Source organism: Pelecanus crispus, chromosome 3 (genome assembly GCF_030463565.1).
Source record: "Pelecanus crispus isolate bPelCri1 chromosome 3, bPelCri1.pri, whole genome shotgun sequence".
NCBI lineage: Eukaryota > Metazoa > Chordata > Aves > Pelecaniformes > Pelecanidae > Pelecanus > Pelecanus crispus.
Window position 1 is genome coordinate 115,806,973 of NC_134645.1, and position 143,094 is coordinate 115,950,066.

The 143,094-nt window shown below is 45.5% G+C and overlaps 2 protein-coding genes across 4 annotated transcripts in view; one reads left to right on the forward strand and one right to left on the reverse strand.

Moving 5' to 3' along the window:
- Nucleotides 1–49,438: 49,438 nt before the first annotated feature.
- Nucleotides 49,439–117,874, forward strand: HPCAL1 (hippocalcin like 1). 3 transcript variants are annotated; one of them, XM_075706876.1, is made up of 4 exons: nucleotides 49,439–49,469; nucleotides 112,181–112,583; nucleotides 113,759–113,864; nucleotides 116,710–117,874. In XM_075706876.1, the coding sequence occupies exons 2-4, from the start codon at nucleotides 112,206–112,208 to the stop codon at nucleotides 116,805–116,807; spliced, it is 582 nt and encodes a 193-aa protein (XP_075562991.1). In that variant the 5' UTR covers nucleotides 49,439–49,469; nucleotides 112,181–112,205; the 3' UTR covers nucleotides 116,808–117,874. The 3 variants fall into 3 exon arrangements, with proteins under 3 accessions (XP_075562991.1, XP_075562990.1, XP_075562992.1); XM_075706875.1 differs by lacking the exon at nucleotides 49,439–49,469 and adding an exon at nucleotides 90,076–90,111; XM_075706877.1 differs by lacking the exon at nucleotides 49,439–49,469 and adding an exon at nucleotides 107,277–107,297.
- Nucleotides 117,875–138,724: 20,850 nt separating this feature from the next.
- The window catches only part of ODC1 (ornithine decarboxylase 1), an 11,147-nt gene continuing 6,777 nt past the window's right edge, over nucleotides 138,725–143,094 (reverse strand). Inside the window, exons 11-12 of the mRNA XM_075707272.1 lie at nucleotides 142,959–143,094; nucleotides 138,725–141,002 (exon numbers count right to left, since the gene is read on the reverse strand). The exon at nucleotides 142,959–143,094 is cut by the window's right edge and continues 79 nt beyond it. Coding sequence (XP_075563387.1) covers nucleotides 140,861–141,002; nucleotides 142,959–143,094 — 278 coding nt within the window. The 3' untranslated portion in view covers nucleotides 138,725–140,860. The remainder of the gene's footprint in view (nucleotides 141,003–142,958) is intronic.

The window sequence follows — 143,094 nt, forward strand, 5'->3', positions numbered from 1 at the left end:
TAAAGAGGTCCATTAATGGCTGTGCAACAGCAAAGGCTTGCTACCAGTAGGTGCTTGTGTTTCCATTGCAAAGCTTTAGTGCATGCTGTGTGTAGGACAGGACTTTGAATAATGGCAGGCAGACGAGTCCTCCTGGTAGGGCCAGGCCTTTTGGCAGGCATTAATGGAGCTGCAGAGACTTTCATCCTGGCTGAGCAACCCATGGACATGGAGATGGCTGAGCCGCCAGTGCCTCCATCACAGCCAAGGGTACTGCAGCAGGAACGTGGCACAGCCTTGGTATGGAGCTCCCCATGAGCCTGGGGTGAGGACTGGAGGAGAAGGGAGATGAAAGTCTCAGGCATTTAATGAAAACCAAGACACACTAAGGAAGAGATTCTGGCAAAGCTCCACCCAGGCTGCTAGAAGGATGAGGAATGTGATCAGACTCAGGTAAAGATCAGGGAATGACTGATATGCCCCTGGGAGAGGAAATGACTGAATGACTCAGTCTGTAATAGTGTTGCCCATGGCTGCTTTGTTTCCTCAAACAATAGTTTGCGTTTATGCAGTGCATTTAAAATCAGCTTTATGCAGAAATGATTTTAACAGCTGCCAAAGACAAAAAGATACATCTCAAATGTTTTTACGGGGTGAGTCATTTGCCTGTAAGGCTATTGCAGGATGCTCATTTCAACATGACCTTTTGATATCTGAAGGTGCTTTTGATTCATAACCTTGTATCATATTCTAGATATTGGCTGTACGGGGGACACTCTCCAGGATCTCCTGGCCTGGAATGAATAAGGTGCAGAACAGAGAGAGCAATCATGATCTAAGCTAGAATCTCAGTGTTACTTATACATTCCAAGTAATTGAAATTACAGCTCCACCTAAATGATGACCATGACACTGGCGGTCATCTCAATGTTTGAAGATACACCTCCTGAAAGGAGAAGAGATTTACACTTTTCAGTGAGTTGAGAAATCTTGTACAGACCTGTAAAAACAGGAATAATACAGTTTATGCAAATTTTTTTACATACTATTTTGCTCATTATGGACTGTCAACTGTAAGAGTATGCAAAAGGGAGAGATGATAAATCTGTTATCATCTAAGAACTTTTATTTGGTTTGTGTGGCAAGGTTTTGATAGTGTGGGGGCTACAGGGGTGGCTTCTGTAAGAAACTGCTAGAAGCTTCCCCTATGTCCTATAGAGCCAATGCCAGCCAGATCCAAGATGGACCCGCCGCTGGCCAAGGCTGAGCCCATCAGTGATGGTGGTAGTGCCTCTGGGATAACATATTTAAGAAGGGGGAAAAAAAAACCCTGCACAACTGCAGCTGAAGAGAGGAGTGAGAACATGTGAGAGGAACAACTCTGCAGACACCAAGGTCAGCGAAGGAGGAGGGAGAGGAGGTGCTTCAGGCACCAGAGCAGAGATTCCCCTGCAGCCCCTGGGGAAGACCATGGTGAGGCAGGCTGTGCCTCTGCAGCCCATGGAGGTCCACGGGGGAGCAGATATCCACCTGCAGCCCAGGGAGGACCCCACACTGGAGCAGGTGGATGTGCCCAAAGGAGGCTGTGACTCCTTGGGAAGCCCACGCTGGAGCAGGCTCCTGGCAGGACATGTGGACCCATGGAGAGAGGAGCCCACGCTGGAGCAGGTTTGCTGGCAGGGCTTGTGACCCCGTGGGGGACCCACGCTGGAGCAATCTACTCCTGAAGGACTGCACCCCATGGAAGGGACCCACGCTGGAGCAGTTCGTGAAGAACTGCAGCCTGTGGGAAGGACCCACACTGGAGAATTTCATGGAGGACTGTCTCCTGTGGGAGGGACCCCACGCTGGAGCAGGGGAAGAGTGTGAGGAGTCCTCCCCTGAGGAGGAAGGAGCGGCAGAAACAACGTGTGATGAACTGACCACAACCCCCATTCCCCATCCCCCTGCACTGCTCGGGGGGAGGAGGTAGAGAAAATTGAGAGTGAAGTTGAGCTCGGGAAGAAGGGAGGGGTGGGGGGAAGGTGTTGTAAAATTTAGTTTTTATTTCTCCTTACCCTACTCTGATTTGATTGGCAATAAATTAAACTGATTTCCCCAAGTTGAGTCTGTTTTGCCCTTGACAGTAATTGGTGAATGATCTCTCCCTGCCCTTATCTCGACCAACCAACCTATCATTATATTTCCTCTCCCCTGTGCAGCTGAGGAGGGGAGTGATAGAGCAGCTTTGGTGGGCACCTGGCATCCAGCCAGGGTCAACCCACCACAGAACTAAACTCTTAAATCTTTTTGCCAAGAAATGTGAATGTGCAAAAAATAATGACTTACAGAAACAGTGAAAGGATGCCACAGATTTTTCCACTGTCTTTTATATCGATCACTTGATTGTGACAGTAAATTTAAAACTGGTCTTCCTATATTCACCATAGCTCAAATCATGCACCTCAGCAAGACAAAAACTTCAGAATTACAGAAGGGAATTCATTTTGTCAGTACTTGAACATGTGGAAGTGTTAAGGCATGTCCAGCTGAAAGGCTGTTAATTGTTTTCTATCAGACATGGTTTTAGATGAAGCTTACTCACTGCAATATTAAGTTCTTCAAAGATTTTCTTCCTTCCCTAAGCACACACAAAACAATAGGGATGATGGACAGATACTTTATTACTGAGTACTATTAGCTTTTTCACAATATCCTGAGTGTGTTCCTGTTATCGAGTTAAATTTAGAAAGAAAACTGGTCATATATGCTGGAATTTGACAGAAAAATTAAGTTGAATCAAAAAATATTGGAAAAATATTAATTTAATGAGACATATATTAGCTCTCAACTACTGGCTTCACGTTTTCACTTCAACAGAGTTCATATGTTTCCGGAATCTTTGCGTTAGAAGTGATTTGGCATTTTTAACTTCAGCTCCTGGCTGTCTCCATTTCTTAGAACTAATGGAAGTTGCTGCTTTTGTTTTTGCTTGAAATTCAACAATGGAGAGACCTTTTTGAGTGTGTGTTAACAGACTTGGACAGATTATACAAACCTGCTAGATATTGATTCTGCAAATGCTGAGTGTCAAATTAATTTGAATTATCCCTTTAAAGAGCTTAGGCACTGATTAAATATACTAAATGCCATTGTAAATAATAAATTGATGCTTTGGCTAATTTGGATAATATCCATGATGGCTTGGATAATTAATATAACTGCATATTTTATGATGGTAGAAAAGCATGCATGGCAGTAAAAATGCATACTCTGTTAAGGGCAGTGGTTCAACTTTTAATTTTAAGAGGTGTTCTTCATTTCCACCCTGAGAGGTAAAGAGAGGTAAAGATGTTACTCATGAATGATCCATTTAACATTTTGGGCAGGAGATGGTTAGGAAGCCCAAGCCCTCATTCAGCTCTCAGCTGCAGGGGTGGAGCTCTCCCCACCTCTGCCCTGGCCTCTTTTCATGAAGGTCCCCACTGCTGCAGAGGGTTGCCTGGCTGGATTCCTTTGAAAGACAGGGACCTTTCTAGAAAATGGTAAGAAACACATATCTGCCACAATTACATTTTACTGATGCAAAAATGTACAGTTTACTGAACAGCTGCATAAAAATGCCTTGAGTAGCTGTGCTGGGGTACCTCCAGTCGCCCCTGGATGTGAGCTGCTGGAGCTGGTTGCTCCAACCTGTGATGCAGCAGAGGTGGTGGGGTGCACCTTACAGCAGAGCTGAGCTGGAAAGCATAGCTGGCACCTTTGGGGTTGGGGTCAGGCTTTGCTTTCCAGCGCAAGGGCCTGTGTGCTACAAAGCACACTGTTTCCACGTGTTGGCACTTGTCTGCATTAGCAGGCAAAATTGGCTAGAACTGCCCAGGGACTGACATTTGCCCAGCTGGCACAGACGGGATGTCTGTGCTGTGATGGGAACTGAGTCAGCTCGCAGGTCTCGGTGGGTCCTGGCTCTGCCTGGCCCTCCACTAGCTGTGCGTGACACGGACCTCCAACAGACCCTAAAACCCCTCTTGTGCTCTGTGCAAGAGACCTGATGCTTCTTAGTGAGTGATCTTGCAGGAGGGAAACCTAGGAATAGCAAAAGACAAGAGGAGTCTGAATTATCTTCTTGGTAGGTCTGTAATGAAGCACAGGGCCCTTGCCCTGTAAGCATGAATGCTCTGTGATGGACATTTATTGAAGCCAATGGAGCTATGTCCTCTTACTGGCATTGTCCCTCTGAAAAGCTGTTCCTCTTTTATGATTGTGACATGCACTTGATAGCTCCTGTTTGATGCTGAGGTCTTTGTGCTCTTTATAGTTCTTGAGTGGGTCTTTTAGAAGCACGAACAAATGTCAAATGTTCCCCTGACTTGGCTTGTCAGCTGTGTTGGTGAGTCAGGAGAAGAAGGGCTGCGATACATTTCTGCCACTGGAGTTTAGCCACTGGCTTTTCTGCCTTGTGCAGAGCTGCTGGGACATTAGCACACTGGCTGGTCTGGCAAATAGTGATGCTTTGGTCTGAACCAACGTGCTGGTATGGCATGTCCCATCAATATGGAGTGGAGGGGATGGATTTAGATTATGTGGAAATCTTCACAAAAATACACCTGCTTTTTGTGTTAAACATTTTCTGGCTTTCACTTCTTTATTAAAATAAATTCTCCCATTTCTAACCCTCATCTCCACTCAATGCCTGGTTTCCTATCTGCCTACTATAACATTGTTCCTTAAGTAAACACAAAGATTTATTGAAGTGATATATCAGAGTAGTTCCTTTCCCTTTGAAGCCCCATTGGAATTTTCTTACGCAAACCATGTTATCAGGACAAATAATATTCTTCTGACTCTTTCACATATACATTGAAACAACACCAAGTTAGCGGCACGTAAGATGCCCCTTTGGGTCAGTACTGGAGTCAAGTGAAGGAGATAAAACAAATTATTCAGAGTGGGTCAGATTTGCTCATGCAAGTGAGTAAGCTCAGAGCTCTTGATCCAAGGCTCTGAAGCGTAGTATTAGTCAGAAGTTCTGCTGCCAGCCTTTCTCTCATAAATTCACCGTGTTGTTCCTCCCTGTATTCAATGTTGCATATAATGTGTGCTGGCTGGCAATAAAACACCGCATGCAAGGCTGGAAGTAGAGCACTGTGTGCACTAAGGTGCTTACTGAGCACTTTAAGGAGCATTTAGGTTCCTGCCTCTTGGAGATGGTCTGTGGGAACTCTGTGTTCAATTCCCATGTGTCCCCTCCAGAGAGAGGGAAGGACCCTTGAAAAGGCTTATGCTCATTCTTGCTAAAGCTGTCTTAGCTTCTTTTCCAAGCGATAGACTTTGGCAGCAGAAAACATTAGGTCTGCTGCTCTCAATAGAAATGGGGACACCTGCAGTGAGTGGACATCACCTCCCTGGAGTCCAGGCCTGAAGGAAATGCAAGGGAGTGAAATAGGTCTCTTATAGTATAGCCAGGTGTCTAGGGGAGACAAGGTCAGGAATGGTGCACTGGTGGTTGGCAAGGAATGAGCAATTTACCAGTCCTTAATTAGAGCTCAGGGTAGGGGATAAACTAAGGTTCTCCCACATGGATTCCAAGGAAGGTGGTTTAGAAATCCCACAGGGTGTGAGAGATGGAGTAGGATTACAAAGTCAAAGCATGGATTCAGTAGAAAGTTGCTTCATTTTTACTGTATTATTGTTACCTGTCTTTGCTTACTCTTGCTAAAGAGTGAAGAGACATCTTTTGATTTGATCAGAAGAGCCAGCCATTTTCAGGAGCACTGTGATGAAGCCCTCCAAGATCAGGGGACTGAAGTGTCTGGAGCTTGGTGACTGATGAGGGAGACAGCAGCTCAGATGGTGAGGAAAATGAGATATGGTGCAATGGACTTAAACACAGTAAAGCAATCATGCCATCATGAATTCCCAAATCTCAGACTTACAGCCTTACAGTGACTTTCACTACTGCTCAATGGTAGTTGAGCAGCTACACCTCTTCTGAAGATGAGGGCCAAATTTTTTATTACCTTTCTACCATCTCTTGTGGATGACATTCTGGTTTAATTCCAGTCTCATTCCAGTTTATGAGGCAGAGAATCACAGCTGTAACTGCTGATATTTACTCTTCTCCACGGAGAAGCCAAGTATAAGGACCTAATTCAGCATAGTGGTTAAGTCCAAAGTTTGTCTTCTACTGAAGTTTGTCAAGCCTCAAGACAAATATGTATGTGTGAGATAAGGTGCATTTAAGTGTGTGTTTAAACACAAACCAGTGTAGGATGATCACCTGACTTCCCACCCCAGGTTAGCTGGTCTGAGGCATGCTGGTTTAGTGATGCTGAGAAACATATGGCAGCTTGACCCCCTCTGTAGACAAGAAGCCATCTTCAGTCTCCAGAGGTGGTGCCTCAGTACTTTTTGCAACATTTAAATAATTTTAAAAGGTCTTTAAGAATTTACAGTAAGCCCTTGAGTTCTTCCACAGGCCACAAATTAATTAGCTTGCTCCTTAAATTCCAGCAAGCTAAGTGGAAATGCTTCAGAGGTTCCTTCCCTGGAAAATGTAAACCATCCTTTGATTAACTCTCCACTTCATGATAATGAAGGCCCGAATTTTTTTTAAAGAGCTTGATGTGATTTTTATATTTGTTTAAGTGTCAGAGTAGGCTTCCAGTCAGAGTGTTAGAGATTAAACTGGTACTTTACTTAAAGTTAGAGGGAAAGAATTTAGTTGGCTACCAACAAGGAGAGACCCTTCTGCCATGAGAGAAGGAGTGTCCAGCTCTGCCTGCTGGCTGAGGCTGTCTGAAAAAAAACAAAACAAAACAAAACAAAAAACCCAAACAATACAATGTACTACTTTAAGTTGCAGATGGAGATGAACCAAAGGCTGGGGCTGCAGGCCCTGTGGGTGCCTGGCATCAACTCCACGTTAGCTGTCAGTTCTCACACCTATCTGTGTTTGTCATGAGTCTGGAGAATGAACCATAATTCATCAGAGCTGTAAGGGTGTTTGAGAGAGACTTGTGAACTCTCCCCCGGACCAGGCTGTACGCATGCCCTGCTAAAGCATGGCTTGCATTGCCCAGCTGACCAGTCAGCTCTCTTTCTTGCAGTAATCTCTGGAGACTTGGCGATCCTGCTGTCTCCTCCTTAGGTTGCCTTTACCTCAGTGCAAGAACACTTCTCCATTCTTTTCAACTGCTCTCACTTCCTCAAAGATAGCCCTGGCTTTCCTCTCTCTGGTGCTTGTTTCTAAGGTATGTCCTGTTTCCTCTGGCTGGCAGATTTGAAGTGAGATCTCCTTATAGATGACAGTAAAGGAAAAATAAGTGTATTGCTTAGATAGCTTCTAAATGCAAAGATCAGGTGAAACCTCAAGGGATTTGAGAGGCTATAGTGAGAGAACAGGCTCTTTGGAGCTGCTGAAAACCATGAGTTGGCCAGTCCCAGAGCAAAGAGATCATACTGTCATTTACCTGGGGATAAATTAGTCAGAGGGGAGGTGGAATTTCTTGCAGATCTAGTTCCAGCTGATCAGCTGAGGTGGGTTCATTGACAGCTCCTGGGAGTAGGTCCTGTGGGGTTTTGACCATGGAGCTGCAGAAATTGAGAAGTTGGACACTCCCCCAATCCTAGTGCTGAAACCTCCTCAACAATGTGTTCGAAGAGCTTTGTGAGGCTGCACTGCAGTAGGGAATTGCCAGCAGGTGCAGATCTGGTGTATCTATGCCAAAATACACACCTTCACTGTGAAACAGGCAGCTGAGAACTGTATCTGGTCCTTGAGCCAGGGATTGGCTTCACACAAGATCTAGAGGAGCTGTCACAGCTAAAAAACAACTTTCCCCCATTACAGCACAAAATTTCCTGTTCTTGGATCCTCTCTGCAATGAACGTCAGGACTAGGGAGACATCCCCGTGGCCTTCTGTGTCCATGATCACTTAAAAACTAATATTCCAAGTCCTGGGGTTCCTGGTTCACTTTCACTAAGTTCTGGACAAGAAAATGCTCTCACTGAGTTAACTGACATTTTTGCTTTGTAAATCCTGAAAACCTTCATGACTGAGAAATATTACACCTCCAGATTGGTGGTATTTATTTTGTACCAGTGTTGGTAAACCCTTACTGTAGGAGATGATGCCACAGAGCTAGGTGCTGTACCATTATGACCAGCTAGTTGAACCTGTGAAATAACAAGACTTCCCTACAGTTCCTGAAATGCTTAACATTTCTGCTGCCCCACTGGATCCAAATACACAAGTGCCCCTGCAATGTGAGAGGGCTCATGCCTGCTGTCTTGAGTGGTAATTGCCTCCCAGCCCATAACACTGTTCACCTCTCAGTAGGGTCCTGGGTGAGATGTCCCCTCTCTCCTCCCTGCTTTTTTCTGCTTGATCCTCACCTCAGATCCTATTTTTTTCTCTGCCTGCAGCTGCAGAGATGGCTCAGACCCACATTTGTGCCAACTCACTGAGATGCTCTATTTGCCTGAGGTTCCAAATTTTGGTAAAACCTTTGAAACAGTGGGTAGACCCTTAACAGTTAATTTTAGCTGCCTGTCAGTAACCTTGTTTTAGTTACCTAGTTTAATTTGGGCAAGGCAAATCTTGGTCTTGGTTTGTTAAAAGTTTATGAATGCTTGCACTGTGTGTAGTGTGCAAAAACCTCTACAAACTCTACTGCTGGTTGTATCCTTAATGTACAAGTCATTAAAGTACAGTTGCTAAAAAGGCTATGCTGTTTTGTGTGTCATTGGCTATTCAACACTACATCTCCTTCTTGTAGTGGGGGGACTTGGTTGAATAAAGCAGCTAAACAACAACTTCAACTGAAGAGGCTTTCTGTTTACTTCATATGCCACAGAATTAAAAATTTTCTGTTAAACTGGCTCATGAGGGATGAGACTTGCAGGAGGGGAAACCATTTCTACCTGATCCTTGTTAATAGCTATGTAAGACTCAATTTTGTTTTCCAGGGGAAGCAAAGTATACAGCTGCCAAGGGTGTAAGATCTGGGCAGAATATGATTGAGGGAAAAGATGAGAGTGTAATAAACTGAAGTCTAATGAATTAGAAGGTAGACAGAACAAGTACTTGGTCAGTAGGTCATGAAAGTCTGGGGGACATGACCAGCCCAGCAAAACACTTTATTGCAACAGGATGGTTGCTTCTGTATTACAGCTATTTAAATGCTTTCATCCATTTTCCAAGTAAAAATAACGTAAAAACTCTTTCATACTCTCAAGTAAAAATGTAGTGCTTTATTTTGCCTTCAGTGGAGACATTGTGGAAGGTTATGAAGTAGAAAACATTGCCATGTTCCTTCAAGAGAATCAAGTTCTTCTCCCACTGACAGTTTTGCACTCTAATATGCCTGTATTTCTGTATGAGCCTACTGCTCCTCTTACTCAGGTTGTAACAAAAGGCAGGATACAGATTGTGTCTTTCAATGAGTGTAGTAGTATTTAATGAGATAACAAAAAACAAAGTAGCTGAAAGCAAACTACTCAACCTTTTTATAAAGGGAAAACTTGCAAAGCAAGCGTGCTACAAGGAAAGACAGTTGTATAGTCTCAGAAAGTAGGTTAGGGTACCCAAGAGACAATTTAAATGAGCTAGTAAGGAAAAACAGATCTGGGACTACTGTAAGACATTCCTCTCTGTTAATATTGTAGAAATGAGTAAATCCAAGGGGAAAAAAATATCACATTTCACATATACTGTTTCATGTTGTGCTGATTTCTTAAGACCTCAGTGAATCATCTATATCTAAACTCTGTGGGAAGAGAGGATGCCAGGAGGAGACTAACATTTGTGATCCAGGATAATAATGTTATGTCAATTTTATGATAGAAGCCTGGGTTTTGTTTTCCATGATTAAATGCAGGGGAACATTTGGGGGTCTTTGCTTTTGTTGTGCATGGTGTGTATCCTTGCTAAACTGTTATCATTGCTGTCAACAAGCAAGAATAAAAGCCTGCCCTGACTGGGATGCCACTATTTAGCCAGATATACAACAGGAGTTAACACAATTACTTGGGAGGGTGAAGGACAGGAGTGAATCATGGCACAAGTGACACAAGGAACGTGAACAGTAGCACATGGGCTGGGAAAGGCTCTTGCCAAGGCTGCTCTGAGCACTATACCTGCTGCTTCAGCAGCAGTGTCTTGATATAGGAGCTCACACAGTGCAAATAGCAGTCAAAAATCAGCAAGTGAACCACTGCAAAGTAAGCCATCACTTTTGGCTCTTGCTAGCCAAAGGCAAGTCTTTATGCCTGAGGCTGCTAAAGGAGAGAGCTGCAGCCAGCCCTTGCTGCAGTTTCCATGGCTCTGAGCACCTCTGGGGGGTCTGGCACTCTGGATGCTCTCTTTTGGGTGTCCCAAGAAAAGTCCTCAATAGAGTCAAGCCTCAAATCTTTTTGCTTGGCAAGCTGGTGTAGCCTTCTTTCCTAATGTAGAAAGGATCCTCCATTTTAAACACACTAAATTACTGAGAGGCAGAATATCCAGTGGACCTAGAGCAGCTTTTACGTCTTTGTTCAGTTACGCTCCAGTTGTTCCTTCAGCTGAGAACTTGCCATAGGGAAAAACACCACTTATGCCCTGTCCTTATACCTTCATAGCATCCACAGGTGAACAACGTGGTTTTAAAAAACCCTCAGTATTACCTTCTAACTTCTTTATGACATGGGTCACTCACCTGAAAATAAGATCTTATCTGTTGGTAAAATTAGAAACCTTTGTGTGAAGTCAGTTATTTCTACAGCAGTTTGTAACTACATTTATTTCACTTGGGATTAACTTCTGCAATTTCCAAAGCAGTAACTGTGAATGCTGGTGAACCTTATGCAGCAGAACTGCAATTCTGACCCCATTACAGTCTGTGGTAAAGCTCCCAGCTCAGCCAGAGCCAGGATTGCAGGATGGGAACAGGAACAACATACAGATTTTCATCCAGATGTTCCCAGTTTTAACTGTCTGGTAATATCACCAGAGCAAAAGAAAAGTTGTATATATGCAAGTTTGTTTGTAAATGTTTATATTGATATAGAAAATAGAATTCCAAAATTCAAATTAAAATCTTGAGGAAAAGAGGGGTTTAAAAAAGTGGAGAAACCCTGTCCAGCAGCAAATGAAGACAATCAGCCTGATTGTTCATCCCTCAGGATTTCCAGAATCAAGTGCTATTTATATTTCTACCTATAAGAAAAGAAGAAAGAACAAACAGTTGTGTGTGCACAGGTACCAATGAAGCCTGGTTTCCAGTGGATTTGTCTGCCAGTCAACCACTGGCCTAGTGGATGTCTTTTTCCTAGGGAACAGATGGACCTCATAAAATGGCTCACATAGCTGGCGTTAACATGTGAGCTTGGGTTGCAGCTTTTCCGTTTGTTGAGGCACTTACAGTATGCTTTGTCTCCCTGCTACTCACTCAGCCCCGTGCTCATGAAGCTTGAGGAATTAGATTACCTCTGAGTCTTGCTCTTCTGTCAACTTCTGGCTGGGATGAGCTAAAGAGTTCAGAAGTTATTAGGAGAAGACAAGGAGACAGTGTGACTACATTACGCCTCATGCCCATAGAAACATGTCTAAAAAGTGTATTCATCCCCAAATGGCAGGAAGGGAGAGCTGCAGGGGACAGCTCGCTGTTCCTGAGAGCTTGGCCACGGGCAGGGGGACATGTGGTAGCTGTCTGGTTTGCATCTTCGTGTGCTCAATCCTGGGCTTTTTCAGCAGCGCATAGCCAGGCACCAGAGAGGAAGACTCCTCCCTGGTTGCCTTGTTCTGGCTGCTGATCCTGGGTGAGGTGGGGACCCTCTTTTGGAAAAGGGACTCTGTGCCTGCACCCTGGGAAAGCATGTCTTCAACATAGCCTCCCAGAGAGCCAGGAAGTGGGCAAAGAGACCAGGAAACTCCCAAGACAAATGTGCTCCCAGCTGGATTCAGAGAAGATGGAAAGACAGACTTTTCCCTGGAGCTCAGAGGGAGTGCACAGGGCCCACTGCAAACTAGGAGCCTTGTTGAGCTGACCAAACCTAAGCCCAGAGGCTGGGATCCACCCTGCAAGGCCATGGATGCCAAGGAAGAGACCTGCTTGCATCTTATCTGGCATAGTTGAGTTTCTCTACTTAAAAAGCTTATTTTGCAAGTGAAACATAGCCTTAGAGAGCTGAGACTCTCTTGGTGGTTTTGAGTGTTCATGTTAGATCCACCTCTTAGTTTGCACGGGTTTGTGGTGAACCAGCTGACACAGGCACAGTGGTTTGCCATCATGGGGTTTCACTACAGCATGCAGCTTTGCTATAGTGAAGAAAGCTGCTTTGAGCTGAGAATGATTTCACTGTGCTTCACTGTGATTTCACTCCTCCATAGAGACAAGGATTCTATATTCCTAGTACCCACATTCTGCATGGGTGACCTATGGTTCTTATGTCCCATCACTGGGCATCTGGGGGACTTTTCTCACAGATTATTGAGGGATACCAGGTAGAAGTTGGCCAGAAAGAACAGGGTTTCTGGAAACTGGGGCTGAACTTGCTTATTTCTTCAATGCATCATGCAGAAAATATTACAGTGTCCAAGTCATCGTGTTAGACCAGGCTGTATGCTGCAGCATTATGGAGCAACTTGTGCACCCAAGATCCTCCCAGATTATTTCTCCATGCCAAGCACAATACATCCTAAAGCATCTTGACTTGTTCTGCACACTAAGGGTGTCCTTTGAACTCCTGAACACCTGCATGTGCTGGGTCACTGAGCAGAGCAACGACATGATGATGATGAGCTGTTGAAGATGCAGGTTGTCAGTTCAGTAGACAAGACTCTGCTGGGTCTGCATGAAAGGTATTTTCTGAAAAACCTGTGCAGGGTCTTCCCTGAGCCAATTAATAATAAGCATGTGGCATGGGGGTGGGGAAGGGAAACAAAAACCAGACAAAATCCCTATTTTGGGCTTACTCCATTGCTTTTGCTGTATATCTCTTTCCAAGTAGTTACTAAACCCTTCTGGGACCACATCCTGCTCAGCAGAGCTCCTCTTTTTGATGTCTTTAACAGAATTTCAGCCCTTAAATGGACTGCACTTAATATAAACTGGCATTCCTGCATAAATCTAAGCTGACATTACTGTATATGAGTGTTTACAGTGGTCGTCTGGGCTGCTTTTGAAATCGATCATTGTTCTTAAAGAACAAAGAAACTGAAGCCTTGGAAATATGGAAAAGAGATGTAGAATAATAATGAAAATGAGAATAGGAAATCATATCATCCCAGTTCACAGCTTGAGGTGACTCCTGTTCCAGTTCTGACAGTGCAATTCTGTTAGACACGTTCCCTTTTTCTCCACTGGGATGATGTCACAGCCTGGTGATGATCCAAGCTGGCAGGGTTGAAATGCTAGCCATTTCTACCCTCCTTAGTTGCAATATTGCATCAAAGAAGATGAAAAGTCTTCTGTATATGTGTGTGGAGATGTGGCTAAGGGGTGAGCAGTTAGCGTTCTGGCAAAGGCCTGATAATGCTGAGCCAGTTAAGGATAATTCAGGATATTTAGGTCCTGATTCAGTTACTGCAGGGTGAAAACAGTTTTTGCAGAAGATGAATACATTTTCTTCTTCAAATATTTGGAGTTATTGGAGAATTTTGTTTTATTTTTAAAGCAACTTTTTTATGCATTGATCTTTTTTTTCCTCCATGTCACTTGAATCTGATATCTGCATATTTATTTGGGTAAGACAAGCTCTTTCTTCTTTAACTGAAGTTCTTGTAACTTATTTTCTGTTTGTCTCTTTGAAATCCTGAGGGTTTTTTTGTAACCAGCTTAAACTTGAGGAACTGATGAAGACAACCAATTTAAGTGTGCTTAGAGAAGAACTCGGTCAAAAGTTTTGGCCTAAAATGTGCTGCTGCTTTATTTAACTCATTTTCCCTTTGTTACATCCTCTAAAACATTGGAATGGAAATCTTCAGGCTTTCAGAATGACATTTTATATGCACAATGCTTTTTTTAATGTCAACAGTTGTTTGTGGGTGTAGCTCACAGTTTTTAGGAAACTAGCTCACTCTCTTCCATTAGAAACATGTTTAGTATTACATTTGTTGAATTCAGCAAATTGCACCTTCTGTGATAATGTAGGCTGATGTGAGATCTTTCCTAGACTATACCCAACTATCTTTCTGCACATGGTTTGTTTATTTTTCATTTGTCAAATGTACCTTCTCTCCCATGTTTTTGAAATTACATATATAGACATGTAGCCATTTTACAGAGTTTACACTACTCTTTTGTTTGTCTCTTTTCTCTTCACATCAGTATTCTGGGTACACTGTAGAACCCATCAGCTAATGTGTGCTCTTAGTTACCTGAACAAGTTGCTTTGCAACTGAATATCCCTTTTAAAGATGTGTTTGCATTTTTTTCATCTGTAGAGGAAGACTTTGTCTACACTGACTTTTCTAAATAGTGTAATTCTCTTGATTGTATTCTCAAACAACCACAACACCAAAGCTTCTCTTCCCTCATTTACTTAGTATTTTGCAATCTATATTAGTACCGTGGTTCTTCCCTCCTGGTGTATGCATGTCCCGCATCCCCTGAATCACAGTCCTTCAGGAAGCAGCCTGAGGTTTGCCCATCTCTTGCTCTGGTTGGGTTTTGTTTTCACCCGGCAGAGAGAAGTGGGGTGCTGCAGGTGCCCAGAGCAAGGGCATTGCTGCTGGCTGTGCTCCAGAAGCAGGTCGCAAGGCAACTGCTGAAGGGCAAGGACTTGAAGGCAAAATCAGTCACGAGGTCAACTTTGATGCAAGAGCTCCTGCTGTTGGTCTGCATTTCTCTTAAAGGCTGAGTTTTACATTACAGAGTGTTTGGACCTCAAGTTTCTCCTAATTATATCAGCACAGCTGTAGCTTTAATAGCAAATCCCTTCACTTAACCCTCCTCTGTTTTGGACTCCTACACAATTTAATAACATGCAACAGCAAGAAATTAAGGACTTGGACTGTGTAAGACCCCCTTGCACTTCATTTACATGTGCTCATTGGAAATGCTTCTGAACAATAATTTAATAAAGTGCAAACCTGGATGAACAACTATTCCCACATTTACGAAGACCACGTTACGCTGCCAGGCTGTCATCTACACTAAAACAGGACAGGAACAAAACGTTCTCTGCTCCACAATGTGAACTGTTTGGAGAAACCACAGGGCTTCCACAGTATACTCTTTGGAGAACTAGACCAAAAGTCAGCAAGTGAAATTTTGAGCGATAAGAAACCAGCACTGGAAACTCAAAAATGCTGCTGATACAAATTCTATAGAAAAAACCAAACACTTAAAATATTGATTTTAAAAACAGGGTCATTGGAAAGAAGCTTTGAATACTTCTGTATCCTTAAAAAACTCATGAGGAATAAATCCTTACTCTTCACAAACTGCTGCTTCGCTTTTAAAGGAAAATAACCATTTGCCAACATTTTAACTGCCTGAAAATTTTGAGGTGCCTTTGAAGAAGCTTTAAATTCTCTTAACCCCAAAATTTTGCTTCTGTGGAAATGAGAATAGGATGTAAAAACCATAAGTATTTTTTTTGTCGTTGTTAGAAGAAATTTTAGCTTGCTGTAGGGGTGAATTTTCCTGTTCTTTTTCCATTTCCATTTTCTTTTCTCCCTTCATAAGAAATGAAATGTTTCTAGAGGCACAGAATAGGTTTAGAAAACCAAGGCTGATTTAATTAGTCCCTGTATTTGTTAGACTGTAGGTGCTTGACCAATGTATCTCAGGATCTACTTACCTTACTGTAATTGTTTGGTTTCCCACTTTCTTATATGAAGTGGAATAAGAAGGAGAGCCTTTGCTTCCATTGCTGCCACAGCGAATAAACTCTGAGGGAAAGAGCAATAAAAGTGTCAAAGAAATAGATGGCAGAAATCTCTTAGTTCTGCAAATGCATACAACACCCTGTTATTATTATTCCTGAAACAAATTCAGGCACTAAATTTGTGAGGTCCAGGGATGGTGTTCCCTGACTTCTAGCAGTAAAAATTTGAAAGCATCATAAATTATCTGGTGGGAATGAGGGAATAAAAGCATCTTAGAGGTGGGTTAGTGAGGAAATAGCAGAAAGCTATAGAAAGCCGGGGTCTGAAAGGGGAAGATAGGCCTGCAATTAGGCAGCATGTTGAGACTCCAATCTCAAATCGGGTCTTGGCTCTGTCACAGGCTTTTTTTAAGCTTGGACAAATTAATTTATTTCTGTCCCTCAATTTCCAATCCATAAAGTGTCCCCAGAGTGTCTGGCAGGAATTTAAGCGCTATTGTTACAAGCTCTGTGTAAAAACTGAGATATTTGGGGCTTAGGCTGAGTTTGACAATGCAGAAATTTTACCCAATCAGTAGCTCTTGCATTACTGTTACTTCAAATGGTGCCAGAAAACACCCTCATCTTTTCCTATATATATCAGGAATTTAATTTGGATGCCTCCTCACTAGCAAGAACTAACAAAGCTCAAATTTTAAAGTTCTAATTTTAGTTCATCTCTACTACAAAGTCAAGGGTTTCTGGGTTTTTCCTTTGTTTTGTTTTTAATGGAAATTCTTCCCAAAATATGTCAGTGATGAAGAGAGTCAGATGCAATACGCAGCATGAAGGATGTGATAGCGGCAGCTCTCAGCACAGGCAGAAACGCTCATCTCCCCCAGTAGCTGGTTACTGCAGAATGATTAATAAAGCACTGATAGCAACTGACTGGGACAATCGAGAGCAGGGAGACATGGTGGTAACACAGCTATGTCAAACAAACAAAAAAAAAACCCCAAACCAGCAGCTTTCTTGTTTTCCTTCAATCACACTCCCACAGGACTTGGTACTCTGGGTGTCTGTTTTTCTTTTCTAAGTAGCTTGGATTAAAAGAGACTTTGCAAAACTTATACTTTTTAGTTTGCAAAGAATTGGGGTGCAAATAGGGGAGGAAAAAGAGAGGGTAAAGATTGAATCTGCTGTCTGCTGAAATGGCATGTGGTGGGTTAGGTCTGCCCATGGGATGGGAGATTACTGTGTTATGAATTTCATTTCATACATGCACGGTAAAAATTTATCACCAAGCATTCTCTAAGCAATAAATCTCCCAGCATCCCAGATCACCAAGGACTTGAGCTTTTCCATCCTTTCTCTGGACCTCTTAGCATGAGTCATCTGTTAGGAACAGGTATCTGAATCCCATATAATTAATCTCTTGTGATTACAGTGGTGTCATTGCATCTTCATCTGTCTTCTGTTTCTCATGTGAAACAAATCTTTGGTTATTAAAGTAGCCAAAAGAAGGGAAGAGGCTGGGGGCAATGATGACAAGAAGCAGAGTGAATTAAAGGGTTTTATATATATATATATACACATTGTTATTTATCAAGCAAGTGCTATGCTTTGGAGTACAGCAAAGGCCTGGATTAGACTTTGGCATGATGGTAATGATCAGCCATCAGTGGTGTTAAGATAGATGCAAGAGAGGAAAGTGGGCAGAAATATGTGAGCTCTAGAGAGCAGGGTTCAGATTTCAAGGATTAACAAGGATTTCCAGTTGCTAAAAACAAGAAGAAAGTTGCTGTGAAAAAGTACCATTTGCCTGCTCTGCACTTTTTCTTAATAAATTTGCTGTTACACCGAGATGTCAGGCACAGTTGCTGAACTTTCCGCCTTTTTTTTTTTTCTTCTCTCCTGCTTTCACTATATTTTCTATGACTTTTCACCTTTTCTACCCTTAGTTCTCTTTTTTAATCAGAGGTAAATCTTTCTTGGCCTGTGGTGTGAGCAGCTGATAGAGAGTGATGGGATAAGAGGGAATAGAAGTCCTGCTGATAGGTTGAGGCTCAACATTAATGGCACGGCACAGCTGCCTGCGATTGCCAGAGCTGAAGCTGATAAGCCCAATGATCCCCTTCTGCCCTGTGTTCCTGCTAGTGAGTTACAAAAGATAGGAAGTTATGTCCTTGTCCTCCTCCTCCTTGTAAAGTAACAACAGCATCTGAAGAGTAGACTGAATGTAGAGGTCCTATGAAGAAACAGGAGTTGCAAGTTTTTGCAACTATCAAAAATTTGTCATGCTATCAAAGTGAGGACAACTGGTTTGGGTGTAATAGTTGTGTAGTTGTTGCCCATTCTTTGTCATCCAGTATTACCTGGAAAAACTGCTGATGGAGTTCAGCTATAGCTTGTGCCAAGCACTTTGTAGTCACTACTCAAAAGATGATCTGCTGGCTTCAGTTTCCTCATGTAATGAAATGTGAGGTAAATAATGGAGAGAAAACTCTTGCACAAGGAGATGAAGTGAGTCACTTGTGATTGTGCTATCTAGTCAGCTGCGGAGTCAGCAGCTCAGTCCTGTTCCGAGCTTCAATTGACTGGTTTTAACTATAACTTCCAGCTGGAAAAAAGTGTTTGTTTCTGTCCTGGTGTGCTTCCTGGGATGGTGGCAAGTTGGCAGGGCTGAGGGCAATGTCCCTCTAATGGAAAGTCTGGTGGTGTCATTCAGTGGGAACTTAAATTGTTTTCCTGTTAAGGGGTGTGCTGTGCGATCCATGCGTTCCTGACTGAATGTAGCCAGAGAGACCCATCTTATTAGCATTTCTACCCACAAACATCTTCAGTCTTTGCTTAGAAATGGGAACTATTTTAAAAACAAGCTGTGAATACAGATTCAATGATGTTGTTATAATTACTGTACCAGACAAGATGGCTCATTTTAGGAAGGGGAAAGTAGTTACAAATACAGCATCTCATAAAAGAGACTTTAATTAAGTTGAGAGGCAAAATATAATAACAGACTTTTTAATGTAGACATGCTGTATCAAAGATCCCCAGACTGACAAGAAGATTAAACTGGTTATGGTTTCTACGTTAGCGTAACTGTTGAATTCAGCACTTGCTAAAATAAAGCCTGGATCATAAAATAGGCAAGTTCCCACACAGCAAACTATGGAAAGTTTTCAGGATTTTAAATTTTTTTTTTAATTTGGATGAAACAGGTTTATTCACAGTGAATGGCTTAATACCATGTGCATTTGTATGATGAGGGATAGAAGATCCTTAAATTAATGAAAATTACCCAGATTCTACCTCAGTTCTTCCCAATACATTTAAATGCTGGGCACATCTATTCATATGTGCAGTGCTCCCACTAAAGCACTGCTAGTCATGGCAGCAGCTTCAATGGTTTTTCCCCTGTCCTGCAGGAGTCCTTCAGTGGTGGTCCTGTGATGTTCCCCACTAAAACCCTCCTTCCCATGACCTTCCCAAATGTCCTCAGGCCTTGTGCCTACCTGGGCATGACTTTATTTCCTACCCCAGCTTGTCTGTGCTTGCAGTCTTGTCCGGCTCTGTGTTGCTACCTGTTCTCCATCCCTGCAAGGTGGCAGCACTTCTCTTTAGGTTGGGTTTGGGATGCAGTAATAATCATGGAGGAAGCAAGCAAAACTTTTTCCATATACTTATTCTCTGAATAAGCAACATCTTCCTTGTGCAATTTAGAAAGCCAAGCTGTGTTGGCTTGATCCCTAGCATTGCTTTTGGAGTGGACAGTCCACCTGGGCTGGTTCCTGAACATCCCCCCTGCTTCCAAGCCATGGTTGAAGCCCCTGGGTTTGGCTTCTCTAGCAGCAGTTGGGGCCATCAGGGACTAATGCTGGAGCTTGTACCCCAGGAAGGAAAAGGTGGGCTTTTCTGACCAAATAAGCATCAAGTACCTCTTGCACTGTGGGCTTCTGCTGCCAAGTCCTTAAGACCTTGAACTGAAATCAAAGAGGCATTGGTTCCTACCTTTGCCATAGGCTGTTTTTCCCAAGTCAAGTAGGTCCATGTCAATAAAGATAAATTTAGGAGCCTGACTCCCCTTGGAATGTTACTTATTTCTAGTTAACTTCAGTGTTGCTTAAGCACTTGAGTCTAGATCTCTTTTTCTGAGATGTGGATCCTTTGCCTCTTATTTGCCAAAGCTGGTAAGTCTGTTTCCCAAAGAGCTAACTCTGTGCATGTGAAATAATTTGTGTAATAGGACACTGCTACAGAAATACTAGTAACTGTTAGTGAAATTCTGGCAGAGAAGTAGTAAATGAGAGTTGAGAATCACTATCTGCTTATGCAACTTCATTGGGACTTTAAAGTGGGGAGCAAAGTAAGAATATGGTCCTATACGATGGACTGTAACTTACTGGTAATGTTATTTATAATGGTCCTTTTGAATGAAAGATATTTTGTGAATGTTATTTGTAATCATTCAATACTTCAGAGCTACCCTGCTATTGCTGACTGTCATTACTGGGAACAAGTAGGCATTTTGGAATTCAAATGAGATGCAGAGAGCATCATTCACTGGGCTGATTCCACTTTTGTTGGCAATCTATCAAATATGCTGCCAGTGGGAGTCCGATTCTACAAGATGACAGCCAAATCCACTGGCATCGCTGCACCCCACGTTGGTTTTCAGGCAGGTTTGAAGATGGGTTACTAAACATCCTTTCTCAGTCACAGCTGGTGGTGGGGTTGATCGTGGCTGCTTGAAATTCTCTCAAAGGTGGGAATGTTTCATTGGTGACGGGAGAGATGCTGAAGGCTCATGGACCAGCACTTTATTGCAACAGCATCAGCATTTTCATCAAAAAGAACCTCAGAAAAGCATTGCCTCTACCCATAATATTTTTGTTGCTTAGGGTTTTTTCACTCCTCAGGTTTGTGTGCAGTTTTTAATAGTGGTGTAAATTGCATCTGTTTTCACTGATAGTTTGTGTACAGCATTCTCAGGTTGCAAGTAGCCCTTGTTTGATTAAGGGTTTGGTTTGATGGTTTCTTCCATCCAAGTTAGCTTTCACTTAACTAAGAAATTACAGGGAGGTGCTGGTTTGGTTTGGAGCCAGGAAGCAGTTTCCCAGGGCTGGGGTTATCTGCCTGCATGTTTGGGTCAGCTCTCCAGGCACAGTCCCAAAGGTAGGGACTCTCTAGGGACGTCTGGGCAAAGCTGATGTAGCTGGCTGGTTCTGCTGTTTTGTTCAAAGGGCTGCTCTGCACTGCTCCATCCTGGGCTGCCTGGGAGATCCCACCTTGTTTTGGCTGGTCCACAGCTTTTGGAGGTGTCCTTCAGCTGTTTGTCTTCTGCTCTGGGACCGGGCATGCCACAAGCATCCCTCTCCTTCCCTCCTTGGGGGACCACAGGCTCCAGCTCCCTCATACCTCCCTGCAGTCCCAGGGCTCCCTGCTTTTCTGCCTGTGCTTCATCACAAACACAATTCCTACCAACAGCTTAAGGTTTCAACCCAGAATAGGAAAAGAGCAGGTCAGAGGGTAGGTCCTGAAGTTAAGAATTCGTTCTTGCTTTCACCTTTGAAGATAAAGTGATGTGAGGACCATGAAGGATGGATGAGGTATTTGGAAGTCCAGCAGCATGCAGGTGTACTGAGGAGAAAGTGGGGAAAAAAGACTCATGGATGAGTCAGCTGAAGTTACCACCCTCCTACCTGAAAGTACATGGAACAATAGACTGTTGGAAAGCACCTGGAAGGACCAGGTAAGACAGGTAGCAGCAAATACAACTCAGTCTTTTACATTCCCAGGTATTTTATCTTCATAGTCAGAGAAAAGCCAATGTGCTCAAGGGAGAACAGGTATTAGAAGTACTGTCCTCAGGCTTTGGATGTTACATGTGAATGCTATGTCCGACCAGGAAGGGAAACAAGGTCTGGCTGAACCTACCATGACATATGTGTGAGCTTAGTTGATAACATTGTGTGAAGTGTGGTAATGGTTCACTTCAAAAGGAAATTAGGTTGCTGTCGGACATTGCTGCATCCATCCCGGATGTGGTTTTGTTCTTCAATGATTGCCTGGATGATGGACCAAGGCAGTCTGAGCTCATTAATCTGCAGACAACATGCAACCAGGAGTATCTGCAAGTGCATAGGTGGGCAGGGTGAGAATTTGAAATAACCTTAACAAAAATGGACTAAAACTGTAGAAGGTGAGTCATGATGGCAAATGCGAGGTGCTGATGTGTGGGGGAAGATAGGGAATATGAGGGTGGGTGGCAGCCCCCTCTGCGGCAGGGCTCACAGAGGCGCCAGTCTCACAGTGACCCCAGTGTGGGGCTGCTGGGAGAGGCAGAGAAGAAAGGAGAAGTCAGTTCTTTGTGCCCTTGGTGGATAGGATAAGAAATGAGAAGCTTGAATTTACAGGGAGAAAGATTCAGGTTTTACATTAGAAAGAAACTCTCAAACCGCTAGGAAAGCAAGGTCATGACAAAGCAAGGGGACGAAATATTTTCTTTTCTTATGCCTCCCTTCTATCAACTGCCAAATTATTAACAGCTGTACTGTTTCCAATGGTGGACAGTCTAGTTCATCTGAACTGGTTTCAGGCAAGTGCTGCTTGTTTGTCAGACCAAAGTGCAGAGATCAACGCTCAGTCGTCTGTCTCCATGACAGCAAAACACTAATTTTGTGGGGAGGGGAACACTCGGTGAGATTTGAATCAGGAACCTTTTGGCTCTTGAAATCTGGTGGATAAACACTAGTTTTGCTGCTGGCAGATGTTCTTAGCGTGACTTTTAAAGAAAGTAAGATGTAAAGTTGGGCTGCGACCGAATGCACGGGCGGTGCGGGGTGATGTGCTGGCACAAAATGGGCTGGAGGAGAGATGGCTCTGCCTCTCTTCACAAAATGCTTGTGAACTGGTGAAACGAAGGGCTAAATATGAGTCTGGCATTGTTGTTAATGTTGTAAATGAGTCATTCCTTTTTGTCCATTACCCTCTCTACTTGCCAACTTTAGCTTGCCTCTGCTCATCATACCCAAACAGCATACATGGGTAGAGTTTCATTCAAGCTGTAGAGGTCCCATTTTGATGCTAAGTGCCAGGCTTATATTCTGATCCTTAGAGGTGCTGAAATATGTTTTGTGAGACACAGTCAGGCAGTGGTCAAGGATACTTGAATCTTTTATGACTTATTTGATAAATGTATTTTTTTTATTGCTACTGTAGCAATCAGGCTAATGGATTGAGTTTTCTGATTGCTTTGTGATATCATTTAGCAATTCCAAATGCTTAAGCACCTTCATAGGTTTTGTTATCTGCAATACCAGAATTAAATATATTAAATAGAAATGAAAGTAAACTTTGCTTGTTTCTCCATAAGAAGCATTTCTTATTTAATTTCTGAGATGTTACCAGTATCTGTATGACCCTGGTATCATGCTTAGGGAATGGCTCTACCTGGTAAAACAAAACAACTATTAGCATGCTTTAGGTTACAATTTTAGGCACAAGGAATTGCTCAAATACATAATCCTGCCTAGATGACGATCCAGCCCTTCCCAGAAATATGGTGGTTTTCAGAGTTATAGAAGAGTGAAGGAACAGAGTGAGCATGTGGCAACACACCTTCTTCCCATCTGCATCTCCAACCTGTTGAGAGCCATGGGTGTTATTTCTCCAGGTTGATACTTTTCAGTGGGCTCCCAGCCTCCTCCAGATTTGTGTAATGCCATTTTTTGCACCCACTAGCTTTTTTGTAACCTGCAGCAAGGATTTCTAGAGATGTCTCATAATCAAGTATTTTCTGCATGTTCACCGTTTGGACCAGATGAAGAGTATTAAACCAAAATGGTTGGAGCCAGGTTCAGAAACGATCATCCTGTTTGCCCTCCCTGTCCCATTTGGACTTTGTGGCTCTCCATGGTGCCTCTGATCCGTTGCCTCTACTGGCCTGAAGATGACTTGTGTGTTGAGCTTTTGTTGCTCCTCTCTGTCTCTCCCATTTCCAGCCGATGCTGCTGGAGGTGGAGGGCACTCGACCTGCACACCAGGTGCCAGATGGAGATGTTCCCTGCATGGTCCCAGTCCCACGAGAACAATTTCTTTTCTCTTCTTTGCTTCTCTCCTTGTTTTTGTGTTCCCTACTTCTAACAGTTACTGTGTTGAATTTTTCAAAAACTATCCCATCCATTAACCATATGGAAAAAGATAATTTAAAATTAATCATTGTGTAGGATTAGAATTTTTTCCATGTGTGCCACTTTGTATTTATCCATAAATTATGTACCAGCTTGCTGCCTTGTTGCTGCCCAGTGAGGTCCTTCTGAAATTCCTCAGTCATCTTCAGATTTTTTTTGTTCTAAATAACTCTGTATCATCAGCAACATTTTTTGTGTCATTATTCAAGCTCTCTACAGCTCATTAAATCTATTATAACATCAGGATCTTTTTCCTGAGTGGTAATGGTTTGTTCAGAAACCACTATCATGGAAGTAAAGCAAGAACTGTTCTTCTCATGTTTATTTATCCACAGTGAATTTAATTTGCCATTATAGAAAATTATGTTGCTTTAAAAACCAGAAGATATTTATTTAAAACAGATTTCGGTAAGAAGCAAAGTTAAAATTAAACTACAATAATGAAACATATGATCTGTTTTAAGACATGAAATTATGACAAGTGTATTAAGACCAGAACTTGTTATAATATCTGAGAATTTAAGTTTATGTAAATGAAATATAATATTTAAGAATGACATTGCTTATTTCCAAAGTTTGAAAAAGAAAAAGCATTAAGCTCATAAAAGTCACCAGACAAGCATCTAAACCAAGTTTTTTGTCAAAATAATAAGACAGTTTTACAGCTATTTCATCTCAGCAGGAATTCAGTGGGGTTTTTGTTTCAGCATGTTCATCTAGTTCAGCTCAAAGACAAGTTAATTGAAAGCTGAAAAACTGTTTCAAAATAGGAAAAACAAAGTGTGATTTTTCTGCACTAACATAAAAGTAAAAGTGGGATATGAGGAGACCAGCTCTACTGGTTTTAGTGGTCTAAAGGACCTTGTGGTTAGTAATTGCCAGTTCAATTCACTTGCCATAGAAAATGTGTATGTTAATAAATGAGAAACCTTTTCAATAGTAATCACATTTCATTAAGGATTTAAAGATTATACAACGAACAAAACTGCTTTTCTTAAAAGTTGTTCTTGTGCTTTGTATCTGTATTTTTAGCCAAATACAGCTTGACCCCAATTACCTAGGAAAAAGTCACAAGCAAATAACAAATCTTTAACTTACATTTTGAAACAGGAAATTATGAGCTACAATAAAAATGAGCTACAATAAAAACCTGGATGTACAAATACAGTCTATCCCCCCACTGCTCAGAAACTGCCATGTGTACATCCATCTTTTATTAAGTTGCAGAATGTATCCTGGTGGATGCCAGGCAATAAGAATGATTTTTTTGTTGTTGTTGTTGTTCAAGTAAAATATGCAATTTATGATTAAAATTAATTTATTTCTATCTGCGGTTCAGAACTTGCTGAAGCTGGTGAAAATTCGTCAGAGCAAGTGGTCAGAGTCAGCTCTTTAGGAGAGAGCTGTTGCTGTATGTGTACTTCAGCATCCTCCAGTCAGCCAGCAGCTCAGTGCACAATTCTCCCTGGCTGATGATATCAAAATAATCTCATAATCATACTTCCAAGTCTGTAAACAAAATATCACACCTAGAGAGTCACGCATGATATTGGTCTCTGGCAATAGGTTAAAATCAAGGGGAACAGCTGGGTGACTTGAGTAATATATTCTGGCTAAAGTCTTAATGTAAATTAGCAGCTATTCCAGGTAAATCTTAGCATTGATAATAGAGGTCTCCTGACTGGGAAGGAGCCAAGGATTCCCTGCTCAACAACGCCTCTGACCCCCTGAGCTTGTGTGAGTTTTCATTTTCAGGGGCTCAGTAGCGATGTGTGAACGGCCATCAAATGCTGCAGCTTCCTCCGGGTGAGATCTGGCACTGAGAACTCCCCTAATTTCAACAGACTCCTCCTGGACTCTTTCGGCACCGATCCAAGCCTTGGCCAGCACAAATCCATGTAGCCCCATGGACTGCAAAGGAGGCCAATTAACAGCAACCATGGTCTGAGCCTTGTTTATGCATATGTGTGTTTTACCTCTAATATAAAAGAAATGTGGTAATTGTTCGTGTTGGTAATGGCCTCCGTTCTTCATCTACCCCCTCTGAGGTATGAATTAACTTTCTTGCTTCTCTGATGAGCTAAATAGGGTGGCCTTCTTGGAGAAGGATTCAATTAACATGCAAATATCAGATTATGTAGAGAATAGCTGACACCTCTGTCTAGACCTTTGTGAACTTAATTCATAAAGCATTGTAAGCAAAATAATTGCTTCTTTTCTGAGGCTGTAATTGCCGAGTACATTATACTCAGTGTTCATGAAGAAATTATCACTGTGCTATCAGACAAAAAATCAGGAACTAATAGGAAACACACAATTTTATGTCAGGGAAATACAAAACAAGATCATGTAATTTCTGGATATAATTGTGATAATGTAAGGCCTAATTCTGCAAGAGCATGAAATTCACCCACTCAGCAGGAGTCCTGACCACGAGGGTAATTCAGGAGTGGGCTCCTGTTAAAATAACAATTGTGAATAACATTCCTAACTAGATTTAAGTTAGGATAACAAAGCACTGCAGTAAGCATTTGGATAAGGCACACATAAGATGTGTGTATAGATAATGACATTTAAACATTTCAGGGAGTCAGCCGACTTGCTTTTATCACATGTAGCTTTTTAGAACAATTATAACAGACCACCTGATTAGGGAGATAGTATCTCAGTTGTTGATTTGAGGCAGAATTTGAGAGATGCTCTCACTCCAAATCAGTGATCTAGGACAATCAGGCAGATTCCTTTCAATTGCAGTATTTTTGTGGATGGACCAGATCAAGGAGGTGGAGCTAGTCTTAAAAAGCAGGTTAAAAACATAAAAAGAAAAAAAAAATCCTTTTTAGCAAAGAAAATAGGAATAGAACTATATTGAAAAAGGAGGATGTTAGATGCTGAAATCTCATGTACTAAACTTGTCTAAGCAAAATACCTGTAATGGGGTTATCAGCTTCAAAACAAGACTCATGTTGGTAGCATTGCCCTCTGAGCTATTGCTGTGCTCCTGGGGTAGCTCAGGCAGCCAGAACGCTAAAAAAGCTGATTCTTTAAAATATGAAATGAGGAGGAGAAGAAAAAGGTCACTTAATGTAGAGCAGGAGCAAGTAATGGCATGTGGTAAAACAAGAGGAAAGGACTGGACTCCTGCCCAGGACCTGCCTGCCCAGGTGGCTTGGAGCAGTTCAGAAAGCACCATGCCCTTCCCTTGGGAGCTGCCCTCGCCAGGCCCTGGAAGGGGATCATTTCAGATGCACCAAGGTGTGTAAATGCATGTGGGGAACAGATGGGATCCTTCCTGCCAGCTGTGGCAGGAGGACCGCTAGAAACACCTCCCCACGTACATCTCTCAGCCCTGCGCAGCCGGCAGCAGGGAGGGCACGGTTGTCAGCACAGGGGCAGGGCTGGCCAGATTACACATGCTTTGCCCCTTGGTGTTGACAAGGTAAAGTGCTTTGCAAGAGTGGATAAAGGCCTCGGACATCCCTGTCCACACCAAAGATGACAAAGATCTGCAACAGCGGCTGGGAGCCAGTAACCAATGCAACTTGGTGCCAGTACTGAGCTCACTTGTCTTAGTGCAAAAACATGCTTCATCTCTCCACATGTGAAGCCCTGATGTGTTATATTTGCATTTATTTTGAAAGGAGGTAGTAAGACCTCTTTAACTATGCTTTTTAATGCAACTCGTTACTGTTCATGGAAGTGTACATGGGCTTGGCTTGGACTAGGTGAGGGAGTAAGCAAGCTCTGACACAATTACTATATAATGAGAGGTAAGATTATCCCTTGGAGAGAGATTTTCATTGCTACTAGATTAATCTAGTTAGGCTTACTTGTGCCAGACATTTATGAGTATGTTTAAATGAAGACAAGACATGCTCCTTTTTCAGGTTTTGCTTACTGCCTAGGCACTGCTTGCCCTTCCCTGCCCTTCACCCACATGTCGGTATCCAGTGGGAGTAGCCACAGCCTTTGCCAACTGAAACTGCAGCTTCTCACACAACAGGACCCCAAGTCAGGGCATCCGGATGCTACTGTAGGGTGAACAGCAGCATATGGGTGTTAGTATGTTACACTAACTATGCGAGAAAGAGATGTTAATATGATTATGAGACATTTACTGTTGTTGTTCTGAATTTCAGAAACCTTCTGCATATACATGCCACTCTGTACCTGGGATTATTGACTGAATTTTAATTTATATGTTAAATACAATGCGCTCATAGTATTGGTGTGATACTGCAGCAATCTTATCTTTCATTACCAATGCCAGAAACAAAGAATATTTTATGCTGACATCTGCATTATTTGTAAGATGTTCTCCCTGTTCATCACAATAATTTTATTTCTTCTCCCCTTCCATGTGCATATGCAACATAGGAGCTGGGTTTCACTATTTTCTTTCTCTTATTGTTCAAGATTAAATTTCTCAGAATTGTATTTTCTCTTCCAAGTAACACTGACCATGCAGTCTGATATTGCTTCTTTTCTGAGAGTATTAGATTTCTCAACAGATAATATATGGGCACTATTAGATGGCATTGAGTTTTTTAAAGCTGTAAGTAGTAACTGATAAAATCAGTAACACAGACCATTTTAAGCACCTTTCATCCTAATAATTCTTTGGCTTAGTCTGATACGGAAATTAATTTTACATAATGGGAGAAGATATATTTACAGAGTCTTGAAAGGGCATATGTCCTTCTGAGTTATTGAGAAGAGGAGCTCACTTTTCTTTTTGAATTTTGTCTCATTCTTTGTGGTAAATGACTAAAGATGCTATTCGGCTCCATGTGTTAAAATTTTGTGCAGTGGAAGATCTGGGTAATCTGCCATATAGTTATTACGGTCTTGCTGTGTGAGTTTTATAACTCCGTGAGGGTCTGCAAGAGGCAATCAGTAGCTGTGACAGTCTGCAAGATGCAACCAGTAGCTGAAGCTGCTTGGTTATTTGACAGTGGGTATTCGCGGTGGTTTGTTCTTGGAGACAACACCACCCCGATGGATGACAGCGAGATCTTGTAAAGACAAATTCATGAAGGTGGAGTGGCAAAAGGGCCTCTACAGTGCTAAAGGCCTCCACTAAGGCTGTGACAGCAACTGGAGAAAGCGCGTGTGGCTGAGGATGAGGGTGGTGTGATGAAGCCACCTTGTCTGGGGGCTGTGTTGTGTAGATAGGTTCAGAGCCAGCTTGGGTGCATGTGTTTGGGGATGGTCCAACAGCTAGTGATCTGCAAGGAGGAAGGTTTACATGAAGAGCTGAAACAATGCCTGGCAGATCACCAAGCCAGAGGCACTGTTTTCTTCTCCTTTACCATAGATGGGTGGATAGAGTAGATCCCCAAATCCAGAAAAACTAGTGCCCCAGGCTCCTCCGAAAAGAAGCTGCAGATACACATTAAGTGGAGGACAGAGCTCCCACTCTTGTTCAGAGACAAATATCTGGGTCTGCATGTGTGAAAGAGGACTGGGGTGGGAAGGGCAGCCTGCAGCGTTAGGGTCAGGATGGGACATGAGCCAGAGACTGCAGCTATTGCTGTTACTGAAATGGGAGCAATGGCATCTGCTTCTGTGAAGCATGGAGATGGAAAGAAAGAGCTGGGGAAAAGCTGTGCTAGTAATAGAGAAGTAATATTGTTGATTCATATTGTTGTAACACTCAAAGGGCAAAGCTTGGAGCTCTGCTGTGTTGAGTGCTAGGTAAACACATAATTGCCGTCAGCAAGTGAGAGCAAATGTCAGCTTTGCTTTGAGGTGAGAACCCCTTTCTAATTAAGGGTAAACTAAAGCCCATGACAGGCCCAAATTACTTGGAAATGTCATGTTCTGCAGTGTGGTACAGGTTTGGGTAATTGAGGTAGAGATTCCTGAGCTATAATACATGACCATGATAGGTCTTCCTTCAGCTTTTAACTCAATCTTGCATTTTTTGTCTTTCAGAAGCTTGAACTGGGTATTTAGGAGTGGTTCAAGATGACTGCTGGCAACAAAACTCGACATTTTTCTAGCACTTAATGAGATAAAGCTAGTTTAGTCTCTAATTTTTTATGTTACTAAATATGAAGACTATTACAGGTAGCTTGTATTTCATCAAGGCTCACCTTTTCTCTGTGCCTCCAGACTCTTGGAGAACAACATTTAAAGTTGCACAGATGTGTAGACTTAGAGTTACTAAACAATTTCCATCCTCAAGTCCTGTTTTTAGTTGCTTATGCCTTGTCAAATAAGATTGAATTTGAGCAGATTATATATTATACTGCCTATCCCAGAGCTTGGTGGCTTTGCAAGCTTCAGAAGTCTGATCCAGCAAATTTGGAAAAAGTCTGACACAAACCAGTTTAATCTCCTTAAGTCAGAATTCTTGGAGCTCTTTAGCCCAAACTGCAGTGCCTCATTTTTGAGCAGGAATTGAAACTCAGTAGGAGGGTTTGATTTGCAACTGGATCAGTTTTCAGTCTTCCCTCTCACCCAAATCTGGCCAAGATACAAACCTCTGGGGAAAAAAAAAAAAAAATCACTATAGATTTAGATATATGGTGGTGTGGGTAAGTTCTTAGATGATTAATCTCCAAACCCATGGCTCCAGCCTGCATAGTCTCTGGAGCTCTTCCTTTGTAATTGGGCATTGGAGCCAAAAGCAAAGAAATGCTACACTTGCAGTTGAAGCATATGGATGCATAAGGCAGAGCTGTGAAAAGCAGATGAAGATGAGGCAGACTGGTGAGTGGGGAACAGATGTAAAGATAGACAGGGTAAGCTGGGTGGTAGGAATAGGAGCAGGGTAAAAAGCATGGGAAGGAGCTGGGGTATGAAGCAAGAGAAGATGCTGGGGAGGCAGGTGGCTCTGTAACCAATGGGACACATGAACTTCTAAGATCAGATTCAGGATGAGTGTATTTCTTTAACATCTTCCGCAACAAATAGAGTAGAAATAATGTCAGGTAAAATGTGAGTGTCTTCCTATACAAAAGGCAAGAGTTTGCGGTCTCTGCTCCACTAGCTTAGTTTGAAGGGATTCACAGGTCGAAGCAACCCAGTTTGGGTAAGGACTGCCTTGGGGTGGAGCATAGAGACACCTGAGGAGCCCCATACATACGAAAGACAACGGGCTAGTGCATCAGAGGGAAGCAGGAAAGCATTGAGACGTTTCAGTGGAAAGCTTCCTCAGTCACTGCTGCAGGACAAGGCCACCTCTGAGGAACACATCCGCAACATTAAGCAGACTAGTCTCTAGTGACAGAGTTTGAATAATGCTGTCAAAATGCTGGCAGACATGTTTCAGAACACTCTAATATCTTATCTAATATCAGCCAAGGACTGAATTGCTTTGCCAAGCTTCATCAAGACAACTGGGACAGATTGGCAGAGCACATCATACCGCAGGATGTGTAATACTTCAGGGGAGAGAAGTACACGAGAGAGGAGATACTGAACTTAATCTTTTGTATTGACACTGGCTGCAGAAAATAAAGAGCTCTGTGTGTTTCCATGCCAAACCTGAAGCGGTCCATTAACATCCACATGGTGAACCCTAGCACTTATTTGCCATCTGGGTTAAAGATCTGCTTATCTCATACAGTAGAGACAACCTGGGTGACAAGGAAAGGGCTGTGAAGGGTTGTCAGCATTTGCGCACAGTTGATGTGGAGATGTAATGAATGGACCAGGCATGTATTAAACTTAGCAGGTAGCCAAAGGGCATTGATCATAGGAAAGTGACAATCCTACAGCTTGAGCACAGGCTGGGTGTGATACCTTGGCTGGGAGCAGAAGTGAAAGACTAGGGAAGAAGTGAGGGATGCAGCTGAGTCATGAAAGCAGGAGGCTGGGGGTGTATGGGGGGTGCTTTGTGCTTCCATTCAGAGCCAGGGAGATGTGAGCAGCAGTATTTCAGTTGTGAATGACTGATGTAGACTTGTTTTGAAGAAGCAGCCTTGAGTCTCTGCAAAATATTTGTTGGAGCTAACGTTTGCAAGAGCAATACATTTCCACTACAAGTGCTCTTGAATCCAACTGAGGCGGCTTTTGTGAAAAATGATTTGTCTTGCAGGGAGCTCAGGGGTGCACCCTTGTTGGGGCATGGGGGGCAGGAGACCACCTAGCAGTCTCGGCAGGCCCCTGAGCAGCAGTGCAAGGGGCTGCCAGCTCTCAGAACTGTTGGAGTGTGGTCGTGACATTAGTACAGGGAAGAGACCTTCCCCTGTGCTCCCAGTTACATCCTGAGTTTGGCCACCTTGATGGGATACCATATGAATGATCCCATGGTCACTGAATGCTTGTTTGCAGAGCTGCTACAAAATGATAATGAATTTGCAAGAGTAAACTCAAATAATTGAATTTACTCATTTGGAATTTTTTTCTGAAGCCTCATTTGACTTCTGCATGCCTTTAGCATATGCATATCCTGTAAGTGCCAGGAGAAATTCTATATGCAGGTCATGAAACAGACCTTTGGATGGCCTCAGGGAAATGCGGGGATATTTTAAACAAGACTGAAAAAGTACCCCTCTTGGGCAATGCTTTTCTGGCAGAGATGGCCTAAATGGCCCTCTTGATCACCATATCAACACAAAAAAGTGTGTCAGTCTTACTTCTAAAGCACAGGTTGTTACAAACATGAGTGGTTCTGCTGCCTGATCTATTTGTTTTGTACTTAATTGTGGCTTAGCTTTAAATGAAGCTAAATGCCAGAGCTGTCAATCTGGCACAGAAATGGTACAAAATCTGGGAATCTGGCTGCAGAACTCATGTTGCTCAAGGCAACCTGCATTCCTAGTCAGAGAAAAAGGTAGCCCATCTTGCTTTTCCTACAACACACAGAATCAGCCATTTGGGTGATGTATATGCTGCTGTCTACTGTAAGTGTTGGTGATACTTTCCATGTAGAAAATGCCATCAGTGTGACAGATATTCACTGCCAACACATTGAAATGGAAAGCCTGCTGCAATTTGAATAGAAATATCCTGGGAGATTCTCAGCTATATTGAATTAAGGAAGGAAGAATAGATCAAATGTTTTTTTCTAAGCTCAGTTAACTCCATCAGAACAGGACACAGCTGTGAATCCCTTAAAGGCAATACACATTCTCTGCCAAGTTAGAAGGCAATTATTCTTCATAAATCTGTCTTTTTAAATTCAAGCAGATCGATTGTCTCGTCCATCCTTTCTGTATGCAAGCACCCAGAAAGGCTCTTTTAGCACCACCTACAACTAAGTACCCCGCATATCAGGAAAGCCACACCATGGAGGCCACGAAAACCCAGTCAACCCTACATATCCCTTTATGATGGTGGATGTAAAGGTATGTTCAGATTTTTAATGTTTTAACGAAGGAGTTTCTGTGCTGTTTTTAAACATTGTCTTGGCTTTAGCTATCTGACCTCTATACAAAGAAATAGGACACTCCTAAAAATTTATTGTCTAGCTAATAAGCAGAAAACTGTTGCAGGAAGACAGGATTGTTTCCTTACGTATACTGTCATGGTTGAATCAGCATAGGGCTTCCAGAGCTGTGCTAAATTGGCTTGGTTACAAGACAGCCATCTCCTAATAGCCCTGTTCTGCCAGATCACCCTGGCTCTGAACGTAAAAATGGCTTCTGCCCTTTCTGGTGACCTGTAATCATGACTAGACATTCAGCAGGTACAGCAAAGGCAAATATTGTTTGGTGCAGTTGTGAGCAAAACCTATGTAAAAACATGTGTGAGGCTTGGGAGGATCGGTTGCCTTCAGGGCTTTAAGGTGCTCATTGTGATCTGAGCAGAAAGCTAGTCTTGATGTTTTTCACTTTTTTTTTTTTTTTTTTTTTTTTTCAGATAGGGAGAATGCTTTGCAGTCTTTGTAAAGTGCTTTTTGAGATTGTACTGATTACACCCATTACTGCTATGGTGTGTCTTCTCTGGCTGACATTTGGTGGATTTACTAAGGCCCTGAAAAACCAACAAACACTATGAGAAAGGGAGAGGAGTTAGCAAAAATTGTCCATTCCCAGCTGCAGTGGCACAGCAATGAAAGAAAGGGTGGGGGGGTTTTTTTGTTTGTTTGTTTGTTTTTTTTTTAAAGACCATATTGGTATATGTACCTCATTTGCATTCTGTTGTAATGAAATGAAGCAGGTGAGATGTTTGCCCTTGTCAACCAGCCTCCAGAGCCCAGCCAGAGAGATATGCCAAGGACAGCTGAGGGGTGGGATGTGGTGTGGAACAGACCCAGCAGTAAACCCTGGGTCAGCTGCTCTGTGGCACTGGGTAGGACTGGGGCAGCCTGGGGACACACGCTAATTGTTGCCAACTTAAATCCAGGGGAAAAGTGTGTTCTAGGTGTGAAGAAGTATGGTAAATTCTGCTGTCACTTAGGAAACATCTGGTTTACCTCCACTGGCATCATAGAAGGGTCCTCTGGGGTTTTAATCCCTCCCCTGATCCCAATATGGCTAACTTCAAAGTTGGGTGGGCTTCGTGGGTCCAGAGCTTTGTTCCATTGAGTTTTGAAATTCCCAGGATAGAGATACCACTGCTTCCCTGGGCAACTTTTTCCTGTGCTTGACCACCAGCCCTCATGATGAAAATTTCTTCCTCCATTCTAACTGGAATTTCCTTTGCGGCACCTGTGACCGCTGTCTCTCATCCTCTTGTTCTGCATATCTGCGAACAGTCTGGCTTTGTCCTTCTCTTCACCCACCATGCTGTTAGGCAGCGGGAGGCACTGCTGCTTCCCCCAAAAATAGCAAATGAAGGAACTAGAACTGAGCCAACATATTCATAATAACTTCTGGGGGACTGAAAAGCCATTTGAATCTCATTTTATGAATAATTTCTCTACAAAAGCAGAAGAAATTCAGAAAAGTCAACAGCATGGCATTCATACTTCCAGGACAGGAATTTGTGTTTTCTTCTTTCACCTTGACTTTGAAGAGACATAGATGTTGACAAGGGCTGATGGGAGAGGAAAGGGCTAAACAGCCTAGAATCTGAACTGAAATACTGCTCTTATTTTGGCCCATCCATAATTTTTTGGTTGATATTTTAGTTCCACAAAAACTGGAGAGAAAAGTTTTGAGCGTTACTCTCTCAGCTCCCGAGGAGACCGGAGCGCAGCTTGCTGGTCACTTATCATAGAATCATAGAATCATAGAATCGTTTAGGTTGGAAAAGACCTTTAAGATCATCCAGTCCAACCATTAACCTACACTACCAAGTCCACACTAAACCAATCAAGGGCAGACTAGACTAAACCATGTCCCCAAGTGCCACATCTACCTGTTTTTTGAACACTTCCAGGGATGGTGACTCCACCACCTCTCTGGGCAGCCTGTTCCAATGCTTGACTACTCTTTCCATGAAGAAATTTTTCCTAATATCCAACCTAAACCTCCCCTGGCGCAGCTTGAGCCCATTTCCTCTTGCCCTGTCACATGGGAGAAGAACCTCACAGAGGCTTTGCTCCAAAAGTGGTGGGGTTTCACTGGACTTAGGCAAGAGGGCCACCACTTTCTCCCAACATCTCCACTGTGGTGTTGGCCAGTAGAGCTGCATTTTTAAACCCTGAAAATGTGGAAAACTGAAGCTGTGAATCCTCTGATAAATCATAGAAAAACAGGGCTAGAAAGATTCACAAGGGCTCATTTAATCTTTTCTCCAGCCTCAAGGCAGGTTGTATCATTTTATCATCTCTAACCACCACTTGTCTGACCTGTTCGTAGTGTGATGGAAATGTCAGTCCCCCCCCAGCAATCCAGTCCAGTGGTTTGCTGCCTTTACCTGCAGAATTTTTTTTTCCCATGCATGCTCTGACTCTTACTTGCTTTAATTTAAATTCATCGCTCCTGTTCACCACAGACATGCCCCTCCACTTAAGACAACATTTTACATAGCTGGAGGATTATGTTTCCCTTCAGGCTTCACATATTTAGGCTACACCCCAATTCAGTCAGCCTCTGCTCTCGGGGTGTTTTCCACCTCCCTGCTCAGCAGCCGGGCTCTCTGCAAGGGCCACTCCTCAAGCCACAGTGCATCACTCTGGCTGGCATGGAAGGGTAATTTCCCATTGTATGGGCTCTGCTCCCCCTTTACCTACCCTAGAACATCTGTCTTCTCCACAACAGCATGACACTGTTGATTTATGTTCACTCTGCAATCCACAACCACCCTCTCAGACCTTTTTTTGGCAGAGCTGCTGCAGCTGAACCCAGGCTGTGTTTGCACAGCTAATCGTTCCTGTCTACCTCACACACATCCCTACTGAACCACATCCTTTTTTCCAGGCCTTTTCCCCAACTTGTCAGCATTGCTTTGAATTGTCATCCTGCCCTCCTCTGTGCCTGCAGTTCCTACCTGTTTTGCTTTGTCTATAAGCTAATAAGCATACTCTCAATTTCTTCATCTTCTGTACCCTTACCACAAGCTCTTCTCTTCAATTGACCCTAATGTTTTTGGACACAAAGGAAATAATGTGATGCTTTACCTGCCACCCACTTAAGAGCTAAGAGCTCTAAAGAGCTGAGTCTTGTAGAGATGGCCTTTTGTTCCCCTTGCAGCAAGAACCCCACAGCAGAGCTGGATGCAATTTTGACTGATACAGTAATCCTTGCTTTCTCTCTCCGGTTACTTTGTGTTGTGTCAAACAACTCCCACGCTTACAAAATGAAGGAGAGGATATCTGCTTACAACACATGTCTCCTCTTATGCATATTTTAAGTTCAAGGAATGTCATGGGCTTATAGGAGAGCCTTTCACTTTGAAGGATGCCAATGCTCTTAATAAATGAAGTCTATAGAAAATCATGGCTCACCACTATGAAAAGAGCACTCATTTGATAGCATGCCATGACTGTACCCAATAACTAGGAATGAATAATGCCATAACAGGGAGCTCATGGAAACATGAGCTGACATGGGGGAGACCCCTCTGCCATTCTGCACGTGTCTTTGGCTGGGAGGTATGACTGGAAGGGCCTGGTCCTGTGCCACCGAGAGTCATGCTGAACCAGGGCATTGGACCTTAAAACAGCTCCTCTGGAGCAGTGATAATCTCCCTGTTTGTTGGTCTGTGAGCAGCCTGCCACTTCTGGCTTTCATAAAACTTAATTCTCAGGTGATCCGTTACTGTTATTTAAAAAAAGCGATAAACTTCTGCCTCTGTGCAGGTATCCCTTTTTCCCAGAAAGCAACACATAAAGGCCAGAGTCTGTCCTGGGGAGCCCCGTGCAGAACCTCAGGGAGCCTGCTGAGATGCTGAGGGCACTGGGGTTGCATGGTGCCAGCCATAAACTGGTCACCCAATGTTGGCTCCTTCAGTATTCAATTAAAATGTGCCCAGTATACAGCCTGACTGCATGTGTTAGTCTGCAGGCTATGAAAATCCTACATCCCAATACCTAAGAGTGGCAAGTTAAATGAGCAGTCCCAAGGATTCAACACCTCGAACTGGACACTGTAACGACTGGCTTTAAAAAAGGGGAAACTGGAAGAAAACATCTGTGTTTGCTTGCTGGTGACTCAGGACTCAGGATTAATGTTTTCAAACTTGCCATGAAAAATACAGACTACAAATAGAACTGGTTTGAAAATTGAAAGTCTGCGTTCGCAAGCAACACGCGAATTCCAGCATCTGGAGCTTTGAAAAAAGCCCAAGTGTGATAAGGTCTGCAAACAAATGGAGATTTTATAGGACCAATTGTAACACAGTAGATGTGATAGTGGAGGCAGGGTGGGGGGGAAGCAGGATAAACTAGTGTTATAACAAAACATTTCAGAAAATACCTCTCCCTGTTTACAACTGGGGCAGGAATGCTAACCTGAAACAATTTAACTCATTTCTTCTACGCTTTCTATATTAAAAGGTGCTATTTTAGATATCTACTCACTTCATCAATCTAAATGCAGGGTCTGCTTTCTCTTCCTGGGCTGAATCCATCCCAGGAGGAGCTCTGTAGAAGGCTATGCAGTTCTGGTGAGTATGAATTTGACCCACTGTGCTCAGTTGTCCTACTAATGCATCTGTCTTGGGTCCAAGTGTTCTCCTGATTGTACTATAATTATCCTAAAACTAGATTTTTCTAAATTTCATTCCCTCATAGCTTTTTATAGTTCTGGGAATTAATTATTCAGAGCTGTGGAAGTTCTCAGGCACGCTTTTCCCCAGCTCTTATGGACACGGATGCATTTGGTTCACGTAGGGTGGAGTGCATGCTGGTGATTCAGACAGGGACGAGAGAATGACTTTGCCCAAATGTTAAACGCGCTGTGTTCAGTACTTTCTTCTCTGACACCATCTCCTTGAATCTTTTGAGGCACTGATAATCTCTGAGCCTAGTAATGTCTGTATTTGCTCCCTGGTGTTCATAGGCTTTAAAGTAACCCTTTACCCGTTACAGGTTGATGCCACCTGTAGCATTGTGGGCCAGGAGGCTTTGTGATGAGCAGAGGGACCAGTGTGGCTGTGGAACAGGGCAGTGCCAAAAACACTCCCATATTTTGGTTGGGATGGGAGTAAAGTGGAGCAGGGGTGCAGCGGGAAGGCTGCTGGAGACAGACTTTTAGCCTGGAACCAGAAGCTGGGGAGAAGTTAGCAATCAGTCTCTAATCTCCCAGGCAGAATTTTGCTGCCTGGTAGCAAGCGGATGTGCAGTTGGGGATGGCTGGGCTCTGGGGGACATGCCAGAGGGGTAGCTTTCTGGGGTGGAAGCTGGGGGAGATGTGTCCTTACAGTCCTAAGGCTTTGAATTTCACTTAAGTTAGAGGTTATGAGGCATGTTTGGAGGGCATGGAGGCACCAAAGCATGGACCTACAAGGCTGCTGCCGGCAGACCCCCTCTGGCTTCCTCATCTGGGGACAGATCTGTCTCCAGGAGAGGCATGTGGGGAGCAGGGCCCACTTTGGGGTGTCACTCCCTCCATCACCAGACTCGCCCTGTCTGCCCAGGGAGTCACAGCCACTTCTTTCAGTGAGCCCTTTCCCCAGAGGTTGCCGCTCACACGCTGGGGGCTTCCATCGCATGGAGTGCTAGTGAAGGGTCCACGCTGCAGCTGCCGGGCTCTGAGCAGGACCCCGGTTCCCCTGCAGCTGGCTCTGCAGAGGCAATACAGCAGTGGAAAATGAGATTGAGCCTCTTCTGCCTCCCACATCCTCGTTTGGGTAAGTGCAGAGTGTGTGTACTTTAATTAGCAATGATACATGAGGGAGACAGGAGATGAAGCAATGTTCAAATTAAGTATCTGCAGAGCTGGTGAGAAGGTAAATATGACCTCCCAGACTTTGGAGATTTTTTTCAGTCCCTTCTTCCACAGCAACAGTTTGAGTTTTAATTTAAAAAACAAAGAAATCACTGTTGTGGCATTTTTTTTTTCCCCAAACCCAACACCTTTGTTATCCACCTTCACAGCCCGCTGTGCTTTATGGCACTGCAAAACCCAGGCAGGGTTTCCTGGGCTCCTGCCGTGGATGGGGGCTGGGTGCCCCCCCACGCACAGCTTTGCCTCAGGCAAAGGGATGCTGCTCCCATGCTGCAAAGCCATGGGGAGGGTGATGGACTGCCGCCTGCATGACACCACCAGCCCTCCTGCAGCAAATCACCCTTTAACAGAAGGAAAACACATTAGCTTTGGGGTCTTTCCTCAGCGATGGAGACTTCAGCAACCTGCCTGACTCCTCTCTCCCATCACTTTGCTCTGTTGGGGGTGGGGGGGCTGTGGGTGCACCTCTGCCCCCACCCCTGCATGCGTTTCTGCTCCCACGATCGGGAAGCACCGCTCACAGCCACATACTTTGCACACTGCCCATCCCCAGGACATCTGAACACCTCGTCCTTCATGCTGAGCATCCTCTTCCCTGCTGCTGTGGATGGGGGCTTCAGACTGAAAGCGGGTGGGATGCTGAACACAAATATTACACGTGTCAGGAGGATAAATGAAAGTTTATTGAAGAATAAGTTAACCTTATATTTCAAAATTGTTGTTTCTTAAGCGCTTGACTTCCTCTGTGCCCTATATGACAGATTTTTGCTTGCTTTTGTAAATAATACAGTATTTAATCATTGGACAAAGCGTGCTCCATAGCAAAATATGGTTTCTAATGCATTTTAAACTTGTAAATACCAAGTATTCACACCCCCTTTGCTATGATTTCACTTTAATAATGATTTTGGTGTTTCAGTATGAGTCAGACAATAACACAGGAATTGCTGAAGAAATTTTGCTGAAAACCTTTCTGAAAAACCAGTTATGAGTCAGAGGAAACACAGCCGAATTTTACTGGTTCAGGCCTGGTTTGGTTGGGTCTGTAATTTCAGAAACCAAATTCCACATCTGGAATTGTCTACAGTTTGGCTGTGAATAGGATGTCTGTATTTTTATTTCAACACCACTACCAAGGGATGGGACCTGCCTTGGGGAAGGCAGCGGCCGCTAGCACCCACCACTGCCTGGTGGAGAGGACCCGGCTAGAACAGGAGATTTCCTGCAGATATGACTCAGAAAAAAACACCTTTTTTCCAATGGAAAAACTCATTGCCAGTGTGAAAGAAAACCATAAAGAGAAGCAGCCAGGAAAAGAAGACACTGGAAGACCCCAAAGGCTCCAGAGTCCTTACTTTTTGCTTTCTGCCCCTGCTAGTGTAACTTGTTTACCTACCTTTTTGTTACCAAAACCTAAATTTTATATGCCATTAAAGGCTGGCTGTTCCCAATAGGAGCCCAATGCAAAGCAGCAGTTGTGTTGCTCTCAGGAGTTCAGATGTGCAAGGGCAGAAATGTGCTCTTTGCATGGTTGAGGCCAAACTGTACATTAATTGAGCAGTGCTGAAACTCTGTCAGTTTATGTTGAAGGTGAGCCAGTCCAGCACTTTTTAGGAATTCATCTGGTTTAGGAACTCATTGGGTGTCCTTTATTGCTTCTTAATCTCTGTCAGCATGAAGGGATGTCTCTATAAGTCTCTATCAGACAGAATTTATGTTGTTCAGATATACCCAGCATGGAGTAAGTAACTGAATTTCTTTTACTTGCCTGGATATAATTTTATGTAAAACAGCACACCTAGTATCATGATAATGTGAAAAATCTGGTGGTATCTGCATGGCAACCTGAGTGCAGAGAAGCTGCTGTGGCTTCAATAAGCTGTTCTACTATTTGCCTTTGAATGCTGTTGGGTGTATCGGCTCAGAGCAGCCGCACTGGAGGGTGCCGTGAGCACCAGTACCTTGCCAGAACACCAGTGGGATGCTGATGAGAACATGGTGTCACGTGTTGTCCAGGATCCTGCTAGCAGGCTCTTTTATTGGATTATTGTCTGTTTGGAAGGGGGAAAAGATATCCTCTGCTTGAAGCAAAATGCTTCACGGTTTGTGTTGTGATAAAATGTGATTATACATCCCTGAAAACCCCACTTGCTTTTATTTGCAAAGTTGCTGCCCCTCTCTCTGTTGGTTTTATAAAAAAAAATACATGTTTTGGTAGCCCTGTGACAAAGGTAGGGCAGGATGCTTGGCAGGGCCAGAAAGTAACCTGTCCTTCAGAAAAGTCCTCCTTTACATCTTTATGTTGAGGGTGGTGAAACACTGGAACAGGTTGCCCAGAGAGGTGGTAGATGCGCCATCCCTGGAAACACTCAAGGTCAGGTTGGACAGGGCTCTAAACAACCTGATCCAGTTGCAGATGTCCCTGCTCACTGCAGGGGGGGGTTGGACTGGGTGGCCTCTAAATGTCCCTTCCAACCCAAAGCATTCTATGATTCTATGATATTTCACTCCTTGAAATCAAAGCTCAAGGCAGCAGAATTGGGACATTCCTGCAACAGCATGGAGGATCTGGTCATTATCTAAACGTGTAATCATTACCACCATTTAATTATTAGTGTGCATTTGTCAAATGCCCAACAATGTGATTACCCTATTTAAGGATTTTCTCCAGGCATAAACCAACCTTTTTTAAATTACTAACTTTTTTCTTATTGAAACTGTTGTTAATTAATACTTTTATTGTCCTCCCCTGTGATTTGCTTTCTCTTAATTACCAACAGGAGCAATACAAGAGTGCTCCATCACCCGTGCCAAAATTAATCTGACTTCCTCCAAATTGCACTGAGTGATCCACATGGTTTCGCCTTCAGGTACTGAGTGGGAGCCCTTGATCCCATGGAAAATGTTGCTTTATGAGGTCCTCTGATTTCCTAGAATAATGGATTGGTTTGTGTGGGAAGGGACCCTTAAAGGTCACCTAGTCCAACCCCCCTGCAGTGAGCAAGGACATCTTCAACTAGATCAGGTTGCTCAAAGCTGTATCCAACCCGACCTTGAATGTTTCCAGGGATGGGGCATCTACCACGTCTCTGGGAAACCTGGCCCAGTGTTTCACCACCCTCATTGTAAAAAATTTCTTCCATATATCTAGTCTGAATCTACCCTCTTTTAGTTTAAAACCATTACCCCTTGTCCTGTCACAACAAGCCCTGCTAAAAAGTCTGTCCTCATCTTTCTTATAAGCCCCCTCTAAGTACTGAAAAAGGTTTCAATATTAAGTATTTCAGGGCTGATTTATGCAGATGGGAGTGGTGTGAGGACACAGGTGTCCTGGCAGGAAGTTTCGAGCCCTGGACGAGGGGTGCACCATGATGCAAAGCCCCTTAACCCCAGAGCGCTGGGGCAGCAGCATCCTGATGCTAGGGAGTCGGGTCCCACAGCTCTCGCAGGGCTCTGGAAGGCATCCCAGAGCACGCAGGCTGGCAGAGCGCTAAATTAGCATCTTGTTGGCTCCAACATCCCAGAAAGCGGTCGGGTTTCTTTCTTTTCCTCTTTTGTTCAGCCATATGAGAAACAAAAGTGGCCTCAGCAAAACCAAAAGTCGCTGTGGGGAAATACAGGTTTTACTGTATTATTTTTTATTGCCCTGGTTGAACAAAAATACTTTGTTTTGTTTTGTTTTTTTAAAGCTTTTGCAATGCCAGGCTAAAACATTGATTTTCATTTAGACACACTGGTATTTTTCACACTTAATTTCTGGCTTTTGCATTTTCCTGTTGTGGTTCAGAATATAAACAAGTAACAGCATCGATATTTTCTGCTGCATAGAAACACTTGAGTTTTCTCACTCTGTCCCACCTCTCTCAGCGTAAATCTGCCATTTTGGACCACAAACGCAGAGTTCAGTCTATTGCATTGCATAGACATGACAGTCTTTCAATGGCTCTGTTGGGCCTCTTCTAATTCAAAGACTCCCTGTTATTTTCTGCTCAGACAAGTTAGACGCAGCATTTTGTGTTTTGATATTGCTGTTGGTGTGGGCTAAATCCCTGGGTGGGAATGCAAAGACCAAAGATGCTGAGGCCCTCACCGTGTCACAGGATCACTGGTGAATACCCAAAGCCCCGCTGCTCTGCCCTGACTGCAGGTATTCTTGCGCTTAGAGCCCGTGGGAGAACTGGGTTCTTAGTAGATACAATTCAAAATAAGCATATGCAGGCTATGAAAGTGTAGGAAATTCCTTTTTTTTTTTTTTAATAGTTTTCATTAAAACCCCCTCTGTCCCACAGTTTTTTTGACAATAAATCCCAGCAAACATCGTGGTAAACCCTGGAGTACAAAAACTACAGTAAAGCACCATGGAGAGAAATGAGCCTTTTAAATTTTCCCTATTTAGCAAGGTTTTTCCCTTTTGTGTAAGAAGCTTTAGTATTAAAATCTTACCTAAAACATTTAACTTCTTTAGTGTCTGGCACAGCAACTGCAGCCTGGAAGGCAAAATCAAGTCCCTTTTAGATTCCCACATAATAAACTGGTAGACAACAGTAAACGAAATGAAAATGTGCTGGTTTAATTCATAAATTTGTCACCTCTGTCAGGCCTAATTTTTTTTTTTTTTTTAATATTTCCTCCCTCAGTCATTCTGTTATTGGAGAGAAAAACCATGCAGCCAAATTTCCTTTATGTTCCTTTAATCATTGCTCTCTTTGACTTTGAAAAGGACACCAAGTGTTCTTATATATGTAAATGTGCCTGATGGCTTTGGCTTCTTATATGGTAAGTCCCCTGTAGTGCTGGGGTATCCCTGGGGCAGCCTTAATACAAATCTAAGGTGCATTTTTTCTTTGTCCAGCTGTGCAGGCTCACATCTGTTATTCTCACGCTTACTGCCAATCATCACAGCTCTTACTATTCATTTTTCCTCGCAGTGGAAGAAAGCACCTAAGACAATCTCCTGCTAAAAGAAAGAGCAGAAATCATGAAATAATGGAGTATTGCCACTATTTTTGTTACTTTTTTTTTTTTTTTTAACATCTTTCTGATGTTACTGGCAGAGCGGCAGGCATAGCAAGTAGGTTGGAGATGAAAAAACATGCAAAAAACCTACATTAAATATTGTGTCATAACTAAATTCTCTGAACACCCGTTTGCACTTGCTCTACATTATATTATTCAAACTAGACAAAAAGACTCTGGAGGGTACTAGCAGATTCCCCCCTCCTGCCTCTCCCCATCCTCCAAGGTCATTTAAAACAGGCCAGGAAAGTACACTAGAAGATACTGCAGGGAACAATCCTGCTTTGGCAGGAAAATACACTGTAAAAACCTACCTGCTCTTTTCCACCTCCAGTTTCTGTGATCCAGATGACTGGCAAAACCCCTTGGCATATTTGTTTTGGTAGTACATTAAATACTGGGTCTGACTGTTCAGGAGATGCTGCTTGCCCATACTGCGGGTGAGAGCAATGCGTGCAGCTGGCATTTCCCAAGTTATGTTTATTTGCCTCTTATGTCCAAGTTGGAAATGCAGAAGAAAGGAGCACAAAGAGGGGTTAAACGGATGCAGGAAAAGATTCAAGCCCCAGCATCTGGTAGCAAAAAAAATGGGAGGCTTTATAGATGAGCATTCAGGTTTTTATTGCTGGAAGACAAAACTTATCAAAGAAAATAGTTCTGATAAACAATTTTCCCTCACATTTCTCCAAGCACCTGCCATCCAGCTTGGCTTTATCACTGTGAAATAACACCGGCTGCACTTCTCTGTTGCTGTTTTCATTTGAATTTCTCTAAAGTGATTCCTCAGTGAGGGATTTCCACAAGCACGATTAAAACAGGATGAAAAAAATAATTAGTGTCTTCCAAAACATTGCTTTCTTCCATCAAACATAAGCTGTGAGGATGCTCAGTGATGGAGGGGGGTGCTCTTCCGACCACTCCGGTGAGGTGTCCTGCAAATGCCCTGGCTGGGCAGGACCCTTCTTCCCAGGCTAAACTGCTGGCCATCCCTCAGGATGACTGTGTCCCCAGCTCAAAGCCAGAAGACGTGCTTTTGCTGTCACTGTCTGCAGTGGAGGCAAGTGCTGGCTCTTCTGGGAGAGGCAGATCAAAACCTGTCTGACCCATGCAAGCTTTCCACCAGACACCTGGCCTGAAAGTGGCTGGAGCAATCAGCCACCTTCAGGGACACCGCTGCCCACCAGCCCTTCCTGAAGCACCGGCGTTTTCCATCCCAACAACCATGACAGGTATCAGGAGACCAACGGGGAAAGAGTGGGCTGAATCCTTAATCCTTGCCAGCAGTTTCTTCCCTTGTTTTTTCAGTGCTGGGCTGTGAAAACTGCTCAAAAAAAGGTAAATATCACTTTAATCTCTTCCTTGAGTTAACCATGCCAAACCACAGGAAGGCAGGTAATAATTCAAGATCAGCAATAGCGCTCACATTATTATGGCAGATATTTAAAGAATAGCAGTGTGCCACACACCTCAAATACTTTAGTTTCCATCTAATCCCTTGGTGATTAAACCCCAGACGGCAGAAGGAATTTCACACAGTATTTTCAAATTCAGCATAGTTGGAATGATCCACATGAATCTAATTTAATCCCTCTTTGTTTCTCTCTCCTGACTGTGGAAACAGAATGAAAAGCAGAAAGAAAAAAGAAACAAAAGGTGAGATGCCAGAGCAGCTATGGATTTAAGTTAGTGAAGGCCCATGCTAGGTCATCGCAGGGGTATTACAGATAGGCTTAATGAACATAACACCATCAAAAGAAGAACTTCAAATAAGCCAGATGATGTACCCAGTGGGCCCAATCTTGCAAATGTGCCTACTTTCATAGAATCATAGAATTGTTTAGGTCAGAAAAGACCCTTAAGATCATCAAGTCCAACCGTCAACCTAACACTACCAAGTCCACCACTAAACCATGACCCTAAGTGCCACGTCTACATGTCTTTTAAATACCTCCAGGGATGGGGACTCAAATACTTCCCTGGGAAGCCTGTTCCAATTCTTGACTACTCTTTCCATGAAGAAATTTTTCCTAATATCCAATCTAAACCTCCCCTGATGCAGCTTGAGACCATTTCCTCCTGTCCTATTGCTTGCTACGTGGGAGAAGAGACCAACACCCACCTCACTACAACCTCCTTTCAGGTAGTTGTAGAGAGCGATAAGGTCTCCCCTCAGCCTCCTCTTCTCCAGACTAAACAATCCCAGTTCCCTCAGCCGCTCCTCGTAAGGCCTGTGCTCCAGACCCTTCACCAGCTTCGTTGTCCTTCTCTGAACACACTCCAGCACCTCAATGTCTTTCTTGTATTGAGGGGCCCAAAACTGAACACAGTATTTCACAGGACATTAAGTTCTTGTACTAGTATGCTCAAATATGCACTTCGGTGCATAATATGAGAAGGTAACTGCCTACATATGGATCTTAACGGGCAAGTGCAGTGCTTGACTGTCTTCATGTGGCACGTCCTCTGAACAGGACAGCAGAGCTGGGAGGCTGCAGAGCAGGTGCAGCAGCCCTCACAAACTCATTGCAGGACTCAGTCTGCAGCTTCTTTTCATCTCAGATTGTTTGTGAGCAGCTGACGACTTTCTAAGGTCATCCTTCCTTTTTTTCCCAAGGGTTTTCTGTAACTCAGGAATTGGTCGTTACCAGGCATTAGGACTCAAAATCATCTGAAATCTCGGCGGTGTTTCTTTGGTTGGTCATCTGGATTGCACCATCGTGTATCTCGTCACAGGTGGAAGGGTGCAATTCTTGAAAAAAGAAGTTGGGTATAAATGAGAGTAACGCCTCATTTGGTTCTTGTTGTGTGTTCCTCAATAATTGCTGAATTCAGAATTATTTTCGGTATTTATGCAATTGATCATGGGCTAATGTACAGAATACTTGAAGGCTTGAAGAGAGGAGCAGCCATGAGTCCTTCTCAAGTACGTACCCACTGACCATAAAATGTCCTGGAGTCTCACAGCATAGGCAGCTCCTGACAGAACCGTTCAAGCCCTGTGCTGAGCAGCACGCAGTGCAGCGCAGGGACACCCACCTGAGGATCACCCCAAACCAAGGGCAGGGTGCTCGCAGCCGCCGAGCCTCATCGAACCATGGCATCCTCGCAAGGAATCGCTGCAGCCTCCAGCAATGGCTGCAGGTCTCATCTCACAGTCACTGCAGGACGCGGGGCAGCACCATGCAGAGGAAAGCCTGCTGCTGTTGGGGCTACCGGGTGACAACCACGTTAAAAATGAAAACTGCCTCCTCTTGCCAGACGTCAGCCCCGAGAGCTGTAAATCTCGGGGGCCTCAAGCAGGTACTTGCTCTGTTGTCACCTATTCCTGGGTGGAGGGTGGTGTCGTCACCCGCGCCACCGCCCTTCCTGGCAGAGCAGCCGGAGAGGCATGGCGGGAGCCACAGCCCCATCCCTGCGGCCGCCGCGCTTACGTGGGCAACGCTCGCGCATGGAAGGGTTTGCGGGGAAATCAAGGGGATTACTCACGTGTAATCTTCTCCTGCAAGGAGAACCCAGCTTCAAGTATGCGAAGTTGGCAGCGATGGTGGTTGCATACACTTTTCCATTATATGTTCCTGGTCAAGTTGCTTCTAGTTCTTTAACTGTTCAGGTTCTTTAGTTTCCAACCTTGTTCTTTGCCTTGGGCCAACATTGTTGCTATTTTTTTTTTTAAGCTGGTAAAACGGTTAACTATTCCTGAAAGGCCTGGGAGAAAATGGTTATTGCTGAGTAACATTTTCATCTCTTTGCATCAATGTATCCAGTTTCAATGTAGTCAAGCTTTGGAGCACACATGAAAGGTTTGGGATTTTTTTTTTTTTTTTTTGGTTTTGCTGTTCTTATAAAAATCTGTTGGGCTTAGTACAGAGATAAGTTTTGAAAAACTGCTGCTTTGGTGGTGGTATTTTTCTGTTTGTTCCCACCCCCCCTTGCCTCCCAGGGTTTGTCGCTAAAATCTTTTAAGTATCTTTTTCCTGGTGTGGCCTTGATTTCAGCTCTATTCAGTTCTTATCTCGTGACTGCACTGAAGGTGCTCACTGAGTCTCCTATAAGGGGAGGCAGAGTGAAACCTACCGATAAGGCACAGTGGCAACTACATTAAACTCTCCATATATTTTTGACTTGAAGACGTGCTGGGCAGGAGCTGCGGGGAAAGGAAAAAAAAAAAAAAATCCTAACGGGAGGATTGATTTCTTTGTCTGTGCTGCAGGCCGTATTTCTGAGCAACGCTCCCAATTACTTCCCTCGGGAAGCAGATTAGCATCAACGCCTAAATCCCCTCCATTTTGTGATGGGGTACGCGGGGAAGCCGTGCAAGTTCACGTCTCGCACAGCCCCGCGAGCGCCTGCCTCCAGCCCGGGTGGGGCTGCACCCATCCGCCGGCTCAGCTGCCGCTACCGAATTTACCTGCGGCAAATTCACCTGCATCGCTACCAAGCCTTGGCGGGGGGCACGCTGCGGGGCACCGGGGCTCGGCGGCAGGGCCCTGCTCGGCAGGGAAGCGCGGGGTGTGCCGTGAGGCTGCTGCGCTCGCTGCCAGCCGCCGCCCCGGAGCTGCCACCGCCGCCAGCCGCCGCCGCCGCCGTCCTCCCCGGTTGCACCGAAAACTTGCCGCCTCCCGCCGCGCCGGAGATGCGCGCAGCGCCTGGCGTGAGCCGGCGCCGCGGGAGTCCCCGCGGCACCCTTTCCTCATTTGCTTTGGGGTTTAAAAAAAAGGGGAAAAAAAAAGAAAAAAACCGAAAAGCCCTAACTTTTTTCCACCCCCCTCCCCGTGCCCACGCCCACGCCGCCGGCGGGGCGGCCGCACAGCCCCGCGGAGCCGCCTCTCCGCGCTGCCCCGCCGGCCCCGCACTTCCTGCCCGCCGGCGGCGGTGGCGGCGGCGGCGGCGGCCCGGGGAGGCGGGCAGGGCGATACCAAGTGGCCCGGCTCGGCGGGAGCGCCGGCGGCGGCGGCGGGCGGGCCGCCCCTGCGCAGGGGCTCGGCGCTGCGCACGCCGCGGGGCGGCCGCGGAGCAGCGGCGCGGTGCGCTCCGCCCCCCCCCCCCCCGCCGCCCCGCCGGGGAAGTTGAGCTCCGTCCCTCGCTCTCCCCGGTCCCTCGGCGACGGCTCCTTCCTCCCCCTCCCTCCAATGCGCCTCCCGCTCATTTCCTCTTTTCCTCCCCGCTCGCCGCCGCTCCGCAGGCGTGCGGCTCGCCCGGGCGCCGCCGCGGACTCGTAGCTCCCAGAAATCGGCCGCCGCCGCGCCCAGGCCGCCGCGGGACCCCGCTCCGCCAGCCGGGTAAGGGGCCGGGGCTGCCCCGCTGCCGCCCGCGGAAACTTCGGCGGGGCTGCGGGAGAGCCGCGCTGCCCTCTCCCGCCGCGGGCACCGCACACGAGCGGAGGCGGGGTGGGGACTTCCCGGCTTTTTGGGGGGGCGGGGGGGGGTGTTTTGGGGGAGCGAGGGCTGGGAAGATCGCGGGTGCAGTCGTCGGGGCTGCGGAGCGGAGCGGATCCCCCCGGCCCCTCCGCCGCGGGGCAGCGCCCGCCTCGCCCGAGCAGCGCGGGGTGCCGGCGTTGTCCCCTGCCCTCGGACAAAATCCGTATGGGCGTCATTTGCGCGTATTTCTCGCCGTATGTGTGTGTATACTGTACGCGTATGTATGTGTGTACACAGACACATGCAGCCCGCGTGTGTATCTGGGGTTGTGCGAGTGTTGCCTGATGATAAAGGGAGTTACGCAGCTCTGCTTTATGGTGGTTAATGGTTTACCCGGCGAAGTTCCCGCCGCATGAATGTCGCAGGGCGCTTTGAGTCAACTCCTTCGGATCCAGACTTCCTATTTGCCACCTTCCCAAACGGCCTCTAAAAAACGCTGGCGTTTGCCTCTGGTGAGTAGGCTTTTTTGGCTGCCTCCTCCCCTGGGAGATGTCTGCGGCCGCGCTGGAGGCTGGATGGCTGCAGCCGAGGTCACCCCGGTCCCCTGAACCCGGGGCAAGGGGGGACAACCCTGCTCCCGGGAGGTGGTGGCAGCGAAGGCGTCTGTCTGCCAGCCTTGGTTTGCATCAGGCTGCCGGGGGACCCGCTGGAGCGCGGGGCTCCGGTGCACGATAGCTGCCGGAATACAGAGGATCGCAAGGAACGGGGAATAAAACAAGGCAAGTGCGTTTACAAGTGAGTTTTCATGCAAATAAGTTTCTGCTCGGTTTGGGAAAAGGTCGTGTAATGCATCATCTGAAACGAAAGGTTTGCTGAGAAAAACAGCTGGGAGTTCAGCAGGTCTGTGTCTCCTGCTCGCAGCTGGGTAATTTATACCTTTACAACAAAATCCTGAGTTTTTTCACAGGAATACTTACAGGCAAGCACTGGAGCTGAGCGTTATCCTGTAATCTCATTCACAAATGAAAATCTGGTAGGGACATCAAATTGTCGGGGAAAGAAAGGAGGAATCAATTACTCCTTCCCCAAAATATTCCGCAGTTTTCCCAACAGGAGCCATTTGTCATGGTCTTGGCTTCAGAGGCTCTTCTTGCAGGAGATGACACTTGAGCAAAGACCACGGGGCTATTTCAGCAGCCCACTGACATGATAACGCTGTCCTGCGTGGGGTCCCACCGGCATCAGCGGGTGCTTCCTGCGGCAGTCAGGGAGCAGAGCCGGAGAGGAGCCTGCGCGGGGCCCTGCCTGCTCCGGGGCCGAATATCTGCCTTGCTCCTGGTGTCTCGACTCATCTCAGGTGCTTCGACTGGGAGCCCTTTGATTCAGGTGAAAGGATCTTACAACTGCGTACGTTTGATTTCATCTAGTGTGGTGAGACTCGGGGGAAAAAGGTAGATGATCTCCCCACTTCTTCCCTTATGTTAGGTGGGGAGATGCTGGCCAGCCAGCAGGGCACGCGTTGCCTCTTCCTGATGCCTATTTTCTGCTTTTCTTTGTTTCTTGCCTGAAATTTAGGGTTTCTCTGTGTAGAGTTGGAAGTGTAGGAAACTGGGAGGGACAAAAAGCGTGTGCCGCTATAGAGTGGCTGTCGCAACGCTGGCAGCAGCCCTGCTGAGGAGTGAGCTATGCTGGCAAAAAAAAAAAAAAAAGTGCTTTTTTTTTGGCACAGCTTAGTCCGTTCAGGGAATTGCAATGGTGAGAAGAGTTCTGCCAGCTGCAGGAGTGGGGCTTGCTCTTACAGCTGGATGCTTGTACCGGCAGTAACTTGTGTCAGTGTAGACAAACCTTTTGAGTTATGGAATGAGGCTGTCGCTGTGTAGGTGCAGGCGATGCTTTGCTTGCTGTGTATTGCAGCTGGCACCGTGGTGCCTGGTTCTGCCACCCGAGCTCGTGGGCATGGCGATAACATGGGCCAGTTGTTGGGAGCTGATGATAGAGACTGCTTTGTAGCCCAAGCAGCATTAAACTTGGATTATGACTCTGCAAAAACAAACAAACAAAAAAAAGCAAGTGGTCTGTGATTAGAAATGGTTGCAATTAAAAATACTCATGCAATATGATTGATTTTTTTTTTTTCCCAGACAATATTCTTTTGAGTGTTGATTACTTTGACATGAGTGAGATGGGAATGCTGGTAGACCAAGGGGGCAATCTGAATTAAAATTCTGTATTGTTTGGGGGGGTTTTCTTGCTTTTTGTGACATGAGACTGTTAGGAATGAGGTCGTGCTGTCTGTGTATGGAGGATGCAGTGATACTCATGGGAGGAGGATCTCACACTTTTCCAAAGAACTGTTGGTCTTTCCTTCAAGCATGACTTCTAGGTCAGATTCAGTAACAAATGCAATATATTTTCTAGTGAATGAAAGGAAAAGTCTTTTTTTTTCTTTCCCCCGAGTGTGCTTTTCCTCATATTCCTAGGATGATTCCCATAATGTCTGTATGTGGGATCAATTTCTTGTCTGTATTAGGAAATAGTTTGTGTCCAACTTCAGTATATTCATGGAGCTTAACTTGGACAGTTGGCATGAGGTGATTTATCTTACTCATGTTGAGTGCGTTACTGTATTGTGTGGGATCTTACCCCTGGATTGTGGAAGGATTTGCTCTTGCAAAATTGTTGGGTTTTAGCTCTAATGAGCAGAAAATGTTTCAAATCAATGCCTGAAATTTCCGTTGTTCCAATAATCCTCTACCATCCTGAGAGTATAACAAATGCAAACAATTACCTTCATCAGCCTTTTGCTGTATAAAAGTTTTCACAGGTCAGTTGTGTTTTGCTAGCCTGCTAATTAACCCATTGATTTATTTCTTGACTTCCCCAGATAAATATCTTCTGCCTGTTGTCACACTCCTGATTGCAAAGTAATTGTGAATCCTTAAACAATGGGGGCAAATACCCCATGAAGGAGCTCCTTACCTCCCTGAGTCTTTCAGTGGATAGGGGAGAATATCCTCCAGCTGAACCTTCTGGAAATGTGACCTTTCTGGAAGTTCATTGTTATGTTGCTTAATGACTGGGAGACTCATAGGATCGACTGTGGGCTGAATTATGCATTCGCTTGCATTGATTGCGCTGGAATTAGAAAGCAGGAGCTGGGGGGGGGCTGGATCCATCTTGTAATCTAAGAAATATTGCAGTTCTTCTGGATTGCACTGCATGAAATATGCCTTTATTATTATTCAGAAATGCTGCTTGTAATTTGCACAGTAGGTTTGTAGATACCTGTGAATAACCAAGGTGGAAGAGATGGCAATGGTACTTTGACTATTTCAGTGTTTCTTGTCCTGTAGGTGTGTATCTTTTTAAAGTCAAAGAAAGCAGCGACTAGTTTAAGGAATTCTCCTTGGTGATCTGTTAGTTGAGATACTGTGGAAACCCATGCCAGCAGCATTCCCTGCAAAAGACGCCAGCTAGAACCTGGTCAGCTTTTCTCTCCTCTTGCACACCCCATGTTTCTTGATGATCAAAGTGCCTGTATCAAGCAACACAATCTACCTGAAATCTGGCTGGGGGAAAAAAAAAAAAAGCCAGCAACAAAACTTAGATGTAGCTAGAGTTACATACAGTTCATGCACCAGCCTTTAAGACCTGCCAGTTTTTTTGGTGACTTCCATAAATATGTTTTAGCCATATTTTCTTTCCCTGTCCTCTCTTTTCAAGGGAGATCAGGCTGCCTAAATGGGAGAGGGTGCAGCTGGATAAATGCATGTTTAACAACTGGGGGGGAAAAAAAAGATGCTTGCTAGTATTTCAGTTGCTGTAATCTTAACGTATTCAGAGAGGTGTTCTGGGCTGATGGTATCCCATTAAATATCCACTTGGGTTGGAAAACACTGGATTTGGGTGACAGGACACCTGGAGACTTCAAGGGTGGAAGGCATGGCTTGTACCTACAGAGATGCTTGCTGAAAATGAGGTGTACCGAGATCCCGACACGCTTGCCAAGAGCAACAGCTAAACTTGGGCAGCTGGTTTAGCAATTAGATTATGGTTTTGGTTTGGACAATGGGTTTATGGTAGTGAATTAACCGATGGACTAGTCAGAGTGGCAAAGGGGTTTGTTTTTGATTCCCCAACCATGCAGCGTGCCAGCATCAGGAAAATGCTTCCCACCAGTGGAAGTGCAAGAAGTGTTTCATATGAATGCCCGGAGGGTAGAGGGAGAGTGTGTGTGTATGTTCTGGTGTGCAACCACCAAATTCTTGTGATTTCTTGAAAATACAAGCATGTGATGGATGGTATAGCTTGGGTATGGGATAAAGAAATATATCTTGCTGATGCTTGAAAGTTGGCATGTGGCTCATGCAAAGTCATTTTAGAATAGGCGGGGGTGGCGGCGGTGGGAGGAGGGAGGAAAAGGAATGCCTTCGGGGGGCCGGGAGCCAGGGCGTGGGCGTGCAGCAAGCCTTCCTCACTGTGCTTCTCATTCACCTCTGCTCCGCACAGGCTAGCGTGTCTGTGCAGAAGGGATGCTTTCCCTTGCTCGGAGGTAGCAAGATTTTTTTTCAGGGTTGGTTTTGGTTTTTTTTTTTTTCCTTTTCTAAAGAGCATTGTGCACAGAATGCTCTGTTCTTGGCAGCTCACCCATGGTATTAGGGGAGAAAGCTCACTGCTTTTGGTCGTGCTGCAAATAGCCGCTGTCAAAGCCAGTTAGCATTTGCGAGGCATCCTTTCCTTTTTCTCTTTAGTGAAGCTTTTTTTTTTTTAGCAGGTAAATGGTGTTTCTCCAAAGACATTGCTTTGTCTTTCTTAAAACTTACCTGGGGAGAAGCAGAATTTCCTTTGGAGGGCAATTTGGGGCTGGTTGATGAGACCTGCTTGCATGTGAGAGGGGAGTGGGAGTTACAAGGGAGGACTTTGTGGATGCATAACCATTAGCACTGACTTTAATTATGAAATATGTGTTCAAAAGAAAGCAAGTGTACTTTGCGGTGCTTAGGAAAGGGCCTGGAAGCAACATCTGTTAAATATGTTAGAAAACGCTTGAAAACCCTGTATCCCCTTCACCAGAGCTGAAGGAAAGGCAGCAGCTTGAAACTTGGGCTTGGGAATGCAAGGCTGGCCGGTGGGTATCGTGGGCAGCTGCCTTTAGTCCTCTCCACAGAGTGGTCAAAGCACTGCCTGGGAACAAACCAGGGTTTCTGCTGTTCCTTTCCATTTCCAATTCGAGTTTCTTCTTCGACAGTCAATACCATTCTGTCTTGTGTCCCCTCTCAGTCTCCTCTCCCTGGTGTCTGTCCTCCTAAAGCTCTTGTACTGAGAGAGCTGGAGCTCCTGTACGGAGGAGAGGGAAGAAGGAAGCAGACTCAGTATAAAAGGCCCTCTGTGATTAGACGCTGCTTTGATTTTTGCTGGGCTGAGTTTTATTGCTCTTGAGCTCATGTATGTCAGCTTTGCTTCAGAGCAATTCTGAAGGGGGAGTCTTTCCAGAAAACGGGTGCTCCTGTGTGTAAGAGTTTATTAAAGGAGGCACTTATGCAAAATAAAAAGGGGGTTGGAAATGCAGGTACTTGACAGTCACCTTTTTGCGACCGATCTCTGAAAGCCAAAACTACTATGAGAAAGAGTGTGTTCCGGTGGCCAACCTCTCTCCTGGCTTTGTGCAATGAAGCCTGAATGGTTATGTCCAGTGGAGGGTGGCAGGCCAAGTCAGTCCCTGGTGTAAGCAGGCTGATTCCCCCAACTCCCATGGGAAATGATTCTCCTTGTCTTAGGTTTGATGAGGAGCAAACCCACTGAAATCAGTTATGGGAGACCTTTTCCTTTCAGTTGGCTCCCTTGCTGTTGGTAACTCATTGGCTGGGGGGGGGTTGCTGGGTGTTGTACACTCAGTGATGGCTGTGACCCCTTCTCAGGTTTTCGGGATGGGACTTTGGTCACTGCACGCGTGCCTGTCCCCCCGGGGAGCACAGTGTGAGCCTGGGGGTGCTGCGCTCCTCTGTGCCAGGCTCATCGCAGGAGCAGCAGTTCGTCCTGGGTCAGTCAGGGGCTCTTCTGGTGTTGTCAGAAGATGTATCAGAAGACCTTTTTTTTTTTTTTTAATGGAAATTGGATTTCATTCCAGCTGAGGGTAATTGGAGCTGTGGTAATGATTTGAAAGCAAATGGGAATGAGCTCTGTAAACTCCAGCCACAACTTTCTGTTCTGCTTGTGTCATGCTTCTTAAAATGGCATTCATTCCTAAAACCGGCCCTAAAGCTCTGTTACTAAGAGCTGTGTTTTTCTCAGGAGATACGCAAAGTGAGGGAAGACCATCCTTCATTTTGTAATTCATCCTCTAGTCCTCCTTTCCCATCTCCTTAAGGATGCCTGGAACCTGCAGGCAGCCCAGCCCAGCCCTGTGGGAAACCTCCTGACCCTGGTGACACTTTGTGAAGGAGCAAAGAGTCTGCCTTTGTCCTCCTCAGATCGTGAACAGCTGTGGCCGGACCCTCCAAAGCAGCCTGCAGTTGCAGGAGGAGGAATCTGTGACTCCAGTAACATCTCCCTGCCTGGCCAGGAGGAGGAGAGGAGTCTTTGCAGAAGAAAATCCTGTCGCCGATGCCTGCCGAGGTACTGCTGGATCCTCCAGAGTGGAGAACTGAAGCAGTTGCTGTGCCCTTTGCAGGAGGGGGTCTCTCTTCTCACAAAATGACTTGCTGCATGCGCGTTTTGCCAGGTTCAAGCTTCTCAGCCGCACTGACTGTGACTTCTCCTCTCTCAGATCTCCTATTGTTTGCCCGTGTCTTTCATCACCCCCAATGGGGACTGTCAGCAGGCTGTTCACAAGGTGTGTGCTGCAGCTTTCCGGAACTCCTGTCTCTTTAAGTTAAGCAAGCTGTTATGAACCGATAGCACCAGAAACAAGTGAATGTACTGAATGCTTGTTTTTATGGGCACAATTCAAGAGGCATTATCTGGAAGTGAAGATGCCCTTGCTTGCCACTTCCAGGGCTTTGGCTTGTTGCAGGACATGTTCAAGGATCTCCTTCCTTGGCAGTTGGCTTAGCCATCGTTTTCTGGAGACTGGAGCTTCACAGCCAGGTGTTCACTAGTCCCATTTGTGTTGGGAGATTTTCAGTTCTCTGCTTCTTGGTGCTGAGCTCTGTTTTCAGATGCTTGGTGGCCCTGGCTGGTGCTGGGGGTCTAGTAAGCCTCATTACCTGGCCCTGCTGGCTTTTTGCGCTTGGTGGGGAGACATGTTTCTAACAAAAATACTCTGCATTACTCTCTCAGTTTCACAAAAGCACTGCAAAACCATTTTGGGGGAAGTTTTAATATTCTTGAGCTGTATGCGTGCGAAAGGCTGAGCTGGCTATTGAATGTTAATGCCTGCTCAGGGGCTTGTAACGAGCATGTCTCCTTGTATAATAGTCATTAGATGGACAGACAAACTGTCAGCGGCTTTTAAATATCATGAGGGGTATGGCATCATGCCTCCCACTTTCCTTGCGAGCACACTCACTGTCTCTTGCCCACTGTTTGGGCGGACTCTGACCCAGGGAAGGTGTGTGGGTGCTGGGGCAGAGCGGTGCCGCAGGCTGAGCTCCTCAGGGCCAGCCACCGCTGCCACCTCTGTCTGTGACAGCATTTGTGACATCTCCGTGCTGGGTTCTGCGGCTCTGGTCAGCGCCAGTGTGACGTGGGGTTTGCAGGGTGCCCCATTTGCCCCTGTTTGTCTCCTCTCCTCCCCCAGCTCACCCTGCCGTCCGTGTCGAGACATGGAGATGGCAGGCTCTTGCTTTCCATTATCGGCCTCCATTTAAACCTAAGCTTGGCTACAACATTTCTTAATGTCAGTCAGCAGTGGAAAGAGAGGGAAAAATCCCTAACCAGAGTATCAACGGTGACAGATCGCGAAGCGTAGACTTCAAGGTGGTCACCCATCGCTCTTCTCCAGGTGTGTGGTTTCACACAAGTCATGGCTCCCACCAAGTACAAAGAGGAGGGGACTTCCAACGCTGTCACCCGAGTGTCCCTGTGGCTCCCGAGGAGGGGTTCACCCGGCTGTGTTTCAGACAGCCTTGCTGCTGGCTGAGCCCCATCTCCATGTCTCCCGGTTGTGCTGGGACAGCCTGTGCCAAGGTAAGCCATGAGCTGTGGGAGGGCTGCCTGCGGGGGAACGGCAGCCTGTCCTGGCAGAGCAGGGAAAACCCACCGGGCTGGAAAAATCTTTGTCACCTGAGGTTGATATTTTACAGCCTCTAAAGCTGTGATTGATGTGTGCAGGAAGTTTTGCTCTTAACGTTGCTTTTCCAGCTCTCTGGAGGTTAACGAGACACTGGTGCATCTGGTTTTTGCTTTGCTTTCAAGGTGGTTTTCCCCTTATAATTATAAAGATGAGAATGTGGAAATTTTTTTAAACAAATAAATGATCTGCCCAGGAGCACTAGTTTGTGATAAACTCAATTTAAACACAGCTGCACATTCTGTAGTTGGAATGTGGTTTTATATAGTGTAAAAGTGCCTCAATATGCAGAGGGAGTTAAGGTTATATAAGGCACCTTGGCTGTGCCATAACAGCATTTATCACTGTAATTTCATTTTTGAATAAATTCAGGCTTCATTCAGCCCTTGGAAAGTTTTTGAACTCTTTCAACTATTGCTCTGTCATGTCCCTCCACCTGGTATCTTAGCTGATACAATTTTGCAACCTCTTTTAATAAAAGGCAGTTGACACTATGTCCTGCATGGCTGCTTAGCAAATCTTATTTTAGCAGATACCTCCCTTTCCATGACCTTACTTATTCACTCTATTCCTCCTAAATCTTTATTGTGTAACTTGAATGTAATGTTTAGTTTAGAGCACCCTGTAAAGCAGGGAAATGCAACTGAAAACAGGGCTGAAAAGGGAAGAGAGAAACTTCCTGGACAATGAATGTGTAATGACATAAATTAGTTAATTGTATTGGGGAAAAGTTTAAAAGAGGAAATAGAGTAAATAACTGGCAGTGTTCTGTCCCCAACTGCCTGTATCCTTTTTAACTGTAGGCTGATCTCTTCTGTGCAAGTCAGACCAGGCAGTATGTGTCATTTGTCAATAGTCTTTTTGGGGAAAAAACAACAAAACCAACCCTGCAATTCAGTAAGGGAAAAATATTTAAGTGAAATTAATTCATCTTGTTCTGACACTTTAAATTAGATTTAATAAAATGTAATGCATTTAGTCATAGCAGAGTCTTCGAATTTCCATACCTTCCTTTCCTTCTTTCACGTGCATGCAGCTTCTAAGGGAATTTAGTGCAGTACGTGAGCTTATACGACTTACTTTGGTGATCAATTCTGTGAGAACGTGAACTTACCCAACTTGGCTTCTAGTCTTAGTGGTAGTGCTGTCCTGAAAAAGCCTTTGCTTAGCCTTGAATTCGTAAAGCTTCCTTCCCATTGTGGTTTCCTTTCAGTTGCTTTTGTGGAACCCAAGTTTGGGGTGTGTTTAATAAGCCAAATAGCTTTGCTTGTGTAAAACTGGCCTAAGGACCGCAGATATTAATTAGTCACTGAATTGGGCAAAGGAGATGTTTGTACAGCTTCCTTACCCCTCTGAAGCAGGACATCATGGCATGGTCATCCTCAGTGGCCAAAGGTTGTCAGCTAACTTGTGAGAGGGTCCGCTAGCAGGAGGGACTGGAGCCCAAACCGAAGTGTAACACAGAAATGCAATCTGCAGCTTGGGGTTGAAGTGAGCAAAACTCCAAAGCCAGGGGAATTGCATCTGCCTCCACCGAGAGGAATCTGTGGCAGTGTAGCCCATGACGTATTTAATGATAGGTCTTGTTGGCGTGCAGATTTCTCCTTTGCATGGGCTTATTTCGGTTTCCATTGGTTTCCCTGTTGTTCCCCTAAATCTGGCAGGGATAACTGTCTCTGTTACAATAGCATCAGCCAGAGATAACATTCTTGTACCATACACTTCAGGCTGTTCTTCAGTCAATGGTTTAACCACTACATTGCAGCTGTGTTCAATAAATAAACCTTCAAGGATGTTCAGAGTGGGGTTTTTGGAGATGTGGAACAACAGTTACTCACTGTAGACCTAAAATTCTCCTATTTTAGGTCCAAGCTTTTCACATTGTACTCCAAGTGTTTCTGTGCTGTAAGGAGCTCCAGCATGGCAGATGTGCAATGGAGATGTGCAGGGCAGCATGGAGTATTTCCTAAAATCCCACTGCAAAAATTGAGGGGATAGATGTGTTTGTTTCATAGAATTTCTGTGATTCATGTGAGCCCAACTCTGACGTCTCACAGCTAAAGCGTGATGTTCCTGCTTGGGTAGGAGCACAAGTCACAAACAGTCTTCCAGACAGAGACATAGGCCTCTTACTCACTTGGAGAGTTTACATTTAAGCACCCAGGTAAACATCTTGTTGTGCTCTCGGGACTTGTTGGCTGACTTGGTAAACCTGAATGCCAAGGCAAACTGAGGGAAAACAACCTTCTGCTGGGGCAGAGATTACACCACTATCCCCACAACATGCAGCAGCCCCACTATGCCTGTTTTTTGTTGGGTGTTTTTTGGGTTTTTTTAATGGTAGAATATCCACCGTTCTTTGTTCTGTCTTCTCTGCTGAGAGGTAGACCTGGCTTTGCATTTTACCTCACTGTTACAGGTTAAATTCATCGAGCAGTGTCAGGGTGGCTTTGTGAACAGGTGTAGGTACCAGTGATGCTGTAACATGCTTCAGGTTGCAAAAATTTGTTGTTGTCCAAATAAGCTGCAGTGGGAGAAAACCTGAAGGCAGAGAGCTGGCAGGAGTTGGACACCTTCTGAAAATGCAGGCTGCTTCACAGCACGAGAAATCAAAGTAGCATGGGAGCCTGTTCAGTCAATAGGTGCAGGAGGTGCTTCCAAAGAAGCAAACATGGCCTCCAAAGAATGTTTTGAACTCCTCTCTGTTTCCGTTTCATGATACTGTCAGTGCTTGGTGTTTCCTTCATGCTCTGGCAGCCTCCTGGTTATGGTCTTCCCTGTGAGAAGTGGTGCTTTGCTACAGTGACTGCTGGGATCTTTCATGAAAGGTTTTTGGGCTGTGTGACCATCTCAGTGCATATGTCCCATTTGATACGTTCAAGTTGAGATTCACTGTTGTTACGGTCGTGGTGACAGCTGGAAGCAGGTATAGGGCATATCTCCTGTCTGCTACCAGGGCTGATGCACCTGTGGTTCGGCTGATGGTCTGGGGCTCAAGGGAGCAACATTCAAAACCTCTGACTTAACCATGTGCCTCCTGAGATGTTCTTGGGGAGGTTGCAGGGTCTCCATACATCAGTTTCCCATTGCAGTGGTTGGATTATAATACATTTCTGAGGGTGTTGCAAGCACGTTGCTTAGGTGAAATGGTAACAGGAGAGGTGCCACTAGTAGTATCCAAGGCAGATAAAGGAGGGGCAGCAGTTTATTCTGTTAACACAACAGAAATCTCTCAGCGGTACCAGCCCCTCAGGGGACACGCAGCCTGAGGTGTATCTGCACCACAGCCATAGCAGGGTATTGAGGAGAACACTTGAATTAACTTTTATGTTAGCCAGCATCTAAATCTATAGTTGTAGCACCCTGGAGCTCAGTATGGGCTAGAAAACCTGCCCTGGAGCCAAGGGAAATGAGCCTGTGCTGGGCTGCAGTGGCATCTGGGCTCTCTGAGCTGTGCTGAGTGGTGCAAGTGATCCCTGGGACTCAGGCAGGTTGGAAATTAGCTTGTGTAGTGACAGTCCTTTGATGGACAGGGTGAACTGACTGACTCCTGGGATGTAGGGGCCTTAAGAAAACAAACCTGGAGGATAGAGTCCTCTGGGAGTTTTCTTGCTCTGTGGGTTGAATTATATGTCGAGGTGGGACGTCTCGGAGGTGCTGGTGGGCTCCGAGCGTGGTGGCTTACGGGCCTGGTGTGAAAGGTGAGGAGGAGAAAGGGAGCGAGAGGTGAGTGGGAAAAGACTGTGCTATGGAGGAAGGGGTGGGTGGACACACTCCAGAGCAGTTTGTCAGCCAGCACAAGTGTTGACACGGCTACACATGCAGTCTGCGTGCAACCACAAGCATGTGTAGAAGTGCAACAGCCAAAGGTGGGGTGCTGTAGTGGGTCATGAGCTGGCCGGCTGGGGGGGATTGGAGGAAAATTAGAATAGAACAGAACAGAATAGTTCAGTTGGAAGGGACCTACAACGATCATGTAGTCCAAGTGCATAGCAAGTGACAGGACAATTAGTTTCTTGGCTGTCCATGGCCTATTGCTACCCACATGTAAAGGGGACTGCAAAATTGTATGTCCTACAAGCCATCGACAGTTTGCATTTGCAAGAACAAACAAAAAAAACCTAACACGTTTTTATAAAATAGCAGGTTCTAGTTGAAAAAGAAATTGCAAATAAGGGAGAGCAGAGACTTCATGTAGAGCTGGGGGTTATCTCCACTGCTGCATGCAGTGTTTGCAGGCGGGTCACACCATCCACAAATGTAGCAACGTTAATAACAGTATTGATTTGTCTTAATGCAGTTATGAAAGCTGAACCTTGGAGGTGTGGGAGGGCCTTATCGGTAATCAGCATCAAGATTGATCAAGGATAGTATGAGCCAAAGGGGAACAAAATGGAGGCTAGAACAGGGCAGGGTAAAATAGCGGCCATTAAAGGAAGAAAAGTGCCCACAACACTTGAGGTTTCTCTGTCATGTAGATAGCAAGCTACTTAATATATAATGCCTATGGCTTGAAGCAAAGGAATGGGGTTAAAATCACTTAGGAAAACAAGACAAAAGGAATAAAGGTGTCTGCAACAGTTTTGGTGTAAGCTAAGGCAGGTCTGAGGACACTGCAGGACGTGGCAGAGCTGCAGTGCCCGCAGGGGAGGCAGGGGTGGGTGATGTGTGGCCGTTGGGAGGGAGTTTTACCCCTGTCAGATAGGTCAAAGCGTGGTCTGAAAATAAACATTTGTCACCTTGGTTTCTCCAGTCCCTCAATGAAGCTGCTCTTATAAGGAGGATCTTTACAAATGATTCTTTGGAGCAGTCTCCTCCTTAAGCTTTTTGCTAGCAGCTCTGAAAATAGTAGATTGATGCACTCGCCTCTTCCTGCCCAGCCTCCAAAAGTTACTGACATCTCTTCCTTTAATTCTGCTTTGTAATTGAATTTCTGCCATAAGTTGCTTCTGCTAATTCAATTACACCTTACTTTTAACTGGCAGTGGATTTAAATACTTCATGTGCTGTTAACATAGAAATTAACGTGTGCTGTCCAGTTACGCTCTACTCTGTTGGGTTGGAGCAAAGGTTTTGTGTGACTATAAGAATTTAAATAGCCTTTTTTTTCCCCCTCAAAAGTCTTTTGGGATGCCAGAATCTAGCCAAGGACTGGGAGACGTCATTTATTTTGAACATATAAATATGGTCGAATAATCTTGCACTATTCTGTAAGGTTTGTTGAACGAGAAAGGCACAACGATCTTGTACCAGCAACACAGAGGAGAAATCAGAAGAGCTTCTGCGTTGTGTTTTCTATTTTGCCATCGACCATGTTCAGTCCTTACCTTGCCTTTCCATTGGGTTTCATTGGGTTGGCAGCTTGGAGAGATAACATCCACCCCTGTATAAAATGAGGATAGTAGGTTTTCTTCCTAAAAAGATGTTGAAGCTAAGATGACTTGTTTAAATGCTTCTCTTGCTGCCAGGTTACAACATTTGTGAGTGCCTGCCTGGGGATCTCAAGAGTAATAGAAAATTTCATGGAGTCTTGGATCTTCCTTCCTGTGAGCAGGAGACTGATGTAGTTAATATCTGCACTGACGAGGGAAGATACCAGGATAAAATAGGAAAAGAATCTTTTAGAGAGCATTCACTTAGGGTTTTTCTCTTTTTCTTTATTTTTTCTTCCAGGTTCTTTGGGCCTTAGGCAAGGGTTTGTTTAAAACAGCCCCCCACATGTTGGGAGGACGTGTGTGGCAAGGTTGGTCTTCAGTAAAAGCTGGTCAACCAGCACCACCAGTGACCAGGGGAGAGGGCACCTGCAGGGGGTGGCTGGTGACCCCATGGCAGGGCAGGATGCCCTGACCTCACCTCCATGACACTTGTCTCATTCTCACGGTTTGCAGAAGGAGCTGAATTTCAGCTGGCAGTTTGACTTCGGTTCTTTTCAATTTCTTCTGGGTGATTATTTCTGAAAACCTGTGGAGAATTTGTGAGGTTTCCATAACAATGAAAAAGCAAAAAATATAGTGCTAAATTTTTTTAAAAAGGAGAAAATGGAATTGCAGTACAGTCAGTCTGACTTTTATTACAGTATTTTCCTGGAAGTTAATAAATTATTTCCCACCTAGGCATCTTCTGGGTGCTTATGAGTAACAGTCAGCATGGATTAGTCTGGAACAAATCATGTCAGACATCCTAATTTCCTTCTACAGTGGGGTAACAGGTCTTGTGGATAGAAGAGCAGATGATACGATGCATTTCAATCCTAGTTAGGTTTTTGGCACGGTTTTGATGTTCTCAGAAGGAAGCTAGGGAAAAGAAATTTTGGTGAAACTTTTGCCTTATGGATGGTGCAATGCAGATGTGCTAACCATGCTCGAGGCTTAGCTCCAGTATGTCGTCAAGCTCAGAAGTATTGGGTGGGGATTTCCAGAGGTGGACCCTGTGGCTTGGGTCATTGTAATTGATGCATTTGATAAAATACTGGTTTGGACTCAACATGTATCAAACTAGGGGAGGTGACAAGCACTTGGGAGGAGGGATTACATTTGCAAATAGCGTTGGATAAAAACCAGAAAATCAATTTGGAGGGTCCATCATTCACACCTGAAGGCATTAACGTGGGCTTGCAGTTATCCCTGGTGAATGAGTTGGCTGTACAGACTACCCAGGGTTGGTCGGAGGGGCTCCACTGAAAAATGTCTTGGGATTGTGGTGGGTCACGCAATGCTTTGCCAGCATCATCCTGCCCCAACAGCAGCAGACAGAGTCTTCCATAAACAGGAGGATGGACTTGCTGTGTCCTCTGTTGCCTCTCCCAGTGCTTTGGCACTGCTGGAGTACTGGAGCCAGCATGGGGCACTGCATCTGGGGGAAGATGTGGAGAAAATGAGAGGCCAGCGGGGATCTGAAGAACAGGACCCAAGAGGAAAGATGGGAAAGAGTGGGTGTTTGGTCTGGAGAGAAGGTGAAGGATTGTCACAACGGGTTTGCAGTGTCTAGAAGACTGCTGCGAGGGGAGAAATATGAAAGCTCTGCCCCATGTCTGTGGGGGTTAGGGCATGCGGTAATGAGTTTAAGTGGTATCATGAAAGGAAGATACTCCTACTTGTAGGGATGGTGAAGTGTTGAAGGAGCCTGTTGGGAGGCTTTGGTAATGTCTGGGATCTCTGTGGCTGGGGTTTTGTGTTGGGCAGGCCAAATGTGTGTGTTAGGTGTGGGCTGGAGGTGCCTGGGACTAGGGTCCCAAATCCGGTGGGACTTTGTTTGCAGAAGTTGTGGGGTTACTGGGTCAGACAAGGGTCTGGCAGGAAAGAAGTTGGTGTGGTGGGGCTAGAGACGTTGGGATGGAGGAGATGAATGCTTCCCAGCCGTGCCTGGCCTCGGCAGTGGGGGAAATCATGGAAGGCTCTGTGGGAGGGTGGGAATCAGAATGAGTCACTTGTTTTCGATTTTCTAATCCACAGATTTTGAGAGATTAGGAATCGCAGGAGCAGGTGAGCTCGCTGCTGGTGCTCTTGTCTGTGACTCTTTAAGTGCTGATGAGCCCTTAGGATTCACAGCCGGCAGATGCTGAAGGGATGCAGATTATTATACTCTGCTTTCTTGAGAAGCATGCTCAATGGAAAGAGAAGTGATTTCTAACCTTTCGAGCAATGCTCAATGGCTCCAGAAAACTTGAAACTGGCACCGTCATATTTTATTTCTTTTTCTCCTGTTTTTAGATCTTGGCATATTAATATTTATTTTGAGGTATAAGCCAAGCAAACCTTCTGAATCTGAACTTGATACTTGCTTATTTTGAAAGATGAGTTTTACAAAAAAGATTTAAAGTAGGAAGGGTGGTTTCAGCAGATTTTTGAATGCCAGAAGAATTTGCTGTCTGAATTCGAGAGAAATCTGTGCATTTTTCAACATGGGAGCTGTTTTCTATTTCAGGACAAATAAGAAAATGCAAACACAGGCAGCAAAGTTGTTTCTCAGTGTAGAGTAAGAACTGGAGCAGAGTTTTTGCATGTTTAGACTAATTCCAATTTCTTTTTCAGCTGGGAAAATTGTTTTTTACAGGGGAGGCTAAAAAGTGGGAAGGTTGTCACTTAGAAGAAAGCTGTAATGTAAAGCATGTTTGGTTTGTGTCTTTTCCTCCAGGCAATCAAGCCCTGTGGACTTTCTCTGAAGAGGTTCCAAGATAGGTGGTGAGTACTTCCCAGAGCCTGCTCCTTTCAAGGCACTCTCTAAATTAGTAATAGAAAAAACAAGTCTTGGGTTTTGTTCTGCGTTGGGTGCAGAAGTTTGCATTTGCCAAGCTTGTGGCATACTTTAATTTTAGAGCTGGCAGGGCTAATCTTTGAGTAGGGGTTTGGCATCAAAATGTTAAGCTTTACCTTTGCACCAGAATGAATTTTTCTGAGACTTGATCAGTGAAATAAATGTTATATTTTAAAAAATATTTTACTTTGGGGAAAATTTGTATAAATTATGCTGTATTTTTTACTAAAAGCCTACACTGTCTAGTGGGGCAAAGTGTTTTCTGTGTCAGAGAGCAACCTTAGGGTTTTTTTTTCCTTCTGTTCTGACCATCTGTGTTAATCTAAAGGAATGCAACTTCCAGAGGGTTAAATGACTTGCATAACTTGTGCTAATCTCTGCTGCATGTGACTGATTTTGTCCTGCCTGCACCTAAGACTTCCATGTATTTCATTTGTATGCACTTCATTAAGGTCCTTATTTGTAAGTGAAACATTAAATCGGTAAAGAGCTGCAAGAGAATGAGATTGCTAAGAAATGCTGATGTTGCGGCATGGCAGCTGCAGAGCCACCTCTTAGGCTGGTGTAAATCAGTGCAATTTCTTTTCCTCTGGTGGAGCCGATCTCTTCTGGCAAATGCCAGCCAAGACTCTGCTCTGTAGCACCCTTCACTGTTTGTTTTCATTGTTTCTAGAGAAATATGTACCCTGTTTCCTCTTTCAATTCTAGATTTCTTTCCAATGAGACTAACCAAATTATATCATTACCTATTAATTGCTCAGGAAGTTTATTCTTTAGTTGCACTTCCCTGGTGCACAGGATACAAGCTATTAGAGCTCTTGTGTGTTCAGACTGACTAATGAACTACAGTTGAATGTCCCAAACCTCTAATGGACTTCTCCATCTTCCAAATCAATGTTTTTTCCATCGATAACATGCCTTTTGATACAGATGGTCCCAGGTTGATTTAAAGTGTCCATACAGCTGAAATGTAGCCATCTGCACTTGTTTCTTGTCAGGGCAGGGGAGGATGCCGGGGTTTGTGTTGTACTGTGCTTGCGTCCACCTTAAATACGTGTTCATTTGGGCCAGAAAATGCTTATTTAACATTTATAAGGGTCTTATTTAATGCCCCTTAAATGTATTTGTCACCAATTACATCCTTCATCAACGAAAACATCCCCTACTTAATAAACTGTGTTATCCATGTTTTCTGTATAAGGGGAGCTAATTTAACCCCAGATGGTCCTTCTGACTAAGGCTTATGTCCACAAACCATGAGTCTTATAAGGCCAAGTTATGAGTCCTGTATGCCTTTTGCCAAAATGCTCTTGTGAGTAATAGCTTATGAACCCCTCCTCTCCCCCAGCCCCACAGTTATGATTGGATCTGTATTATAAGCCTGCACGCTGTCTGTACTGATAATTGCTATATTGGGACCTGAATCATCAGTTGATCTTTTTGAGATGTTGAAAGATGAATCAAGCTCTCTTTTCCTGAGGGCAGAGGGGAGTATGGGGTTGGTGACTGTAATACCATGTGTGTAAAGAAAGGCCAGGCGGATTTTAAACTGTCAGTTTAAATGGTACTTACAATTGGATTTTCTTTTCTTGTTGTTTCAGGTAACACCTGAATAGGCTATAAGTAAAAAAAAACCAACCTGTTAATATTCCAGACTGTGCTTGCCAGAGTTAACGTTTTTTTCTCCTGAGTATAGTCCCTTTGAGTAGTGCTTTCAAAAGCATGAAGGTCCTGTAGTCTTTTGGGGAAACTTGGGCTCCCAGTGCACTTTTGCAAACAGACGTTAGAGGTGTCGGGTGTTTATACATCACATTTTTGCTGCTTTAATGGTCTATATTCCTCCTCACCTTTTCAAATTCAGGTGTGTCCTTTATTCCAATTTGGGAATTTGGATGATCCATACCAATATGAAAGTACATCTCCAGGGTGTAGCAGTTTCCGTATGGAGCCTTACGGTGATCTGGCTGTGTCAGTTCATGTTTAGCATCCAGTAAGAGACAGACTTGAAGGCAGACCGGTGCTAAGCCAGCTGGGCATTTTCCAAAATGTAATGTGTGGCCAGTGGCACGTGTGTGGTTTCAGAGCAAAGTATAGCATCATGGAAACAAAATATATGTGAAAGTGCCTGAAAGTGGCTCAAATTTTACCCCAGCTGAGCACACCTGGAGGTGAGGGTACTGGTTGGGGAAGGGGGGAACAGGCACTCGGGTGCTCTCCTGACAGGGTACTGTGGGCTCTGACAGGGCAAGCTGCTTACCCGTGTTTCTGCCTGTAAGCTCATAAGCAGCTCTGAGCAGCAGAGAGCAGGGAGCCAGACACACGATGGGAGACGCACCTGCGTCGGGGCCACCCTGGGCAGGATGGCCAAATCGGCACCCGCGCTGGGGTCTCTCATGCCTCGGCGTGTTTTGAGGTGCTGCTGGGGCGGTTGTGCCAGGAGTGTTTTGGGGTGCTGCTGGGGCGCTTGTGCCAGGAGGTTGGAGGTATGATGTGGGCGTGAGGGCCGTCTTGGTCCCAGGTGTGATGCGGTGGGACCGCAGCAGTGGCATCACCATAGCCTCTGTGCTGTGTCGGAGCAGCGCATGAGCGGCTGCATCCCACGGCCAAGGGAGGCAGAGGATAGGGCATGAAATGGCGTGAACAGCAGCAGAGACTGCCTGTTGCTTGCATGGACGTGGGGCTCTGCAGCTGAAATAAGGCTCCTTGCTCCTCTGGTCCAGCGCTGGTGTGCGTCGCCGCCACATCCAAGACTTGCGTTTTGAAGTGAAAAGTGAAACTTTTTGCAGCCAAAGACTGACGGATCTGTCCTACCAAACTAGCTTTGAGAAACATTTTATTTTTAAACTGCAAGCTGAGCTGAAACCTGTTCAAGCTTTGGTTTTGAGGGAAGGTGGCCCCCCTTGAATGGGAGGTCACATGGAGTACTGGAGGGTTGGGCTCCTGGAGATGCCTCAGGACCACCTGTGGCTCGGCACTGAAATCAGCGTATGCTCTTGCCATTGGTGCTGGGGTGTTTTTGGAAATACTCCTGTGCATAGAGTGGGGCTGTGGGCACGTCCCCATGGCCTGGCTCTGGGATCTTCTCCATTGCTAGGACATCCCCCTCACTGGGATGTACTCATCCCTGAGCCCCGGTGCACGGCTCCTCCTCTGCTGTCCCTGCCAGCACCTCCCTGCCTTCCCCACAGCCCACCTGTGTTCCCATCTCCAGGGTCCCATAGGGCCGCCCTCCCTGTGAGCATCCGGGCTCTGCAGGGAGGAAAAACCAGGAGCAGAGCTGGGCTGAGCACTGGGGCAGAGGAGGAGGAGGGAGCAGGCAAGACAAGGGGGAATCTGAAGCTGTTTTCCCCTTTCCCTGGGCATCCTCTGTGCTACAGCCTTGGAAAATTCCCTGGTTTGATTCACATCCTGTTGGGGAAAGGGAAACTTTTCAGTGTTGTTAACTTTTCCCATTACCTTTCTCCGCAGTCTGCTAAAACCCTCTGGAGGAAGCTGCGAGGGCCAGATGTCTGCCATACATACAACTATACCGCAGTGGGGGGGAAAAAAAAGTGCAATTAATTGGAAAATGTGTCTTAAAAAAGAACAAATGGGGAGCACAATAGCAGATGAAGTACCTCGTGTGAGTGGCTTATGTAACGAAGTAATTAAGAAGAATTTATTATGGTTTAATGTGTCACTAATCAAAGCTTGCATTTTTCCTCCCTACCACCTTTAAAAATAGGTATTTGAGTCCATTGTCTATATTTTTAATATAAAAAGGTCTCATTATTTTAACTCGTGAGGCATTTCTATGTTGTATTGTGCGTTTGCTTTCCATATATGCTGTTTGCTCATTCAAGAATATTAAGAAAATAACCAGAATGAATGTGCAACACTGCTGTTCATCTGTGTTTGTTTTTATGAATGAATCTTCCACCTGGTTGCACACACGCTCTGGGATTGCCCACTTTTTCAAGAACTCCTAAAATTCAAAGTTTTTCATCAATTCTTTACTGTGATGGGGAAAATTTAAAAGCAGGCTTTGCTTTTAAAAATGTAAGTTATTAGCCAAGGTTTCCAAGCTGGAAGATAGTGGGGTGCCGGGTTTGGATTATTCTATAATAGTGCTGTTTTCCCCGTCGTGTACTGTGCCTCCTACAAACACCACCTGCCTTCTACATTTTGCATAGATGGTGCTATATAGCATGACAAAGGAGTGTCTCTTAATGCAAGTATCTCATGTTGATTCACTGCTATACAACTGTTCATCCTCTAATAGTGTAGGATTACAAAGCATTATCATCCTCAGATTGACTCAGGTAGTGCTATTTTTATTTAAGCTGTATTAAGGTATCATTGTGAATCTTTGGTCTTGCAGCATGGGGGTAATACGATTTACTATTTTTATAAAAAATCAACATGGCTGTACAAATCCTGTCCATAGCAAGAACTGCAAAGATTAGTCATGAGCTCAACACTTTCCCCCCCATCCCACTCACCCATTTCCTCTACAGCAAGTCATTACATTTTTAATTTTCATGTGAACTCCATCATGTTGGCCAGGCTCAGAATAAATAAGACTGTGCCTTGGATTATAGTCAGGGACTTGCTCCTTGCTGGGAGAAGCTTTGGTGTAAGCAGGGAGCTTTGGTGTAAGAGGGTGAGTGGGTTTGGGGATGCTCAGTGGAGTTACCTGAGCAACCACCAAGGCAATACAGTGGATTTAATCTGTCTGAGCCCTTGTGGGGTTGTCTAATTCAAGCAAATGAGACCTCCTGTGGACATCATACCAGCACTCACATTGCTTCACCTCACTGCCTTTTAGATCAGGTCCTGCCCCTCTTAATTAAAAAAAAAACAAACTGTGGTAATTTGGTGTGGATCCTTTCCTCGCTCCTCTGCTGCTTATCACCCTGCAGCAGCTTGGTTCCCTGATAAAGCAAAAATAAACATACGTCCTGGGGTTGAGGTCGGCTGAGGGGTGCAGTCAGAGCTATCTATGGACAGCATGTCTGTCTGTCTGGATGCCTGCGGGTTGGACGGACCGCCAACCATTGTGTTTCCAGAGGGGGAGATAAAAAAAGCATGGTCAGGGATCATTTTCTGTAGGTAGTTTGTATGCAGCCCCCTTTCTGGGGAGTGTAGTGGGAGGGACATCACCCAGGGGTTGGCAGTGCACCCCCAAACTTCCCACCTCCAGGATTTGCTGGGACAGGGGGCTGCTTCAGAGCAGGGGATGCAGCGCTGTCTCTTTTGGGAAGTTTCTGGGCATCTTTCTGGCCTTTGTCAGAGTTTGGAAGAAGAGGCGATGGTTGACAGAAGGGAAGAGGTGGTGGCGCTGTTCCACGTGCCCCAGCAGCATACGCATGCCTGTGGGCATCCTCCTGGGCTCTGCATCTCGGGGCAGCCTGGCTGGCAAGCTGCCTAATTGCTCTAATTGGCTCATGGCACCCAAAGGCACCAGGATCCTGGCGGGAACACTATCATGAGCAGCCACGGCTGTCGCAAGCGTGATCCCCAGCTGTGCAAGTATGAACACACATGGAGGCACACGGGGCCCCAGCCCACGAAAAATCATGAGCGAGCATTTCCATCCCCTTCAAGCCTTTATTTGAAATTAAGTAGACATTCAACAATGGGTACTATTACAGCTTTCTCTTTAATTATCAGGAATGCAGGATAACTTTCAATAACTACTTGATTTCTACCGTACACAGAACAAAAGCCAGTGGTACTGGCTAGGTGCTCCACAGTTCGGTGTGGGTAGCACAGCCCATCCATTGGAAGGGGTGAGATGATGCTGTAGGTTTGTCAGTGCAGCACCGCAACTGGCTCCTTGCAAAGGCTTTCAGTCCCGTTCCCCGCTGACCGCGAGATGTTGAGTTGGGTATGGGAATCAGCTGGTGAAGTCTGATCTCCATTATGCCATTTAGGGTAGACGAACATAAATTGTCAATTTTGTCAGAATAAAATACGTGAATAATTTTGATGTGGGATGCACACTGGGTTTCAGAATAGCCAAGCTTGAAGACGGGGAAAATATTCTGAGTGTTAATTAAAAGGTTTTTTGAAGTGAAGGCTGAAAACCCCAACTTATTTTGAGGGTTTTGACCATCTAATGTGTTTGTCTTTTTAAAAAGAACAACACCCCCTGTTCATTGTACCTGTTTTTATGCTTAACATATTTTACCTGTATTTAAGTATTTCAGTAGCGAAGTTAACCATTTAACTAGCTAACCACACGCAGACTTACAGGTCTGATAAGCATTTTGCTGCAGCCTCACTCATGCTGTGGCCAGGGGTTTGGGCTCCATTGCTTTGTTAACTGTTTGCTTTGGGAGGGTTGGTTTGGAGTTTTTTGGGCGGGCTTGGGGGTTCTTTTTCCCCCTGACACCACCAAGTGTTGCATCTATGTCGGCTGTCTGGTCCAGGCATCTCCCTCCTTCTGCACAGTATTCTGGTGAAGTTCCAGTGGAGCATCGGTGGGGTTGGTGGGGTGCAAGCTGGTTTTTGTGTGAGCAAAGAGGGTCTGAGCTAAGCCAGACAATTTTGTTTCCTTCTCCCTAAACATTCAGTATTTATAAATACTGCCGTTGGATTACCAGAAATCTTGTCTCCTAGCAAACAAAATCCAGATTGCTCCCTTTCAGAGAGCTGCCCTGCATCGCTGGGGGAAGCAGATGTGGCCATCAGACCCTTGTTGCTGTTTTCTGGGATGAAGCATCAGGATCTGCAGCTGGACTAGATATAGGTGCAGGTCCCTTCCAACTGAACTGTCCTCTCTGCTCCTCCTCTCTTCTACTGTAGACAGGATTGGGGAGCTGGAAGAGGACTGGGCTGTAGATCCCAGCTGGTATCTCTGTTCCTGCTTTGGTGCAGGAGGGGTGGGAGAGATTTTCTTTGCTAGGTGCTCACTGGCTGGCTGTCTTACACCCTAAAGCCTGAGAATTAATTGTCTCAATTTTGATTTCATCAGCAAATGGAGTGTGGTCACAAAATGGAGTGAATCTGCTACAGTAAAATTGAAGTGGATTGAAATGCAGAATTTCATTTCAGAAAAAAAAAAAAAAGTTTTCATTGAATTTCAGGGGGAATGTAATTTGACATTTTCTTCAATAAAATACCAGAAAAAAAAAATTTAGGAAAAATGTTAATTTTTGTAATTTGTGGGAGAAATTTCATTTTAGAGATTTACCATCAATAGATTATTTTGTGGCACGTCAGTATTAAGGCATGTATCATTAAGGGTGTGTATCATGTCTCATTGTTTGTTATGCACAGTTACTACCTATATGTTAGAAAAGTTGATTATCTAGTTCTGATCACTTACATTGGAATCATTAAGGCAGTTTGGTTTTAAATCTTTTTCTAGGTTAAAATACCTTTTCTCTGAATGATGATGAAATATTTTAACACCCTAACAAGGAGTAGAATAGATACGTTAATATAAGAGTATGAAAATAGAAACTTCAGGATTCAAAGCCTTCAGGATTGGTTTCAGAAAATACTAGGAGTACCTTCCCTGGGTTTGCAAATGCTTCTTAAGTGTTTTGAATCTGAAAAAAAGAGCTGTTTCCTTTTTTTTTTTTTTTTTTTGCTTGCATTTTGGTTGGTTTTGGTTTGTTTTTTTTTTTTAAAGTTAGACCAAATGTGTTTGACAAACTGTGCTCCTCACTTGAATAGTCAGGTAAGAGGACTGAATGGTCCCTGTTCACCACTGTAGATAGTGGGAGATGAATTTACCTGCCAAATGGCAAGTGAATTGAGGACTGAGAGATGATAGCGTGTACAAAAGACGTTTCAAAGCAGGAAGACACTAATGTTGAATTTTGTAGAGTACATGGGAAATGACTTCAGAATGTTCTCTTGAATCAGTGTGTTTTAAAGATTGTAGGCTGGGTCTCTAAGGAAAGGGGTCCAGTTTTCCAGGCTAGCTGGTGCTCTGGTTGTTTCCAGATGTCTACCAGCTCTGCAGTTGTGTTTCCCTCCAGCTACATGCTTTCTCTGCACCCTGGATAAAGTGTGACCTAGTAGGACAGCGGGCCTTCACCATGCTCTCCATCCCTTCCCATGATGGCAAGGGAGTCATTCTGTCTATTTCCAGCTGAACGAATATAAAAGTTTGATTTTATTTTTTATTGCATCTCAAGCATCCTTCTCCCTTCAGCCTCCTGCGCTCTGCGAGATGCCCCGGTCAGGGGTGATGATGGCTCTGCCTGGAGTTCCAGGCACCCTGGGGGAGCAGAGCAGCATCCACCTCTGTGGCGGCACCCAGGCAGAATCCAGGGTTTATTATGCCTAAATGCAAGTCAAAACCTGCAAGAAGTGGTTTAATAATGGAAATGTCAGCAGACCCCTGAGTACAATGATGCTGCTGGATGCTTTCATAAATCTAAGGTTTAGGGATGACAGTTATGATGCATGGCACTGGGAGAATGTGAAACTACAGTCATTAAACAAAAACGGGCTTTTAAACTAATGGCAGCTGCCTAAACAGTTTTGCAGTGAAGCAGATTCCCTTAGGCTACCATTCTTCAAATAACACAGGTCTTATTGACTTTAAAAAAACCAGGAAAATATTTTGTTTTGGTGCTGTAACTCTGCTTTTACATTCATCCCAAAGGTCAGGCTGCTAAGTTTTAAGCTGGAGGTGTTAGAAAATAATGAATGGCAACATTTCCAGATAATTCGTTCATCGTTATACCCCTGAATTAAGCCACCTGCAATACCAAGAATTCACACCTTTTTCTAGATGAGTTTCCCAGTGAGTGTGGGGGCACTTTTCTCCATCCAAATTTGTCTGTGTTTAATCCAGTAGGTAGTTTTGTGCAATGTCTCTGTTATACAGAGTTTTATCCAAGTATCTCCATCAAAACCTGTTCCAACTCCTGCTGGTTTAAAATGACACACAATAAAGCAGTGCGTTGCCTTGTGTCCTTTGAAGCCATCATGCCCAGCCTAAAGCTGGAGGTGTGAAGATGCCTGTATCGCCTTTTCCTTCATGCCAGAGAGATCCTGATGGACAGGCACTACCCGTCATCTGAAGTGTGTTGGCCAGTTCCTTGAAGAGGCATTTCAAGAGTGTTTGGTGGTTGCAGAAGGCCAACCCGTTCTCAGCCGCCCACTTTCACATCTTTTGTAACTTTTACTTTACCCAGGCTTGGTTTCTTCCTGAAAATAGCTTTGTTTGGCTCAGTTTCCCTGTCCCACTCATTCTTCAGCTTGATCAGAACTCATAATCTGTTTTCTTTCCTCCCCCCCACTTTATTACAAGGAATAGAGGAGAGGACAGAATAACCCTGATTGTGAAAGGATGCCCAACAGCAGAATTTGGTTGCTTTGTTTCATCTGTCTCTTCATACCATATACAGATCAGAGCCCACTTCTCTCCCTAGAAGCCCAATTTCATCTTGGTGCTGGCCTTGCTTGATGAGTAACTCCGGATTGATTGGTTTTTTAAATTTTTTTTTAAACTGTTATTATTATTGTTTTTAAAGCAAACAGTTCCATTAGAAAAGTATATAAAATCCATTATGACCAGTCATATTTCACTTTGAAGCCCTGCATGTCATGAATTGACAGTTTAAAATTGGATGTTGTAATGCTCTCTAGCTTTTCTAGGAGCCCTGCAAGACTGAGCAGAGGTTGGGAAGGATGGTCTGGAGGTCTCCTGCCACATCGGGGAGGTTGAGCATAGCTTTCAGAACCTGATGAGTTCTCTTCCAAATGTAACCTGCAGTCCCGGCTCTCTGCAGGTTTTGGCTGTCCTGTGACCTGGATAACATACTGCTTCTTTCCACCACTTTTCTTCTTTGCATCCATAGTCTGTCCTAACCATCCATGTGTTTTCTGTGGGCAGTTCTTTGAGGACAAGGAGAGCTGTTTAACTGTGGTGACTTCAGCCAGGTTTTCTTCTTCCTGAGGAGTATACTTGAGTTGGGAGAGGAGAGTGGAAGAAGAAAGGTTAAATTGACTATGACATGAACATTTGAACAGATGTCTGACCTTTGTAACACCAAGAGCCATTTACTTTTAGAAATTTGCAGGCTGTTTTAAGTTTGTCATGCTCTTTACAACCATCTGAGCATGTATATATGACGTGACTTATTAGCTTACCACAAGGCTCTGTTGCTTAATTTCCCTGCTGTTTGAAACACTGAGCTTTAGGTGGAATAAGCAGGATCCAGGAGCATTGGTGGTATTAGCTCCCTTTCTGCCAACTTTCTTTAAACTTCTCAAAGCTGAGGGAGGAGGGATGCTCCAGGTCATGCTGGAAGGAGCTCAGCTCGCTCCCCCATGGGAGGGCCATGCAACGGTTAATTGTGGACAGGGCGGAGACAGATGATCATCCTGCCCCAAATCACTTAACCCTCTTAAGGGTCTACCCTTGCCTGCCTGAACCAGCAAACTAATCTTTCAGTGAGCCACACAAGTGAGTGCTGAGCTATATATGGTACAAAGAGGGAGATGACACAAAAACAGTCAAATTCCCCTATCCCACTCCTCCCCAAAAAGCTGTGCACCATATGGCTGCTTAAGCAGGGAAGAACATCAGTGTTTGGAGCAAATTATTTCAGCCTATGGTGGGCTGTCTGTCCTCTGGAGGCTTTTTAGGTCAGGGTTGCATATCTTCTGAAAACATTTGTGGTATAGGCCAAACTGGTGGTGGCTTGATGCAGAAACCCTTGGAGAAATTCTTTGAGTCAAGAGGTATCAGACTAGATGGGTGGGCCATCTAGGGAGGTGAGGCACTGGACCAGGTTGCCCAGAGAGGTGGTGGAGGCCCCATCCCTGGCAACATTCAAGGTCAGGTTGGACGGGGCTCTGAGCAACCTGATCTGGTTAAAGCTGTCCCTGCTCACTGCAGGGGGGTTGGGCTAGATGACCTCTAAATGTCCCTTCCAACCCAAAGCATTCTATAATTCTAGATCAGTTGTTTTCAAATTAACACTTTTTGTAAAGTGCAGCAAATTCCCAGGGGCTGTGCTTTGGACAGTTGTGTGGTGATTTGGAAAAGTAATACCCGCATGGCGGCTACACGTGAAGTCCATGGCACTGTCCTGGAGACCTACTGGATGAGGGGTGCCAAGGGTCCTGCCTGGGATTCAGTAAGTCAAGGGTGGAGGAACAACTGTGAAGTGCTTGGAAATTGTCTTTATAAGGAGCGCACCATGGCAGTCCACCAAAAAGTGAAAGAAAGAAAAGAAATCTGTATCAGCGCAGCATGTATTTCTTTTACAGAGGTCTGGCTTATCACTAAGGTTGGCTTTTCTTAATTGCTGCTAATGCTTCTGCAGGCTGTGCAGTTGGAGCTGGAATGTGGCTGGCCCGGAGTCAGGGCGTGGAGGCTTTTATTGGGGCCACTAGGAGACAGGCCATCTGCAAGATGTATTTATTTTTTTCTTATTTGTCTTCTCTAAATAAAAACGTGATGCTGTGAGAATGTCTGTTCCATCCTATTGCTTTACTCCACCAAAGTTGCCATTTTCTGACAAACTGTTTTAGAAAGTTATATTTGGCAAATGGTCGTTTACTTAATTCCTCTCCTATTGTTGCTGCTTGTCTGTGAAACTCAAATGTGTTTGCGTGCAAGCTCAGCTGTAGCTCAGTTCAGAGGATTCTTTAAACCATAGTTGCTTTCTGCTCTTTGCCTTTTTTAGCTCCTTTTCTCTCATGATGGAGTACTGCAGATGCTTCATATCTGATGAAGGCAAATCCAGTACCTGCAGAGCCAACGCTGTTAGAAGCTCCGACAGCCACATGGTCAGGTTTCCTTGCTTGCCCCAGGTGTTGGAGTTTCAACACTCTTGGCATTGCACAGCTATAACAGAGAGCATGATGAGATTTAGATTTGCAGGGGTGAGTTTGTTCTGTCTGCAGAAAACCAGGTGAAGCTCCACGAAGGAGCAGCCATCCACATTAGTTCCCCAAGTCCTGCTGGCTCAGGTCCTCTGCTGCTTTTTTTTTTTTTTTTTTTTTTTTTTTTCCTTTTTTCTCTTCAGGGTCCTCTCTGAAGTGGACTTACCTGCTTGGGACACTGGGATTTGTCTTAGAAATTAAATACTCCTTCATCATGGAGCTCTGTGCAAAACTTTGCTGTTCAAATCACTGGGGGAAAAGGGAGAGTCCCTCAATGAAACTGGTTGTTGCAGGGTTTTTCTTAGACTGATAAACTTAAAGCTGTCCCTGGCAAAGTGAGCTTAAGCAAGGTTTAACATGCTTTGCCCACAGTTACTGCAATATAACCCAGCTTTGGCCACCCTAGCCTAGCAATGGATGTTTCTGGAGGAAGGCAGAACATAGGGACGATAGTTATAAAGGGAAATGCCATTATAAAAGCAAAAGAGCAAACAGTTGTTTATCATCTATAAAACTTGATACTCCTTGCTCTCGGGTTTGTCTTCCTTGCCTTAAGGTTTTCTCATTAGACGGAGTTTCTGTAAATACTATCTCTTTCTTTCCCCTTGGAGAGATCTCAAATTGCTGGGCTGGAATTGCTGTCTGGGTAATCAATAAACTTTAATCTTCATGACAGGTTTTTTCCTTGAAGTTGGTTCTTTCTGTACTGGAGATAACATGTCTAAAACAAATGTAAAATGAAGAAGGGTTAGATTTGACTTGACTCTCTTACAATTTTGCAATATGAATGTCTTCCAAAACAATTATGGTTATTGCTAAGTGGACACTAAATGATTAATCTACTAGCAGACAGCCAGCGCAGTAGTGTCTTTGAGACCATTTTTGAGCCTCTTCCCAGCTGTTCTTTCCCTGCAAGACTGGTTTAAAGATAAGACACTGACAATAAAATAAATTGTGATTTGTAGCCTGGTTCTCTTTCAGTCTGCTCCTTTGCTTCAGCGTTGCACTTCTATTTTGCACTGAAAAGCGTGTGATGCAAGGGGCTTAAAGTCTGCCCTGAGCCCAGAAAATATTCAATCTTGTATTTCATTTGAGGTATGTGCTTCAATCATCATGGGGTTGGCTGGATTTATTCATGCACTTAGATGCATGCTTAATCCGGGTGTATAACGATGCTTGAGAGCTTTTGTTGATGTGAGGTCACAAGTGCTTTGCTTTGTGAGTTGGTGGTATCATGTGCAGAGCATGTGAAAATATTCATTGATCATTCTGCTCTCTGGAGTAGTCCTTGCAATGGGAATGCCTGCTTACATCCTGGTTTTCTTCTCAGAAGGTCTCTCCTTTTGGCTATGTGGTGTTGAGGGAGAACTTCCCAGTGCTTAGTTAAGGAGCTGAATTTGCAGCTGAATTTAGGGAGGTGACTAAACACTTTAAAATGCAATGTTTTGTGAAGAAAAAGGCAAGACTGCAGAAAAGGCTCTAGTTTGATTCCTCATACATGCTGTAAACTTGTACATTTTTAACATTTTTTTACAGCTAGAAGCCATAACACTACGTACCATGTTGCGTCAAGACAACTGACTCAGAAAAATCCTCTAGAGCCTCTTGATGCCGTGGACTTGTCTATGTGCTCGTGCTGGGTTTTAATTGTGTTTCTGTTTGAGGAGATGTCTTCAAATCTAACCTCAAGTTAGAGGTTAAGCTGTTTCTCGTTACTTTGAATAGCAATGATACATTTGGTTGTACACCCAGTTGAGCTGGCTCAGAGCTGGTGAGCAGCAGTGGAGCTGGACATAAGTCATGGAGTTACTCATACAACTTCTTACCCTTGCATTAAGTTGTTCTGGTTAATAATATAGTATAATAATAATTCTGGACAATAATATGTTTGCTTCCCTGGCTTGCATGATGGCTGTTCTGTTCTTGCAGAGGTTTTGAGTTTAACTCTCAATAAACTGCAGGCACAAAGCCACTTACTGCGTGTATGGTTGAATACTGGCTTGATGGAGCTACAAAATATTTTCTCTGCACTTGTGAATATTTTCTCATCCCCTAAAGGCAACCCTATGCTCTGATAGTGCCACTTTTGTTGGAGAATGAGAAGGCTTAAAAACTGGCTCATACTGCACACTTTTAAATCCCAGTTTTTCCAGGTAAATGAATTGCCTGTTCTTAATTCCACATGGTGGAAGAAACAGTCACGATAGTGCTTACAAATGATGCAGTTTGCTTTTGCTCAGGATGCTGAAGTTTGAGAGTTAAGGCCAGGCACACATCTGTGCTATGTTAAGGTTATTCAGAGCAAAGCTTGGTTTTAGTCTTAATGTATTTGCTCCCAAATTTTAGTAGGTAAACATGAGACAGACTGCTCCCACCCAGCAACAGATATGATTGTTTTGGTGGGGTATAGCTTTGGTGCCTGTTCCAAAATGACTCAGATGGCCAGTGCTTAAAAATAAGCACCCTCCCCTCCTCCAAACCTCTGCGTGTGGGGGCCTGTGCTGCAACTCCTGCTGAAGGAGATCAGAGAGGGGTGAGTGTGTACTGAGGTCAGAAAAGCGATGTGAAGATGCTGAAGGAGACCACCAAGAGTGGTCTTGCCTGTGCGTTTTGTGGGAGGAGGCAATTAATCCCATTTAATCTTATTTGTAAGATAGTTTAAGATTTCTCCATGTGTTGTGAGACGCTCTCGTCAGCCTGTTGTTTAGGTTTCTCTGTGAGCTGGTGGTGGTCAGCATATTTCAAACCAGCAGATTTGAAGAAGCCATGTTGATTGCAAGGCCTGATCTCGTGCTGTAGCAGCGAGCAGCCTTCCAACCCGAACAAACAAACAGGTCCCCTCTCAGGTGTTTGCCTGGCTGAGAGGCTGTTCACCTCCCTCCCTGATTAGAAACTGCCCCACTTTCAATTTTAACTTACGGTCTGTTTAATAGTTGGGGGGGGGGGTGTCAGTGCTATGGGTTTATTTTTTTCCATCTGCTGTTCACCATCCTGATGTGGTTACAGCAAAAACTCCTCTCTTCTTGTGCTTTCGTTTTAAGAAGCGTCAGCCAAGTGCTGCTAGTCTGCCACTTTCCTAAGCTTTTTTTTTTTTTTTTAATTTGTATCACTGAAGAACATTTTGATCTTTGCTCTTTATTTTTATTTGCATGATCTAATTCAGCTTGACTTTGGCAATTTCTCTTCACCCCTTTGCATCCTGACCTCCGTGACACAGCTGTCTTTGCCGAGCAGCCCTTCCTTTCCATTCCTCACAGACACTCTGCTTAGTCCTAAAATCCCTTTTTTGGTGATTGTTTCTCCAGTAAGATTGGGAATCGTTCCCTAGACATCTCCCACACTTTGCTTGGGTTTATGAGTACCAACTCTTTTTTTTTTTTTTTTTGGCATCTTTGCTGTAAAGATAGTCTAAGCTTCTTCCAAGTGTGTCCTTGAGCACTTCAATCCTGTTGACTTCCATGCTGAGTTCCTTTGATTCCTCAAACCTTATGGGAAATTGAAAAATTCTAATTTCTGTGTTTCACTTCAGAGTATTCTTTTACCCAAACCACCTCTGCGCGATTATGATCGCCTCCAGTTACTTTCTGTGAGCACTTACAGCTACTTACAGTGTCTAAATTAGTATCGCCCTTTTCTAGTTCAGCAGCTGGAGGATTGCAACTGCTGTCCGCTGCTTCCAGGAATATCTGTGGTCAGCTCTTAACGTTAATAGTAGGTTCTTATGTTGAATATTTTGGGAAGTTACAGTCCCACAGTAAGATAAGCGCTGTTAGCACTTGCATCTTGCTATGGACCTTGCAATCTACATTGTGCACCCATGCAAACTCTGTAGGGTGTAGGACAACCTGTACCATTGTCCCTCCTTCTCCCAAGCAGCGTGGACCCCCATAGCACCAGAGACTGGCCATGACTGCTGTCCTCCTGAGTTTATTCTCCTTCTGCTTCCTGACTTTTCCATTGCACTGCCCTGGCTGCCAGTATCAGTATTTTAATCCTTGATCTTGTTTCTTACTCATCATCTGTGAATTTCTGGCTAATTATCTACCATCCTATCTGACTGCTGCTATTGATGTTAATACGCTCTTTGTTGTCTGAAGTTTGGATGATGATATGTGCTTTTTTTGTCCACGTTTACCAATCCCTCTGTTTATTAAAACCAGATGTGGGAATTAACTGATTTTCCTGATTATCCTCTCTCTAGAGGTTTGGTTTTTCTTTAGTTTAAAACTCTCAGCTGTCCCTGCTGTGATCACAGAAGGCCATCTCATCCACGGAGAAACGTCCTTTTTCCATGAATGCCTTCTGGTGGTGGAACACCCTGAAACTTCCCTTGCAGTGTCAGTTCTTGAACCATAGGGATGACTTTAACTTGTAATGGCTTTTCCTTCCTTTTATAGCGTTGAAAGAAAGTCCCCAGGGATGATGCTCAGAGGCTAAGCCTGGTCTCCTCAGGCTCTCTCTATAGCCTAGAGGGAGGTAGGCACAACCAGGGAGCATCTAAAACAGGCTCCTGCTCCAAAGTGCCTTCCTTGTCTACTTCTCCCACTGGCAGAGAGACTATCCTCTTCTGGGCTGAATTTAGTCCTGAGCTTTGTTCATGCCTGTGGTTGACTTCTTCATCTGCACACTGAGAGCAAGGGCACCTCATCTCTTACTGAAAGGCCAAAGATAAATCTCTCAGGCAAGAAGGAGCTTGAATACTCTTAATAATAAGGACCAAATAAATCAGTGTAAGTAAACAGAGAGCCGAGGACAGTACAGTGGAATAGCTGGAGGCATGGGATGGAAAAGGAGATGCAGAAGTGGAGTATGATGGAGCAAAGTCAGGCCCCCAACACGAGCTGTGGCCTTGCAGTAAGAAGCAGCTGAAAGACTTCACGGTGCAAAGACATCTTGCGGCATTTCTCCAAGCAGGAAGAATGAGCCCAGATTGCTGTGTCTACAGAGGGCGATTGTGTTATTTCCCATTAAGCGGGTAGACACAAAATCAGATTTTCACTCTAAGTTGTCTTATATTTTTGGCCTGTGATTGGATTGCAAATGCATGCTGGATATTTACATTTCTGGAAACAGGCTCTGGTGCTGTCTTCTTAACCAGGATCCAAGTTAATTTGCTGAGCTTCCAGATGGGAGCCATTCATTTCTCTATCACAAATCTGCAGGAATGCTTAATTTAATCTAGATTTTCTAGCTCAGTAGTTTGCCCATTCTAACGTTAAAGCATTTTCCTTACCTCCCCTTCTGCTTTTTTTTTTCTTTCTTCCCCTTGAACTGAATTATCCACTTGTGCAGAATAAAGAAAATGGGTTTTGCAGAAGGAGCCACCTGTCCGTCATCCATCCTGTGTGGAAGCAGATTGTCCTTCCATCTCCTATAGAAGCTTTCCTAAGAGGGGACTAAGCACAAGGAGTAGCTGGTAGAGCCTCTTAGGCCTGTTTCACTTGGTTTGTTGAGGCTTATTAAATTTTGCTAGCTGCTTTGATTTAAACTATTTAATGATCACCTTATTCTGGTCTAGTACATGTGCTGAATGAAGATGATGTTAAACTACTGGTTCTTTCTCTGTTGCTGGTAGATAAGGATATTTGCAGGGGGAGGCTCATAATTTTCCGTAGCAACATTCAGCCTCCAGTGCATTGAGTGACTTGTGATTGTATTATAGTCGCTCTTTAATGAAATTTTAAACTGCATGTCTTTTTACAATCACTTCTGCCTGGGGTTCTTAGATAGCCATGCAAACACTATGTATGTCATTGCCGTGGCATGTAGTACATACTGAAGAAGCAGATGGGGTGCAGACAGGTAAGGTTAGCTCATGAGCTGGCTCCTTTCTTCATTACTGCATTTTCCATAACAGTTAAGACTGTGGTAGGAACAAATGATGTATCATGTTTTAGGTACTTGAGTTTCAGAATGAGTGTATTGAACCAGCTTGAGGTCAGCTTTATTATTTCTTCTTGTGTTACAAATTCCCAGCGCTCCCAATAGCCAAACCTCATCCCAGAAAAACACAGAAGTGCTGCACAGAGAGACTGCATCCCTAAGCCCAGGAGGCACAGCATGCCCAGAGTGACTGGCATGGTTGAGAGCTTGTCCTGAGCGGGTCGGGTCAGTCACCTTCAATAGTTAGCACATGGGTAAGCATCTACAATTGTCCTGCGTGGTTTCTGTGTTGCTTATGGTCACGCAGCATTTGAAGGAAGCTGGGGTTGGTAGGGAATACGCAATATGAAGTTGTCCTATTTCGTTCCTTGCTCAGGATTGTTGCCTGTGAGGCTGTGATGATGGGGACAACGTGATAACGTGCCAGAAGACATCTTTTTGTTCTGCATCAGTACAACATAAAGTCTTGCTGCCTCCTGGTCTGTGGCTCAGGCCCCAAGGTGCCAGGGTGATGCTTTTACCCAGGTGATGCTCAATCCTTGCAACAGTAGGGCAAAGTGGGGTAGTTGGCTAGGCAGCCAGGAAGCTCTGGCTGCTGACTTCTGGTATAAATAGTCCTTGGTACTTTTACATTTTGGGGATGGAAGTGTATTGGTTTTCCCCACAGTAGATGAGGGGACAGGTTTTGGAGTATTTTATCAGGCAATGGAAGCAATGTGGGCTCGCTTCTGGAAGGCAAATGATGGAGCGTGGGGCAGGGCTGGGTGAAGCGATACTGCAGTTGTGCCCGGAAAGGCAGGCACGGGCTTGGCAGCACAGCCCCGCCTCGGAACTGAGGGCAGCCGGTACATTTTGTACACGCTCGAAGGGTCAAGGCACGAACTATACCTGATTCTTGGCACCACCGGCAGGCTGTGAGACACCACAAAGGCAAAGGTGGTGTGCTGGGAATGATGCAATGAAAGATTATTTGGCTAACAGTACTCAGGTCAGCATCTCAGGTTAAGAGGCAGTAACCTGGAGAGGGACAGAAATTATTTGAAATTGTATAAATGGTACTATAATATATATTTTATTAGGCCATTGTTTTCCATCTTATCTTACTTTACCACTGTAAAAAAGGATGAATATAAAGGAGACGGAAACAGCATTGGTACTAGAAACAGAAGCTTCTGTAATGCAGCCATGAGATAAGCTTGTTACATCGAAACGGTCAGCCTGGAAGTTTTCTCCCCACCATGCTGTGCATGCAAACTCATTAAGACCCTTTAGGAGTTTCTCATGGTCTCCTGCTGTCTTAGTGTGAGTAGGACACTGAAAACACGGGATTATGCCTATGCTCCCCCAACATGCAGAGCCTTACGGTGTGCATGTGTTGTGAAAACTGCTTGGCGAGGCTGCCCTGCAGCAGCTGGAGCTGGTTCAGGCTACCTAGCAAATCCTATTAAGTCAGGAGTGTCAATACAGTGTGTACAACTTTGGTTCAGCGGGGGCTATTTATAGCTGCAGTAAGAGTATTTTGTGCACAGGGGTTTTCTTTTGCACCTAATCAGGGACCTTGGCAGATTCGCCATCCCCTTTACCTGCTCAGCAGCTCAGGTGCCAGACCTCTGAGAGCACTGGAGTGTTTTAGCTGGAAATCCTGGTCATCTTCTAAGGTCATCCGAGGGCCATCGTGGTGGAGGGGTTGTGATTTTCTGCCTGCCTCTCTGTACAGCATCTCCTCCTCTCCTGGCCCACTGGGTTCGGCAGTTTGACTCTCAGGGTGTGCAGTGCCCTGCCTTCGCCATGAGCGTTGCGGTGGGAAGAAGGAGGGACGCCATATACGTGTCAGCAATGTCGTTAAACTTCTCAAGCTCTCTCCATGATGAGTTAGCTTTCTGAAATGTTTTGGGGCAAAGTGCATAGGATCTGGAGTTTGGAGGGACCGAATGCGGCAAGGGCTGGGGCAGGGTAACAAGATGTGCTTGGCCTTTGTGGATGATTTATGCAGCCCGTCAGCAATGTCAGTCCATGGTTTTGGGGGCTGGCTGGGTAGATAGGAAGGACTTGCCTGTAGGAAGTTTCCAGCCTGGGGTAATCCAGCGGTGGAGCGAGGACCTCCTTTGTGAGCGTGTGTTCACAGTCTGGTTTTAGGCTTTAGCACTTGGCGAGAGCACTAATGGTATGTCAAGGAATTGCCACTACTTTCGTTTTAAAATAACACAGTGTTGTTGGAGTACAAACAGCAAAGACCAGCGAGAATGTGCTCCTTCCCGCAGCCAGCCTGGGCTGGGGTCCCCCAACCACTGCTAGCCCCCAGGATGCTGCTGCGAAGTGCAAACAAGCGTGTTAATAAAGCGTACAATCTTTCTGCACGTTTACTGCATTACACTGCGCGAGTTGATTATAGGGATTGTTTATTTTATGGGGGGTTTTATATTCTTATTGGGAGCCACTTGCCGGTCTGCACAGAAGTCTGATTAGCTGAGAATTGCTAGCTCTCTGGTATATGTTCACCTATAAAGTGAAGGATGCAGCAATAAACACAGTCCATTAGGCTGCTGGAGAAGTCTGTAGGCTTCTTTGGAGGCTGGAAAAGAGAGGTCTTGACACTTAAATGCCTTTCCCTTGGGAACTCACCTGTGTTCAGCATGGGGGGCCTGTGCTGGCATCCCTTGGGGGTGCCGGCAGCCCATTTCAGCCCACCGGTGCAGCTCTCCACCGCTGGCAATCTGGGGTCGGGGTGTCCATGGGTCTCTGTGCCTGCTGCGGTGGTGAGCTGAGGAGGAGCTGCCTTACTACAGCTGGTCTCATGTGGGAAGGAGCAGGATGCTGGTGTCACTGCAGCCACAAATCCGTCCCATCGGCAAAGCAGTGTGGCCAAGCCTTAGGCAGTTGGAAAGGGAAACATGCTGCTTCTGTAGATGAAGGGAATAGGGAATTGTGGCTGACTGTGGTGATTCTGCAATGCTTCCTAGAAGCATGATGCTCCTTGCAGAGTGCGGTTCATTAGTTAAGTAGGTTTCAATTCAAGTCTCCTTCAGGGTACGGGGGCACAGCATAAGGCTTCTGCTTTGCCCAGCAAATGCACCTCCCCATCGCTCCACATGAAATACCTTTCAGTTTTTAAGCAAGGGGATATTTGACCTCAGCGCTGGGTGCCTCAGTGTGTTGCTGGAGGGTGTTGAATGGGCACTGTACATGAGCGGATAAAGCATGGACAAGGTGACTAATGACATTTTAGTGTGGACTTGGTAGTGTAGGTTAATGGTTGGACTGGATGATCTTAAAGGTCTTTTCCAACTTAAACGATTCTATGATTCTATGACATCTGCAGCCTTTCAGCGATATTTTTGTGAAATGTTTCCAGTGTAGCAAAAACCCAGGGCTGTTCTCACCAGTATCCTCTTTTCCTCTTTTTTCTTTTTTTTTTTTTCCTCCTTAATTACAACAAAAGATTTAATTTTTTGTTAAACAGTGTAGAAAAAAACCTTTCTTTGGCAATAAGGCAATGCTGTGGTTTAGCCCCTGTTGGCAACCAAGCACCACACAGCTGCTTGCTCACCCTCCCCCCGCAGCGGGATGGGTGAGAGAATCAGAAGGGCAAAAGTAAGAAAACTCATGGGTTGAGATAAGAACAGTTTAATAATTTAAATAAAATAATAGTAATAAAAATTGTAATGAAAAGGAGAACAATGAGGGAGAGAAAAAAAACCCAGGAAAAAAAAAGTGATGCAACCGCTCACCAGCTGCTGACTGACGCCCAGCCAGTCCCCCAGCACCGATCGCTGCCTCCCAGCCAACTCCCCCCAATTTCTATACTGAGCATGATGCTATATGGTATGGAATAGCCCTTTGGCCAGTTTGGCTCAGCTGTCCTGGCTGTGCCCCCTCCCAGTTTCTTGTGCACCTGGCAGAGCATGGGAAGCTGAAAAGTCCTTGACTGGCATAAGCAGTACTGAGCAACAACTAAAACATCAGCGTGTTATCAACATTCTTCTCATCCTAAATCCAAACACAGCACTATGCATGATACTAGGAAGAAAATTAACTCTATCCCAGCCAAAACCAGGACAGGCAAGCAAAGGCTATGGAGAGCTTTGCTCTCTGTGGTGGTGCATTCAGGACACCACTGCTGGCGTCACGCACGGTGAAGTGGTTTGGGGCAGCAGAGTGGTGCTGCTCTTATCCCCATCCTGGCAGCCTTGGAAGAGGCCAAGCCTCCATCCAGGACAGGATAAAGGTATATTTTTAACCACTGTTTTGACAGGATGAGTTCAGCCTCTTGGTCAAGGTGGATCTGGGCTGCAGCGTGCCTGAATGGTGTGTCAGCTTACAGCCTGCCCCAGTCCCTTCTGGGCACCCCCAAACATTGACTTGTTTAGAAAGCCCAGTCTGGCTGGTTGAGACGGGCCAAGAGAGTTGAGTGAGAGTGAAGCAAGGGGTGGTTGTTAGCTAAAGTAGTGTGTGTCCTAAAGCCAGCCTGTGTCTTACCACGTGTTTGTTGGGTTGGACTGGGGAAAAGATGTCCACGTGTCAGGTCTGCTTCTTAAGTTGCACAAAAACATCTGCCAGCCTTTCCAAAAAATTTTTAAATATCTGCAAGGCTGCATTGAATCTGCTTTTTATCCTAGTGTACAGGACCACTGAGTGGTTGCTGTGGCCCAACCGTTTTGGCTTCCACCCTTTTATATTCACAAACATCTTATTGTTGTTGAGGTTGTGGAGCAAAGCTTGTGTGTCTTCAAGCCTTGTAGTGCTTGAAGCTGTCCAGTCCATCCCTGAGCTACTGTGCAGTGACATAGCCACCAAATTCTTCTTGTCTTGGAGGTAAAAATCAGCAGTGAGATACTATAAAAGAGGCAGATGCCTTCTTATGATTTCAAGTGGCTCCATTTTATCTTTGAAGTTTGCTTTCATCAAAATGACAGCTTACACTTGTCCAAGCAGTATGGTATCCAGCAAGTAGCGAGAACATTTTTCTGCCTGGGATTAGGCATCACCGGTGACGTCAGGGTGGTGTGGAGCTCGTGTGGCGTTTGCAAACAATCACTCATAAAACCAGTGCTGTGATTAATTAGGGTTTTCAGAGCTCTGAAACAGTCATTTCTATATTAATAATGTTCGTGTCTAAGTGGCCCTCCGCTGGTGTGAGGTTTCTCTTTGAACAGAGGTTGACACAGGTAATTTTGCCATTAGAGCTTGAATATGTAGCCACATCAGGCTGTGGGCACAAATTGTGTCTTGTGTAAATGTATTTGCTCCTTGAAGGTTTTCTTCTCTTTGATGTGGTAATCTTGCTGCTGTAGGTGTAAATATGTGTATGCTGACCTAGTGCCCCCATTTTTTTTTTTAAAGAAAGAGCTGTGAATATCCAATAGACATGTTTTGGAAAACCAAGGGATCTTTCATCTTTTTATTGTTATTTTGATAAAGAGGGAAACTAAGTCCTGTACCAGAAATTCCCACAGTGGATGGGTAACCATCCGGGTGGTCTCATCCTAGCTCCAAAAATTTAACCTGGGGAGCTGTAGACTGCAAAACCATCAACCGCTTGGGAACCCTTAAACCCTTTCTACCTGCCTGTGCCTCTGAAACTAAAGTTTGGGGCCTTTCTTGAGATCCCGTATCTTGTTTAACCAAAACACCCAAAGATACTATAAGTAATGATTTCTGAGAAGCTGTAGAAAAAAGAAGCAACAGCCAACTCCCAGCTAGTAGGGATTCAAAACTGTATTTTAACTGGTGGGAAGGGACAAATAATCCCGCGTTAGCTTTTCTTTCTCTGAAATGTCTGCAGCGAAGATTTGGAGGTGTGAGCTGCATCTTTATCCAGGGGCACTGGATGTCCTAAGCCTGGATGGGTTTTGGGGAGGTGTGAAAGGGTAGGACGAGCTGAGAGCAGAGCCACCTGCCTGCTTTTACGCTGTAGCAGCGCTAAGAATGCGTTCCCTTTCTGAGCTCTCTCTTTGGGCTTTGCCTGCTTCTTCACTCAAGAGGCTTAATTTGGCGTTTGAAAGACTCTTATTTTGCCTGTGTAGGAATGGGGCTGCTGAAGGGGATAATGGAAATGTTTGGGGTGATAGAGTGACATCTGTTCTCCACCATCACCCAGGAATTTCTGAGTGTTGGAAAGATGTAAAATGTAAAACCCATTGCTGGGTGGAGTGAGGGTGAATGGGTGGTTTGTGCATGTGTTTTCGCTTCGTATTTAAGAAAAAAAAAAAAAAACCAAACCATGATCTAAAAATAAACTGCAAGCTTGCCTCCGCTTCCTGGTTCGCACAGGGCTGTGGCGGAGCAGCCGGAGCAATGGGGTGGCGGGCCTGGCCCGGTGAACCCCCCTCCTGAGCCCGGGGCAGCTGGAGGGGCGAGGTGAGGGGGCGAGCAGGGGGTGGCTAGCACCCCGTCAGGCGGCCGGCCGCGGAGCAGGGCTGATGGGATGTGGCTGGCTGTTCTCCGGGTGCGGGGGGTCATGCTGTCATCGGTCGGTACGTAGGCACCCAGTGAGTGTCTGTCCTGTGTGGGGTGGCTGCTTGAAATCCCTCTGCAAATATACATCGTGACGTGGTTGTGCAAGCGTGCAGGTCCTCTGTCGGTCCCGAGCATATGAGTTTTGGCGGGGAGGGAGGTGGTTGGCTTTGAACCCTAAATCGCAGAGAGTGATTCAGAGGTCCGGAGTGGAGGAAGCAGCTCTGGGTGAAACAGGTAAGCAAGCAAAGCAATGGTGAAACCATCAAAAATGTATAATATAACAGGAGCCTCTCATACTGATGCAGCAGCATGGCATTACAGTGGTGTAACCAGCACCAAAACTCGGCTTGAAAGCTACCAGGACACTGTGCAACAGCAGCCGTGCGGGCTCGCGGGGGCCTTTGCTCTCTGGGTGGGGAGGAGCAGCGCGGTGCTGGGGTGGTTTGCTGAGCCGGTGCTAGGAGAGTTGCAGATGGGAAGTGAGAAAGGCAGCGCCCAGCTGAAACTACGGGGCGGTGTGTTCGTCAAGAGATGCCCTGGGAGCTTATTTTTTCACTAAGGATGCTACAATATTCCTTTTTTTTCTTTCTTTCTTTCTTTCTTTCTTTTTTTTTTTTTCTTTAAGAAAACCTAATGATATTGTGTAGGGGATGCACAATAGTGTTTACAAATAAACTGACAAAGGCAATAGGAAGTTGCGTAGTTTTCTCTTCTCTTTACAGGCAGGATTGAAACTCCCCTAGCTTGTGGTTAGTAAGATATTGCACAGCCTGATTCTGGCCTGAGCTGCCAGCAAGGACCTTTACTTTCTTCTCTGTGTGAGCTAAATCCATTTTACTCCATGAACCTCCATGAACCTTGTTTTTACCTCCATGAACCTGCCTCCTTTGTCTCAAATCCAGAAGCTGGTGATGTGGAAAAATTTCTCTGAAAGTCCTTCTAAGTTTTATCAGTGATTTCTCATCAGTAGTCCTACCAAAATATATATTGTCTGTATATTTACATTGCATATTTATACTTCACAGCTTGTTAGTTCTCAGGGGTTTAGCAACCTCCTGGAAAAATTTGCACTGATGGGGGAATCGGTGGTTTCAGTCTTTTGTGATCTTGGTTTTCTGACCTGTATTAACGTACTTTATCCCCAGCCCAGGGGAGATGGGGCTTGCCGGTTCAGCAGTGGGCTGGCGGAGTGGCACCGGGGAGGTACGGGCTTGCTGAGCAGTGGGTTGCCCAGCTGGGACAATCAATGATAAGCATCCGGCATTTTAAAAGCATTAGCGGACGATGGATATTATATCTGTATGTAAAAGGTACTTTTAAAAGTGCCTGGAGGGGTTGCAGATTGCCCATCTAGCTGGCGAAGCATCTGAGCAGCAGAGCTGCATGGGGGAGCATCTTGCTGTACTTGGGGCTTTTCTGAGCAGGTATAAAGTTGATGGATGCAGTTGAGTTTCCAGACGACTATAGGCAGTTTTGCACAAGTAGTCACGAAGGGAGTAATTGTGGGTGCAAAGGGAAACGTGGCTAGTGTGGCGGCGCAGGGCTCTGATGAGTGTTGCAGATGATCTGGGTTTCTTTCCACCATTTTCCCCTGAAGAAGGTCCAAGCCCTTGTGGCTCTGGCTCTGCTGCATGGCCCCGTGCTTCGCGGAGCTGCTGCAGCCACCTGGGGGGATGCTCTGGGCTGCGGCTGCTGGGTGCCAAAGCACCCAGCGGGGAGGAGATGCTCCTGCGTTGACTCGAGCAGTGGCATGAGGGACGGGTGTTTAACAAGGGCTGCCGTCGTCTCGTCCTTGCTGGTGTCGCAGCCCAGGGATGGCTAGCTGCTTTTTATTAACCACAGGTTATTCATCTGCTTGGTTTTCCTCTGTGGGGGAAGAACTGGTTGTAGTGCAGGGATGCTCCTTGGTGTATCTGGTGGTTTCAACTTGCCTTGAATTTTGTGACTAATAGCTGCAGCAATCGAATTCAGTGTCTGAAGGCAGCACCACAGTCACGCGACGCACTTGGGAGGGGACTACAGGAATTTTTCTATTTAGCTTCTCTGAAGAATTCTTCTCATCTGGCCAGTTTGGCTGGTTTTGTTGTTGGTTGGTTGGGTTTTTGATATTTTGAGGTGTGTATATGGGTTTTTTTGTTATTAAAGATGAAGTGATAGCTCCTTGGCTCTTTAATGTAATGTAATTAGAGGAGCAGGCTATTGAATTGTTCTGGCTAAAGCTGTGAAAAAGAATAAATTTAACTGCTGTTATATGAAAGATCTTCCTCCTTCTGCTTTTTTGATGATGACTGCCCATTTGTGTTTTAGCATCTGCTCCTGTAAGAAAGTGGAAGCAAATTAGCTGGCTCAGCAGAAACTGAAACCCAAACTAATCTCATGTTGGAGTAAACACTCAATAGTCTCATTGTCCGTAGGCACTTCAGCAGCAAACCCAGGGAAAAAAGAAAAAAAAATCAGCATTAGAAACTGGAATAGATGGCAGAGAAAGCATCAAAGCCCTTTTGTTGTTTTCTCCAGCACCCAGCAGGCTCCATGCATGTGGCCGGCAAGCACAAAGTTTGGCAGCAAACCACTGGGAGCTTTGCCCTGCTGCTCGGGGTGCTGGGCACAGGGTCCCGCACCCGGCAGTGCCAGAGCCCAGCTTCACCATCACCGTCAGGGTGGCCAGTTCCTGCCAAAGCTCTTTATGAGCTTTCCGAGGCTGGCTGCCATGCATCCTGCAGAGTCCTCCCGTCCTTTCGCCCTGTGCTTCCCCACTTGCATAACTGACTTAGGCATTGCCCTCCCTGCTCTCCTTGCCATGTCTTTGGCACTTGTGCATCACTTGGCCTCTTTGTTTCGATAAATAACTTTCCAGCCAAGTCGCCTCTTAGGTGAGGCTGGGAGTGTTTCCAAGCAGAGACACTAAGTTTAAATTCTCGCCTATTTAATTTTGCAGATCAGTTTCATACCTAAACTCAGTGGGGTTATTTACTGAAAGTATATGGAGAATAATATTTCTCATTTAAAAAAATACCAGTTGCTTGTGAACTCTTGATGCTTCCTCCAGTCAGAAACTGAAAGTGGAATGGATTTTTTTTCTAATTAATTTTATCTGACTGAGAGAAATGTAGAGATTAGTAGAGCATAAACAGAAGGAAGTAAAGTAGCTCTCAAGTGTTTTAATGATCTGAGTAGCCAGTCTGTTTGGTGTGAGTTGTCACTGAGCCTTCAGTTTGGCACTTAGGGTTTTAGTTTGTTAAATTAAATAAAGCATGGAAATAGTGTTTCTAGAAATTGTGGTCCAGCTTAGCGTGCATACGTTCTTCAGTCCCACATGCAGGATTGCTCGGTCTGTGCTGGTATTCCCCAGCTTTTGGGGGATCCAAGGGCTTTTCCTTGCAAGGTGTTGTCGTGTATTTTAACTTATTAATGCTATAGACAGTGGGGTCGAGTATGCCCTCAGCAAGTTTGCAGATGACACCAAGCTGAGTGGTGCAGTTGATACATTTGAGGGAAGGGATGTCATCTGGAGGGACCTCAACAGGCTTGAGGAGTGGGCCCATGTGAATCTCATGAGGTTCAACAAGGCCAAGTGCAGCATCCTGCACATGGGTCAGGCAACCCTCAGTATTAATACAGATTGGGCGATGAAGGGATTGAGAAGGACTTGGGGACACTTGTGGACAAAATACTGGACGTGAGCCAGCAACATGGGCTCGCAGCCCAGAAAGCCAACCGTATCCTGGGCCACATCGAAAGAAGCGTGGCCAGCAGGTCAAGGGAGATGACTCTGCCCCTCCACTCTGCTCTGGTGAGACCTCACCTGGAGTATTGTGTCCAGCTCTGGGGTCCTCAGCACAGGACAGACATGGACCTGTTGGAGTGGGTCCAGAGGAGGGCCACAAAAATGATCCGAAGGCTGGAGCACCTCTCCTACAAGGCCAGGCTGAGAGAGTTGGGGTTGTTCAGCCTGGAGAAGGCTGCGGGGAGACCTTATTGCGGCCTTTCAGTACTTAAAGGGGGCTCATAAAAAAGGTAGAGAGAGACTTTTATCAGGGCCTGTAGTGACAGGACAAGGGGCAATGGTTTTAAACTGAAAGAGGGTAGGTTTAGATTGGACATAAGTTCTTCACTATGAGGGTGGTGAAACACTGGACCAGGTTTCCCAGAGAGGTTGTGGATGCCCCATGCCTGGAGGTCTTTAAGGTCTGGTTGGCTGGGGCTTTGAGCAACCTGATCTAGTGGAAGATGTCCCTGCCCAGGGCAGGGGGGTTGGACTGGGTGATCATTAAAGGTCCCTTCCAACCCAAACCATTCTGTGATTATTCCTGTGAGATCTGGTGCCAAAATCTGCATTTCTTTACTGGCAAAGGCTGCAATGTTTCTTAGCTGATATTTATACTGTACTTGAACAACTGTTGGCACTGTTGCTTGATGAAGGTAAGCAAAATTCTGGTGTCTGAGTGGCAAAAATTTTCTTCATGTTTAAGACGTGAGGCATCTAATATTCTCAGTCAGGGTAAATTTAATGATATTTTATGGGCTGGTAGGCAACAGAAGGAAAGAGGTCAGTAACCTTCTGAAGGAGAGGAAGCAGGTTTGGTTTGTTTGTTTTTTTAAGGCTTGCCAAGTGTTGTCATTTATCAGGCAGCTCCTCTTTATCCCCAGCCCCTGTCCTTGTACCTGCCCAGGACCAATTTGAAAAAACTCTTCTCTTTGTCGATGCAGGGTGATGTGGCACTTCGGGACATGGTTTAGTCTAGTCTACCCTTGATTGGTTTAGTGTGGACTTGGTAGTGTAGGTTAGTGGTTGGACTGGATGATCTTAAAGGTCTTTTCCAACCTAAACGATTCTATGATTCTATGTTTGCTGCGGCAATATGTGTTTCCTCAGTCAGCTGCTTGGCAAAGCAGGGAAGCCCTGTCAGCTGCCTTTTGTACTTAAATTATCCACTTTTTGGCACAGCAACGGGCTCTTTCTAGCCCTGTGCATGGTGCCTGGCATGATGGAGGCCAGATCTCAGCTGACACTTCTCCGCATCACAGTGGGAGCCCTCCAGCATCCCACTTTTGGGCTGGGGCAGCCACTGGCAGATGCGATCACCATCGCAGACCTGGAGCAGTGGAATTCCACTGGTTAACTTTTAAATATGTACCAGCCTTAGATGTGCTCTTAGCAAAGAAACGGTAGCTCCCACCGCTTGTACAGATGTGTGAAACCAGGGTACTCATGTTAAACATAGTGCTGGCTGGAGCGTGTGCACACCATGGTTTTCTCTGGGAAAGCTGCAGGCTTGGAAACACCAGCTGCAGTGGCAGCATCGAGAAATTGTATGTGTTTTAGTGGGGTTATTTGTGGGTAAAGAGTGGTGCTCTGTTGTTGAGGAGCTCTGTAAGCTCTGCCTGCAGTGCTCCTTGCAGCCCCTGTGGCTTCGTGGTGCAGTCTGGAGAAACGTGCTGCCTGCCAGAAAGAGCAGTTTCGGTCAAGAAACAGACGTTTTTTATAGAAAAAGTAGATCTGGGGGATTTCTGCATGCACTGATTTTAATTACTGGCTGTATTGAGTTTGCGTAGCAAGGTTTTGGTAGTGCAGGGCGGGGCTACAGGGGTGGCTTCTATGAGAAGCTGCTAGAAGCTTCCCCTATGTCCGATAGAGCCAATGCTAGACAGCTCCAAGATGGACCCGCTGCTGGCCAAGGCCAAGCCCATCAGTGATGGTGGCAGCACCTCTGGGATAACATATTTAAGAAGAGGGAAAACAAACCTGTGGTGGAACAGTTGTCGGAGGAGAGAAGAGTGAGAATATGTGAGAGGAACAACTCTGCAGACCCCAAGGTCAGCGAAGGAGGAGGGGGAGGAGGCACCAGAGCAGAGATTCCCCTGCAGCCCCTGGTGAAGACCATGGAGCGGCAGCTGTGCCCCTGCAGCCCATGGAGGCCCATGGTGGAGCAGATATCCACCTGCAGCCCGGGGAGGACCCCATGCCGGAGCAGGTGGATGTGCCCAAAGGAGCCTGTGTCCCCGTGGGAAGCCCACACTGGAGCAGGCTCCTGGCAGGACCTGTGGAGACAGAGGAGCCCAGGCTGGAGCAGGTTTGCTGGCAGGACTTGTGACCCTGTGGGGGACCCACGTTGCAGCAGGTGGTTCCTGAAGGACTGCACCCTGTAAAAGGGACCCACGCTGGAGCAGTTTTGTGAAGAACTGTGGCCTGTGGGAAGGACCCATATTGGAGAGGTTCATGGAGAACTGTCTCCTGTGGGAGGGAACCTATGCTGGAGCAGGGGAAGAGTGTGAGGAGTCCTCCTCTTGAGGAGGAAGGAGCGGCAGAGACAAAGTGTGATGAACTGACCGCAACCCCCATTCCCTGTCCCTCTGCGCCGCTTGTGGGGAGAAGGTAGAGAAATCAGGAGTGAAGTTGATCCTGGGAAGAAGGGAGGGTTGGGGTGAAGGTGTATTAAGATTTGGTTTTATTTCTCATTACCCTACTCTGATTTGACTGGTAATAAATTGATTGCCCCAAGTTGAGTCTGTTTTGCCTGTGACTGTAATTGCTGAGTGATCTTTCCCTGTCCTTATCTCTACCCATGAGCTTTTCATTGTTTTTTTTTTTCTCTCCCCTGTCCAGTTGAGAAGGGGAGTGATAGAGTGGCTTTGGTGGGCACCTGACATCCAGCCAGGGTCAGACCACTGGCGTGCTGAGACATGTAGGGGTTTGAAGCTTTTTCATGACTCGTGTCAGAAGCAATGGGTTGTTGGAGCAACTGCCTGGCTGAGCAAGCTTGTGCCTGGCCAAAGCTACCTGTGTGCCCCAACGCACATCCAAGCGCTGTTACAGCATAGACCAAAGTTGTGGCAAATGATCAGACTTGTGGTATTTTTGCATGGTTTCTCCCCATCCGTTTGCTTGCATGGTGACCCAATCCAGGGTGCCTTTGTGGTTTGCAGAGGGTCCTGCTGTGTTGCTCTGGTGCGAGCGCTGTTGGTGCTAGGGGAGGAGTTGTGCCAGAGCACCGTGGTCCAGCCCGCTGAGTAAAGCAGCAAAGGGCACACTTCTCTTGATGTCAAAAAAAAAAAAAAAAAAGGTGCTTTTCTCAGTAGCAAATCTCTCATTGACTGCAAGCACCATGTGTCTGTAAGTGTGCATGAACACGTTTGCTGAAGAGTTTTCCCTGCCCATACAGCAGATCCTGAGGCACCTCATGCTCCAAGCGGGCTGCAACCTGCTCGTAGCATTCAGGGGTATTTTTAGTTGCCTTTTTCACTGCTCTAGTAAAGGGAGATTTTATTTTTTATTTTCAGAGTAAATGCCTAATGGCCTTTCTGTTTGTTACAGCTGTTCTTCTGATGTGCCAGATCTGAATCTCCCCCTTTAGGAGGAAAAAAACCTTATTATGGATAAAACACAAATATATGTGTGTGAGAAGCTGCATTCGCTGAACATGTTTTCTAGTACACAGATCCTATTGAATAGCAAATAGAGAGTGATTGTGGTCTCTCCTAGTTAAGGCTGTGGTTAGATTTATTTGGTTGGTTGGTTTTGTACAAGCCTGCTGGTTTGTTTATAAAACAAATACACTGTTATTCCCTGCTCTCCCACTGGATGGGCGGTAGACCGGGTGCTTCCTGGTCACCCGACGCTTACAGCTGGAGAAGAAACTGGAAAATCCTTGTCTGACATGCACTGCCAGGTTTTACATGTGGAGATATTCCAGAAATGTGTTGGAACACTTACTTCTTAATGTTTTTCCACTGAGCTTCACATCTCTGCCATTAGACCTTATCAGCGGATGGGTTTTGAAGCTCCCCATTTGGGAGTGCACAGATCAGGTATCTGATGCCACGACACCGGTGTTTGTCGTTAGCATGAAAGAAGATCAGGGTGTGGTTCTGAGAGAGCTGGTTAACCCTGGGGATGGAAGTCACAGAAAAGGCAAGAGATGCAGGGGGAGTCTGTCTCTGAAGCGGGGAGAAGCTGCTCATCTGGGAGCGTGGAGAAGAGCCTGGGCAGAGCTGAACACAGGTTGACCCGAGGCACTAAGGTGAGAAGACAAATCCCCTTCTTGGACGTGTTCCCAGTGCAGATAAGGAAACTCGGTGTCACTGTGCCAGCGCGGGCAAGACCTCGTCCAAGATGGTGCAGTGTGGTCCCAGTGGGCAGGAGTCGGGAGGCTGTCACGGCACTAAGTGCAGAGGAGGATTGTTGTCAGCGTGATCGTGTTTCCAAGAGGAGCAGCTCATCTCTAGGAATATTGAAAATAATGAGTACAGACTGCATTAAGGTGTGAGTATATTGAGATACATCCACCCTGGCATAGCTCTGTACGGAAGCCATTAGGACAAAGCTGAGTAGCAGAAGCTTATAGGACACTGAGACGGTTTGCAAGCAACAAGGAAAAGAGAAATAACCTATATTTGCTGAACTGAATTTGCAGGAACAGTGGCACTCAGCGTCTTCACCTCTGTGCATGCCTGTGGTGATACGCTGCATCTCCAGGGCTGGCACTCGGGCAGGTCTGCCCCTCTCACCCCTAGCTGTGAATTTGGTGTCACCGTGGGCTGTTTCTTACTGCACTTTGTCTAATTTCAGCCCAACAAAGCCGCCTTCTCAGCTGAGTGCTCACTGTATTGCCATAATATGAATTAGTAGAGACAACCCAAGAGTTCTAAAACAACAGTACACTTACTGAGTGCATTTTGTTGTCCAGTGAACCCAGAACATGGCAGATAATTGCTATGAGAAATAGTTTTGATTCTTTCACTCCTTTGTAAAACTGGGAAGGAGCTGATAACTTTATCTCTCCCAGTTTTGGATCAAGCACAGTTTCGATGGCTATCTCGGCAGGTCAAAACCACAGACGTCTGTTCCAAACCGGTGGATAATTGCTTTGTGCAAAGCCATTCATGAACTAATTTTTTCCTCCAGGAAGGTGAAGTTTGTTTATTCAATCCCATTTCAAAGCAATGCCATTTATTACCAGAGACCATAGCAGAAATGTGTGCACAACTCGGTTCTTTCCAACCTGCCTGTATCTTTGTTTTTGTTTTGAGAATATAATTTGGAGTATATTTTTTCTGTATTGCTGCTTAATCTGTCTAGCCTGATATTTGCCAAAACTGTGGTTTCCTTCCTTCTCTCCCTTATTTACTGTTATTAAATCTTCCAGCCCATTGAAAATATCTGAGATGTAGATTTAAGCAACTTTGGCACAGCACAAGTCATCTTTTATTGGGTTAATAGGCAATGGGTGCTCCAGCACACTAAGGATGGCTTGAAAAACAAGAAACAGGCTTCCTCCCTTGGGCTGACGCGCAGGGTGGAGAACAGGGTGAGTGAGCAGTGTGACAACTGAATATGTACATTAAAATAGACACATAAGATAACTGATGCAGACTGTACAGAGGAAAAACCTGGGTGGTCTGCAAATATGTATTACTGTATTTAGGGTCTGATTCTGTCACATCCAAGCAAAGTAAATATTCCGTCAGCATTCATTAGGAGTAGGGTTTTTTTTGTCAATGCCAGTTATTTGCTTATCAGTACTGTTGCCCAACCTATAGGTTGTCCTGGCTCCAATGCTCATGGTCTACACGTGGGACCGTGCGAGAGGAAGGAAGGAGGCAAGGGGGGAAGATCCGGTGTGGCTGCGGAGGGAGGGAGGGAGGGAGCTGGGAGGGATGAGTGGAGCAGGTTGAGTGTCTTTGTCCGTCAGAATAAAGGGGGTGCTGCAGCCCTATGGGCCATACGAGAAAGGGCTAAAAGGTAAATGGTGCTGAGAAATAGCGTGATGTAAAGATGGCATTGCAAAGTGTAAATGTAGCTTCTTGATTTTCCTTTTTTGGCAAAGGATGTTCTCGGGGTACAAGTCTGGCTCTGCACCTTTGGTGGGGGAGCTGAGGGTCCTGTCCTGGGCTTTCCACAGTTCTTTTTTTCTGGATGGTGCCAGTCACAATGGGACTGTGGGCAGCCCAGCCTTCCCCTTCCCACCAGCGTGGTGGGAACCGCAGCAGGGCGGCCGCATCCTGTCAGAGACCCCCAGCAGCCTTCAGCTGGGTCCCAGCCAGATAGGACTTTCTTCCAGCAGCAACCCTTTTGGTCTTCAGCAGAGCTCAGGAGGAGGGTTATTTAAAGCCCTCGTCCTTTCTGTGGAGTATAGGAAGTAGGAAGCGCTTCCTCCCCATAGATCTCTATCCAAAGCTTTTGTCTGCTTCCTTACAGTCCCACCCTGCTTGGAGTCGCTCCAAAACCCAGCATGCCAGGGCAATGCGCCGTTGTTCAACAGGGTCATCCTCAGCTGCGACTCCTCTCCTTGTCCAAAACAGAAGGTTTCGGCACCAAAATGCCGAAAAGCACTGTCCTGGGCTGGGCTGTGGGATATAAAAATGCCCATCTGTCCGCCCTGCCCCACCACCCCTCCTGGAAATGTTGGTGCTGCAGAGAGGAAATACGGGGGTTGACCTTCCTTTGGGAGCCAAGTGGTGCTTGCTGCTGCGTTTGAGTTGTGAAATGGGAGGTCTCAAGATAAGTCTGACAAGTCATGATCTCTGCAATAGAGGGTTGAGAAGCTAAAAAAAGAAAATGTTAACCACAAGGATGTGAGGGCCTGAAATGCTTTTAAGGTACTGCCTACTCTCTTCAGAACATGGTGGGGAAATGTAGGACTATTTCTGTTGCACTGGGTCTATCTCAAGAAATTCCAGCAGCAGGACTGTGCCTGTATTTGCAGAGGAGAAAGAGAAGAGGCTGAAGGGGAGGCTCAGCCAGGGCAGAGCATCAACTGGAAGATCTACCTAGTGCCTCCATGGTCTGGACTGCTTTCAGCTGAGCAGATAAAGCTTCACTTTCCTCTGGCAGGAACACCTTCCCTGGTGCCAGTGTGACCCCAAACATCTACATCAGTTCTGGAGCGGACTCCCCTGACTCTGAAGGTGGTATGTTCGCTTGCCTTCCCTTTTCAAAATATGTACTGCCAATAAAAAGCTATCAGCAGGCTTCAGGATGAAGGGAAGTGGCCCTCGCTCTTGTGTGCTGATAGATGATGTCTGCACACCCCAGGAGAAGGCATCACTTCAGAAACTTTCAATTAGTGCACCATCCTCCACCAGTGTAACCCTCCTTTTAACCACAGCCACGTCCTTTAAACACTTTTTTCCTGTTCCTCTCAAGAGGAAAAAATAAATGATAAATTATTATGTTGACATTACACAAATGTTGCACTTACGGAAAGGTCTTGTTGACATGGTTTCTCACACAGGATACCTTCTCCTTATACAGAAAAGTTGCTGAAAATTTCCAGGAAAATAGATATGTTATCCTTGGGGAAGGGAGATTAAAAAAAAGTGACAGCCTTGTGGCTAGCATGGATCTTGGTTTGTGAAAGATGCAGAAGTTGGTGAAAGTATTGGGTTTAGTAGGATTTTCTGTAGCCCTGTTAGAAGTGGAGTTGACTAGTAGTTGATATCAGGTATAGCTTAGGGTCCCTTCAGAGACCAGAGTAATAAATGAAAAGATCAAAAAGTGGCTGAGGTCAGTATCCTGGTGTGGCTGGACCCAGAAGAGCTTATATGTCTGTGGCCTGATATGTTAAAAGCTTACTGATTACATGCTTTTTTTTTTTTTTTTTTGCCTTTACTAAAACAAAGTTAATGAAGATAGTGCCATCTGAAAGAGAGACCTTAAGGTGGTATCATGAGTAGGTTTTCTCCCTCGTCCCCTTCTCTGCCCATGAATGTCCACCTTCAGCATCGCTGTTGAGAGAAGACACTCATTTCCTGTTTTTCCAGTCGAGACCTTCGCCGATGCGGCACCGAGGTGGTGGGACAGGATGCGCCCCATGTGTGGTCGCAGGTGGAGGTCAACTATTCTCATCCCACGCCTATTGGGGTACTTCCTGCTTCAAACCCATCGCATCTCCTTCCTGTTACCGTACCCAGTTACACCCATTTGGCCACTTCTGGCATCACTTAGATGTAAATACAAAACTCAGCATGATTTGATTTTCCATTTGCTGTCTTGCCCAGCCTGCTGACAGAGACTCAGCTCCAGGCAGCCCTCACCCACAGCGTTCAGAAAAGCACATTTGGTGTGGATATTGCTGGGGATGGAGCTCCGTGGTGGAGGTTAATGAAAAAAGTGATGTCTTGAATGTGGATTACATGGTTTGCTTCCGAGATGATTTGCATTCAAGTGTTGAATGCCATGCAGAAATGCCAGAGGAAAGAAAGGATTTTCAAAGGGCTGTTCTTGGCGGCCCTAAAAATGTCATCGTGTGTCTGGGTCAGGGGGTATCCAGCTATCTCCTGTGATATAGAGCACTCCCTTTCTCTTAGACAGACAGTCATATTGCTCTTCTGCATAATTTACAGTGAAAACACTTCAAAGCAAATCATACTGTCGAGTGTTCAGGATTAATGCAAGTTGCAACTACTTGGTGCAGGGGCTGGGACTGGAGGCGTTCTGCCGTGCTGCTGCATCGGCCACTGCTTGCCATGGACTCAAGTGCTGGGAGAGTCCAGCAAGTGCAGTCCCTGACCACTCAGCGAAAGGGGTCCATTTTTGTACTTCTTTTCCAGGAACTAGTCACAAAATAATGCAATGTCTCCTGTTTTCTGGAAAATTGCTTCCATTTTTAATGGTGGGAACTTAGAGGCGAGAGGAGGTATTACTCATATCACTGAGCATCATGCATGGCCGGAGAGATGGTCTGTCAAATCACCGCTGAACAAGCAAATATGTCCTTCTCGTCTCTGCAATGGGTATGGAAAACGGCATTTTGTGGTCAGCATCCACGTAACAGGGATGCCAACACCCCACTTATCCCTGCGACCATTGGGTCTGGTGTTCACACCACCAAGCTGCTACCTTGGGCAAACACCCATGTGTGCCCTCACACGTTGCCTGTGGGGAGCCACCAGCCCGGGCACGCCTTGGTGTGGGCAGGCCTTGCTATCCCAGGAGGACAGCAAGAGTTTGCCCCAGAGTTCTGTCCACATCCCAGCACAGATTTTGCTATGACTCAATACAAGGTGTTTGGCATCATGTTCTCAAGGCACAAAGGCTTTTGGTTGTCATGATACTAATCTGAGAACAAACCCTGCATCACGTTCCTCACGTGGTGCTCTCGTCCAAGATGTGCGATGGGTACGTGGCTTCCCTGCGTGTGACAGTAGTCTCTGCACTTTTGGCTCCTTGATTTTAAAAATGTATTTAAAAAATCCCTTTGAGGCTAGTACAGTCACCTGCACCAAGACTTGAGTAATATCCTCACCTAGCATAGAGCTTGGGCTGATTCCTCCCAGCAGAAGATTGGGTCTCCTGTTGCCTGAATTGCTGCATCCAGTGGAACCAGGTTCCTTCCTTAGTGGTGGGATGCTGTTCTCATGTAGTTATTTTACAGAGGTTTTATTTCACAGGGTTTTACACCTCTGCAATAAAAAAAAGTTGAACTCTAGGTTTGCTTTTAGATTTTTAACTTCAGCGGTTTTTTCATTCAACAAAAAGGAGAATAAAGGTGTGAAACAATTAGATTGCTGCTATTAGTGGTTGCCACTGAAGGGGAAAGAGAACAATGTTTTGAGAAGAATTTTGGTTTAGTGGAGTGTATTTTTACAAGGAGGTTACCTGGTGGCTTTTCTGCTATTTTAAAGTGATGATCTGTGTAAAAAAGCTCATTTAGAATGCTAGATTAATAAAATAAATGGATGCATTTATATTAGATTTGAGATTTTTGGAACAAAAAATTGGGTAGTAGCAGAAATAGCTGTGTAAATACACAGATTGGATGTAAATACACAGTGGATGAAAACGTTAGTGACAAACAGTCTTTCCCTTTCTGTAGATTTTTTTCTTCCCAGTGTTTCAGTATTTCTAAGCATCTAGATAAACGTTGGTTAAATTTTTGTTCAAGGTAGCTAGTTGGCATATCTCCAAAATCGTACTTTTCAGCATCTTTTTCCTAAGCATACCTCTGCTAAATAATGCTTTTTTTTAAAAAAAAAAAAAAAAGTTTCTTTCCACTCTTTGAAAATAAAGCCAGTTCTCCTCTCTTCCCTGTTTCAAATTAGCTACCCTGAAATCCCTTTAATTTTCCAAGCCCTGTATCTCAGCACAGTACCTGCAGGTGGGTAAGGGAAGGACCTCAGATCTTTCCCCCGCCCCGTCCCCCATTTAGGCATCATTAGCAGTGAGGATGGTCAGTGAGGACCGATTATCATCTGTCCCTGTCTCTTTAGCAAGTGTCATTGTCCCCAAACTCTCCATATTCTGCACATGAATGGCTCTGAAGCTAGGGGGTTTGCTCAGGTGCAGTTGGCTGGCCCTTGATACTGCCATATTTCGGCTAATTCTTCTGACATTTAATCCAGCTTCCTTTCTCCTAGGGCTGTAATTATTCTAGAGAGGACAGCTATGTAAAAAGTGGGAATACAATCCGTATTTGTCCCTCAAATCAGTACATACGCATCCTTTAATGCAAGCAAACAAGACTTTTAAGAAGTCAGTGTGCCGTTGAAAATCCTTTAATGTTTTAGGGAGTTCATGAAGGTGGCTTTGCACACCAGAAGAGGAAAAGAGACTGAGGTATTGCGTCTCCACGAGTGTAGCAGGGTGCTCGGCACGTGATGCAGCACAGAGTATCTCACTTCGGTGGGCAGCCCCCGTGGTGCATTGCTGCCCCTTCCACCGACCCCCTGCACAGAAATGGGGTGTTAAGGAAGCTTTCTGGGCATGGCCAGCAGGGAAAGGGTGGGAAGCTGGATGTGATTTGCCTTCATTAATTAAATAAATGCATCCTACGAAACTTTTAACATCCAATGACAAGACAGCCCAACTGTGCTAATTCTGTGGTTTTAATTACATTAAAATTATAATGCCCTGTGTTGATTTTTATCACTTTTTTCCCCTCTTTGTAAACTGTGAGGCTGCAAAGTTCTCTCTGCTTTCCCAGTTCACATCAGGCACCTCTCCCTGTCCTTCAGGCCTGCGCTCAGAGCTTTATTGAAGATTATATATCATAATAGTATCTTCAAGGAACATGACATGAGTTTTTCCTCATGCAACACAGCCTTACCTGAAAAAGACCTTGTACGCTAAGACATTGTGCTGACATGTTTTCCTTGCTCTGTAATATTGTGTAAACAAACTAATTTTTTTTTTTTTAAGCCTTGCCAACTTTGCACAGCATCTGAAGACAAAATAGGGCTGGCTGCTTCTCCCTTGGTTTTGTTTAAAAAAAAAAAAAAAAAAGGAGGAAGAAAAGGCAAAGGGAGGAGACGAGGAAAACCCACTCATGATTTTCTTTTCCTGTCTGCAATCACAATCTGCATTGCTGCCCAATCTGCTCCCACCCAAATTAACCCAATTTCCTAATTTACTCTAAATATTTCTGTGCTTTTCTTATTGCATTGGGAATATTTGCCCTTTACAGTAATCAGCTCTCCTCCCTGAGCTGGAGAACATTATGGAGAGAGAGCTCCCTGAGGAACTGCCACTTTTCTGGTCCCAACGCAAGTCTCATATTTTCCTCATTAGCAGTGATTCATGAGTGTTTGGGGGTGTTTTGTGGTTCTTTTGTTTCCTTGCAGTGATTTTGTTACCATGCCCTCAATTGCAAACTCTCATCTCCTGGTGATGGGGGTCAGTGTCAGTGGGTGCAGCGGCTACGAGCATGCCCCGGCTCACTGCAGTGGCTGGGCAGCTACTGCTGCTATCATCTGCAAATGCCTCTGCACCACGTACCGATGATTCGAACGTAAAATGGTTCTCGGGTTAATGCATTGATGCTCCATGTCAGAGACTAATTGATTTTTCTCTGTAAATCAGCAATATAATCCCGTGTAAAGTAACTTCAATAGACAGGAGCAATCCAGAGACCTAAGTGAATTTCTTAGGTTGCAGCCCTTGCAGCTGACTCCATGAAATTAATGTGCCAGCCTGGAAATATTCCTCTCACATAGCTATTTGCAAGATTGGAGCCTTTGTAATTATATATTTCTTTGGTGAGCTGGGGGTAGGTGTTTATCTGTAATGGATTTTCATCCCAGACATGGAATCGGGTTTTCAAGACCACACAGTTCCTGGGTACGTGTTTATCCATAAACTTACGAAGTAAGGTGGCTCGAGGCTTGTTACCAATTCACCGAGCCTTTCGGAAGGACATTCAGTGTACATACCTGAATTGTTACTGAGTTTTCTGGAACTGAAAATGTGGGTGATACAGGGGGAGGCCCTTCCCCTTCACCCACTTTTTTAAATAAGCTTCTGAAAAGGATTTAACTTGAAAATAAGTTGCAAGTAAGCAATGTTACTTGTTTAAATAAAAGCGCGATTAGTCATTGAAAGTGAAAAATTTAAAAAGCCCATTTATTTATTTAGTATGGTCTGTTCTTTGCTTGTCAGGTTTCGTTTCTCTTTCTGTTTCCCCAAAGGCAGCAGAGGAAGGAGCTTCAGCTCCTTTTCATGCCGGCGTTTTGCATCTCAAACCGTGCAGCGTTTCTGCAGGGTTTGAATTTTTCACGGCATTAGTGGTTGAGGTTTCTCTTTGGTCTCGCTGCTTCTATTAACTTTTCAAGAGGTGAAGATATTTCTTGTTGCACTCAAAACTTTATCAAAAGGTGTTACTTTTAGCCCCGAGTCTGCAGCTTGGGAAGACGAAGCGGGCGCTGCGGTAGCTGGTATGTGAGTGTCGGCGCTGCTTTTGCCACGGGGCAGGAAAGAAGTTCACATGAGTTTACCAGGCAGGACCAGGTATCTATAGCAACATATTTGTATATCCTGTGCCTTCTCTATTGCAATGCTTGTTGCTTAGGACACTGGCATTAAAACATGTAATAAAATCTGCTCTTTACTCCAGAGTTCACTATTTGTCCCAGGCCCATGTAACTGCACATTTCCCCTCCCAGTTCAGATCAGACCCGTTGACCGGCCCTGGACAAAGCATGGTCCAGGGGATGTCATTATAATCCCATTTTGCAGCCTATTTGCTACATGATCTTTCCTTACCACCAGGCATTTGTTGCTAGCTGGGGTGCCTGAGAACCCATCTCCCCCTTGCAGCTTGGCCCACGGGAGCTGGAGTCTTCTGAGGTACATCTGGGCTTTGACTGAGTTGGTGAGTGCTGGTGCTACCAGAGCCCAAAACATTTTTTCCCAGGGTGTGTTCCTGAAATGTGGCAGCACAGGTCTTTAGTGACTGAGGCTTTTATTTGGACTACCTGTGTATTTTTGTTTGTTTGGTTGGTTGGTTGGTTTTTTTTAATACAAGCATCAAACTTTTAAAAATACAGCCTCAGAACAAGGCACCACGGTTACTGAATTGCCCCAGGGGAGCAGGACCTCCTCATGGCTCTCATCTTCATCTGGCCATAGGAAAAAGGGTATTGAGGCTATTTCACAAAATAGTTAAGGTTGGCAGGAAACTTTTGAAATTGTCCAGTCCACCCCCCCTGCTCAAACAGGGTCAGCTACAGTAGATTGCCCAGGACCATGTCCAGTTGGGTTTTAAGTATCGCCAAGGATGGAGACTTCACAGTTTCTCTGAGCAACCTATGCCAATGTTTGATCACCATCACTGTAAAATACTGTTTCCAGGCAAAGCCTTTCTTAACGTGATGCTCACAAGGTCCCTGTGAGCTAAATCCTTTTGTCTCTTCTTCTGCACCTCAAGGCAGAAGGCATCAGTGATGGATCTGGTGCTGTAGGTGTTTTAATAAAAAAATCTTCCACCCCTGCAGGAATGGTTCTTGCATTTCAGACCAACTTAGAGCAGTATTTGCTGCATGGCTTATGATGTTCATTTGCTTTGGGCTCCTGCAGTCCCAGAGGCACTAATGCTACAGCGTCAGGACCATAACAGATCTCAGACACGCTTGTTCTGTTTTGTAAGTGAGCACTGCAAGAAAAATGGTGCTAGATTTCCCCCTGCAAAGCAGATAGCTCAGATACTATAAAGGGTATTTATTCTATTTCTCTGTGCAGGGTATTTATTCTATTTCTCTGTGCACTGTCTTTCTCTGCTGGAGAGCACCTCTGTCCTACAGACAAGCATTTAATCAATTTTCCTCTTCTTATTAACACTAAATCAGTATCCAAGGGGGTTTGCACAAAGAAGTGCATCTCTAAGGAGTTGTTCCTCCTTTTGCAGCCGTAACTGATGCACTAAAAGGATCCCATCAGGAGTTCAGTTCAAGGAGTTTTTGCCTTCAGAAGGTTTGCAGTGGAAAAGCCGGGTTGGTCTCTGGCTTTCTGGGTTATGTGCTCAGAGAACGCTTCTACCTGTAGTAGCTGGTGGTTGACAGAGAGCTCATGTAAAAGTAGGATGCACTGAGCTTTGTTACAAGTATTTCAAATACTTCAGTGCGTGGATGATGACAACCAGTCCATCTATTGGTAAAAACACGAATTGCTACTTTAGCTGTTTCAGAGTTAGCTGCCGTTACTCACCATAGTGCTGCATAACTGGTGTGCATCTTGGCATCAGTAAAATACCTTTTTTGTTATTGCTAGGCTTTTGCTATGATATTATTGCTTATTTTTGGTAGGCCTAGAAGGACAGAGGATATATTCAGGTATGAGTTCTCTGGCATCTTGGTTTCTAGCCTGGCTGGATATAGCTTATTGCAGGCAAGCAGCAGCCCCACATAATTTTAACAAAAATTTTGGCATTAAACTGGAACAAAAATGCATCTGCATTTTCCCCTGTTGGAGCCTTACATGTCTGAGCACCACTTTGATGAGCAATGATGTATTTGTGAAGTCTACTGGTCTGCAGTTATACTTCCAAGCTTTTCCTTGTCTGATCACCTCAAGGGCATTCCTGTGATTATTTTTCTTACTGCCATGATAGCGCCGGATGCTCATCAGGCTAAGTAGGGACGGACCTCGCTGCAATGTGTGTGGCATCACTTCCCTGGATTTCACCCTGGCATGGTGGGAAATGAGGGACAGGCAGGCTGTGCTGGAGTTAGGTCTCTGCTGACTGCCTGGGGCAACATTGGGTGCAAGGAAGTCTCTCTCCTCCTTTGCCTTCTACACCCACTGCAGCAAGTGATTTGGCTGGTACAGACTCATTAAAAAAACCCCTACAGCCTGAATCAGAGGACTGACCTGAGTATCCCAGACCCACTCCCTGTGATTTCCATTAGCAGCCATCCTCTGAGTGGTCTTGTGGCTAAATCAGCCACTGAGCCTCTGGAAAGTGATTTGATGAAAGCATTTTACAGCAATCAAATGAAATGTCAGTTGGATGCCAGCAGCAGGGGTTGCTGTCATGATTAATGAGATATTTAGGCATTTCATTTTGGAGGAGCTACCTGCAACATAATTCACATTGAAGCTGGTTTTTTTTCCGATGGGCTTTAATAAATTAATGTTAATGTTGGTTATTTAATTATTCGTAACAAATTGGTTACAACAACTGCAGGGTTACATTTGGGTTGAACACATTATGAAGCCTTTCAGAAAGCTCATATGCAAAGAAGGGTTGTGTTCAGAGCATTGCGCATTATTTTTCTGATATAAAAAGGTGTAAAAGAGGAGGAAGGGCTGAAATAACCTGTAATTTGTTGAATGCAAAGACTACTTGAGTATAAAGCTTTTGAAGCGGATATTAAATGAGCATCCATCCAAATAACAGGATATATCTTACTGCTGGTAGAAGTAGTGAAATCTAATAAATGAAGTTAACATCTTACCTCTCTGTTGTCTAGGGACTCTATTTTTAAGGGAACAGGAATGATCAAAGTATTACAGGAACAGGGAGAAATGGCACTAGACCTTTTCAAACCTCTTTTAACTGCCAGGAGTTGGAAGTTTTACCATGTGTTCCCCAACCCTGTGCATGATTAAAGCTGAGCTTATTTCCGCTTGAAGTCCAGCTCCTGCATTAAGCAGGTTGTGCTGCTCCTCCTGCTCCTCTCCCAGGGAAGTCCGAGACAGCTGCCAGCAAGGCAGGGACTGCTTTTGGACCAGGCATCATGAAGCCAAGGGGATTCACTGAAGGACGGGACCGAAAGACACCTCCTCGCCCAAGGACAGAAACATAGTGTTACAATTTCTGCTCTTAAAGAAAAGGTCCACGGTCAACCCGTTACTTGCTCCAAGCCACCATTTTCTGCAAATTGACTGCAGCAGAGTAGCATATTGTGTTTTCTGCCTTCGGCAATGCAAGGATGACTATCTGGAGCAGGGGAGATTCAAAGATGGAAAGGCAGCAGGAGCAGCTGAGAGTTAGTGGTTTAACTGGAGGGCAGCCCAGTGCTCTTCTAGCGACGATGCTGGCCAGGACCGGGAGCTGTAGCATCCCTGCACACTGGGAGCAAGCAGAGGTGTGTCAGGGGGCCGGACAACACTCCGCAATATAATGGACAAAAATAAAGCTTTGGAGCTGAAATATTGGCAGCTTTTGTCAAAAACAGAAGTGCTAATGATAACACAGTTTTCCGTTAAGCCCGATGCATTGAACTAATGAGCAGCTGGCTGGTTTTTGTCTCTGAGCATTAAGCCACAGAGCAGGATGTGGATTTTTTACATTGCTGAGGCGACACAGAGACTAAGTGGAATACAAATAAAATGAGCTTAAATTCAGCTGTTGAAAATCTCTCTGCTGTACAGCAACTTACTTTTTTGCTGACCTTTAACATTTTTTTTTTTAGGTTCTTATGCATGCCTGGGAATTTTACTCTCTGGAAAGTGCTTAGCCCCTGTTATATTTTTCCCAGTCTCTGCACGCTTTGTTGGTCAGCTCTTGCAGATTGTGAGTAGCCGCGCGGTGTTGGCCTGTTACTAACCTGCCTTCTGCTCCAGCTGTCAGCAAGCCTAACAGGGGCGTAACGGACTGTACAGAGAAATGTCATTTATGCCAGACCAGTCAAAGGCGTTTGGATGTGACTTTGTGCAAAGCTTGTGAATAAAACTCTTGAGTCTGGGGAAGGAGATGCAGCTCAATCTCTTGCTTTGCAGCTCAGTTTGGTATTGATGGGAAGCCATGAAAGGCTGTAAATTGATAAAGCCAAAAATACATCATGGTATCTTTTTTCCTGTTGTTTCCTAAGTGCCGATTGATCATCTTTCGTTTTATTGAAGGACCTTTCTTGTTGTTGGGCAGTCTCACCTGCACAGTCACCTGTGCATCATGGGCACTGTCAAAGGAGTAAAAATTTGTCCAGTCCCCTGTCACTGGACAAATCCAGCCCCCTCCTAAAATTCTGATAAAATCCTGAGGTTGAAAAGCCCTTTTGCCCACACTGGGGAATATTGAACTTACTGAATAAGCTTATATAAAGGTATAAACCCCAATAAACCTGGAAGGAGTTGCTTTGCCGAACATTTTGCTTTAAAAAACCCCTTTCCTCTGCTTGTCTGGGGAGGCAGAGGGTCGCGATCTGCTGGAAAGGATGAAGTCCCTTGTGCTGGTGCTGCTGTCACGGGAGGAGGGAGCCAAGAGGTTTCAAAGAGGATCTGGATGATGTGAATGCAGCTGGCACGGAGTCACCTGCCCTTCCTGCCTCTCGCTTCGTCCCTGTTTACTTTCACTTTTGAATAGATGGGTTTTACTTTTCATTGCCGCTGCTGTCCCTTCCTGCTTGGTCATTGCAGCAGATCAGCCTGTTGGGGTGGGTCAAGAGTTGGGATCCAGACCTGGGCATCGCAAACCATATGACAGAGGAGTAGGATTGTAGCAGAGAAATCAAATCATGAGGATTATTATTTCCCAGATAATAAGGATTAATAATGAGGGTTAATATTTCCCAAATAGCCCCTCCCAAACTGCCTTCCCCTGCCCTTCCATGGCATAATAGTAACTGAGAGAGCCTAGAGGAGGGGACAAGAGTCCAGATGAAATGAGATATTTTCCTAGTGATTTATAACATCCTTTTTCTCCTCTTTCCCCCTTGCCCTGGGCAGGGTCTGCGTTTCTCACAGGGCTCTGCCTGCCCCCAGCCCCTCTCCAGCGAGTGGGGCCGGAGCTCAGGCGGATGCTCTCTCGCTTTGCAGCCACTGAACCCGGATCCAGAAGAGGATGGGGAAGCAGAACAGCAAGCTGCGCCCCGAGGTGCTCCAGGACCTGCGCGAGAATACTGAGTTCACAGACCACGAGTTGCAGGAGTGGTACAAGGGCTTCCTAAAAGATTGCCCAACAGGTCATTTGACTGTGGAAGAGTTCAAAAAAATATACGCTAATTTTTTCCCCTATGGCGATGCATCAAAGTTTGCGGAGCACGTCTTCCGCACCTTTGACACCAACGGCGATGGGACGATTGACTTTAGGGAATTCATCATCGCCCTGAGCGTTACCTCTCGGGGCAAGCTGGAACAGAAGCTGAAGTGGGCATTTAGTATGTACGACCTGGATGGCAACGGGTACATCAGCCGTGGGGAAATGCTAGAAATAGTGCAGGTGAGGCATTGTCTCTGTTTTATATTTTATTCATGTTGCTGTAACCTCTTTAACCTGAGACAGCTGGAGCTGGAGAGGAGGGATGTGCTAGGCTGGGTTCCTTCTGCCCCAGGGAGGCTCCTGAGCCTGTGGTCCACAAAAGGACACTGGGGCCCATGGTGGGAACTATGAGATGTAAATAAGGAAAGAGCCTGAGAGACAAACAGGGTGCTGTGCAACTGTCCCGCAGCCAAAATCTTGCAGCTCTCCCTGGGGATTTCTTAGTGGCGTGCTGATGGGATCAAAAAACCCTAAATGCAAATTTTACTGACCTGATTAATCTCAGAATTAATACTTTGAAACTTCAAATCTGAGTCAACATGAGCTCTGAGTGAAAGGCTGTAGCATGTCTTCATCTCCTGAAGGCTGGGGGCACGTAGCCCATGGGCTGTACCGTGGGGCAGAGCCCCCTGTGCCCCCGCCCCACATGTCGGCCGGGGCTCGGCCTCGGCAGCAGGCTGCTTGCCATCCGCTCTGCAGCTGAGATGTGTCTCCAGTGCACTGCAAGGGGGACTGGGAAGCATGTAATGCATCCAGCCAGTGCCCCAGCGGTTGGTCCTCATGGCTGAGCAGGGATAATTTAGGAGGAGGGCTAGGACTGCAGATGTCCTAAAGAGGTCTTGTCTTTATTCACGTTCTTGTAAGTCTGAAGATGCATTTCCTTACCCATCCACAAAGAAAAACAACTCCTATTCCTATATATTCATATTCACCTGTAATCCATACAACACCCTATATGCATACACGTATCTGAGTGTGTGTTGAGCGCCAGCTGAAGAGGCGATGGCTTAGCCCAGTTGCAGAAAAGAGAATCACACACCCTTGCTGCCTGTATTAGCTCAGTCCTGCTTGCACATTAATCTAGACCCTGACTTTCAGTTAAACTGACCCAGTGGTGCGGAAGCTTCTTTTGAAGTGTGAATGGATACAGGAAAGAAAAATAAAAAAAGCTGCAGTCAGAAATTCCTATTTGTTTTGCTTTATAAATCCCACAGCTGCCTGCCAGGGCCAGCTGCCTTTTTTTATTGCTACAGGCTTAAATTCTTTTTCTCAGTCCTCATGCTGTTTTGTTTGGGTTGTGTTTTTCCTATATCTTTTCTTCTTCTTTTTTTTTTTTTTTTTTTTTTAATACTCAGGCAATCTACAAAATGGTTTCATCAGTAATGAAAATGCCAGAAGATGAATCCACTCCCGAGAAGCGAACAGACAAGATCTTCAGACAGATGGACACAAACAACGATGGTAGGATCTCCACAGGCACCCCTTCATAGGTTCTAGAAATACAAGTTTTCTAGCCCAGTGCTGGTCAAAGCAGATGATGGTATTGGGCGGGGGCAGGTGGAGGGCAGGGGTGTCCCCACTGGTACCTCTGTTCTCTTCCTGGCCTCGGTGAGCATCTCTGGTCTATAATAAATAGGGTGGATAAGTGGGCAGCAGGTGAAAGACTTTTCCTGCTGGGGGGTGAAGGGATGGGAGGGGAGCAGTCCTTCCCCAGCATTTAATGGGTAAATCCCCTTCTGTAAAGGCTCCTCTGAAACTCCCCTGAGTCCAATGTCTTTGGGTTATTTTCTCTGGACATAGCACGAACGAGGCACAACGTTTTGTTCCCGTTGCCCTTGATAGGGTCGCAGTCCTGGGCTTGTCATCAGTAACATGGGTCGGGGATGTGGTTTGGTACCCAAAAGCAAAAATTCCCCTGGGTCCATGATACTTATTTTCTGTGCATGTTTATGGCATGTGTATGTCTACACATGGTCACACGTGGTCCTGCAGTTTACTCTGTTGCAGTGTGCATGTAGGGGGAATGTAACAGCTCCTGAGCCAATTATGGGAGCCACTTGATAAATTGTCTGAGAGCATAGCCATCACGACCCCTCCACCTGAGCTCGCTCATTTCCTTAGGCTTGAAAAACACAGCCAAAATTGAGCAATTTCCTGTGCCTATCAGCCTGCCAACGTGTTTTCTCTCATCCCAGTCGAGGTGGAGCTTTCCCTGGGAATTACCCCAGCAGTGGCCAAGGTGGCAGCTGCACCATGTTGAAATCAGGAGCTGTATCCTACTGATGTGCTCAGTGGAGCAAAGATTTGGTTCTAGTGCTGAGATAGGGAGACCTGGAAAAATATGAGCTTATGTATAGAAGGGTTTTTATTTAAGAGAATTTTATGGCTGCGTTTTGGTATCTGCTGCTGCAGCCCCCAGGGCAAATTCCTGGCCTTGTTGAAGTCCTCGAGTGTTTTACCTTTGACTTCATCAAAACTAGCACTTCATCCCCTGACTTCACATGTGGAAGGCCCTAAAATAACATGATTAAAGTATTTTGTTCTGCGGAAAGTCGCGATGCGTGCAGATGTGTGACAGAGTAGTGGTCACGAAACCGGCTATATACATCCTCCATCTGTTGCACTTTGTCGCTGAAATAGTCATCCTATTCCCAGTAAAATACCAGCCCCGCAAGGCATGCAGTGCCAAGCATAAAGTCTGCGCACCGGCAAGCATGTGTGCTCTTCGTGGCTGGAAATATTTTTTCTTCCCCATCTGTCTGTTGGACATTACAAATAGATTTTGATTTCTGCTTTGCTTTTAAGTATTGCAAAAAGAGAGGAAAACTAATAAATGTCCTGATAGTTATGAGTGCTCTTTTTCAGGCTGATAAAAACTTAAGAAAACGCTTGCTTTGGGAACATTAGCTTAAAAGCCAGAAATTAGGACAGAAGTGTGCCACGGGTTTTTGAACTTCTGTAATTTCTACAAGAGGAAGGTTTGCTCATTCCTCCCTGTTCAACCTGATTCAGGTGCTGGCCACCGAGGTCAGTCCTCTCCCTGTCTCCACGGCAGGCTGGGAGCATCCTGGGGCCGGTGAAAACCAGCACAATATGCTTGTGCCTCCCTCCCTTCAGGGACACATGGCCAAAAGTGGCAGCAGGCAGGTGCCAAGTGCAAGATGTTTGTGCGTGCGTCCTACCTGTCTCGAGCGGAGCAGTATGGGTTGGGTAAGGATGGCCCTGGGGTGTTGTGTGAGGCTGGGGGTAGGTTGTGCTGGGAGCACGAGGTAGATGGGAGACCACTGGACACGGTGTCAAGGATGCAGCAAACGCTTGCCTTCTCCAGTTCGTAGGGAAAACCGTTTCATTTCTCATTAATATTGCTACGGTCTATTTCTGCCATGGTTCAGAGCGCTGAAGCAGGAGAGTATTGGTGATAGCAGGCAAGGCAGAGGCTGCTCACAGGTTCCTGATGGCATTTGTGCAGGGGACTGAGCTCAGGAAAAAACTGCCAGGAGGCTGGGTTGCCCCAGAATGAGGTCTGGGAGACCAGATGGAACCTTTCCTCCTTGCCGTGCCATGCCACGGGACTGTTGCAGCCAGGGGATGCTGGGCTGGTTGCTCCTCATGGTGCTCCTCCAGAGATCACCTTTTTGGACCCTCAGACTGTTATGGGGTCTAAGTCAGTGCCTCTGACCTAAACCAAAAACGCATAAACCAGAAAGACTCGGGAGCAACACGTGGCAACAGGTGGCTCTCCCGAGGCTGGCTTTTCTTGCTGCCCATGAAGCAGGTCCTGTCCCTGTACACGCCGCAGTGCACAGCAAGTGGCTTGTAGGCACAGGATAAATCATCACTGCTCAGCCCTACACGTCACAACAAACTGAGAGGGTGCAAAGTGGATACATTTGGGATACTTAGGTTTAAAATGTCTTAGTAATATGGGCATAATTTTCAAAGCGTATATGTGTTCAGGTACCATACCTTGTGTTCATGTGTCACATAATTTGTATAGTCTGGTTCTGGGCAAAAAGCTGCCAAATGATATTAGAAGAGTTGGTTTTATATTTGGTACTGTCTTTTTAAATAAAAAATAACAATTGTTATGCTAGATTGTTTTGCAGAAGAAAAATGCATCTGGGCTTAAGGGCTTGAGTAGGATTTGGCTGCTGTGCATTGCACTAAATTCCCCTCGATGCCTTTGCGATAGATTAAATATACGTATGTTGCTTCAGTGAGAAGCATTTTTTTAAGCTACAGCAACAGTAGCAGCAGCAACTGACTTCTTTTTAATTATTTCCATTTTGGTTTTCCTCCCTTTCAGGTAAACTGTCGCTGGAAGAGTTTATCAAAGGTGCCAAGAGTGATCCCTCCATTGTGCGGTTGTTACAGTGCGACCCCAGTAGCGCAAGTCAATTCTGATCAAAGCGGACAGTGTGCACAGAGAATCTCGGCTTGTGTCCTTCAAGCTTTGCTCGCAAACGGATGCCTTCTCAACCATCCCTCCACACTTCGCAGATAAGATCCCATTGCCAGATTGCGTGTGTGTGTCCGAGCGAACCGGCTCTCGCTCCCCTCACTACCACCAGTGCAGCTCTCCTTCGGCAGCTCCGTTTCTGCTTCTCCGTAATGTTATGATTCACTCTACACATTTTAAATGTTAATCGAAAGGTATGTTTACATGCAGCTACAAAAGAGTTCATATCGCTGGTGAGATACCACTTCACTTAGTCCATAAGAAAGGTGTTGTTCTAGTAGTTCCCGAGAAGATGCTAGGTAGGACTTTTACCCGACATAGCAGATGGTAGATAATTTATTTTGCTTCAGAAATTACTATGTAAAAAAAAAAAAAATGTGGACTGAATGGAGTAGAAAGGTAAAAAAAAAAAAAGGAACAAAAAAACACCCAACAGCTTTCCTGGGCATGGTTCCTATTTTCTTTTTGAGGAAACTTGCTTGCACTTATCTAATGGTCTTTACTTTCTTTTAATATATATATAAATTATATATATATGGTGAAGTAAAATTTTAAATATTTAGGTCATCTATTTAAGGCATAAAATAGAATTCGAGCTTTGTTTCTTCTAGTCGTCTGTGATTTATTCAAATCTTGGAGATTGTTTTTTTGTGATATTTATGCATTAGCAAATTGCTGTTCCAAAAGAAATGCATGACTAGCAGTTTGTGGATATTTCACTGTTTAATTCCTGAATGCAAATATTTGTTCATTTTTACTGTCAATCGTTCCAACATTGCTGTATTAACAAAAGACCTGGAAGGAGTTCATCCTCATTTTGTATTTCTCAGTGGAGTCCTACTTTCTGGTGGTTGCTGCGTTAAATGGCTTTTGAGTGCCCCGAGGTGACGTGACTCGCACTGCTGTTCTCGACTTGGCTACACCTCCTCCCTTTTGCTGTCAATATGTTAATAGTCTTGTGCATTCCAGTGTTATTTAATATCTGCCTAATGCCAAGAAACATTAATTGAAATAAAAGACTACTTTTCTTGTCACTGCCTGTCTTGGTCTAACCCATGCAACAAGTTCCTAGCATTGCATGTTTGGGGGAAGGACGAGGTTGGCTCCCTGCCTGACGTGCCCCTGTCTTGTCCAAGACACATTGCCTTGTAAGTACGTACGATTTTTTGGGAGCCCGCTGTTGCGGCTGGGTTAACGCAGCGGTGTTAGTGCCTGTGGGTGCCTGTGGGATCCTGCTCCATCCCAGCTGGGTCCTGGGTGAAGGCAATTCCTTGGTGCATACCACAGGAATGTGACAGCTTGGTTTCTGCTGTATGCAGAGCAGCTCAAGGCGCCGGAGGAAAAGCTGCCAGCCCCACTGGCCAGGCTGTTGTGACCATGAATTTAAAAAATAAAAGTATCTTGTAAAGAGAGAGAGGTGGCTGCAACATCCAAATGGAAATGCGTTGTTAGGTCAGACTCAGTCTACAGTACAGGCTCGTCAGTGCTGCCAAGCAGAAAAGTGTGTTCATTTTTTTTCCTAGAAATTCAAATTTGAGCTATTAAACCAACAGTCCTTTCAACCGCAACACCCTACTGACGAGCGCAGCCCTGAAAGGAGTTAATCAGGAGTAAATCTTTTCCATGGGCGAGCCCAGCAAAAAACCCGAAGTATTGGGAAAAAATGGTCGTTTATAGTCTGTCTCCAGACTACTTGTGTTCATGCTGGCTGGCTGGCTGACAGAAGATGCTGTGGTGTTAAAGATGCTGCAGATGTTCATACACTAACGGCTTTTCTTGCACAGGCTGGGTAGCAGTTGTTTAGATGCACAAGGTTTAGATGTGAATCGGCCACCGTGGGCTTTAGCATCTCTCTGCACTCGGGAGAATGTGCAAAAACATCTCTGGCCTTGTCACAGGATGGTGCCTCTGAGACGGACCGTGGCATTTGATTCTTGTTTGTGCGATCTTAAAATGAGCCAGGCTTATTTTTAGTCAAGCGTTGCACAATATCCTTTTCTTAGGTACCAAGGATGTAAAAACTATTCTGCTGTAGCATTCATAAATGCAGCAGTCCTTCTGCCATCATTCATCTGCTCTTGTACGTGGGACTTCTGTCACCTTTTCCGCCCCTTCCTGACATTTCTCCTCTTCTGGTTTCCACTTTTGTCTGTAGTGAATAACACATATAAGTAGCTGTTTAACAAAGCCCAAACTCTTCTCATTTTAAAAGAAAAAAAAAAATCTCCTTACAAAAGCTCATTTTGACCTTGTTTTTGCAGAAACAAAATGAAAGTGTCTGAATTTTAGTGGTCAGAAAATTCCCATTTCTTTGACTTTATGATTTTTGCTCTGAAACGTGCCAAGGGATCAACGATAGAGCTTGCTGCCCACCACGGGCTGACAAGCCCCTGAGCAGCCCCGTGCAGGCACTGGGATTGTGTCCTGCTTCATCTGGCCCAAATCCGTCTGCCTTTCTCTTTGCCTCTTTAAACTTTCCAGTCCAGAGTTTGATTTCTTTAGGTTGTCCCCCACTGCTTTCACAGCTTTTAAGGAGTTTCTTATTTTGAAGTGGGTCAGCTCTGTTTTGGACCAGGGCTGGCACAGGGTGTGTGAGCTTGCCTTTTGGAAAGCAAGAGGAAGATGCCCAGGGAAGATGGCCACACATGGCATCCCAGTGGGACCAGGGAGATGCTCTGAAACCCGACAAGGCTGAGCTTTTCAGAGGTGGCTTCTGATACGGGGAACGTTTTGATTACAGGCCAGCTAAGTACTGGAAAGGGCTTTATCTGCTGCTGATGATGATTTCTTCAGAAAATCAGACCTGCTTCAGAGGCTGAGGTTGTGCATCTGCAGTCACTGGGTAACTTTGAACATCTTGGCTGTGCTTTGAAGAGCTCCTCTGAGGATACGTCTGCTTCCCTGGCTGGTAACGAGGACTAGGCGGGGAGAGCAATTTCCAGGCTCATCCTCCAGGATGTGTCATTTAAGAGTTGATCCAGGCAGAGTTCAAAACCAATGGAGAAATCAATGAAAAGCACACAGAGCTTTACTGCTCATCAGGCTCTGGAGGTGTCTTTTGGGGAGGGACTGGTGTGTAGGGGTGTTAATGATTTGTGAAATGATGTCCAAGCGATTAATAGAAAGCTTCAACTTGTTAAGTGACTTTGGTGTTTTGGTGAGTTGTATGTTTAAGCAAAAGTAGAGTCTAACTTAGTGAAAGTGGAGTTTAGCACAAAAAAAGCCCCCATCAGCAGGTCCCTTTTTACCTTGCTTTAATAAGCTATGTAATTATTTTCTTGCCACAGAGATACCTAGCACTCTGAAAGCTCTGGCTAATTACTACATAAATTCAGGCTTTTCTGTATGAATTGCAGGTCCTATTAAGCTAATTCAGAATTATGTCATTGCCTTTCAAATTAAGTTAGTGCCTGTCTGGTTGCAGCTTAACTCCAGCCTGGGTGGCAGAGGTGCTTGGATTCGGTCTTGTGTTTCTCTTTCACCAGGTTTGCATTAGCCCTTTGTTTTTAAATAAGGCCCTTTGCAATGTATTTTTAGCATTAGCCTCTGAGTAATAAACTCCTGTGAAGAACAATGTGAGCATTTCTGCAGCCACCAGGCAGATGGTCTCCATGGATAGTCCCCGATCCATTATGCAGGGCACCCTCTATTCATATTTAAAGGTTAGGAACAGCCATCGACTTTAATGGTCTAGTGGGCAGACTGGCATTTTGAGATCCCCAGGCTGTGTGATGGCAGATATATTGCTGATGAACCCAATAATTGCCGTTATTTCTTTTAGGAGGGGAGAAGTTTCATTGGAAAAGAAGGAAATGGAAGGCAAAAAAGGAGAGCAGAGCATCTCTCTCTGTAGAAGCTTTGGAGATGTGCCTGCATTTGCCAGGAGCTGTGTGCCTAGAAGCAGACCTTACCTGTTGCCCATCTGTATCAAGCATGACGGTTTGGACCCAGACACACTTCTGAACACTTTCTCATGGTTGCTGTGGCTAAAGGGTGGGCAGTGCATCACCAGAGGGTTGGGTTAATCCCAGATTGATGGCCATGCCAGACGAGTTAGAAACCACCAAGTTCTGAGGGAGTTCTGGATGTTATTATGGCAGGACACCTCTCGATCATTTACCAAAGGTCTTGGGAGTCTGGGGAGGTCCCTGCTGACTGGAAGCTAGCCAATGTTGTTTTGATCTACAAAAAGGGCATGAGGAAAGACCCAGGGAACTACAGACCTGTTAGTCTAACCTCAGTTCCTGGAAAAATTATGAGAAAGATCATACTGGGTACTATTGAAAGGCATTTAAAGAATAATGCAATCATCAGGTGCAGTCAACATGCGTTCATCAAGAGAAAGTCCTGTTTAATTAATCTGATATCCTTCCATGATAAGGTCACCCACCTAGCAGATGAAAGGAAGGCAGTGGATGCAGCTTTTCTGGATTTTAGTAAGGCTTTTGATGCTGTCCCTCACAGCATCCTTCTGGACAAGTTGTCCAACTGGGATGAGCAGGTTCACAGTGCACTGGGTGAAGAACTGGCTGAAGGGCAGAGCTCAAAAGGTTGTAGTGAATGGGGATGCTGCATCTGGCTGGCAACTGGTCATCCGTGGTGTTCCTCAGGGTTCAATTCTAGGGCCAGTTCTGTTCAATATATTTATCAACAAACTGGATGCAGGAGCTGAATGCATCATTAGCAAGTTTGCTGATGATACCAAACTGGGAGGTGCTGTTGACTCTCTTGAGGGACAAGAGGCCTTGCAGAGGGATCTAGATAGATTAGAACACTGGGCAATGATTAATTGGATGAAATTTAACAAGTCCAAATGCCAGATCCTGCACCTAGGATGGAGTGACGCCAGGCACAAGTATAAACTGGAAGATAAGTGGCTGGAGAGCAGCCCTGCAGAAAGGGATCTGGGGGTGTGGTCAACAGCAGGCTCAATAGGAGTCAGCAGCCAGTGTGCCCTGGCAGCCAAGAGAGCAAAATGCATCCCAGGGTGCATCAAACACAGCATAGCCAGCCAGCCAGTCAAAACAGGTGATTATCCCGCTGTATTCAGCATTGGTGCAGCCTCACCTTGAGTACTTGTGCAGTTCTGGGCCCCACAATTTAAGAAGGATGTGAAGGTCCTTGAATGGGTCCAGAGGAGGGCAGCAAAGCTGGTGAAAGGGCTGGAAGGAATGTCCTATGAGGAGCAACTGAGGACTTTGGGCTTGTCTAGTCTGGAGAAAAGGAGGCTGAGGGGCGACCTCATTGCTCTCTACAGCTTCCTGAGGAGGGGAAGTGGAGAGGGAGGTGCTGGTCTCTCCTCCCTGGTATCCAGTGATAGGACACGTGCAAATGGTTCAAAGCTGCACGAGGGGAGGTTTAGACTGGACATCAGGAAGCATTTCTTTACCAAGAGGGTGGTCAAACGTTGGAACAGGCTTCCCAGAGAGGTGGTCGACGCCGCAAGCCTGTCAGTGTTTAAGAGGAATTTGGACAATGCCTTTAATAATATGCTTTAACTTCTGGTCAGCCCTGAATTGCTCAAGCCATTGGACTAGATGATCATTGTAGGTCCCTTCCAACTGAAATTTTCTTTTCTTTTTTCTTTTCTTTCTTTTCTTTTCTTTTCTTTTCTTTTCTTTTCTTTTCTTTTCTTTTCTTTTCTTTTCTTTTCTTTTCTTTTCTTTTCTTTTCTTTTCTCTTTTCTTTTCTTTTCTTTTCTTTTCTTTTCTTTTCTTTTCTTTTCTTTTCTTTTCTTTTCTTTTCTTTTCTTTTCTTTTCTTTTCTTTTCTTCTTTTCCTTTTCCTTTTCCTTTTCCTTTTCCTTTTCCTTTTCCTTTTCCTTTTCCTTTTCCTTTTCCTTTTCCTTTTCCTTTTCCTTTTCCTTTTCTTTTCACTGGCCAGAAGAAGGAGTCGAGGAGCTGTCATGGTGGCTGTCTGTTTTCTTCAGAGGTGAGGGTAAGCACATGACTACCAGTTGGGCAGGTTATTTTAAGAGGCTTGCAGTGGGCTGGCTCTTCCTGATGCAGGAAAAATTTATCCCAAACAAAATCTTTACTGGTTGGGCTATCACTAGAGGGAATTGTCTCTCACCTGAAGGTGAGAAGAAAGGTCCCCTCCTTGCTCATTCCCACCACATGTTCCCACACCTCAGTGTTTGGTTGCTGCCAGGGCTTGGGTGGGTTGGGGCTGGTACCCTGGGTCATCCTCAGCTCCCTCATACCCTCCCTGCATGTAGGGCGACAGCTCTGAGCACATCTTTGGTGTATTCTCTGCCTGGTCCTTGGCACTGGGAGCTACAGCACTAAACCTCTGGGCACTACCAGCCCACCTCCTCCCCAGCTGCACTCCTGGGCCCCTACTCCAGCATTTTTTTTTTACACTTTTGCACTGTTTTGCCCAGGACCGTGGCAGCTTCCTTTGCTTTAACTGAGCCTGACACGCAGCAGTATGAAACTCAGCACACAAGGCAGGTCACATTCCAACTCCAAGTTGCACCAGGGGAGGTTTAGATTGGATATTAGGAAGAATTTCTTCAATGAAAGGGTTATCAAGCACTGGAACAGGCTATCAGGGAAGTGGTTGAGTCCCCATCCCTGGAGGTATTTAAAAGACGTGTAGACGTGGTGTTTAGGGACATGGTTTAATGATGGACTTGGCATTGCTAGGTTAACGGTTGGACTCAATGATCTTAAGGGTCTTTTCTGACCTAAAAGATTCCATGATTCTATGATTCTGAAGTCCTGGCCATGTGGCTGTGCACGGTTCTGCTCCAGCCTGTCCTCACTGCCAGGAACAGCCACATATTTCTTCTACATACTAAAGCACCTCTAATGCATTCCTTGACTTGTTTGCACAGGAGGAAAATGCAAACTGCCATGTCTCCATCATGGGTACAAGCAAAAAGAAACACCCTCTTCCTCCCACATGGGGTTCAGGTTGTAGCCAGTACTGCACTGAGCTCGCCTCAGTGGTCAAGAAGTCCAAAGGAGTATCTGGCAGGCAGCCTCCCCAGGGTTTGCTCCTTTTCACCTCTGCAGGACCCTACATTGCTTCTGAGAACTCTTCTACTGCATCTTCGCTGTGGTGGTGGCCGCAGGGACAGCCCACCACACTCACTGCACTGTGGCCATGCTGGGGTTTGTGGAGCAGGGCTGGGGTGCTACTCACCCAGGTCTGAAACCGAATGTGTGAATAAAGCTGGGCAAGAATCTGGTAAAAGAAATCAGGGGGTTGTCTGGAGAAATGCTGAGGTGCCCAGACTTGAAGGAGAGTGCCAGCTAACTCATATAATTAGGACATTGGTCCATCCCCTCTTATGGAGAAACACAGAACTGGTATAGGTAATCCTGTGCCTGAAGCTGGGATTCGTCTTCCATTTGGGCTGTTTCTCCAGGGACAAGATGTCTTGGCGAGTGTTTTTAGAAGTGTTTTGAGAGCAGCCAGGGGAAACGCCACGTGCTGCGCATCACAGCATGGAGCTGGGGAGCACCGTCCTCTTGGGGACACCAGAAGCCCCCGCTTGCTGCAGCTGGCAGGAGCAGCAGGCTGCCCATCGCCAGCTCCCACAGGGATGCCGTGCGGGACCACCACTCCCCCCTGCCCCTTATTGCAAAGGTGCAATGACAAAGCTGTTGTGGGAGAAGAGACCCTTCCTCCTCCCACCAGACCCAGCTGGTGTGAGCAAACACCCAGCTCCTGGGGCTGCGGCAATGACTGAACATCTCAGCCAAGAGCCAGGTTGCTGCTGAACCCGTATGGTTTTCCTCTTTATTCTTTTTTCAGTACTTTCCTGGACCCTTTTCAGGGTAAATCACTGATTCCACTGCTGAGTGGATGCCGTGGGCAGCAGGCGCAATGCTGGCAGCTGGTTCCTCAGGGAAAGGTGCGCGCAATGACTGTGCTTTAATATGCCATTAATAACCAGGAACAAAACACAAACACTGCACACGCTTTCCTTGGAGAAAATAAAATAAACTCAGCTAATTGAGATGTTAGTGGTGCACAGCCGTGGTTATTTCTATGCTGCTTTCCTTCTGAATTATTGATACTTGCAAGGCTCGCGACAAGCAAGTTTGATGCCTGCTGAAGGACATGGGTAGTGGCACCGCATGCATATGGTGACACCAAGGAGCAAGGCTGCACGCATGCTGGGGACACTGCTGATGCTCAAGAAATGGGTTGCTGGTGCCAGGGTTCACCCCACACTGTGCCATCCTCCATCTCACCAGCATCACGCATGGTGATGCCCCAGCGAGCTGCTGCTGCCAGGCACCCTGGTCACGCGGGAGAAATGTGGTCTTTGGGGAAAATGGCTTTGATAGCTTCCCCATGCCCCACCTGGGGAGCCCTATGGGCTAAAGATAACTGTATATAAAAAAGAACTTCATTTTTAAGCAGGAGTGGCTTAAGCCAGCTTAAAGGCAGCTGTTGAACGCTTCTGAGCTACTTGGCAGGAGATTTCACGGCCACTTCTCACTGAGCTGCCAGTGCTATTGGGTGCCCTTCAGGCATGCTGCCACCAGCCCGCTGTCCCCTGTGGGACCTGGTGATGGCTGCACAGTATAGCAAGGCTCCCCAAGCAGGCCCTTGCAGGGCTCCAGCTCTCCCATGAGGATCCCAAAGTCTTTTGGGACCGAGGCATCAGGGGCCACATTGGTGAAACCTGCTGGACTGCTCAATCAATGCAACTCGCCAACTCAATGCAAGTTTGCTCAGCCCTTTGATAACCGCCAGTGCTGCCGCTGGAAACTAGGTAAAAAATCAGAAAGAAAAGGTTTTTTTTCTTTTTTTCCTTGAGTGTGATGCTTTCCTGTGATGCCTGTGAAGGGAGATTCTGGCCACCCTGGCTGCACCTCTATGTGGCCTCTCCTGTGCCCACCACAAGGTACCCAGGTGATGCTCTCCAGGCAGCAGAGGCCAGGGCTACCTCAGTTGCTATGGCAACACCCAAAAAGGAGCTAGGAGTTTAATTTTTTTTTGCATCTCAAAGCAAAGCAACTTGCTTGAAGAAAAACCTCACTTTCCATTTTGGATGACTTTGCAGCCCCCCACATTCACCTTCTCTGTGCAGTGCACAGCACCTGCACTGGGCGGGATGCTTGAATGGGCCAAGAAGTCCCTGCCAAGCAGCATCTGTGCGACCATGCATGGATGGTCTGGTGAGGTGGCAACGGAGGGGACCAAAGCCCTCTATTTCTCTGCTCCGGTGTAGCAATCGTCTGGCAAAGTTACTCTCAGGGCAATTGTGCTTTGCAGTCCCTTGCCTTTTTGGGGGATTTTGACCCAGAATACAGGGAAAGGGACAAAGGGGACTGTGAAGGACAATTATAATGAATTTCCATATTCTGGTAGCTGATTCTCAAAGCTGACGTTAGACCATTCCTCAACCAGTCAGCAAGGTTTGTGCTGTTTCTTGCATTTCCGCACCATTTTTCTAGTTTTAGTTTCTTCTGTGCCAGCCTCCTTTGTATGGTGCTTCCATCCAGCTACAAGTTTCAGTGCTCTTATCTGGCTTGTGTTTTTAAACTTCCTTTTCATGCTTGAACCAGCACCAATTGATGGTAATTCCCCCACCAGCCCATGCTTGTTTGGTTAGGGAGTGCCACAAATCTCAGCAAGACTCCTTGCAGCTGAACAAGCCTGCAAGCAGGAGGCTCTGGTGACAGCCACATATCTTGCCAGGAAGAATATCTCCTGCTCCCCGGTTTCCTGTAGGCTGTGTGGCAATTTTGGATGTACCCAATTGTCAGCAATCGTCATTCTGAGTGGCATGAACTGCCATGTCTCCTGGAAACCTTTTCTATACAGGATCAGTCTTTTTAATCTACATGCGCTTGCTTAGCTGCAATGCTCCCTCCTCCACCGCAGCATGGCTGGAGAGCTGCTGTCACCAGGGGTGAAAGCATGAGACACAGGCATGGGCACTGACACAGACACTGGGATTGAGTGCACCGTCAGCAAGTTTGCAGACAGCACCAAGCTGAGTGGTGCAGTTGTCACGCCTGAGGGACAGGATGCCATCCAGAGGGACCTGGACAAGCTGGAGAGGTGGGCCCATGTGAACCTCATGAGGTTCAACAAGGCCAAATGCAAGGTCCTGCACATGGATCAGGGCAACCCCCAGTATCAATACAGGCTGGGGGATGAAGGGATTGAGAACAGCCCTGCTGAGAAGGACTTGGGGGTACTGGTAGATGAAAAGCTGGACATGAGCTGGCAATGTGCACTTGCAGCCCAGAAAGCCAACCGTATCCTGGGCTGCATCAAAACAAGCATGGCCAACAGGTTGAGGGAGGTGATTCTGCCCCTCTACTCTGCTCTGGTGAGACCTCACCTGGAGTACTGCGTCCAGCTCTGGGGCCCTCAGCACAAGAAGGACATGGACCTGTTGGAGCGGGTCCAGAGGAGGGCCACAAAGATGATCTGAGGGCTGGAGCACCTCTCCTATGAGGCCAGGCTGAGGGAGTTGGGGTTGTTGAGCCTGCAGAAGAGAAGGCTGCGAGAAGACCTTATTGCGGCCTTCCAGTACTTAAAGGGGGCCTATAGGTATAGGAAAGATGGGGTCAAATTTTAGCAGGGCCTGTAGTGATAGGACAAGGGGTAATGGTTTTAAACTGAAAGAGGGTAGGTTTAGACTAGACATAAGGAAGAAATTCTTTATGATGAGGGTGGTGAGACACTGGACCAGGTTGCCCAGAGAGGTGGTAGATGCCCCACCCCTAGAAACATTCAAAGTCAGGTTGGACAGGGCTCTGAGCAACACGATCTAGTTGAAGATGTGCCTGCTCACTGCAGGGGGGTTGAGCTAGATGACCCTCTAAAGGTCCCTTCCAACCCAAACTATGCTATGATTCTGTGATTCTATGATTTTCATACCTCACCAAGGACCAGCCTTGATCCTCATCATCATTAGGCTGTAGTGTGATGGGGACCTGTTTAAGCTGCCCCTGTATGACCTGAGCTGACACCATGGCTCCATGAGCCTCCACCCGTGTCAGCTGGACACAGACAGGGCCAGATCAACCAGTAGTGCTCAAGGCTCAGAGACACTGGGACATTTCAAAGGGGCACCACTCCACAGGCAGGACTGGCCCAGCAGGAATGGAATAGCTTCATTTCTTGAAGTAGCAGCAGGGGATCCCACCTGCTCATGTCTGTATGAGTGGTGGTACCACCAGACCAAACCTCCACATGCTGGTATCCAGTCTCTTCTGAGCCTCGGGACAGCCAGCACGCCATGGTGTACAATGGTTGCCTTCCTTCAGGCTTGGCCAAGTGAACTGGTGGAGGGTCCCAGGGGTCTCTGCCTATCTTCCTCAGCACATGGTAACTGGTAGCAGGTGGTCAGCCTGCAAATATGGAAAAAACTGCGGTCAGACAGGGAATACCAGTGTAAGGACAGCAGTGTGCCTTGCCAAGCTCATCCTCCTGTGCTGCCTTAGATGCTCTCCAGACAGCACGCACCTGAATGCACAGCCCACGCACCCGCTGAGGCATATCAGCCTGTGTGTGTGCATGTGTCTGTAGCTACGCTAGGCATTTATTTTCAAATTGGTGCTGTTCAGGTCCAACACAGTGCACACAGGCAGGCTCTGGCAGGGAGGAGGCAGCAGGAGCAGAAGATGTGGGGGGCACGGGCATCTGAGCTGGGGAGGTGTGTGGGGACGAGGCAGGAGAATAACCCATCCTGCACAAAGCTGCCAAAGCATGGCAATACAGGCTGCCATGCAGCAACTGGTAATGCCAGATGTTGTCTCTTTGCCCAGGGTCTTCCCATAAGCTTTCTTTGACCAGAAACTTTTGCACAAGCACAAAGTTCAGCAGCAGCAGCATTTAGAAAAAAGGGAGGGATGAGTGAGCATGGCGAAGAGGATGGGACCAGCAGTGGGAGGCTGAGTCTGAGATGCAGCTTGTGGACATGTAAGATTTAGACCCACAAAGCAAGGGGACTTTCTTGAAACTGTCCACCTCTCGGCTAATGCCACCAGCAGAGCATGGAGCTGATGGCATGGGCAGTGTGGTTCCTTGCTGCATCACTTTATACTACGTGCAAGCACTTTCCTAAGGTTAAAGCTAAATGTCCTGCCTCTGGGTTTGCCTTGTTCTCCCCTGGGATAAGTAATTCCCACCTTTGTCCTGCAGCACGAGTCACTTCAAAGTCTTGACCTCCATCAACTGCACAGCTCCATCTTACGGGCTTTTTCCAAAGCAAGATTGCTAGTTGATTCCCTCCTCAGTAATGTGATTTAAATTGCCCTTCAATCACTAGTCATTTCCACGCCTTATGGCAATAAGGACAAATTAGTACCTTAAATGAAAGAAAGGTGCTTCTAGGAAATGGGTTTAATTTCTAACAGGTTTTTGAGAACGGGCTGCCAACCTGGGATCAGTTGGTTCCTCTGCTGTGGGAGTATGAAGAAGGACACAAACAGGAAAAAATGGCTCATCCCTGCGTTGTGCACGGCACCCATCCAGAAAAACACTTTCTGAGTGCCCGGGGAGGGGGGGGTGTGTGCGTCTACCGGGGTGTTGTGGTTGTCCCTGCCTGCACCCTGCCTTCACCTGCACCAGAAGCTGATGGCCACAGTGGGTACGTTTCTCTGGATTGCCCAGCGCCCTCTAAAGCTCCGAGGTTTCAGTGCTCAATCAAAAGGGAGGTGGAAACGAGCCCGAAGGATGTAGGAGCCTGTGCCCCACTGCTGATATGTAGCCACCCACCTCATTGAACAGTGGTGAGATTTACCCTCCAGCTTGCCTCCAGGTCATGGCTTTTCCTTAAAAATAGGGGAAAATTAATTTTTAATATAAAAGTAGTGATGCTGAGATGTGTTAAGACCCAACTGCAGGGGGTGGCATGGTGGGATTGCCTCTGGAAGCCTAAGCTTAAAGGCACATTCACTAGCTCTGCCCAGGGGATTGAGATGATTTTCGGTACTTTAGAGAATCGACCACAGCCTTACCAGGCTGGACAGACGTCTTGGATGACTAATTAGTGATTGGCCACGAACTGGAGCCCACAGGCATCTCCTGTCGCATCCTGGGAGAGAGGATGGAGTCACACAGCAAGGAGCTGGGTAAGCTGAGGCTGGATGAAGCCAGTCCCCAAAGACACCTGCTGTGACTTTAGGTTTCATACGGATAAGAAGAGCTGAAGTGAATGGATTTGACCCAGGCAGGTTTTTACCTTTATCCACATATCTTAGAGTAGCAAGCATTTTTTTCATCGCAGAATACTAATATTTCACTATTTATACTACCAGCACGGCAGTGAGAAGCCAGGCTTCATTTCCCTAATGCAAACCTGCAACCATGGTCCCCCACAGCCATGGGTGACAGCGACCAACACTGAGGAGCTGTCACCACCTGAAACGCCACAGGAAAGGTTTTCTAACAGCTTGCTAAAATGAACAGCAACAAATTGCTCGGATCAGGTGGTACCCACACGAGTGCACCCAACAGCACCAAAGAGCAGAAAGATGAGAGCATAACCTCTCATTTGTATCAGCTTCTGGCAAACATGATATCAGATTATTATTAGTATTTTTTTTAATGATGCTAGGGCACAGTCTGAGGAACTCCAGACCAGTAAGCCTGATGTCTGAACCAGAAAAAAATTGGTATAAACTATAGCAAAGTACAGATATTGCAGCTCCTAGGATAAATGTGATGTATTAGGGAAGAGAAAAAATAGGTTTTTTACAAATGGAAGTCTTGCCTGATTAATACGTTTGTGGTGTCTGCAGGAACAAAGCAGTAACACATTCTTAAATGGCCTGAAAAGGGATGGATGGATAGATACAGTGAGATAAGGAAGTTTGCTAATGATACAAGATTGTCTAGGCTCATGAGAGATGGTGCAAAATATTGCAGAAGTGTTTCTCCATATTGATGACCAGGCAGTAAAAATGTTAGTTAAGCTACCTATTATTAACTACAAAAAACAAACAAACAAAAAACCCAAAACAAATCCAAACCCTCAGGAAAAAAAAAAAAAAGTTCTAATTATTCATACACTTTGGGGCCCAAATTAAAATGATATTGGGATCACTTTGGGTAGAAGGCTGAAAATATCAGCTCAGTGCTTAACTTAAGCCATGAATAAGCTTTTGGGGAGCCTTTGGATTTAGGTGAGCTGGGTAAAAGGGTTCTCCAGGCACTGCACACATCATGTGGGGTTATGCTGGCCTCTAAAACCTCCCTCTTCTGCTCAGGCACAGCCGGTCCTCCCTGTGCAGCCTCTGTGCCCATGTTCCTGTGCTCTTAGCTCCTCACCTGACAATTTAAACTTTCAGGCTATTTATGTGGCAGCTGGTACCTGGCTAAATCACGTACAGTGTCAGTGGTACTCATGCAGACCGATGGCAAATAGCTTCACAGCTGCCTAATGCCACCAGGGAACATTTTGATCAGCCCATCTTGACCCTGCGACTAATGCAGGCCACCGAATCTGCCTTGGTAATTTGTGTACCAGGCTTGTACCTTTGGCCTGAGGCTGGAGACGATGCTAAACATCTGCCGCTGGACGCCTGAGAGTGACGTCAATACTCTTTTGTCTTAAGTCTGGTACCAGCTCAGCGGCATCCATCTCTCCCAAAGATAAATTATACTTTATTGCATGGTATTGCTCAGGACAGAAAAAAAAAAATCTCATTAGGCACCAGCAATTCAGCACTTAAAACTCTGAGTAATAAATAGCTTGACCCGGGTAGCTTTCTGTCCCTTTCCACTTTGTCTTTCCTTTTCCCCTTTCCACCCACGCACACGTGCTCTGGCTCTCAGGAAGCACAGGGAGGCTGGCAGGATGGCAGGGGATGGTTGCACGGTGTCCCTGGGGACAGCATTGGGAAGCCAGGCCAGCAGAGATGTGCTCTGCCTTGTTGCAGCCCCACTGGCATCATCTGCCCAAGCAGGGTGGTTTTCTTCTCCAGGAGGGGACAGCAGTGGGAGAAACTCAGGGCCTCTCCCAGGGCATGTCTTGGGATGCATCCGCATCTCGGGGTGCATCCAAGCCTTGGCTTACACCCAGACTAAGCCGTCCAGTGCTGGGTATGGGGTAATGTCTGCTTTCCACACGCAATAAGCACTGTAAGGCATCTGGCTCCAGCCCTCCTTGGGCCATGGGGCGCTTGTCTGGCCCTGGGAAGGGGATATGGGCAGGAGTGCAGGGAGCTCGCACAGCTGGGCTCATCTCATGCAGAGGTTTTTTTAGGGAGCCCTTGTTCCACCCACCTGCCCTCATCTCTCAGCAGATACTCCAGGGACTCTCTGCTGTGTCCCGCAAACCCCTGAACCTGCCGTCTGGAGGGATGCATCCTGGGCAAGGTATGCTGGTGCTGTCTGCTCTGGTCTTCTCCCTTCCCACCATCCTCCCCCAACTCAAAAGCCAAAGATTTAAGGAGTTATGTTTTCTCTGCAAGCACTGCTTCCCTGTTGGGGCTCCTCAGTGCATGTCAGTTTATTGGCTACTAACAAAGAAATTTTCTTGCTCTCCCTCAAAAAATGATGTGTGCAGGTCATAAACACAGCCATGGGAAGGTCCCAGAGCCAAAGGCCTTTGTCTGCTGAGGAGCAGGTGGCGGCAAACACCGACTCCCAGTTCTGGGATGAAGGAGAGAGTGGGTGAAGTGAGGCCCTAACGCGGGCTGTTGCTGCCATCTAGCCATGCCTGCCTTCAGGTGCAGCACAGCCCTCACCCACACACCCCTTTAAGCGTATTTTCTGTGCAAGTTTCTGGCTTTCTGCATCTTTCCTTTTCTGAGCCTCCAAGGAGAAGGTGTCTTTTAAGGTCTCTTCGTTTAGCCCACCCTTTCTGAGATTGCTGCCATACCTGCTGAAGCACGTGTAGGGCTGGGACATACAGCACCTCAGTGTCAAACCAGAGCGGGACGTGCTGGCTGCTTTGCCCTGCTCCCCGTGGCCATGGGCTCGCATCCAGTGAGTGTTGTGGGGCCACACTTGCTGGGTTGCATCCTTCCACCCGGCGAGATTCACCTCCCCTGGAGCAAGACACCCTCCATGCCCTGGTGCTGGCATGGACATCTGACCCTGCAGTAAACCACCACCCTGCCCAGTGTCCTAAACCTGAGGCTGGGAACGGGTCTCTGCTTTTGAAGCCATTTGCTCCCTGTAGTGTCTGTAGCTAGCAGCTGACCTGGCAGCAGGAGCGAATGGCGGTCCTGAGTCTGATGAGCAGCACATTCAGCTGGGGATGCAGAGAAACTCCTTCAGAAGGCTGAGATGCCACCTTATGAGGGTCAGGGCTTCTGGGTGAGGAAATTTCTTCACTCCATTGAGCAGGACGTGGCTCTTTCCTTTGCTCCAACAGCCACACCATGGCAATGCTTTAGCATCCATTCTCCCCTTTTTTTTCTTCTCCCTTTTTGTGAGGCAGGAGTAGGTCACCTCTCCTCAGCAGCTCCTCAGAGGCAGCTGCCCAGCTTTGTGACCCCATTCTTAAATCCATTTTAGCACTGGAGCACCAGCATCTCACCAAGCACAGCCCCAGTGTGAAGGCAGACCAGGAGCTGGTGGTGTCAATCCGAACTGCAAAACACTTTGCTGGACCGAAGGGCCTGTGCTGCTGGGCTCTGCCCCACGGTGCTGCCAGACCTGCTGGGGGGCGGAGTGGGGACAAGCGCACTAGGGTTGGAGGGACCTCAGGAGGTCTCTAGCCGAATCATGGAATCATAGAATGCTTTGAGTTGGAAGGGACGTTTAGAGGTCATCTAGCCCAATCATAGAATCATGGAATCATAGAATTCTTTGAGTTGGAAGGGACCTTTAGAGGTCATCTAGCCCAATCATAGAATCATAGAATGCTTTGGGTTGGAAGGGACATTTAGAGGTCATCTAGCCCAACCCCCCTGCAGTGAGCAGGGACAGCTTTAACCAGATCAGGTTGCTCAGAGCCCCATCCAACCTGACCTTGAATGTTTCCAGGGATGGGGCCTCCACTACCTCTCTGGGCAACCTGGTCCAGTGCTTGCCCACCCTCATTGTAAAAAATTTCTTCCTTGTATCCAGTCTAAATCTACCCTCCTTTAGTTTAAAACCATTACTCCTTGTCCTGTCACAACAGGCCTTGCTAAAAAGACTCTCCCCATCTTTCCTGTAGGCTCCCTTTAAGTACTGAAAGGCCACAGTAAGGTCTCCCGGCAATGTCCTGCTCCAAGCAGGGTGAGCTGCAAGGCCAGCCGAGGCTGCTCAGGGCTTTGTCCTGTCAGGTCTTTAAAGCCTCCAGAGATGGAGCCTGGCCAGCCCCACCAGCCTGTCCTCTGCCTGGCTGTCCTCACGGGCCAGGTTTCTCCTTGCACCCAGCCTGACCCCCCTGGTTCCAGCTTGTGTCTCTTGTCACTTAACATCAGCAACCCTCAAAGCCGACCTACAGAAGATGGCATAAATCAGTTCTATGAGCTTACCCTCCCCAAGAAAACCCCCGACAACAGAGAACCTAAATTAACCCCAGAAGTGATAAAGGAGAATAAAAATGTTGCAGAAATAGCTCCTGGAAGAGCTGAGCCTTGGACGGGGTCCCAAGCTGGAAGCTGATGGAACATTTGAGTAACAGCCTTAATAAAAAAAAAAAGAAAAAAAAAAGCCATTCATTTTGAAGTATTGTGTATTAAAAACCCCAAACCCTCTGTTTCCCATTTCTGTGAACAGAAGGGAAAGGAGTTTTGTTTGGCTGGGTTTTTTTCCTGAGCTGTGCAATAGTTTAATTATTACTTTGTACACAGTTTTTCCTTGTACTTTCTTATTTGCGTTTGTTCTCTCTAATAACATCTTGCTTATGCTGCGGTCTAACATCAGGAGTGTGGGATTCATTTGAAAGCTTTCCATTTCTCTCCTTTTTCCCGTCTTCCCTGGCTCTGTCAGATGGGGTTTTTTTTGATGTTTTTTTTTTTTTTTTTTTGAGCTGAGCTCCATCTTGCTGGCTTTTGCTTGGCTAATTAGTCACCACATCGTTATCTCTGAGAGGATCTCCCTTGGCCCCGGTCACAGGAACACCCCCGCTTTGCTTGCAGTCAGGTATAATCACCCCACTGGGAGATGAAACCTGCATGGCACAAGCACGAGTCCTACAGCACCCACCTCCCGGGGAGCTTGGCGAGTTGTCCTGGCAGGGTGCAGGAGGAATTTCCCTCCCCCAAATCAGCAGTCTCCAATGGGAAGTTGGATTTTTCTTTTGCTTTGCACTTTGGTCAGACACTTTAATGGCTTAATGCAAGTTTTGACTGCAGGAAAGCAGGAGAATCATTGCTGAGAAATATTTATTGAGCTGTTACAGCAAAATGCTATTGCTGCTGTTGAATTACACTTAACAGCAAGTAACTGGAGTTTTTAAGCAGGATTTTTTTTTAATCTAGCAACGCAATAGATGTGGTGTTCTTGTCCTTGCAGGAAGGGCAGCAGCACCTCCGTTATATTACTGAAAACTGCATCCACGTTATCCTGTTGAAGTGTTGCATCGCCGTTCCTTGCAAGAGTGCCAACCTAGAGCTAATATCTCGTTCTTCCCAACTTAGTAGCTAAATGTAAAAGGGTGATGCTTAAGACCACTGAATGCCCAAACCCTGTTCTTCTCCCAAGGTAGGGAACTGCATTTTAAGGATGGATGAAATAATATCTGTGATTACAAAGTACTTTGGGAATCCTTTGCACTGAGCTGCTACACATGCCCTTTCTCAGCTTGTACGCAGCACTTGTGTTATTGAGGTACATAGATTGACCCTGCCCTTCCCCAGCAATGGTAAAGTGTTGGTAGGAATCCAGGGGGGAGCACGGCTCTCTTTGCATTGCCGGACTGAAAGTGTCTCTGCCTTTGCTTCCTTCCCTGAATTGCTGTGCAGCCTTGCTGTCTCTTGACGGCTTTCTGGACTGGAACATGGCAGTAGGCTCTGAACCACAAAGGCAGGATGAGACAACTAATCCTTTGCAAAGCACTCTGTGAGCATGAATTGAAGAGAATAAAACTGGCAGGCACTTTTTTTTGTGGGAATACTGTGGGCAAGACTGGGACCAGCTCCCTAAAATGAGGGAGAGGAAGAGCTGGTTTCAGCGCGCTAATGCTTGTGTCTTTAGGCAAAGACTAACAGACTGAGGAAAACTGTTGCTGTAGTATAAGCATCAAGAAACACACGCAAATAAGGGTCTAACATTAGTTGGACTGTAGCAATATTTGCAAGACAACATGGACATATGCAAGACTGCAATGTGGTCCCCTGAGGGAGCTCCCTTTCTTTGCCAGTGCTCAAGCATTTGCCTGTAATGCGGGTGGCCTCTCCTTCCTGAAATGGAAGGGATTCAAAGGGCCATCAGTGTTCATGCCCAAAGCGCTCACCTTTGTGTTAGTCCTCAGACTCATACAGCAAAGGGCCACGTCTTGGTGGCTGTACCGCTCCGAGCACTCACAGCCAGCTTTCCAAAAGTGGCACCGCTGTGGTTTAGCTGCTCTGAACACCTCCTGCATGCAGATGACTACAAAATCAGCTGAAGAGCAATAGCAAAGCTTGCCAAGATATATGTCCCAGCCCCATGTATGGTCCCTGTTCTCAATGTATTTTCAGGATAGTCAAATACCTAAAGACAAATTTGAATTGGAGGCATTTGTGGCATGGGTATTGAAACCAGACCATAGCCACTGAGACACCTACTGCCTTCAAACTGTAAAGAAAACCAGATGATGCATGTCAAAACCAGGGACATTTGTCTAAGGCAAATTACTCTCACTTGTTTTGGTACTGATCAGTGCTTATTTCAAGAGAAAATTAAAAATAATAATAAACTATGTTGATTGATGACTTTTTACTTTTTGACAATCAAATAACATTCATCTAAGCTCTTCTTGCAATACTTGGATTTTTTTTTTTTTTTTTGTGCAAGAGGGTTGGTTTTGATCTGGAAAGAAAGCTTTCCATTTCAGTCTTACTGCAAATTGGTGCTGTATTTAGCTACAAAAGATCTGTTTAAATGATAGTACTTGCTGGGGGTGGCACCGGTGATGGTGGTGTTGGTTCTCTTGGGATCACTCTTGGAAAAAGAGAGTAATATCTGAGCCAAATATCAAGACATCTCCCTGAGATGAGGGCATGGCTTCTCATCACCCCATTCCTCTTTCTTGAGTGGTGAAGCCACCTGAGATCTGAAACAAGTCTAGCCGAGACCTTCTGTCAAATCCACCCATGGCTATACATGGCCTGTGCTGGAGTTCAGCTGACATCCTTTGGTGCAAATGTAGTTTCATATACCAAAAAAAAAAAAAAAGTTGAGAAACAGTGGTTCTCTGAAATTACACCAAATGGAAAATCAAAGGTGGGAATATTTTAAGGAGAGTGGCAAACAGAGGGAGCAGACTGAGAGGAGGTAAGGGACAAGGGAGGAAGTTGCTGTTGGCAGTGTACTGTGCGGCAGATTTCCCTTGTGTTACTGCATGAGCATTTAACTCGCAATTTAATTTTTAAGCTGCTAACTTGTAGGCTATAACACAGGCCTTGCAGACAAACAATGTCAGTGCATGAATCTCCTTGGAAGAGGCAAGGCTGCTGCATCATTTGCGCCTGCAGACTAACCCAGAGCTGGGAGCAGTGCTGAGGGAGGGAGGAGCTGCATGTCAGAAAAATTGAGATCAACTGCATCTGCCAGCAAGGGGAGTGGCTGCCAGGGACATTAGGAGCAGGAACACCACCACAGTCCCTGCAAATGGGCCCACAAAGTCCACAGTGAGACAGACAGCACCGTACAGAGCACAGTCAGCAAGAAGCAAGCTGAAAGGCACAGGCTATTCTTGGCTCCAACTTTGATATTTGTTGAGCTAATTACATGACAAATGCAGCTGATCTCAATTTTTCTGGCAGGCAGCTCCTCCCTCCCTCCCATATCAGACAAGCTTGCTCCAAGGAGGAATAATTAAGATGTACAGTTAGAACAACTGGATTTGATCAATGAACATGGCAAAAGAGAGCAAAAGCTTTGATGGCCTAAGGCTTGGGGAAACGGAGGTTGTCCTGGTTTCAGCTGGGATAGAGTTAATTTTCTTCCTAGCAGCAGGCATAGTGCTATGTTTTTGATTTAGTAGAAGAATATTGATAACACACTGATGTTTTCAGTTGTTGCTGAGTACTGCTTATGCTAGTCAAGGACTTTTCAGCTTCCCATGCTCTGCCAGGTACACAAGAAACTGGGAGGGGGCACAGCCAGAATAGTTGATCCCAACTGACCAAAGGGCTATTCCATACCATATGATGTCATGCTCAGTATAGAAACTGGGGGGAGTTGGCCAGGGAGCAGTGATCGCTGCTTGGGAACTGTCTGGGTATCAGTTGGTGTATTTTAAAATCAATTGAAAAAGTGGAAAAGGACCACTAAGATTCTGTGGAAGCCAGGAGTAGGGCAGCTGTGAGATGAAGGACATCAGTATCCCAAAGCCCAGAATATCTGCTCAGCATCATCCAACTTAAAATGAGAAACTTATGTCTCGCTTAAAAACACACCACCATTACTACAAAGATTTATTCCTCCCACAAGTACTAAAAGTCAGCTAGCAAAACCCTTTTTTTTTTTTATACACAAGATGCTCAAGAAGATTAACAGTTCTTTCTAAGCACTTGATACTCTCCTTAGACATGACTTACCACCATCTGAGGCTATGACATACCTGGTGTGGAAAAGGAAAGAACTGAGGTCAGCTACATCTCTTTTGGGGAGCATCATAAGTTAATCAAAACGCTTATTAGCATGTGGCCACTGTCCTGACCTCCAGCAGAGAAAACAGATGTAATTGAGACAAACCCCTAATGAAATAGCTAAAGCAACCAATCAAACTAAATGGGAGATCAAGAAACTAATTGGCAGCCTGCCAAATTCCTCTCGGGGAAGCTTACTAATTAGCTTCCACAAGTGATTGCCTTCAAACTACCTACTGGACATGGTGTCCACTGGCTGTGAGTAGAGGAAGCCAGACTGTGCCGCTTGCCTACCAGGGCACTAGTTGCTAGTGCAGGTATCATGTAAGGTCTTACTACAGCCATACTCCCTTCTGGCTCAACCATCCCTAGCCTTTGGACAGGCAGGTTTAAAAAGTAGCTACATCCCCTTTAGACAACTGCAGGCTTTCCAAGAGTACTTTGTCTGCATAGCTGTTAGGATATCTCCACAGTTCAAATGCACTCAGCTCTCACAGGGGGGCAAGATTTAGATGTGAAACTGTTACAGTATTAACATTTGGCTACCATTCATTACTTTGGCTTTCATGCTAAGAATCATTAAGTGTCCACATGAATTTGGAGAAGCTAAAAGAAACCCTGGTTGGGATGCAGGGAGGTTTGGTGGTTTGTTTTTTTTTTTGAGATTATGGCTATCGCTCCACTGTATGTATGTACTGAAGTTTGCACCAGCATAGCTCAGTAGCCAAACAGCTGGCTACTGCATGCCTAAGAATAAAGGCAAGTGCTTTTTCAATTGCAAGCTTGAAGCTAGGAGCAAAGCAAATAAAGAAATAAGAAAAAAGTCACTTGGGATGCTTCAAGAAAATCAGGAACGAGGTACCATCACTTCTGTTTACCCTATCAGTTCAGCTAGTTAAGTGTGTAGTCTCAGCTGAAAGCACAGAATGAAGGTAAAACATCATCTTTCACAGCTGCTTGCAAGGAAACAGCTTTATTTCTCATCTTGCTAGAGTCACTGTTTCTAGCAGCAATGCTACCTTTTTGGATGACCATTTAAATTTTAACCTTACTCTAAGTTAGCTGAAGCTTTACACAGTTACCTGATACATTAACGTTTTCCTCTTTACACATCAGGCATTTGCCAAGGGATGCCTGCAGTCCAGGACCTTCTGGCAAATGGACTAGATCCAGATTTGGGACCGATTAGTTTGTTGGAAACATTTTGCAATTTTAGTGCAACAAGTGGCAGCAAGCTAGCATCAGATTAAATAGAAGTCAGAATGCTCTACTCCAGTAAGCAGACTCACTAATTTTATCAACACACCCTGTATTAGCTCCTAGTATTTACTACTTACGTAATTTATCACATTTAATCCAAAGTCAGAAGTTCAACAGGGTAGCATGTATTTCATGACATGAAATAAGAACTTCTAATTGTATTGCACGCACAAAGGATGTTGAGTCCCATCTCTTATCACCCATTTTATACTAAAGCAACAAGGGTCAGAGAGCAGTCATCACCTATTAGTCAGCCACATAGTTTCAGCTTGTTAAATTTTCCCATGACACATTTTAATCCTCACACACATAACAAGCAGCTTGTCAGTGGCAGCCATGGAGCCTGTGCTGCATTCTCTCATTAATGACTAGGTGGCATTTAAATAGCCATCAGTCCTGGCCACAGCAGTTATAGACAGCACTGCATTGAACTATGCAACTGTGTTAAGCCCACGTTCAATAGTGAAAGACAAGTGTGATTCCACAAGAATTTGCACAGTATTCAACTTGTTGGCAGTCAAGCTTTTTCTAATCACACATTAAAAAGACAGTTTAGTTTCCCTACCCATTAAGGGGTTCCTTCACTTCACTAAGTTGGGAAGGCAAGGATATGGGAGGAGATGGCAATTATATTATTTATTAATAAGCTCTGGGCTCACAGCATCTGGTCTGCCTTCATAAATGCAGAAAGAGCCATCCATGACAGATTAATTTTCAACAGATTAACCAAACACAGGACCAGTTATTTCAATATACTTTGTTTTAAAACAGGTAGGTCACAGAACACTAAGCTTTGCCCATTCTGCCATACACAAGCTACAAATACTTGTTTGACAGTTGAGGGTCAGTCTTTAGTAGCATACATGAAAAGTGAATAAAAATCCATATAAAACAATATTCAAATAGTTTCCATAGGAACACAGATAATTGTGACCCATCTCCTAGTCATTTTTGTTGCATTTATGCCAAACCTAAATTTTAAAAAAACACTTAAAAATTCTAGCAAGAATTAAGTTAATGGTCCCCCAAATGCCCTAAACTCAATGACTAACCTTGCAGTTAATTACTAAATATTACCTATACATTAATACTAGCTGAAGCACAAGTTGCTGGATATTCAATTCCGCTTTCCCAGGCACAAGAGAGTGGCAGACTAGCAACATCCTGCTCCTCCACTTCAGCTAGGAACCCTTGCTCCTTGATCTGCTGCATTAGTTGCCTAGAAAGAAAAGAATAGCAACAGTCAGAAAGTGTTTCATTACAATGTGCCAAAAAGGAGGTAAGCAAAGTACTTTTTTTTTTTTACTGCCAGGGAGCATAAAATGAACTTTTTACTCATTGTCTGCAATCCAGGCAATACTACCAGATGGAAAAAGTAAAATATAAAAAAAAAAAATCAAAGCAGGAGTCCATGCAGGTCACTTGTGGCTAGCTAGGCTTTAGGGCAAGTGCCAATACCAGCTGGTTTCACCATTTCTGAGTAGGATCTAGATCTGCAAAGATGCACCTATATACCTGTAGCTATATCTGTATACCACATGCTATACAGATTTAATGACTTAGTGCTCAATAGTTCAGAATTTCAGACCTGTGTCACTCGCTGTCCCTTATCGCACACCCTCACATTCCTGTGCAACTTGAATCATGTAAAAGTACGGATAACAGACAGGGAATGTAAAGGAGCTGACCAGTCAGAACCACACAACTCTTTCCATACTCAGAACTTCAGTTGACTGAGTTTTTGGACTTAGTTATGTTATATGCAAGGCAAGAAGTCGTGCTACTACATGGCTCCCCATATACTACTAGCTTTTACACATATGTAGTCATCTTGTTCCTTATCTTTCAGTTATCTAGCCACAGATTTAGTTGTACACCTTTATACATGTAGATTACATTCCAAAAAGCTTTTGCCTGTGCTAGAAAGATCTGTACCATAAGTTCATTGATACATTCCCCTCTGTTAAGGGCCAGCTTGTATCACAGAATTTTCTTGCCAAAACAGAAACACTGGAGGTCATAAAGGGCTGAAAGAGGGCTGCAGCCTTGGATGATGGTTATGTCTACATAATTAAGCTCAGCATGCCTCAGACCAAATACTACATTTTAACAGAAACCCAGTGCTATAGTGAAAAAGCTAATTATTCTCCTGCAGAGACATTTTTAGTTCAATTAGACACAAGTCTGGATTCTTGTGGGAAGTCTAAAAGCTTAATTTGGTTTGAGGAACACTTCAATTGACAGGAGATTTCACCAAAGGAAGGAAACAATACAAGCTTTGCTTATAGAGGCAAGGCTAGTAAAAGAATGGAGGAAGCTTCCTCTTACTTTTATGGCAGGAATTGCCATCAATTTAAGGATTTTCAGTAAATTTGAAAGCAACCCAAGAGCAAAGGTAATACTGCTGCCCAAATGCTCTCTGAAGTCTGCCTACTAAACTGGCAATGCAGAAGTAAGGGCTTCCCCTTTTACAGCCCACTTTTATACAAGATGCAGTCCGTTAACCTGTCTTGCACAGAACAGCATCCAGGTAACTTTAAACTATTGTTTAAGGCGCAGTTTCACAGTATCCTTGCACTCAAGAGGTAGTCCTGCTTTCTTTGCTTACCTGTTTCATAACTTCCCATGGAAATCTAGCACTCTACACTGAGCAATGAGCCAGAGCTCAACCTAAACCAAGAACAGCTCTCGAATAAACAGACAGATCATATTATGAAGCAGCACTATTGAGTGTTCCTCCATCCTGCAGTCAGGATTTAGCAAGCTATCAATTTAGAAGCCAGTGTACTATTAGAACTGTGACTGGTCTCTAATTACTGGTCACAGAAGCTAACTGTAAAGAATCTGCAATGATTCTGTACACTGTGCAAGAATGAAAAACACCAGCTAGAAGCCCAGGTTAATGAAAAGACTCCTAACATTGCCCCTTTAAAAGCACCTCTCCTGGAAATGACTACATCAGAGAAGAGTAATTGTTAGTGTTAGCATTAGTTCTAAGCACACAGCAAAAACCTTCAGAGGCTTTGCCTTCTTCCACATCACAAGGAGGTTTTTACAAGAGCTAGGTCACCAAAACTATGGCCCTGTTTGTTAAGGGGCAGCCAACTGACATCAGCTATTCATTACAGTCATCTGTATCAAAAGCACTGATGGATCAAGATACTTCATTACTAACCATGCTGGTCTTGACATCACATAGTGTATTGTTGGCCTCTGGAATCCATTGAAAGTAGAAGCTGCTGCAACAGTATAGGCACCCATGTTTTCAAACAGGATCCAGTCACCAACTTGCAACTCTGGCATATTAAAAC

Coding starts and splice junctions, on each gene's coding strand:
- HPCAL1 (XM_075706876.1), top strand. CDS start 112,206: ATGGGGAAGCAGAACAGCAAGCTGCGCCCCGAGGTGCTCCAGGACCTG. Junction 112,584..113,758: donor AAATGCTAGAAATAGTGCAG/GTGAGGCATTGT, acceptor TTTAATACTCAG/GCAATCTACAAAATGGTTTC. Junction 113,865..116,709: donor GATGGACACAAACAACGATG/GTAGGATCTCCA, acceptor CCTCCCTTTCAG/GTAAACTGTCGCTGGAAGAG.